This window comes from Trichosurus vulpecula, chromosome 4, assembly GCF_011100635.1.
Source record: "Trichosurus vulpecula isolate mTriVul1 chromosome 4, mTriVul1.pri, whole genome shotgun sequence".
NCBI classification, from domain to species: domain Eukaryota; kingdom Metazoa; phylum Chordata; class Mammalia; order Diprotodontia; family Phalangeridae; genus Trichosurus; species Trichosurus vulpecula.
The window spans coordinates 200,812,597-200,956,775 of NC_050576.1; the positions used below are offsets into that span (position 1 = coordinate 200,812,597).

Below are 144,179 nucleotides of genomic sequence, written 5' to 3' on the forward strand. Positions count from 1 at the left end.
GTTCAAGCCCCCAGTCAAATTGACCTCCTTGTTGTTTCTTGTACATGACCCTCTAACTTCCCTCTCTGCATCTCTGCCTTACCCATTGTCTATGCTAGGAATGTTCCCCCTCAAGTATACTCTTGGAATCTCATTTCCTACAAAATGTCCTTTACACATACACACTCACTGCCATCCTTGAGAGAAAGTGGCTATTTGGAGCCTGGGCCTGTTTCATTTTTATCTTTATGGCTAGCTCCTAGCACACCGACTAAAGTTGTTGCTAATAAATTCTCTTTCAACGGCTGACCTCACAGACACACACAGTTCATATACGGGCTTCCCCAGCACCAGGAAGCAGCAAACATGGGCTATAAAATTGCTGGCCCAATGCTCTTATGGACTATAGAAAGGAGAAGGGCCTGGAACAGAGAGGATTATGAGAATAAGAGCCAGGACTCTGGAAAACCAGGACCTCCGACTCCAAGACCTGTTACAAATTGAGTAACTGACAGCAGTCAACCTAGAAAGAGTAAGACTGCCTTCTTGCAAGGCAAACTGGAGAACAGATTGGCACAGGAACTAACGCGATGACCTTTTCTCCCTGGGTAAAGTTTGCCCAAAAATAGATAAGTCGGCTGACCTCTTGGGCTATCAGTGATTTACTGGCACTGCTCTCCCATCCTTTGACTTAGAAAAAAAAATGTGGGTAATCTCTACCACTACCACCATATTCCAGAAAGAGTCAGTTCAAGGCCTGATGTTCCTGGGTGGCTGAGGAAGTTAGAAACCAACTCCAAACTTTAGTACAAGTGTTTATTTCTTTCTCCTGGGCAAGTACATCCACATTCAGGCAGAGTTTTCCCCATTTTGCTCCTTCAGGAGTCCCCAGAGAATGTTCCATTTACACGCGTTAAAAATAGCCATCCTAGTCACAACAATGAAATGTTAAGAAGCAAAACCTTGTGTAACTAGTTGCTCTTAGTCACATGGTCATGGACACACAAAGGATGTTTTTATGGTACACAGTATATATACAGGTTAGTATTAGCGAGGGACGCAGTGAGTCACTGGTAGTCCAGTAGCTCCAATGGCAGAGCCCTGGATTGGGATGGCCTAGCTTGCCAGTGCTGGTTTAACCTGCCATAAGCTAGCCAATACTCCACACTGTCAGCACTGTTATTCCAACAAGGGAGTTCTTCCAAAACCACCAGAAAGTCTCCCGATCCCAAGCTGAAGCAGAATTTTATTTCTGCCCTAGGAGGGGCTTGAGTGTGTGCACTTTGGGCTGGCAGGAGATTGGGAGCACCAAAGACCTTAACCTTTAATCCTCAGGATTGGGAGGATGGTAGGTCACTATTTTCTCTTGGCTTCAGAGCCTATTTTCACAATGGAGGTGAAGGCTGGTAGCAAGGTATATGAAAGAATGAATGAAAATGTCCACGTAGGGAAGAGGTGTGACACAGTAGAAGACACATTTTCTGGCTTGTTGGCAACACCCCACATCTTCCTCTTGAAAAAGAGAGAAAAGTTTGCATGGAAATAAACATGATAAAATAACCTCTTTCACCTCTTCCCCAGTGTGAAAATTCAGTTCATTATCCTGGTTAGCTGCCTCTCTCATTAAAGAGACTTTTTCCCTGAGTGGGATGAAACCAGGATCCTCTAAAAGCATTGGTGGACGTCTCACTCTTAGTTTTCTGGTGCATTTTATTAAAAACCAAATTCTGCTAACCCTAGGGGAGCTGATCGGCGCTAAGAATAATACCAATACTTTTTTTAATGTAGGAAATGAACTCAAAATCCCACATATTACATGGAGAATGTGCTGAAGGTTTCTTTCCTTTAGATAACCAATTTTTAAAAAACCACTGGAGGAAAAAATAAGGAGGATTATATGCCTTTTCAAATGTTTCCGCGAACACCTGAGACCAGCCCCACCACGTCCGATAAACTCAGAGCAGAATTCCATCTGTGGAGGAAACAAGCTGGTCAAAGGCATAGGAAGGGTGGTGTCAAATGGCAAACACGCATGATGCACATCCACAATGGAGGCCAAACTGGCCCCGAATCCCAATCCAAGGTCCCCTGGAAGACTATCAGTATGCACTATCCAATGCTGTCCCTTTTTCCTGTGTCTATCACCTTCCCATCCCCATGTTCCGTACTCAACAAACTTACTTCTACATGGTAAGACTGTTGATACCAAAGAGTCAGTGTGGCCCTGTGGCCTATTTATTTGGACAGTATTAAACTACTTATTTCACATTTAACTTCTCTTAAAAAAAAAAAAAAGTTAAAAAAAAACCAACCCAACTCTTCCCTCTATTTCAGGCAGGTAAAAAAAAAAATCTCTCATAATCAGTGCAGTTAGGAAGGAGAGGGAAGAGGAGCTTAAGAGATCTGATGACCTGTGCTTTTCCCTTGGAATACCTATCAAAATGTAACAGAAGACAAAGTCCTCAGTGAAGGCCCAAGGAGAGACAGCTCTGTCCTCAGGATGGCAGCTTCTGGTCCTGTCCAGGCCTCCCACCTCTTCTTTGAAAGGAGAGAATGGCTGAAGTACAACATGGGGAACAGAAGCTTCAAGGCTCCCATCACAGGGCCCTTCCAACATGGAGAGGAAGACACTAGGGAGGGTCAGGCACGCACACCCTAGAGAGTCCTGACATCTTTTCTCTGCCTCTGGCTGGCAGTCTGCCATACTCTGGTGCATCAGCCTTGCTCAGGAGCTTGCCCTCACTTGAATCAGCTTCACCAGCTCATTCTCTCCTTCAGTTGAATTTGTTTCATTCCCTTAGTTCATGCATTTTTTCTAGTTTCCTTTAATTTCTATTCCAAGAAATCATGTTGTGTTTTCTTTTGGAAAAAAAAAGAAGAAAAGAAACCACTGGAAGACTATTGGGCTGGAAATTCATTCCCGTAATGCCTCATGTGCTCATCAGCGACAGAAAGGTATGTTGCCCTCATGCTGGGAGTGTACTGGAGGGAGAAAAGAGGAAAAAAATGAGAGCAGGAAATGCATTTCCATTATCACTCCTCATTAGGTACCTTGTTAGTTAAAGTTACATTAGAAAGTTCCAACAGTAGAAAGCTGTGACCAGCAGAGGAAGCCTAGTACGGCATTCACAATCAGAAATGCACATGAAGGAATAAGGCAGTACAGTCCAGCCTTTTTTCTTTCGAGGGGGAATGAGGCAACCCACAGAGTCAAAACACAGAAGAAACATTTCTTCAGGAAATCCAAAAGTGGGAGAGAACACCCAGATCAAGGGATGGAGGCAGAGGGGATGAGGGGAAGCCCCTAATGTGAACCCTAAATACCTCTGAAGAGGGACAGAGATCTTTATGAGACTTTTCTAGCCAAGAGCTCAAGAGGGACTAAAAGTTCAGGCTTTTTAATGTTACTTAGCCTGCTTTAGAACACGTGTTCTTTACCTGGGGTCTGTAAACTTGTTTAAAAAAAAAACAACCTATTTTTCAATATCATTGGTTTTCTTTGGAATCCCATGTATTTTACTTTATCAATTTGCACACATTCTGAGAAGGGGTCATAGGCATCACTAGATGGCCACATGACACTAACAAGGTCAAGGTCAAGACCTCCTGCTTTTAGACGACCACTATTAGCGCACCTGAAGCCTTCTTAATCATCTACCCTCAAAAACAGTCTCAGCTTAGAGTTTGTAAGAAGGAGGGAGAGGGGGTCTTTCTGCAGTATAGCTCTTTTCAAAACCACCTCCAAGATATGCATGTGCTATGTACTTCTGAAGACAGTAGATTATTCTGCCTTTGCTAGCTTAGAGGTAGAAGGCTCAAATTAGCCTCCGCCCATTTTAACCTGGATGGCTCAGAGCCAAGGTTGGAGAGGCAGCTTTGAAGGAGGGGATTCGGTCCATAGGCCCACTCCTAGGAGGTGTCTGCCTGGTGTGCTCTCTATTTCTAGCTTTAACCTTTTCCAGCTAGCCCTGCTGGAAGCTCCTGGCCTAGTCACCCTAAACGTCAAGAGGCAATAACACAAGTGGATAGCCGAGTGCCCGCCCTCTTCATATCTATCACAAGAAGCCCGCTGACCTCCAGGACTCAGGGATGGGAGAAGTGGTCAGGAGTCACCGGAGCAGAATGAGGCTAGTAGCAATTAGTGTGCATGAGGTAAATGGCTGAGGGGCCAGGTGAAGGGACAAGGAGCAAGGCCCTTTAAAACAAGGTTGATCGCATCAAAGAACCCCCAATTCCTTAGGTGGCCCCAGGTGACTTAAAATATCGATGGGGAAGGATACGAGAGAGGATCTCTGCCTCCCTACAAAAGGCAGTACTGTGGACCTAGGAAGGTGCGGTTGGTCCTGGTGGATGCTCTGGAGCGGACTTTGCTAATGTACAGCCTACACTGTTAGGCCTTGGGGAAGGGGATATGGAGTTATATAGTGTCTTACTACATACCAGGTACTATCCTAAGGCTTTACAAATATTTCATTTATCCTCACAACAACCTTCTGAGGAGGGTGCTGCTATTATGAGGAAACCAAGGCAAACAGAGGTTGAGTGACTTGCCCGGGGTCACACAACTAGAAAGTTTCCAAGGTCAAATTTGAACTCAGAGCTTCCTGACTCCAAACCCAGTGCTCTTTCCAGGTGGCCACCTTCTCTTCCAAGTTCTTTTGGTCTACTAACTCAGAGGTTGTGAATGATCCCAGATTAAATCTCCCTGCTTTTAAATGATTTTGTTATCATCTGTATTACTTTGAGGCAGTTTTATCACAATGTACCTTAGCCCCAGGGGAAAACACCACTCTTTGAGCTTGCTGCCTGGGCTCCCTCTGGTGGTGGGGCAGGAGATAAATCTACTACATTCCGCTATCTACCACTGCAATTGTAGATGCCAAAAGCCACTCTTCTGCTTCAGCCGCTATATGTCTAGGGACTGCAAGAAGATTTTAATATTTAACGCATCTCATTAAGGAAAATCTGTTGAGGCAAAATAGAATTAAACATTGCCAAACATAAATTATTTTTGATTGCCTATTTTCTCCCCTCATAAGCAGAGATAATCAACAGCTGACCTTGGATGCAAGGCTGAAGGGCAGACAGAATGAGAATTTCTTGTCAGAGTTCTAAACTGCCTGGGACCCCTCCTGCCGGACACAGGAAAGGCTGTTTGCTAAGTACTGCCCGACCCAGCCCCAGGTTGAACCTACCACCCCCTTTGGCCATTCTTTTGTTTTTCAACTTGTCCCGAGGGCCACCAGCTCTAGGGACCCCTCAGAAGCGGCTCAGATCTGCTCCAACAAGCACGAGCAACAGTATAGTGGAGAGAGCCCTGGACCTGGCCACAGTCAGGAAGGGTTCAGTGTTCAGATGGGTGACCCAAGTCCAGTGTCCTCTCTCTTTGGGCAGTAGTCCCCTCATCTATAAAATGAAGGGGTTTAGGTTTATTGGTCTCTAAGCTCCCATCTAGCTCTGATAATCTGCCCAGGGCGGGGCCTGGGGACAACCACGGCTTGTGGCTCACTCTCCCTCACTTTCTCCTATGATCCTCTTTCTGCCTTCCCAGGATATTCCATTGGTGACCAGCACAGCCTGGATTGCTGCCACAGCTCTTCCTCCTCCTGCCATCTGACTCCCTGCAAGAGTCCGAGGCTCTCACAAGCGATCTGGGGCATGTCGGTAAGAGGCTAACCCTCAAATGGAAAAGAGCACAATAGGAGTTGACATACTTCCATTATCCACCATCACTAGGGAATTTGGTGGTCCACATCAATACATGCTGCAGGCAACGAAACCTCAAGTGACCTTGGAATGACAGGACCTGGATTCAAATCCTAGCTTTGCCAGTTATTTACCAGCTATGCGGCCTAGGGTAAGTCACTTGAGTTCTCTGTACCTCTTTTACCTCATCTATAAAATGAGGGGACACCTAGGTGGTGCAGCAGAAAGATCATAGGGCTGGAGTCAGGAAGACTCATCTTCCTGAATTCAAATCTGGCCTCAGACACTTACTAGCTGTGTGACCTTGGGCAAGTCACCTAACCCTGTTTGCCTCAGTTTCCTCATGTGGAAAATGAGCTGCGGAAGGAAATGGCAAACCAGTCCAATCTTTGTCAAGAAAACCCCAAATGGGGTCACAGAGTCGGACATGACTGAAAAAGGACTGAATGACAACAAAAATGGGGCGGGGAGGGGCTGGACTGGATGGTCTCTAAGGTCCCTGCCAGCTCTAAATCTGTGATCCTATGAATTGCTCTGTGCCTCAGTTTCCTCATCTGTAAAATTAGGGGGTTGGGCTAGATTGCTTTTAAGGTCTATTTCTAAATCCACAATCCTATGACACTCTAACCCCTTCATTCCTCCCCCGCCCCAAATATCCATTATTGTACCCCACTGTAACACAGTGGTGAAAGGCCTTGTGGATAGAGAGATGTTCAGGAAGACTCAGGTTCAAGCCCTGCCTCTGACACACACTGTGTGACCCTGGGCTAACTACTTAATCTCTCAATGCTCTACCATAGAGGGGTCAAACTCAAATAGAAACTGGTCCACTGCTGTGCGATTCTTTCTGACTCTGTGATTCCCATGGACCGTAGGACCCAATACTGTCCATGGGGTTTTCTTGGCAAAGATACTGGAGTGGTTTGCCATTTCCTTCTCCAGTGGACTGAGGCAGATCGAGGTTAAGTGACTTGCCCAAGGTCATAAAGGAAGCATCTGAGGCTGGATTTGAACTCAGGTCTTCCTGACTCCAGGTCTAGTGTTCTATCCGCTGAGCCACCTAGCTGCCTTTTTACATGATCCCTGTAAGTGGCTTGACTTAGAAAACCACATGTTAACATTATCTATGTTCTACTGTATTTTTATTTTGTTTATATATATTTTTATCTGGTTGCAGGGGAGAGTGTTGTTAGCAGTTGTTCGACCCCTCTGATCTACTAAATTCCCCAACACTACATATAAATTACAGATAAGACGCCAACTTTCATTAGTTGAGGCAATATCCCTACCCAGGAGTCCTCTGAATATTTCAGACCCTTTACACATCATATGATCAACTCTAAGGGATGCCGGATGGTGGTCACCAGCCCAGCCACTGTGGGGTCTCCACCCCTTCTCCTCCACTTTCCCTCCTTTCAAAAGGAAAGGTTGAGGAAGAGGGAGAATTTGGGAAAAGGGGAATTTATTGCCATGGCTTAGCTTCAGCAGGCCAGAGTACCGTGGGGGGAGGAGAGGCTCTTCCAATCAGCGGGACGTTTTCATAGCGAGGATTCCCTCCAAAGAGCATCGCTTGGTTCCTGCAAGGTTGGAAGAGACTGCTTAGGAGGGGGAACAAGAAAGAGAAAACGGATGGGGAAGGTGAAAACAAAAGGGGAGAGGAAGGTACAAACAAACAAGGTATAGGGGGGACCACTTCAGAAGTGAGATGCCCAGATAGGGAGATAAGGGAGGTGTGGTAGCCCCAATAACTCTGCATCTAGAAATGCCTATTAAACATCCAGACCTGTCCTTTGGTCATCCAGAGAGACTTGTGAATATAATATGCTATAATATAAATTTATACATATGATAAATATAAATATATATTTGTATATAATATAAATATATCATATCATACCATGTATGACATGATATGATATGATATAAAGCAGTATCTTAGCCGCTAAATATCACTGACAGTAGACAGACAGAAGGAATGGCTAGTGAGCACACATTAGGACCTCTGCCCCAACCCCTGGATGTCTCTAGGACTAGAGCTTCTTAACCTGAGGACTGTGGACCTAAAAACAAATTTTTGCATAATTTTTATAAGATAATTATAATTTTTATAATAATATTACTATTCCCTTTGTAATCCCATGTAGTTTGTTTTATGCATTTAAAAACAGTATTCTGAAAAGGGCTGTATGATACAAGCTAAGAACTCCTGCCCTGTGATATTTTTTTCTTCAGTTGCCTTTACTATCTTTCTATGCAGCCCTATCTTGTCTTTATGATTCTAAGCTACGGCCAGTGGTGCCCCAACCCAAGGCTAGCTCATCACGGGCCATTTACAGGGGATGCCCCTTTCATTCTATAGAGAGTAGAGGAGGGGCATTTCCTCTGTTCCTGTTGGCCTAGGAACTCGGACCCGGAGGAACCCCTCTGCATCTATTCTCAGGCAAAACAGAATATGAAGGGATTTTGTACAATGGTTTGTGTTCCTAACTCGGGACTTTGGGAAGCTGGGGGCACTGGACCCACTCGTCCCCTTGGCCTCACATGTATTCTGAGACAGGGGCGTTTGAGACTGTCTGGGCTGGGGGATGCAGGCTGGTCTGACTGCCCAGGCTGCTGCTGTAGCTACAAAAACTTCGGAGTTGGCCCCGGGTGGGGTTGTGGGCAGCGATGCGCCGGGCCTGGGGGTTGAAAGGGTCATCTTCGTCAATGTCATCGTAGCTCCTGTCCCTGAAACAAGAGGCAGAACATGGTATGTCAGAGATAGAAGCGTTGGGAGGAATGCTAGGTTCCCTTAGCCTGGCATTCAAGGCCTTCCACGATCTGGCCTGCTACTCTACATGAACTCTCCACTTCAACCTAGTCTGGTCTTTCACTTGTATCATTCTCTACAACTGGAGTACCCAGGCCTTTGTCATCCTTTATCCAAATAAAACAGGACTCAAGACTCACTTCCTCCCTGAAGCCTTCCATCACCACACCAGCCCAGGACGATCTTCCCTGTCTCTAACTACCAATAGCACTTATCCATACCCCTCATTTTTTGTCATTTCTCACGTGTTACCTTTACTAAATAGGACACTTAACTAGCAAAAACAAGACAGCATAACATTTATTTTCATATGTATACATCTTCTCTGCCTGTTAGATTGCAAGCACCTTGAAAGCAAGGACCACATTTTGTTCTGACCACCTCTCCACCTCTAGCCCCCAGGGGCCTTCTCCTCACCATGGCAAGGTCCCTAACCCCCATGGCTTCTGTCTCTCATCGGTGAGGTCCTGCCTCCATTAGCGCCCATGCCAACCAGCCTGCTTTCTTCAAAGCTGGACCAGCCCATGATGCCCCAGCCCTCCTCTCCACCTTCCCCAGGTGAATACCTTCCCTTCTCTGCCCACCCCCTGCTTCTCAGCTCTCCTCTACATGCTGTCTTTCTTTTACTTCTATTTGTGTCCTCCGGGTTTAGCACAGTATCAGGCATATAGTGAGCGCTTAGCACACGCTCCATCTACCTATCTCCAGCTATCTCCCTACCTCTGAAGGGACAGGATGGGGGTGTCTCTTCATACTTCTCATTTGGGTCCTGTTTGATCTCTATAACTTTGTTACAATAATATTCCATTACACGTATATAACACAATTTGCTTAGTTATTCCCCAGTTGTTGGGGATTTACTTTGTTTCCAATTCTTAGCTATCACAAAAAAACACTTCTATAAATATTTTGGATTATATGGGGACTTTTTTCTTATTGATGGCTTTCTTAGAGTGCACAGCCCAGTAACTGGGTCTCTGGATCAATGGGTACAGACATTTTAGTCACTTTATTTGCATAATTCCAAACTGCTTTCCAAAGTGGTTGTACTAATTCACAACTCCACTGACGATATATCACTGTGCCTCTCTTTCCACAGCCTCTCCCACACTGTTGTCATTTTTTCCAACTTGCAAGGTGTGAGGTAAAACCTCAGGGTTGTTTTCATTTGCATGTCTCTCATTGGTGATTTTAGAGCATTCTTTCATGTGCTTGTGAATACTTGGCAGGTCTTTTGAGAACTCTTTGTTTATATCCTTTGACCATTCATTTACTGGGAAAAGGATAGTGGTCATACACACACACAATATACATACACATATGCACGTGTGTGTGTGTGTATATATATATATATATATATACATACATATACACACAGATATATGTATGTGTGTGTGCGTGTGTGTGTGTGTGTGTGTGTGTGTATCCATACATACCCTGGATATCAAACTCTTATCAGAGAAATTGGATACAGATTTTTTTCCCATTTGACCACTTCCCTTCTTATCCTAATTAATTAATGTTGTCTGTGCAGAAGCTTTTCAGTTTCAAGTAATCAGAGTTATCTATTTTATGTTTTGTTTGCTTCTATTTCTTGTTTGGTTAAGAATACATTTCCTACCCACAGCTATAAGAAATATGTGACCTGTTCCTCTTTTAATTTTTTAATAGCATGATCCTTAATGCTGAGGTCATGTATCCATTTTGAATGTTTTGTGGATTATGGTATAAGATGTTAGTCTAAGCCTAATTTCTGCCATACTGCTTTCTAGTTTTCCTAGCAGTTTTTATCAAATAGGGAATTTCTCCTTGGGTAATGTTTTCCACTTTGTCAAATAATGGATTATTGACTTCTATTACTTCTGAATCTCCCTTGTCTACCTGGTCTGTTCTATTAATCTCCCTCTATTCCTTAACCAATACCAGATGGTTTTGATGACTGTTGCTTTATACTATCATTTGAGGTCTGGAAGTGCTATTCTCTCTTCACCTTATTTCTTTTCATCACTTCCCTTGCTATTCTAGATCTGCTTTTCCAAAGGAATTTTATTATTTCTTGATTTATCAAGTTCTCTAAAGTATTCCCTTGGTAATTTGATTGGTTTGGCATCAAAAGCGTAAATTAATTTTGGTTGTATTGTCATTTTCATGAGCACTGAATATTCATCTAGCTATCTGCATTCTTTATTTCTTTAACGAGTACTTTGTAATTGAATTGATACCAGTCTTTTGTGTGCTTTGGGAGGTTGATCCCCAGATATTTTATGCATTTTGTGGTTATTTGGAATGGGATTTTCCTTTCTATTACTGCTTCTTGTGGTTTTGGATATTTTAGTTTTTAATGTGATTGATTGTTTTTGTAATCTTGAACCATTTTTGCATTGCTGATATAAATCCCAATCGATTATAATGGATGATTTCTTGGATAAATTGCTATAGTCTGTTTGATAAAATTTTTCAGTCAATGTTCATTAAAGATATTGACCTGTAGTTTTCTTTTTGTGTTTCATCCTTCCCTAGTTTAGGTATTAGGGCTATATTTGTCTCATAAAAGGATTCTGGTTAGGTGCTTTCTTCCTCAATTTTTGAGAATAATTTGTGTACTAACTGTTCTTTACAAGTCTGATAGAATTCTCCTGTAAATCCATCAGGACGAGGATGGTTCTTTCGTAGTTCTTTTACAGCTAAATCTATTTCCTTTTCTGAGATTGGGTTATTTAAGATTTCTAACTAGTCTTCTGATAGTTTGAGCATTTTAGACTTTTAAAGGCCTTTCTCTATTTCATTTGTGTTCTCAGTTTTCTTGGCATATAACTATTGATCACGATATGTTGTGATTATTTTTATTATGCCTTCTGTTTTGCTGTAATTTCAATTTGTTCATTTGCTGTTTTATTGATTTAGTTTTCCATTCTCTTCTTTTTAATCATATTAGCTAGGGGTTGATCAATTTTAGTAGCCTTTTCAGAGACCCAGCTTTTATTTTTATTTATAATCTGTTATTTGTCTCCAATTTATTTTTCCTCTAATGTTTAATAACTTCTCTTTTGTGCTTATTTTAGGTTTATTTGTTGAATTTCTAATTTTTTAAAATGCATATTCAGTTCACCTATCTTTCCATTTTTGCATCTCTATTATGCTTAGCAAACAGTACAAATTATCTTGTTTGGTTGCTAGAGAAAATGTGGGCAGAAGTGGGAAGCAGGGAGAAATGAGATTGATAAGGGTACACTAGTATTAAACCCCTACTCACCCCATTCATTCTATAATGTAAGGTCTCATGTAATGCAAGACAATGAAGGGTGGCAACAGAAAGGAGCTGTCTAGGTCACGCTGTCGGCGCCGCTTCCTAGCAGATGGTGTGTCCTAGACAGTTGTCTAGCTTCATCTTGGTTTCTTCTAACTACCTTTTAAAGCTGAACATCAGAGGAATTCATCCCTGAGAAGAGGGGCAGCTCAAAGACTAAAGTACCATGGTCTAACTTACATAAAAACATTCCCCAAACCAACCCCACTACAGTCACCATCAACTCTCCACATTAATGACTCTAAAATTTCCTAGATACTTTCATAGAAAACCAACTACCTGCTGAAGGCTGAAGCCTTGACCATTCTCCCAACCTCTTCTAGACTTGTGGCTTAAATCCCAGAGCAGAGGACTCAGAGTGGTCATCATATTCCTCCTCATCCCTTTGCAGAGAAAAGAAACAGAAGACTTCCACCCTTCTTTCTCCAGTCAACCTACCTCACAACCAAATATTTCCAGGCCTGAGGCCCTGCACAGATCATGGTCGAGAAGGCCATGGCAGCCAGGAAGGAGAACAGGCCAAGATAGAGCAGCCCTTCCACGCCATCATAGCAGATACCAATTAGGGCATCAAGGTAATCCTGGAAATGGAGGGGAAAATGGAGGGAAAACTCATCCTGGATACGACAACTCAAGGTACTTCTTCCTACCCTTCCCTCTAAAGTAGGCAACTGATAAGACTATTTTCATGTAGTCATAGACCAGTTCATTGTTTCCTACTATCTTATATTTTTGGGGCAACTGGGTGTCACAGTGCATAGAGTACCTGGCTTGGAGTCAGGAAGACTCTTCCTGAGTTCAAATCCAGCCTCAGACACTTACTAGCTGAGTGACCCTGGGCAACTGTTTGCCTCAGTTCCCTCATCTGTAAAATGAGCTAGAGAAGGAAATGGCAAACCACTCCAGGATCTCTGCCAAGAAAACCCCAAATAGGGCCACAAAGAGTTGGACATGACTGAACAACAAACACAGCCTTATATTTAGATCCTGAAGAAACTTTAAAGGCCATCTAGTTTAACCCCCTCCTTAGAGATTATGTGATTTGCCCAAGGTCACACTGGTACTAAGTAGAGGAGCTGAAATTTGAATCTAGGTTTCTTTCAACTGCGCATTCTCTATATTGGTATAGTGTAGTGGATGGAGCCTGGGCTTGGAGTTGGGAAGACTTGAGCAAGTCACTTAAGGTCCTCATGTCTCAGAAAACTGTTTAGGTTTTATCTAAGTCATAGGGATCTGAAACTTTTGTTGTAGAGGAAACTCTCTCTCTCTCCCTCCCTCCCTCTCTCTCTTTCTCTGTCTCTTTCTTTCTCTTACATATACACACAAATACATATATGTTCTCTGTCTACAGAAATGGGGCTTCTTTAGAAAGCATGGATTGGGTCTCTCTAGTTTTCTTTGTGCAAACAGGTCTTTAAACAATGCTATTTGATGATAACAGAAAGGCTGAGACCCTAACTCTCCACGAGAACAGCTGGGTAGGCTGGGGATCGTGTGTCTGCAATATGGGGCAGTGACTCATCACTCCCTGGAACAGAAGGTTTAGTGATTTACTCAGAGCCTCCTTCTCCCAGCTGCTGGAAGGAATCTCAGGAGACTCATGAACCCCAACACCCTCCCCTTTACAGCTATAGCCCCTTCATGGTGAAACCTAGCCTAGGTCTCAAGGCAACTGCTCCCCACCTGCCACCCTCCATTTGTCACCCTAGCCCGGGGTAAAGTCATTAATCCTACAGTGTGGCCCCATCCTCCCCTCCCCAGCTAGCATACCTTGTGCAGGCCTCTGCAGTCTAACATGGCAGTCAGCTGGTGGAGGCTGGACTCAGATGAATTCAGCAGCAGCTGTATCCCAAGAAGGTCTTTCTGAAGTGGGGAGAAGGAGACAAGGTTTAGGGTTGCAACAATAAGCCTGCTTTTGCAAAAGAGCTTTAAAAACCAGGGGGAAGGAGCCAACCCACAAGGAAGAGGGATGGAGAGAGGATGCATTATACATTCTCAGCATCCAAATACTGGAAAGCAAGTCTGGCCCATGCAAGTGGGAATCTGGCGGAGAAAGGGAGGTGGAAGGGGAAAAGGGTGCGGTGGGGCCTTAGTTTCTAGCTGAGGCTCTTGGGTGCTCTGAGTTACAGGCAGCTGGCGGGTCATGATGTGACCACAGGGTGTGAGTTTGAACTGGAAGGAAGCTCAGAGGCCATTCTGTCCAAACCCCTCATTTTCCAGATGCGGAAATTGAAGCTCAGACAGGCAAAGCATGATTTGTCTAAGATCACACAGAAAGTTTAGCACAGAGGCAGTATTCTAACAGCCTATGAAGACTGAGATAATCCTCAGCACATTCCTAACCATTTGATAAAGCATGAGGGAAAGGGGAAAAATAAAGCTCTCAAACATCAACTGGTGCCATGGTAAAAGAGATTACCAGGCTAGATTTGGTGTGGTACCCAAAGGGGCTTTGTCAGTCCTCATTCTACTATATGACCCTCTCTGGAAGAAAGCCATGAACGCTATCCTTCTTCCCTCCACCCTCCCACCCCTACTCTCCATCCTGTCCTTACCTCTGCTGTGGGGAACAAGGGCACTGCAAACTGTAATAGGCCAAGGACCTGGATCTGCATTGTGGTCAGTGATCGCTGGAAGACGGTCAATGCCTGGAAGCAAGAGAGGAGCAGACCATTAGATGCCATTGGCTATTCCCCACCCTCACACTGAGGAGCCAAAGATCTACTGGGATCATTCTAGGGACCCTGCCATTACGAACCCTGTGGTTCAACCCTCCCCATGAGTCAATGTTGACCCTTGGAATGAATTCACCAGGGCATCCCCAATCTTGCCTATCCCCTTCCAACTAGCACTGAGATTTCCTTCCTCTTCAGTCCTGAGGGTTCCTAAAATCCATTGTATGTTTTCCCAGCACAAACTGCCCCAGAAGACAACAACAATATTATATAGACTGTTGCATATTATAACATTTACATATACTTACGTATAAGGTTTACAAAGCACTTCATAGACAAGATCTCATGTGATCAACAACCCTAGGATGTAGCTGCTATTATAAAGATGAAGAAACTGAACAAATCTCTTTCTCTAAATGACAAAAATGAGGTGGCAGCAAACACAGCCCTAGAAACTACACAAATTTATTTTTACTGGTCGAGATACCGGTGGTGATGGTGGGGTATTTGATGGAAATTGTGATGTCACGGAGGAATAGGGGGCAGGGAAGGACGTGTGTACCTGTTGGAATGGGTTACTCAGGCCCTGGCCGCAATACAGGTAGTAACGGGTTATCTCTGAAAAGCAAAGACACTGGCTGTGATTAAGGTCCTAAAATTGGGCAGCTCTCCTGCTGTTTTTCAGTCAGCCTTCTTCCTAAGAGCCACACAGACTACCTCCCTTCAACAATCCCTTTGCTGAGGCTGCGCTTTCTGGAGATCAGGAGAGCAAATAAAACAACCACCACGTATTATGCGCCGGGCTCCGTCCTAGGTGTTGGGAGAGCAAACCATCAGAAGGAAAAGAATGACTGAAGAGAACAGAAAACCAGGCAACCACATATTCTAGCAAAGGTGGGGGAAGGGAAAGGGGGGTGAAATGCATAAAAAGAGGGAAGGAGCAATCATCAGCCTAAACTAACTGGATGTAATTTGGCTTCTTTGCACCGATTCATCCCATCTCATCCCTTACCTGTACTTATCTGGCCCTGGGTGACATTCAGGATGAACTTGTCTGGAGCTACACAGAAATCACTGGTACCCTGTGGTAAAGAACGACAGAATCTTAGAGCTAGAAGGAAGAGACTTCCACAGTCATCCAGTCCGACCTGTAACCGAGCAGAAATCCACCTCCCCAATACCCCTAACACTTCAGCCTTTACCAGAAGACTTTGGACGATAAGGAACTTACTATCTTCTGAACCAGCCCATGGCCCTTTGGGATGACTTTAATAGAAAACTTTCTCTTTTTCAAACTAAAATCTACTTTTCTCTAACTTCTATCCATTGCTATTAGTTCTGCCATCCGATGCCAAACAAAATAAAATGAATCTTTCCACTTGACAGCCCTTCAAATACTTAAAGGCAGCTCTCCGGTTCCCTCCCCTCCATCCCCCCAGAAACCAAGAGAGGGAGGGAAAAGCAGGTTTCGAAGGAAAATCACAGGGTCCAAAGCTCACAAAACAAGACACTCTGCCCGCTGCCACAATAGAGTAATATGTTAGAGACTGCAGCCATGTGTGTCTAAGTCATTTTCATATATCTGTGCTCTGCCTACCCAACCAAATTATATATTCCTCCGGGATCAGAGACGGTGTCTTCTCTATTTCTTTTAAAATCTTTCTACCAGGACTCATGATAAAACATTTCACTCACCTCCTGACAGAGAAGCGACTGACTCAGAGTGAAGTATGAGACACATATACACATGAATACACGTATATATCCATATACTCATAGATGTATGACGGGGTCAATGCAGAAATTTGTTTTGCTTAATTATCTATGTTTAGAACAGGGGTTTTATTTTTCTTTCTCACTTAACAGGAAGGGGAAAGGGAAGGTAGGAGAAAGCAAGATGGATCTTCATTGATGGAAACAAATTTTAATTAAAACAAATCCTCTCTACCACCTGATATAGGACCTCATTATTCCCTTAGTTCCTCTTTGTGAAGGGCAAATCAGGACAGAACTCATCTTAAAGTCAAGGGATTTCCTGAAAAGGCAGTGTATAGGGAAAGGAAATACTGGGTGAGGGGGGAGAATAAGCATTTGTGCGCTTACATGCCAGGCAATGTGTCACGTGCTTTTACGGTTCTTATCTTATTTCATTCCCACAACAACCCTGGAAGTAGGTGTTATTACTATCCTCATTTTACAGCGGAGGAAACTGAGGCAGACAGAGGTTAAGTGACTTGCCCAGGGTCACACAGTTACTAAGTGTCTGAGTAAGTGAACTCAGGTCTTCCTGACTCCAAGGCCAGCACTTTCTCCACTGTGGGTGTCAAGTGATCTGAGGCTAGATTTGAACTCAGGTCTTCATGACTCCCAGGCCGGCACTCTTTCCACTGTGGGTGTCAAGCGATCTGAGGCTAGATTTGAACTGAGGTCTTCCTGACTCCAAGGCCAGAACTTTCTCCACTGTGGGGGTCAGGGGATGAGGATCTGGTCCTGGCCTGCCACTGACTGACTCTGTGACCTTGGGCAAAGAGAGCCCTGGGTTCATATCCAGAGTCCTGACACTTATTATCATAATTTGCAAATAGCAGAAACTAATACTTGTGCTGCCTATTTCACAGGTGAGCACTTCGGTAATCCACACGGCATGGCAGGTTTATTTACTTATCTTTAGAGCTTTTATTTAGCATTTTATTCTTCCTCAGCCACATGCAAAAACAATCTTTAACGGCATGGTAGATTTGGAGCCAAGAAGGGACCTTAGAGGTCATCTAGAACACTCCTTTTATTTTACAAGGTGGGAAACTGAGGCACAGAGAGGCTGAGCGACACGTCCAAGGTCCCAACGGCAGAGCTGCAGCGTGGGTCTAGCAGGATCTGGTAACAATAATTCCATTATTTCATAATTCCATTGATCGTAGAAGCCAGAAGACCTGCCTCCCAATCCTGGCTCCTTAAAATATACTATCACGGCAGCTAGGGGGCACAGTGAGTAGAGCACCAGCCTTGGAGTCAGGAGGACATGAGTTCAAATCCGGCCTCAGTCATTTGACACACTTACTAGCTGTGTGAGTCACTTAACCCTGCCTTTCCCCCTAAAAAAAAAAAAAAGAAAGAATCAAATATAAAATATACTATTTGACCCTACACTAGCAATCCAGGCTTTCTGGTTCTTCCTTTCCTCCTCTATAAAATGAGTGGGTTGGATTAGATGATCTCTTCGCTCTAAATCTACAGTCCTGTGAACTGTCTGTCCTCTGACCCAAAGCCAGCACTCTTTCCACTTGGACCATGATCTTCATGTAACTGGGAGCCCCTGTGATAGGGAGGATTCCAAGGAGCCATGACCCCATAAGTCTAGTTCAGGGTGACAGTGGTGCCTGGGGGTGGCGAGGGCTTTGGGATAAAAGAGACCAGTGCCTGGGGTAATAGGGAGTTGTTTATGACCTTCTGCAGCTGTCCAGGCCTGTTATGGCAGTGGCCCCATTCCAACGCAGGGAATTAGCTTCTACCCACAGCTGAACGGTCTCTGGCCAAGATCCCTACCCCACTACCACTGCTGTAACAGGCTAGCTGTCACATGCTCTGTCCTGATATAGAAGCAATGCGAGCCATATACTAGTGCAGTGGGGCGCGGCAACAATTCAATTTTGTATATAGCTGCCATCTATCTGTGTTCTGTGCACACGCACACACACGCACACACACACACACCAGCTAAGCATTTCGGGATGTTACAAGAGAGAGAATGAACAGTGCTTTATAGAACAATTACAAATAACTGACAAAATAATTAATGTCTATGATAATCTAGGTTGGCAAGAGGCCACACCATGGAGGCCTTCTTCCTCCCCCTACCTCCTTTCCTACGATGGTCTCCCCAAAGCAACAGAAAGAGTAGCAATGATGCAGCATACTACCCACCTCTACAGAAGTGATGGATCTGATATAGAACGAGACATATATTTTCAGACCTGGTTGACTGTGCAGTCTGTTATGCTATGTATATTTGTTACAAAAATTTTATATTTCTTTTTCCCCCCCGAGTAGGCGGAGTGGGGAGGTGGGAGGAAAGCAAGGTTAAAGATAAGTTACTTTCTCCATTTTTCCTCCACTTCAAATTGTAAAGAGGACATAATGCCAGAAGGAAATCACAGACAAGCGGGAAGTTACATGTTGTACTGATGAGAGACTTTAAAAGAAAAGTCAATGCTGCATGATAGAGATGTCTAGTTCCATGTATAATTTTCTCCTATTGTTTGTTCTATAGTGTATAGGAAATACTCCTTTTATTTAGTGTTAAGTTTACAATAAAAAAAAAAACAAATAGAGAAAGGAAGGAAGACAGGGAGAGATTGTGCTTGAGGGAGGGAGAATGAAAATACACCTTAAAAATACACCTAAAAAAAGGAGATTAGGTCAAGTACCAGGGGTTTCCATTCCTCTTCTGAACCTACTTTTTCCTTTCCTTCTTTTTTAAAAAAGTTAAAAAGATGTGTTGAATATATACACATACACACATGTATGTATGTGTGTATATGTAGAACTCTTTCTATATATGTTTATCTCTCTATCTACGTACTTCCCAGCAAACATCTAAAAAGGTACTTCTAACAAAGCGTGTTCCCTGAAATTGGTCAAGCTGCCAATAACAAGTCATTTTTCTGGGTGAGTTTTAGAATCCAAGCAGGGCCAGTGGCCTCATGGCCACAGCTGTCAGCTGGGATATTCTTGGTACGACCTGGCTCTGCCTTCTCAAGGCCAAACCTGTTTCTCTGTAGCCATAGACATTACAGTTAATCCCTGCCTTGCCCACCTTCCCTGAGGATGCTGTCTGCTGCAGGGGTGGGTTCGAGCAGGGGGAGAGGGTGCAGAGTGTGCCACCGCCCCCCTCGCCCCCCCCCCCATGAAGCCTCAGGTGTCTGTCTCCTGCTAATGAAGACAAGTGAGCGAGGTCACAGCTGGTGCCCATGGGAGAAATTACCTAATAATCAGCCCAAACTGGAAAATTTCTAGCTGGCTGACTAAGAAAGGGAGAGCAAACACATGGGGAGTTGCCTCCCATAACCTACAGGAAGACACAAGCTTGGCAACTCCCTCAACTAGTTATAGACTCCTTTCGTACAGAGGTTCTTAATGTGGGGTCCATGAACTTTTAAATATTTTGATAAATGCATATCACTATCACTGGCTTCCTTTGCAATCCTCCCTGTTTTATTGTAGGCATATAAAAGCATGCTAAGAAGGGCTTCCCTAGGCTGCCCAAGGGCTCTATGACAGAAAAAAATGAAGAGATCCCGCTTGACTCGTATTTTACTCTTGGAAGACAGCATGGCACAGCTTAAAGAGCCCTGGCTCCACATGGTTTCGAATCCTGCCCCCTGACACTCAGTACACCTGTGTGACCCTGGGCAAGTCACTCGATCTAGCCTTAAAAAGCAATGGACCAAGGGGCAGCTAGGTGGCGCAGTGAGTAGAGCACCTGCCCTGGAGTCAGGAGGACCTGAGTTCAAATCCGGCCTCAGACACTTGACATTTTTTGTACTAGCTGTGTGACTTTGGGCAAGTCACTTAACCCCAACTGCCCTGCCAAAAAGCAAAAAAAAAAAAAAAAAAAAAGCAATGGACCATAAGACCTCTGGGGTCATTTTCAGCTCTTGATCTATGAGCCTACAGACTCACAGATGCTCTAAGGGTAGTTAAGAAGGAACAGGAGATAGAGCACCAGGCCTAAAGTCAAGGAGACCTGAGTTCAAATCCAGCCTCAGACATTTACCAGCTGTGTGACCTTGGGCAAGTTACTTTACCTGTCTGTCTCAGTTTCCTCATGTGTAAAATGTGGATAATCATGGCACCTACTTCCCAGGGCTGTTTTGAGGATCAAACAATTGTAAAGTTCCAGTATCTGGAACATAGTAGGTATTTAATAAATGTTAACTAATAAGTAGTAGTACCAGCAGTAGGAGTAGGAGTGGTAGCAGCAGTAGTAGTGGTGGTGGTGGTAGTTCAAGAGAACTTCAGAGGGCATCTAGTCCAATTTTATACCCAGGCAGGAACAAGTGGTCATCTAGTCTCTATATAAAAACTTTCAGTGACAGGGAGTACCCAATTTATCGAGTTTCTGGCTGAGGTTCTAATGAGTAAGAAGGTTTTTCTCCTATCAAGTCAAGATCCGCCTCTCTACAAGGAATAACCACTGCTCCTACGGTGGCCCTCTGGGGCCAAGCAGAATCTTCCTAAATGCTAGTGCCTTCCCCAGAGATTAACTCTCAATTACCCAGTATATGCTTGTTTGTACATAATTGCTTGCCGGTTGTTTCACGCATCCATGAGGCCTGACTAAACTCATCAGGGAAATGGCACCCTCCTCGAAGGCAAGGGCTGTTTTTGCCTCTCTTTGTATCCCTGACAGTTAGCTGAGCCCAGGTAGGTACTTAATAAACGTTGGGTGACTCGGCTTCTTCTACATAACAAAGTTTTTCCTCTTTAGGGTTTTATAAACTAAATCTCTCTGATTCTTCCTCTTTCTAAAATGATGTACTTTTCATCTCATACTTCTAGGATGGAAATATATCACTTTTACTTTTGGCATAGCTCACCAAGAACTAGCTTTGAAGCCAGAAAGACTTGAGTTTTACTACTGCCTCAACAATCTACTGGCTGTGTGACCCTGGGTAGGTCACTTAACCTCTCTGCTAGAGACAGCTCTCTAAGACTATAAGATATAACCTATACCAAAAAGAGTGAGTTTCCTCATCTTAGAATTCCCCTTAACAATGAAATCACAAGTCTGGTCCCTATCACCTAAAAATACCTTTTAGCCTCAATTAAATGTTTTCAATGAACAAACACCCACCTTCTCTCTCCCCAACAAGGGAAAAAAACTCAAACCCCTGTACATATGCATAGTCAAGCAAAACAAATTTCTGCCCTGATTAAAATTTACAAAGCCTCTTCTTTCCTGTAATGCTCAAAACAACCCTGTGGGGGAAGCAGAGCAGAGAATACACTCAAAGTTGGGAGAAACTGAGGTACAGAAAGGTAAGCCATTCAAGGTGTCAGTTTTCTGACTCTCAAGTGCAGTGTTCTTTCCACTACTCTATCTCGGGTTAAATACCAAGAATGAAACGACACTGATGGGGGCTCAATCCTAGGCGGCAGAGTGTAACTGTTGGTGAGGTGGGGGTTGGGGGTGTCGAACTGAGGATGGGGTCAGTGCAATACACATTAATGCTAGTCTTCTGGCCACACTGCTTTAGCAACTAGGCTGAGAGGGTTAGGCTTCAGCTCAGGAGGCAACACAAAAGCGCTCTTACACAATAACTCATTGACAGCATCAAATCCCCTCCCCATCTCCTCCTCCCACCACTTCCTTTTAAAAGGCATCTGTATTTCAAATCCTATCAAAGGCCCATTCAGCTGGTCTTTCTCTGCTCGGCTCTCACACAAAGGCCTGACTAAACTCATTAGGGAAATGGCATCTCTAGTTCACTCTCTTGCTCTCAGAGGAATGCAAGCGATTAAATCAGGACTTGTTTCCTTAGAACTAATTGGAAAAAAGGCTCCTCCCCCACCCCCTAAAAAGCGGGGAATCGCGCTGGTACAAGCTGGAATCTGCAAGTAACTCACAGGCTGTCCTGGTACCAGGCTTTCAGGACAGAAGAACAGCCTGGCAATTTGCTAATTCCCCTCACACTCACGCTTCTCCATTTACTAATACGTCAATAAGAGTCAGGGAGCTGTGAGTTTGCTGCTTTAGCAGGCAGCCTCCCCTGGTTCTGTCCCTCTCAGCCTCCCTCTCCGCTGCTGGCATCCACTGGCCCTTCCTGTCCGAGGCCCCTCCCAACCCAGCTTCCCTCCATCGGACTCACTACCACCAGCAGCACAAATAACACAAATAACATTTGTATTATGCTTTAAGGCTTACACCATCTCATTTGGTCACTGGAGTAACCCTGGGAGGGAACTGAATTAAACTGTTATTCTCAGGTTACAGATCGTAATATCTCTGTGTGTCAGGGAACTGATTTGGGAGGAAGGAAATGCGCATTTATTAAGCCCCTTACCATGTGCCTGGCACTATGCTAAGAGCTTTGTAAATATCCTATTTGATCCTCCCAACAGCCCTGGGAGGTAGGTGCTCCTATGATCCCCACTGTACAGCTGAGGAAACCGAGGAAACTCACCATCCTGTAAGATGGAATCAGCTGTGAAAGTCATACCTCTTGTGATAGAGGATTTTAATTACACTCCTATTTTATTCCAATCAGAATTAATTAGTTTAGTGTAATTCCATAGGGGGTAGTGATTATTAGTAATTATTAACATTATACTTGTCTATCAAGACACATTTAATCAACTAACATTAGTATAAGAAAGTCCAAATTAACACATAGTTTACCTTCGGGGATAATTAAATAAGATAGGCTCTTTCTTATAATAGGTCCCAACTACGAGATTATAAATTCACTTGCTTGTAATGAACTAGAGGACCTGGACCCTTTATTCCTACTAAGGGGACCAAACCCAATGTTGCAGAGATGACTCAATGACATGGAAAGTCCCCCAGCTATTTTTGTTGCCCCTCTGTCCCTCATCACCCCTCTACTGCTCAACATGGGGAGATGGCCATGAGCACTTGGCCAACAAGTGACCCTGTTTGCTGGCCTGTGGCCTGCCTGTCTACCAGCCCAGCCCATGGGTCTGCTTGTCAGCTCAGTAGGAAGGTCAAGATACAATGTTTGTCACTCAACGGGATTCTTTATTTTATGAAGACCCTCCTGGAGGGTCAAGGCCAAGATCTATCAACCAATGAGACTCTGTTTTTAGTTTGCTTCATCTGTATTATCTGGATATCAGGTACTATCTGGATATCAGGCCCTGGGGAAGGGGGCATCTCAGATCATGAGAAATTTGAGGTCCCATTCATCAAAGGGGGTCAGATCCCTTTAATAAATGGTTATTAGCTTAGAGCTCTGCCTCAGTTTCTTTTATTGCAGACTGGACATTTTTTAGACCCTACACTCCTCAGTACACTGCCGCGCCCCCCCCCCCCCGCACCCCCCCCCCCCACGTCCCCTTCTCTGATTAGAGAGGGTGAAGGGTAAAGTTTGGATAGCTCCTCCCGGATCCTCCATCATTTAAGGAGCTTTCCCTGCCTCTCCTCAGCAACTTTTCATGTGTAACTTTCCATTAGATTATGAGCTCCTTGAAGGCAGGGGCTGTCTTCTGCCTTTTTTTATCCCTAGCACCTAGCACAGTGTATGTAGCACAGTACATAGTAGGTGCCTAATTAATGTTTATTGATTCTGACTCTGAAGTGTACAGAGGTTGTGACTTACCGAAGATCACATGACTAGTAACTGAACTCAGGTCTTCCTGAATCCAGGCCCAGAGCTTTATCCACTGAACCACCTAGATGTCTACCCCTACCCCTACCACTACAACTACCCCTATCATTACCCCTACCCCTACCACCATGGGAAAAAAATGCCTGCTGCAAGTACAACCCTAAGAGCTGAGGACACTGATGCTGAGAGAGAGGTTAAGGATTTGCCGAGCATCAGCAAATGACAGAGACAGGATTTAAGGCCAGGTTAGTACAAATATGATCGTTTCCCTTTTACAAATGAGAAAACTGAGGCTCAGAGTGACTTGCCTAAGGCCACACAGCTAGGACATGCCAGCATTTCTACTCCAACTTAAGTTTCATGACTTCAAAACTAGTTTCCGATAGGCCACCATAGAGGTGTGTTCAGGGAGGCTGGCTGTATGATTTCATTTGTGTCTGACGCTCTGTGAGCCCACTTGGAGTTTTCTTGGCAAAGATACTGGAGTGGTTTGCCGTTTCCTTCTCCAGTTCATTTTACAGATGAGGAAACTGAGGCAAACAGGGTGAAGTGACTTGCCCAGGGTTATACAGCTAGTAAGCATCTGAGGCTAGATTTGAACTCAGGTCTCCTTGATTTCAGGCCCGGAGCTCTATCCATCGCACCACCCAGCTGCTCAGGGAGATATCTAACAGGCACAGCGTCAAACACTGAGGGAGTGCATGGGAAGGTGAAAAGTCTCTGCCCCCAAGAAGCTCCCTTTGTAAGGGCGCTCAGGAAGAGCCCTGCCCCACCCCCTCCACAGGCGCTCAAATAGGGTACTAGCATCGATCCCTCCTATAGCTCTCTCATCTGATCCTCCCAACAACCGGGGGGAGGGGGGGCTATTATTTACCCCCTTTTACAGAAATCCTCATCCGAGGCTAAAGAATTTGCCCAGGGTCATACAGCCAGTAAGTATCTGAGTCTGGATTTGAACTCAGCTCTTCGTCTGCAGGCTCAGCGCTCTGCGCACTAAGGGGCCACCCAGTGGAAATGGAGGACAGTTTCAACTTTCTAACTCCTCATACCCCTCCTCTGGGTAGGATCAAACGTCACCCCCCTCATCTTTGCTCCGTCCTGCCACTGGACTTGGAAGACTCGGGAGGAGAGAGCGAGGCTGACGACTTCGAGCGGCTCTGCCTCACTTAAATCCAGTTCAGGCTAAGTCTAGATATCCCCTCTGGAAGTCATCAGTCCTCTTTGAAAACGAAGGACGAACAACAATGTAACCTTTTGAAACAGGGAACACCTTGGTAGGCTCATGCAACAAGACTTGAAAAGAACTCGGAGGATCATCTGGACCTGCCTCATTTTACAGACGAGGAGACTGAGGCCCAGAGAAGTGAAGGTCACACAAGTGGCAGAGAGCTGGGACTCGAACCCAGTCCCTGGGATTTTTCACCTAGTCCAGTGTTTTTTCCTACTGACTCACCTCATTCTATTCAGCCAGCCAATAGGGGATTAATTAAGTCTCAAGGGTGGAGCTGCCTCTCTTACCACAGCCGTTAGCTTCCTCCCCACTGCACCCCCAAATCCCCTCGGCCCAGAAAAAGTCACCAAAACTACACCAGCAATCGCCAGGACATAACATGGAAGGGCAGAATAGACACAGAGTGAAGAAACACGGGTTTCAATCCCAGGTCTGCCGATAATTTTCTGTGTGGACCTAGCTATGTTATTCAACTTCTCCAGGCCTCAGTTTCTCTTATTTGTCAAATGAGAGACCTGAGTTGCTGACCTCTCAAGTTCCATCCAGCTCTGATAGTTTAGGATTCCATCAGAGAGAGGGGAGACTGACACCACAGAGGTCCAACTAGAACCCCAGAAGCAGGGCGTTTGGACTTCAGCCATATTTATTTTCCCTTTTAGGTCATTTCTAAGGAATAATTGGAGAAGTCAGATTCACACATTCTATTTACATTGGCCTGCTAAGCTCTGTAGGGGTGAGAGGAAATGACAGGGAGACAGACAGACAGACACACACACACCCCCATGCATACAAAATACACATGCACTACTGGTGACTCACCACGGCAGCTGCTGTGTCTGCAGCTAGGGAGGCCCAGCTGAGGAGGAGGGTGAGCACACCGCAGCAAAGCATCCTGGAGAGAAACGGACATAGGTAAGAGGGGCTTTCTTCTACCCTAACTGAGCCTAGTCACAGACTTAACATCTACAGGGACTCTAGAAGCCTTCTAGTTCAACCCCCTTATTTTTCATATGATGGTCCAGAAAGGTTAAGTGACTTCCCCAAGGTCACAGTCAGCAAAGGGCTGAGCCAAGATGGGAACTCAGATCCCAGGACTTCAAGCTCAGCATTAAACCCCGCTGTCTCTAATGCCTACTGGTGAGGGAAGCCTCCTCTCATGTGGTTCTTGGGGCTTCTCACAATTCAGCACTTAGGTCAATCCATTAATTACAGTGACTATGACATGGGGAAAATCTATAGTGGCCTGGGGAGGCTACAAGAGACCAATGATCCTGAAGTAGTACAAACAGAAAAAGATGATTATGATTTCCTCCTGGTACAAAACAGTGCCAGAAATTGCTGAGCACCCACAACCTGGTGTCTCAATATACTTGAAGGAGAAAAGGGTCTGGTCTAGCAGGTCCTAACTCCTCTGAGGCCACATATTATCCTCAGACTGCTAAGTGACACGCCAATGTGCTCCCTCTCCTAGGGCAAAAGGGCCTCAGAAAGGCTGGGGGTGTTTTCAGTTTGCTGTGGAGTTACTGGTGCTCAGAGTTGGAGTCTTTTGGCACCCTGATGATGATGGTTTGCCTGCTCTCTGAAGAGGACTATCAGTCTGTCTATAGCCACAGACTACTGCACCTGTTTCAGAGGTGGCAAAAGATATGTTTCTTTAGTATAAGACACTTCAAAATGGTGGCAGGATTACAGGGATACAGCCTAGTTATAGGTATATGCACAGGTAAATGTCAAAGCAGAATGTAGCAGAGGGAAAAATACTATATTTGTAATTAAAAGGACTTGGGTTGAAATCCCACCCCTACTATTTAATACAGTGAGCTGGAGAAGAAGCTAAAAGGGATCTACTGTCTGGAAGCAATTGGCAAAGTGCTAATTAGCATTTTCTTCTGGGGGGTAAGGGGACAGGGAAACAGGGGCAAAATCAATTGAACTGGCAAAAACCTACATGATCTCCCATCAAGTCATTCTGATGGGGTTTCAGGGAACCCCCAAAGAGCAGAATACTGAATAGGGTTGTCTGGAATGAATTCATGGACTCAATCATTCTTTAAGTCAAGGTGGCAAAGGTTATTGTTACGCTGTTCAGTGGGCAAGAGTTCTTAGGGAACCTGTGACCTTAGAGGTACGATTAATGTTTATATAGGATAAACTATAGTAAAACATGTGCCAAATATGCTAACTAGGTGATTCAGGGAGGGATTAAGGAGTGGTCAGTTCTTAAAGGAACATGCACCTTTTGTATTTACTGCACAGGCGTTTTACCTAGAGTTCACTGGGAAAAGCCCAAGGAGGGAGGGCTACAGGAAGGTGTAGTTTTTAGGCCTGCAATGTCACTAAGTTAACTAGTGGTCAGGGCTGAGAAATGCCCAGTCTGCCACCTATCAATGTCTTGTTTGGCAAGATAGATGGAGGGAGTATACATATGTCTAAAGCCTATGGTATACATAATGAGGAGTCCGGGATAAGTAACAACGTAGGGAGGTGGTATAGATAATCCAGTGGAGTTCTTACTGGTGCAGTATGTTACTGTGCCAGGGATAAAGATAAGTATTTGGCTGGGCCCCAACTCATGAGTAATTGCTAGTCATAGTGTCCTTGGCCTGGGGAGAAACTGCCAGGGACAGCGTTTTGAGACTAGGGAGAAATGTGATCTTGGAATTGGGGTCCAAGCACAGGCACCCAAGCACCCCATCACTTCTATCTCTCTGGGCCTCTCTTTATCTGCAAAATGAAAGGGCAGGACCCCAAGATCGAGCCTAGCATTTTAGCTCAAAATTGACGGTTCTGATTCTACCCTTGGGGTTTGGTACAGTTAGTAACTGCCATCATTTGAACTCAGAGGATTTCTTGGGTTCATGACAGCCCTGACGTTCTATTCTTAATTTTTGCTCAAGCAGCAAGCCAGAAAACAAGCAGCTTTGGGTGAAGCACCAATGAATGCACCCAGCCAGGTCAGGGCTTGGCTTAGGGAGAGGGTAACCAGACATATCTTGCCAATCCCACCTCTTCATGTTATTGGACACCCCCATCAAAACTCTGACATTACTTAGGGTCAAGGATACTCACGTAGCTAGGAGACATTTGGAGTGCTTAGCCAGCCCCAAGCAGGCAATGAGGCAGATGACCAGGTCCAAGATGAAAAGTAAGAGGTAAGAGAGCCACCTGGCAAAGGAGGAAGGGGGCAGTGGTCAGAGAAATGAGAAGCAGCTGATCCACAGACAGAGCCTGTATCGCTAAGGATGTCTAGGGCAATTTCTGACATACTTCTTTCATTATGAATGAAATACCCATCATCTACAGTTAAATCAGTGAGTAATGGGAGGGAGTAATAGAAGGGAGGGCAGACTAGGGGAAGGGATAATCAAAGTGCACACTGTTTTGGGGTGGGGGGTAGGGGAGTGATGGGGAGAAAATTTGAAACTCAAAATCTTGTGGAAGTGAATGTTGAAAACTAAAAATAAATTTAAAAAAGTAAAGCATTGAGTAAAAACACAGTCCCTTCCTTAAAATGTGAAATAACCAATATGTCTGAGTCAGAGGGGGCTACTGAGGATGGGAAAGCCCAGAGCATGATTTCTGATTGGGCCTGGAGGAAAGAAGCCCCACTTGAAAGTGACATCAAGGTGTAGTACAGAGAACTCAGGACTGAAGTCTGGAGATCTGAGATGTGGGTTTTAGCCCTGGCTCTGCAATAAACTAGCCGTACGACTTGGAATAGGTTATTTCCTGCCTTGGCCTCAGTTTCCTCTTTCCAGCCTTCCTAAAGCAAAGCAGTTGGATTAGTTCATGGGTTGGTGGGGAAACAACAGCTGAGGACCAAATTTGGCTTCGTACAGTCTGTGAGCTAAAAATAGTTTTTCACATTTTTAAATACAATAAAGTTTTATTTAAAAATGTAAAAACTATCATTGGGCAGCTAGGTGGTGTGGTGGATAAAGTAACAGGACTGAAGTCAGGAAGACTCATCTTCCCGAGTTCAAATTTGCCCTCAGACACTTCCTAGCTGTGTGACCCTGGGCAAGTCATTTAACCCTGTTTGCCTCAGTTCCTCATCTGTAAAACGAGCTGGAGAAGGAAATGGCAAGCCACTCCAGTATCTTTGCCAAAAAACCCCAAATGGGTTACACAGATTCAGACATGACTGAAATGACTGAACAACCAAAAAATCATCCTTAGTTCATAGTTTGGCCATAAAGGGGCCAACCTGTAGCATAGTTTGTGGACCCCCAGACTAGTTGTCCTCAAACCCCCTTCCGTTAGGTAAGGGTCACAAATACTCTGTGATCCGAGGATAATTTTTCTGTTTGGACAAGGCTTGGTATTTAACTCTGAGCTCGTGGCAAATTGTTGGAAATAGCCAGCAAGTGTCTCTTTGGACTTGTAGGCCACTTTGGCTATTCAAAGTCCAAAGCAGGCCTCAGAGTGACGTACTTCTGCTTCACATCTGGGATGCAAGGAAGTAGCTGGTGCTTGTTGTTAACTTAAGCACACTCCAACATGAAAAGCTGGAAGAGACGTGAGAGATCATTTAATAAAACAACCACAGAATCGGGAATTAGAAGAGACTGCAATGACCTTCTGGCCAACTCAACCCTGACGGGAATCTCCACTGTAATTTAGCTAAGAAGCGATTGTCAGCCTTTGCCTGAAGACCACCAAGGAGGGTGAGCTCACCCCTTCTAAGGCAGCCACCCATGTCATTTCTGGACTGTTCTAATTACTAGAAAGTTTTGTTCTGTTTTCCTGATATCAAGCCCAAATTGGCCTCTTTGCCACTCCTATCCAGTGATCCTGGTTCTGCTTTCTGGGATGAAATAGAACAAAGTTAATCCCCCACCCCCCACCCCTTCCCCATGATAGCTTTAAAATACTTAACAGACAATTCACATGTTCCCCTCCAGTAGACTCTAGGCTAAGACATCCCCAGTTCTTTCGATTGATCCTCACTGGCAATAGACTTTAAGGCCTTTCACCATACTGGATGCCCTAGTCTCAGCATAACAAACTTTCATTGTTGTCATTCAGTTGTGTCCAACTTTTCCTGACCCCATTTGGAACAAGGATACTGGGGTGGTTTCCTAACTGAGGCAAACAGGGTTAAGTGACTTGTCCACGGTCCCACAGTTACTAAGTGTCTGAGGCTGGATTTGAACTGAAGACCAGTCTTCCTGACTTCGTGGTCCAGTACTCTATTTACTGTGCCATCTAGCTGCCCCCATAACAACCTACAGCTTATTAATAGCCCCCTTAAAGACCAATTCCCAGAACTGAACATGATATTTTAGATTACGTCTGATGAGGACAGATGCCAATAGGACCATAGCTTCCCAGTTTCAAGGAGCTATGCCTCCTATTACCTGTTGGGATTGCAAAATCACAAACTCCCAAACCCTCAGATCGTTCTCAGAACTGCACCCCAATGCTGCTTCCCTCACCCTTTACTTGAGATGTTGATAACCTTGTACCTACCTGTAAGACTTTACATTTATCCCTGAGGTATTCCCTATTATTAGATGCTCTCACCTGCCAAGATTATTTTAGAACTTACTACATACTTAAAAAGAAAACCAAGCTGTACACAGCAGATCTGCAGTTTCATGGACAATCTTTTTTTTTTTTCCTGTTCTAGCATGTGTATGGAAATGCCCATTTTATTTGTGTTTAATTAAAAATAAATTAAAAAAACCCTTCATTCAAATACTCTCCATCATGTTTCCCTCCTCTCCTTCCAGGATTTCTTCACATGAAAGGAGATTCCAACTCCTGTCTTTTATAGACAAGGAAACTAAGGGCCAGAATTGGGGAAATGACTTGCCAAAGGTCACATGGCTACGCAGTGGCAGAGCTGGGATTAACCAGGTGTGTTGGCTCTAAGCCACACATTGCTTCTGTACATACCCTGAAATTTTTTTGACTGTTATTTTTTTTTTGTTTTGTTTGGGGGGGTGGGCAGGGCAATTGGGGTTAAGTGACTTGCCCAAGGCCACAAAGCTAGTACATGTGTCAAGTGTCTGAGGCTGGATTTGAACTCAGGTCCTCCTGACTCCAGGGCTGGTGCTCTATTCACTGTGCCACCTAGCTGCCCCCATACCCTGAAATTTTAACAGAGAGGGCCTGCTTGTTCTGTACACAGGTCACTCAAAGGTAGAGTTAACACACAAATGGAATCTGAGAGACAAGGGCTTTGCTCAGATTTTATTAAGACAGATCCAACTACAAATAACCTTCTTCCTGGATAAAGAAAAGAACATGGCAGATGACCTGACTTGATCATTGATCTCACAGATGAATTAAGCTTATCTCTATATCGCTGCTATTCCCAAACTGTGGAGCCCCTGGTGCCCTTATGCCACAGCAAACTCACAGGGGCTCTGCAGGAGATCTGAAATTTTGATCTCACTACTTAATTAGCAAGTCTGTTAGGTTATTTCTTTTGGCCTAGAGATGCCTTGAAAAAATTACTGAGACACCAAGGTTGCTATGAACTGGGAAACTCTGGGAACCGCTGAACCATGGGCTAAATTTGTGCCCCTTCTGAGCAGAATACCAAAATCTAGGGACAACATATTACAATATACTAAATGGACAAGCGCCCCAAACATAAAGTAATTAGAGAGCAGGTAGTATCTTTCAGGTCTATGGTTATAGGGAAAATTCAATCAATCAGTCAATAAATATTTATAAAGCACCTACTGTGTGCCAGGCACTGTTCTAAGACTTCACAACCAAATAAACAGGGGAGGTCACAATAGGTCAATTAGGTTTTACTAAAATGTATCTGTGATTTCATCAATTTGGGAGTTTGTTTTAGTGATACAAATCACAACCCATCCTATCCACCCTGTCCAATAGACAAGAGGCCTTCCTTGATTTCTCCAGACACAGTAAGGATAACAATGGAATTTTTGCAAGAATAAAGGGAAATTACCAACAGCCATAGCAAAAAATGTTGCACATGTGAAATGCAAATTACATAACACTGAAGTTTCACCTCACATCCATCAAATTGGCAAAGATGCTGAAAGACAGCAATATAACACAAGCACACTAATAATATTCTTAGGGGAGCTGTGAATGGGTCAAATGTTCTGAAATGTCATCTGGAATTCTGTGTTCAGTGTCACTGAACCATTCCTATTCTCTGACCCAGTGATCCCAGGGCAGAGCTTAAGGAGGTCAAAGACAGAAATGTCCCATCCATATATTCCAAAATACGTATAGCAGCACTTTTTGTGTAGCAAAAAATTGGAAGCAAAGTGGGAGCCCACTGATTGATGGACTTGAGTAACATACTTAAGAGTGAATGAATAAGATGTGATCTAAAGAGGAAAAGACTGTTCAAGGTATTTGCTTGCTTTAGACGGGAGGGAAAGTGGCCATGAATGGATGTGTAAAGGCCAATTTGGCCTTTTTATTTGTTTTGGCCTGGGCTCTAGAAACGTGAACATGGCACAGAGTAGGAAGGGTGCTGGATTCAGAGTCAGAGAACCTGGGTTCAAATTTTGCCTCTGCTGTTTATTATCTGTTTAACCTTGGGCAAATTACTTTGCCTCTACAGCTGTTTCCTTACCATGGGAGTTGGGGTGTGTGTTATACTACATGACCTTTAAGGTCCCTTCGGACTCTAAAACTGATGATTCTATGACCTACAAAGGACAGAGCTAGGGGAAGGAACACTCCACTAAAGAAGGCCATCAGCTGAGAGGGCAGCTTCTTATGATGCTGTCTTATGTATTATACATTTTCCAGCAGGACACACTGGGGGTGGGGGTACACTGCATTCTGTGGCTACAGCAAGCAAGGACAACTATCTCTTACCCTGGGTGGGAGGCAATGTCTTTTTAAGTCTCATGTTCTTGAACTTTGTGATACTGATATTTTTAGTTTCTTATTTTTTTCCCCTCTTTTTTGGCCAGGCCAGGGTGTTCCAGAGTCATCTATAATTGGCTCAGAAGGGCTAATCATTAAATTTGTGGTATGAGCATTTGTCCCTCAGAAATTGTCAAATGTCACAAAATCTGGGTTTGATTTATTGTTTTCTTGATTGCCTAGGCTTAAGAAAGTGATAATAATGCAGATTAAACTTCAAAATGTGTCAAAGGTATTTTTTTTTCCCTGGAGAGCCATTTGTTAGCACCCTTCTGCTTCTGGATGTATCTACCTCTATTCAGTGTCAGGTTATTCCTATGGTAGCCTCCATGATGGAATCCCAGGAGGCTGGACCCAGGGCATAGGCTTGCCGAGTCTTTGGGAAATGAACTCTACCTCATTTACCCCTTGGGACTATGAAATGTAGAAATATATAGACTTAAGTCTATATATGTTATCTCTATATTTTATATCAACTAAGACTATAAAATATTAAGAAATATTTGTGTGCTATAAATAAATGCGCTATAAAGTATGAAGAAATACTACTAGTGGTCTGAAGCTGGTATAATAAATTCTACAGCAGGGAAAAAAAAAATCCAAGGAAGAATTTTGATTCCCCGAAACTAGGATTACTAGTTTCTTTTAATTATAGTGACCAAATTAAAAGTGGGAATGTATTCTTGTTCAATCCAATTAAGAGAAGTGTCTTTTTGTGTACCTGTGGCCAGACTGAAAAGGGAATCCTTAGTAGTGGTCTTAGAGGAAGTAACTGGTCTCAGGAAGGCATTTTCTCCAAGAGTTCACTAGCATTAACATTACCATTTAGGTAAATCAAAAACACTAAACTTAAACTATATACCAGAGGTTCTCAAAATGTGGTCCAAGGAGAAATAGGAAGAGAAATTCCATTTAAAGTTACTGTAGAAACTATAAAATATTTGGGAGTCTATCTGCCAAGACAAACCCAGGGCCTATATGAACACAATTATGAAACACAAATAAAGTTGGATCTAAACAAATGGAAAAGCATCAGTTGCTCGTGGTTAGGCCGAGCTAATATAATAAAAATGACTTACCTAAATTAATCTATTTATTCAGTGTTATACCAATCGAACTACCAAAAAATCATTTTACAGAGCTGGAAAAAATAATAACAAAATTCACCTGGAACAACAAAAGGTCCAGAATATCAAGGGGATTAATGAAAAGAAATGCTAGGGAAGGTGGCCTGGCCATACCAGATATTAAACTGTACTACAAAGTAGCAGTCATCAAAACTACCTGGTACTGGCTAAGAAACAGAGTAGTGGATCAGTGGAATAGGTTAGGTACACAAGACGCAGAGGTCAACAACTATAGCAATCTACTCTCTGATAAACCCAAAGAATTCAGCTTCTGGGCTAATAATTCACTATTTCACAAAAACTGTTGGGAAAATTGGAAAATGGTATGCCAGAAACTGGGCATAGACCAATATCTTACACTGAATACCAAATAAAGTCAAAATGGGTTCATGATTTAGGAATAAAGGCTGACACTATAAGCAATTTGGGAGAACAAGGAATAGTTTACCTGTCAGATTTATGGGAAAGGGAAGAATTCATGACCCAGCAAGAGATAGAGAGCATTACAAAATGCAAAATGGATAATTTTGATCAAGTTAAATTGAAAAGGTTTTGTATAAACAAAGCCAATGCAACAAAGATTAGGAGGGAAGCAGAAAATTGGGAGAAAATCTTTACAATTAGTGTCTCTGATAAAGGCCTCATTTCTAAAATAGACAGGGAACTGAGCCAAATTTATAGCAATACAAGTCATTCCCCAATTGAGAAATGGTCAAAGGACATGAATAGGCAGTTTTCACAGGAAGAAATTAAAGATATCAATAGGCATATGAAAAAATGCTCTAAATCACTATTGATCAGAGAAATGCAAATCAAAACAACTCTTAGGTACCACATCTCTCCTGTCAGATTGGCTAACATGACAAAACAGGAAAATGATAAATGCTGGAGAGGATGTGGGAAATTGGAACACTGTTACATTGTTGGTGGAGTTGTGAACTGATCCAGCCATTCTGGAGAGCAATTTGGAACTATGCCCAAAGGGCTATAAAAATATGCATACCCTTTGACCCAGCAGTACCACTTCTAGGGCTGTATCCCAAAGAGATCACACAAGAGGGAAAGGGACCTGTATGTACAAAAATATTTATAGCAGCTCTTTTTGTCGTAGCAAAGAATTGGAAATCAAGGGGAAGCTCATCAATTGGGGAATGGGTGAACAAGTTATGATATATGAATGTAATGGAATATTATTGTGCCATAAGAAATGGGGAAGATACGAACTTCATAATAACCTGGAAAGAACTACGTGATATGATGCTGAATGACAGGAGCAGAACCAGGGGAACACTGTACACAACCAAAGACATATTGATTCTGTGATGGCTAACTTTGATAGACTTGACTCTTCTCAGCAATGCAAGTTTCAAAGACAGCTCCAAATGTCTCATGATGGAAAGAGCTATCTACACCCAGATAAATAACTATGGAGTCTGAATGTGGATTGAGGGGAACTACCTGTTCTCTTTTTTTTAAATTATTTTTTTTTGTTTTGTTTCTTCTTTCTCATGATTCACTCCATTGATCATGGTTATTATTTATGACTTGACTATTGTGCAAATATGTTGAATGTGAAGGTATATGTAGAACATATATCAGATTCCATGCTGTCTTGGGTGCAGGGGGAGGGGAGGAAGGGGAAGAAAATTTGGAACTCAAAAACCTGTGGAACTGAGTGTTGTAAACTAAAAATAAAAAAAAATAAATGTAAAAAAACTATGTGGTCCGAGGACCCTTTGGGATCTCTAAGACCATTTCAGGGGGTCCATGAAATCAAAGTTATTTTCATAATACTAGGACATTTAAATTTCTAATATAGTAAATACTGATATAGAGAGATTTAATTATTTATATCATATAGTATATTATTAATATATAACTATGTAAGATATTATCATATATAATATTATATTAATACATAATATATTGTTATTTTATATTATATATTATTAATATATTTATTTGTATATTTATATATTAATGATATCTATCTATCTATCTATCTCTAACATCTATCTATCTATTCCATCTGGCTCCTGTAAAATACCTATCTCCGATATGACCAAAAGTTCCTTAGGATCCTTAATAATTTTTAAGAGCTGAAATGGGGTCTTGAGAACAAAAAGACATATATATATATATATATATATATATATATATATATATATATATATATATATACTATATGTACCACTGTTTTACTTTGCTGTGGAATTTTATCATTTGTTTCAAGTTCACTCTTGCATTTGTAAGTGGACATTACTTGAGCCAGAAAAACTCCAATTAGTGGTGGGAACTTTGTTCTTTTGCCTCCACCATGGCCATTTGCCCATCCCTTTCTCTCCCCATTCACAGACAGAAGCTCAAACTGCTTCAATCCATCTCACCACCAATATGAGGATTTCCCCCACTGCTGCAGACCACAATCTTTTCATTCTGTAAAACTTATATACATATCTTCTCATGACACTTTCACACAGGATCCGGGCTGTGGTCTTCCTCTTGGTCTTTTAACATTCTATGGGTATCAATACAGAACTTGGGCTGTCTATCTGTTATCTCTTCCTCAAACTACAAGACCAACCCACCTTTCTTTCAGACCAGCGATGTACATGCCACAGAGTCCAAAGCTGGGTTATATAAAAATTCCAAACACCAGAAACTTTTTGCCTTGTTAAAGGAAATAAAAATACGAGTAAGGGTGCAGAGGCTGGTTGAGTGACTACCTTACATTAATTAAAAAAAGAGAAAAGCATTTATTAAGTACCTACTATGTGCCAGGCACTGTGCTTAGCGTTTTGCAAATATCTCATTTGATCCTAACAACAAACCTGGGAGGTAGGTGCTATTATTATCCCTGTTCTACAGATGAGGAAACTGAGGCAAATGGAGGTTAAGTGACTTGCCTAGGGTCACACAGATAATAAGTATCTGAGGTCAGATTTGAACACACATCTTCCTAACTCTAAGTCCAGGGCTCTAACCATTGTACCATCTAGCTGCGTAGGACCCCAGATCCTAGAAAATCCTAAACATATAAATTGGTTTTTGTGCTCGACGTTTTACCTTGCTACTTTCTGCCTGATTGCCAGATTCCTCATCTGGCCTTACCAGTTATTTCTGCCACTCTAGGAGGTTGGGCCAATCCCAGCCTTTCTGTGCCTTAATTTCTTCACCTTTAAAATGAGGGAATTAGATTAGATCATGCCCTAAAATCCCTGGGTCAGGGCCATGTAGTTAACAGCTAAGGGAGTGGCAGAAGGGAGGAGGAGAAAGTTAACAGAGAGAGAAAAGAGGGAGGGAATTTTTCCAGGTCCCGAAAGAGTCAGGTCCTTTTATTCTCCTAGAGGCAAAAGTCTAATAACATTTTTTTTCATTCTCCTTTCCTGCCAATAGTTTTTGGCTTTATTTACACTACAAAAACTATAAGACACATGGGGCAGGGGCTGGAGAGATGCCACAAAAGCAGAGGGGGAGGAAAGAAGCTGCCCCCATCACAGCTGCCATCTATAGACCTGATTAAAAGCCTCTTTAAGTACAAAATGAGGGTTCAGACCTTACAGGGAAGAGGTTCTGGTGCTCCCAAAGAAAAGAAGCACCCCCAGCCCCTCAAATGAGACCCCAGTTTCCTATAGATTTCCCTTTGTCCTGAAATGCTTTGCACACACCATAGAAAGGTACAAGGGCCCCATGAAATCATCTGCATTTTACAGAACCAGAAAAACTGAGGCCCAAAGAAGGAAACACAGTTACTTAGTGACAGAGAGGTCGACCAAGGTTATATAGGGAATTAAACGACAGAGACAGCATTTGAACTCAGTGCCTCTGGGTTTTAAAATAGTTTTGACTTCATAGACCCCCCCGCCCCTACCGAATAAGTCTTGGGGATACCCCGGGACACCAAGACCACACTGAGAACTGCTATGCTCTCCCTGCTGCTTCTGTATCACATCTGTCTTCGATGTTGTTTTTCACACTTTGAACTTAAAATCTCCTGGGGTTTTTTCCTTCCTTCCCTAAAAGATTGATGTATTTTCAGTATTTCATGTTAAAATACCTCTAACTCATTTTACAAGAGTTTACATTTGAATTAAGTTTCCCAGTATCAATGTCCCTTTAATTTTTTCAAAGTCTAAAACCTTTCTGACATTTTATTGCCATTATAAGGAGGGGGGGGAGGGAAAGAGAGGGGGGAGAGAGAGAGGGTCAGGAGGAGGGGAGGTGGAGGGAGAGGGAGAGAAAGAGCACACTGAGATGTGAATGGACAGAGTGTTGGATCAGAAGTCAGGAACATTTGGGTTCAAATCCCACCATTGCCACTTAATAGCTGTATCACCAAGGGTAAGTTATTTAATCTCTCTGAGTTCAAATCTGACCTCAGATACTTACTAGCTGTGTGATCCTGGGCAAGTCACTTACCTCCAAATAAAAAACCAAAACAAACAAAAAAGAAATACACACATGCATATATACATACACACATATATGCTTTGTCCTTTTGTTCCTTTGGTGGGGCTCCCTTGCCGGTGAACTCCATAAACCTTCACTGGTTCCTAAATTAATGGGACTGGGTTTGGGTTGTGGTTTCAGTTTGGGTATAGGTTCTAGTTCATTCAAAGCCCTTCACAATCTGGTCCCTACTTTCCTTTTCAGTCTTATCTCTTACTATTCCCTGTCGGTTACCCTATGCTTTAGATAAATTGAACTATTCACTGCTCCCCATATACTGCTTGAATTTCTTTCTCTGTGTCTTTGTTCAAATAATTCCCTCTGATCAGGATGCTCCTCAGCTCCTACAGTTCATCAGTCAGTGCCATTGCTAAAATATGTTGCCTAAAAGAGAACACCACCTTCTGCACTGCAGACATTACATTTCTATTAGGACAGCCATGGATTGCATTCTGATTTCTGAACGACCTTGTCACACTGTTTATTGACTGATGTTGAACTTGGCCTTCACTACAACACTGAGATCTTCTTTGACATGAACTGCTGTCTGTAGTCTATGTGGATATGTTACATCAAATCCATTTTGAAATAAACCTCTCTCCAAATGTTCTGATTCTCAGTGAAGAGTGAACCATTATTACCACAACTATGAAAAGGCCAATATTAAACACCTAACAGGGCACAAACAAAACTACAAAGTCCTCTCACAATGAAAATCTCTAGGTAACAAAAAGATTCTTGTGCTCTAGAGGACAGCCTTTAACTAGAAGATTATTTCATCCTATGGTTTGCCACTAATCAGATGAATTTGGAAAGCACTTTAGATACTTGTACAACAGAGTTCAATTTGTATACGTAGATACAGTCTGTTTCTGGCATCTGTACATTTTTAATCTAAGATATTTTTCACAGAAGAGTAACACCCACAAAAAGGTGGCAAGTCACAGAAGAGGAGGCAATGGGGAGAGAGTCATATTGCCAGTCAGCCAGCTCGAGTTAAGTACCTACTATGTGCCAGGCACTGTGCTAAGGGCTAGAAAGGGATACAAAGAAAGGTAGAAACATGATCCTTGTTCTCAGGATGGTCACAGAGAGGGAGACAACCATGAAAAGAAGATAAAGAAAGGCAAATTGGGGGTAGCCTCTGAGAGAAGGCACTAAGACTCATGAGGACCTGGAAGAGGTTTCTTGAAGAATTTAGGACTTTAGCTGAGAAGCCAGGAGGTGGAAAAGAAAAGGGAGACAGGTCCATGGAGGGCAGGCCAGGGCCACTGGACTGCGGAGTATGTAAAGAAGAGTAAAGTATAAGACTGGAAAGGTAGGAAGGGGCCAGGTTATGAAGGTCTTGGAAAGCAAAACAGGATTTTATATTTGATCCTGGAGGTGATAGCGAGCTACTGGAAATTTTAATTTTTTTAAATTTATGGAATAAGCATTTCCATAACACAATATAATAAAAAAGATGATTGCACATGAATCTGCAAATCCGTTACATACAATTTACTATTCCTTTCAAATATATGATAAAATTTCATGTGAATTTCTTTTTTTCTCCCCCTCCCCACTGATGGCTACCATTAGACACAAATAAGTACGTGTGTGTGTGTGTGTGTGTATGAAATTATTCTATACATACTTCCATTTCTCAGTTCTTTCTCTTGACGCAGATAGCAGCTTTCTTCACATGTCCTTTATAGTTAATTTGGATATTTATAATAGTCAAAATTACTTACTTGCTCAAAGTTGTTCTTAGAACAATATTGCTGTTACTGTATACAATGCTCTCATGGTTCTGTTCATTTCACTCTTCAATTTCTTGCATAAACTTAAACCCCTAAGGATCAGTTTTAGACCCTCATAGCACTTCCTACGCGTGGAAGAGGATTTTGTCCAGGAGATGGGTTTCTCTGGCAATATCTTTTCTGTGCAGTTGTTCTGCCTTTACTGTGTCCATATTTTGTATTTATTTATATGTGTAATGGCATATGATAATACTTAATAAACTGGATGGAAGCTCAGAGATAATTGAGATGTAATTTTAATAATTAATGTGGAAATATGAGAACATTATATAAATGCTATCATCATTTTACAATTCCATATTACCACTACTTTTTAAAGAATGGAGGCTGACATGCTTAATAAGTATTTTGATATTTCTAAATTGTAAACTCATAGGTGTCTCCTGATTTTTAGGAGTGAATCCAGAGAATAAAAATAAGGAAACTATGAAAATGTTGGAAAGAAAGGGCAAAGAATTAGGAGATGACAAGGTAATTCATAGCAAGGTCAATGCTGGGGAGATCACTCACATAATATTCTGTGAATTTTCTGATCAACTGGATCATGCAAAAATACCAGATACAATAATAACAGGAGACTGCACTTGGGAACTGATCTACAAATCCTCACTGAGGAAGAAGAGTTGGATGGAAGAACAGAGACCTTAATGAGAAAAGAGACCTGAAAGCAAGGAGACTGAAAAGAATTCTTAAGTTAAACTGAGGCTATTCAGGACCAAAGGTGAGGGGAGAGAGAGAGAGAGAGAGGAGAGGAGAAGAGAGGACAGGAGAGGAGAGAGAGCACAAGCTCTCACCTGTGGATGACTAGATCCCATGAATGGAACAATGACAGTAGGTCAGGCTGAAATTAGACAGAACATTGCAGAGGAATATCATAGGTTAGGATTAGGAAGCTTTTCTGGGGAACAAACTTAGGAAGTCTACGTCACCAAGTGACAGAGTCACTCTGGAATTGGCAGGCATCTGAGTTAGAAAAGATGAGTAGTTTGATGGAATGCCTGAGAGGGTTCACTTTTGGACTTGCACGATGCTAGAAGGATATCCAGCCTAGACTCTGGTTTGAAAAAACAAGAAAGACAATTTCATGTTGGTGGGATGCCCCGGGAAGAGCCCACTGACTTTGTAGTTTACGTGAACATGACTGAAGAGACACCTACAGAGTTGAGCAACAGAGCCTGAGGAAACTGATGAAATGAGAATGGAACAAGTATGTGGTGGCTTGATACCAAGCCCAGACCTAAAATGGCATCCAGCTGACTTTGATCTATATCAGCCTGAACCACTTTTGAAAAACTAACGGATGTCGTTTGTAGCATGGAATGCACAGCAGTGCTTGCCCTGCTAAGACTCAGCATCACCTAGGTCCGCAGCATCCTCTCATGTGTGGGCTAGAAGAAGACAGAAAGAAACAGAAGTTTACAGTGAACCTGTTACAAGAGGGAACCATAGACAAAACTGTTCTACTTGTGAAGCCAAAAGACCAAGGAACAGGGGTCACAAGAGCAAAATCACCACCAGCACAATACAAATGAAGAAGCAGTTTTCCCTTCCTTCCCTCCTTTCTTCCTCCCTTCCTTGGCCTGGATGGACCCACAAGTGATGAATATACCCCACAGAGGAAAGCATAGTTGGCATATGAGAAGTTAAATTCCAAAGCATCAGCATCAGGCGATGGAGATGTGTCAGTGAACCCTGGACCCTGAAAACACTAAGAATGACCATCATCAGCTTCATTACAGCCTGATACAAGAACATCACTGAGGCACAACCAGATAAGAGGAAAAGCGAGGGAAGCAGCAGGCTGGGGGACAAGCACTGCCACTGCAACCCTTGGGAACGATTACTCTGTGCCATGGTTGGCATCCTCTTGCCCCTTTCTATGAGCCACCCTCTCCCCATCTGCCTGAGAGCTGGGCAGAGGGCATTTGAACCCCTCCCATCTAGAATCCCCTGTGCAGCAACCCGAATTTCAGCAGGAAGATACTCAAGAGACATTTAGTATCTTGCAGCTCCAATTCGGAAAATCAAAGACTAGCTAAATTTTGAGCAGAAAACCCACAATTCACTTTCCAAAGGGTTTTCCTCCAGAACCCGAAGATGATTTGTAATAGTGACAGCCTTAACACCGAAGATCCTCTGTATGTCCACACTCAATCAATAAGAAGGTGTAATGGAGTTGATAAAAAATGTGAAGAAATTTAGGAGGCAGAAAGGAGCTTTTCAAATAAATGTTCCTACATGGGAAAAAGGAGGTCAGCAAAAAACATTTATTTTAGAGGTTTGGCAGAAGTCCTTCTTGTCATCCACAGAAGGTCATAAAAACAAAATCCATTATGAGTCAATTTTTAAAAATTCAAAAAAACCCACAAGGATGCTTTGAACTTAAGTTTCTTTTCTTTTCACTCCTCTTCCAGCATCTTTCACAAATATTGTTCAGTCAGCATAGAATACTAATGTCAATTTGAATGAACAGGTCACACAAATGCCAATCAAATGTCTTTGGCTTGTAAATACTCTCAGCTCAAAACAACAGGATTTGTAGCAGCTCTGCTTTGAGTGACAGGTGAACGTGTTGCAATATACTTAGAGATGCTGTGTGTGTTGAAAAGACCTGTAATTTCCAACTCATGCATGCAAGTGCATAAGAAACTCTTTTGCTTACCAAACAGAGATATTTAAGGACCCCTTGAACTCTTCATGAAATAATGATGGGTAAGTACTCAAATACAAACTGAATTAGACTGGCTTAATTTCTTTTAGCTGTATATGAATTTGAAAGAAAATTGTGTTCTCAGGTTAGGCAAAAAGCAATTGTGATTTAAGGAAAAATGTTTTAAAGGGATTTTTTAAAATGGTCCCCTTTGGTTTGAAGGCAGGAATTGTTTTCACCAGTGAAATAAATAGCATCTTCAAATCATTATATTTGGGCTTTTGTTTCTTGAACAGCTGTGTATACAATTATAAATTTTTTTTAATGGTGCCTAGGTAAAATTTAGTTGGGCCTGGTACAGACTTAAGAAGGAGCCACTTATTAAACCGACAGCTTTAAAAGTGGTTTTTTTTCCTAGTGCTAAAAACCCATTTTTTTTTTTGCACTTTTAGAAGGTTATGTAAACTTTTCAAAACTATGTGAATCTATTAAGACAGCTAGGTGGTACAGTAGATAAGAGCGCCAGGCCTAGAGTCAGGAAGACTCTTCTTCCTGAGCTCAAATCTGGCCTCAGACACAAAATAGCTGTGTGACCCTGGGTAAGTCATTTAACCCTGTTTGCCTCAGTTTCCTCATCTGTAAAATGAGCTGGAGAAGGAAATGGCAAACCCTTCCAGTATCTTTGCCAAGAAAATCCCAAATGGGGTCAAAGAGTTGGACATGACTGAACAATAACAAATGTGAATTTTTTACAATAAGGCTTGACTATATGTACAGCATAGTTTTTTTTCCATCAGTGTTTGAGGCTGCTCATAAGGCCTCGAAAGGTACATTAACTAGCCAAGTATTGCCACATTGGTTACTGCATTAATAAATCAAACTGACCTCTTGGGAAAACAGAGATGAAATCAGAGATCATTTATCTGAGATGGACAAAGAAGGACTGAACCCACATACAGCATTTGGTACATAAATATATTAAAGTCAAAGGGTTAAGTGGAAAGATAATACTGGGAAGGAAATAAGTGCAGGCAAAACAAACTTTCTTATCCTGAAGATGGGGAGTAATAAATGAGAGAGGAGGAAAAAAAGCAAAGGACTACAATGGTACAACTACACCTTAGATTGCCTCTTAGATAACTGGGGAATGGCTGAATAAATTGTGGTATATAAGTATAATGGAATGTTGTTGTACCATATGAAATGATGTAAGAGACAATCTTAGAGAATCCCGGGTAGCATGAACTGACATAGAATGAAGTGAGAAGAACCAAGAGAACAATTTATATGAGGACAATAAAGAAAAAAAAACTTTCAAAAACTTAAGAAGTCTTATCAATGAAATGACCGTACCTCCAGAGTTCCTGTGATGAAGCATGCTACCGGCCCCAATAGAAATGGTGGACAAGGCCACTGTGTAGGTTCATTCTGCCTGACTACGCTTATTCGTACCACAGTCTTTGCTTATTTTTTATTATTTTTCTTGGTTAAAGAGGGAAGGGAACACTTACCAATAATGATACAAAAAAAAAAGGCCATTGGAATATTTTTTAAAAGTGCATAGAATAGAACAGAAAGGAGTTCAGAAGAAAGGAAAGTTTTGAATGTTATATGTAGGATTTATTATACATTTTTTAAAAAAGAAAGTGTTATGACAATGGAGCTTTATGGTTTCAGAAAGAATCCTCTTTTTGTATTCTATGTGTAAAGAAATGCTCATTTTTGGTGTTTAAGTTCAGAATAATTTTTTTTTAATTAAAGAAGATATAATCAGAGAGGAAAAGCTATTTTCTGTTAAAATGTAAATTATGTAGCTATATATTTGTGAAATGTACCTGAGAATAAAACATATTTGGTTTGGAGGAAGCGGATTCCAAGGATCTAGTTACCGAGAAACAAACAATGGTATGACATCTGAGATTGTTATCAGGAATTTGAAGCAAGATGTAACATTTTGCTGAAAAATGCTGCTTTTCAGAGAATTTGGATGAGCCTTGAGAACCACACAGAAAGGCAGAAACATGAAGCATCTCAACTGAAGAGGAGATCAGAAAGCAGGGTGGCGATGGCCTGAATCACTCCATCAACAATCTATAATAAATATAATATATAAATATATAAAAATAATAAATATAATAAATAAATCAATGTTTATTAAACACCTATTATGTGCCAGGCACAAAATCGCCATTTTCCTATTTTAGATACACAAAAACAGTTAGATACAGCTGATAGCCACAGCCTGATACAAAAGAAACATTAAAAAAGATGTTCTAAAGAAAACTGTTACTTTAAAACAGTAGCTTAATAATGATAAAACACAGCTTCCCTTCCACTCAGCACGGGGAGCTCCTGAAAAAGGTCCTGCTTAAAGCACACAGAGAAAAGGGAAACTGAACAACTCTTCCTAGGACTGAGAAAGATCCTAGTTCAGACAGGTGAGGAGAACTGAATCTAGAAACAGAGTTTAGAGACTCTGCTCTAGAGTTCCCAGAACAGGTAAGCCAGTTTAGAAATACTGGTAGTGAGCCTCTAATGGCAGAAAGGTCAACAGGTCACAAATGAATCAGTACAGAAGCCAATCTGCCAATAAGCTAAATTAAGATGTTGTGGGAGAAATGTAAAAAATGTATATGTAGTGTTATGAATGTATTATTGTTGTCGTTCAGTTGTGTCTGGCTCTTCATGACCCCATCTAGGGTTTTCTTGGCAGAGATACTGGTGTGGTTTGCCATTTTCTTCTCCATTTCACTTCACAGATGAGGAAACCGAGGCAAACAGGGTTAATTGACTTGGCCAGGGTCACATAGCCAGTATCTGAGATTGCTTATATTTAGCTATTATTATGATTGCAATAGCTAGCATTATATCACCTTTCCTCCTTATTTGAATGAAAAAAATCAATCAGTATTTATTAAGCACCTAGTATGTGCCAGGCACTGTCCTACGTGACATTATTTGAAGCAGCCTGACAAGTGTTGCTTTGAATTATGATATGTGTTTTGCATAGAATATTAATGTGGATTTGATGCATCTCAAAATCATTTTTGGAGACTGAAAATTTTGACTGTGTGGAGAAATTTAACACTAGCTTCTCTCAGAGTATAGTCTGGAAAACTATACATACTGTTACTGCATCTTTGAGAACCAATGGAGTCTTGGAATTACTGCTTAACTGTCAATCAACCGCCAGCTGTTTAGATGTCATTTTACAAAGAGTCTGTGAGGAGACTGAGAGCTTGACTCGTGTTCTGGAGAGAATAACTGTGATAGGTGAAGAGAAGCTAGAGGAAAGGATTAAGAGAACTGATTTCCTGCAAGAACTGCCTTTAACTCATGGAGAGAATTTCTGAGAAAAGACTATGCTGAGAGGACTGAATGGATTTGTGTTTTCAGAATTAAGCAGACACTGGTGGTGGTAATAATAGTTAAAGGTGACTTTGGCTGTGACGTTTCTCACAACTGACACACTGGAAATTTTTTTCATATCTTGTTTGTTACACTGATAATAAATAGCCAATACTTGAGAGAGAAGGAGAAAGAGCGAGGAGGGAGGGAGAGAGACAGAGAGAAAGAGGGAGAGGGAGAGGGAGAGGGAGAGAGAGAGACAGAGAGAGAGGGGGGGGGAGGGAGAAAGGGAAGAGGGAGAGAGAGGGAGAGGGAGGGAAGGAGAGAGAAGAAGGGAGAGAGGGGGGAGTGGGGGAGACAGAGAGAGTGTCTCATAGCTAATTAATGAAGGAAATATTGCAATTTTAGTACATGTAAATATCAGAATATCCTCCTTGATTACATTAGAAGATGGAGTAAAAATGGGTAAGAAAAAATGGGCCAACAGCAGACAAAGAGAGGGGCAGTCGCCACACACACGCTTCACATGGAGCAACTCACCTGCTCCATATGAACAGGTTGTTTTCCCCATAGAATGCAAACTCCACGAGGGCAGGCACAGGGTCATCTTTCTGTATGTATCCAGGGCACTTCTCATAGTACTTGACACATAGCAGATGCTTAATAAATGCTTGTTTAATGAATACTGAGAAGCATGGAAAGACCTATATAAACTAATCCAAAGTGAAGTATGCAGAGCCAGGAAGGCAATATATTACAATGACTACAATGTGAATGGAAAGAAGAGCTAACACTAATCAGTCAATGGATCCAAACTAAAAAAGAAACAGAGATGCCCAAACACTTCTCCTCACTTCTTTTTGGAGGTGAGAGACCACAGGAGTGGAACAACAACTCTAAGATTAGATTTTTTGGATATGTCGATTGGCTTTGCTCAATTTTGTTTCTCCTCTTCTCCCCCCATCTTTGTAAACTCTCATACAAGGGATGGCTCTCCTGGAAGGGGAAGGGTTACAGATACAGAGGGAATATCAATAAAAATCTATTTAAAAATGCTTGTTGATTGATTGAACTCACTCTTAGTGCAGTAGTTTCTTTCTGCTTGTGATGCATTAGGTGTGTTAATGGGAAAGATACAGGGGCCAGAGTTAGGAGAGCAGCTGGAGAGTAGTCAATCTAGAAATTTGGGGTTAACCCTGAAACATTGTTGCTAAGTGCTTTCAGACCATTAGGCTGGAGAGGTTTCAAGAAGTGGAAGGACAGTGGAGTTTGTATGTGCACAGCTCTTACTAGTTATGTCCCTGTTTACTAAGTCCTGTTATATGTGCTCTTAACGTGTGTCCTGTCTTCCTGCTACGCCGGGAGCTTCCCAAGAGCAGAAATCATTTCTTTCAGTTCGATTCAATCCAACCCAACTGTAGCTGGGCGCTACATACAAAGACTAAATGGGAAAAAAACACACCCTGATCTCAAGAGGCTTACACTCTCCCAGATCTCCAGGTCACAACGTATGCTGAGCTGTAAAAATGCAACACTAGTCTCAGCACCAGAGACAGAGCACACATCTTCCTAAGAGCCAAGGTTCTTCTCTGGAGTTGAGTTTGGACACTAGAAGGTGTTTACAAGGCTTGCGAGATGTTTTAAGCACCACAGGCTTTTCTGAATCAGCCTGTAGGAAGGTGAATGAGGGGGAGAGGAAAGGAAAGAAGGCTACAATACAGAGCTCCATAAAGCAGGATTATGGCAGAATGGTGCCTAAGGGAGTCTCTGGGATTGGGTATTTGGCAGTCGCAGGAAAGGTTACCTCTAGATGGTGAATCTGCTACCTCCCCCAGCTACTTTCTGCCTGCCAACAACCCCTACCCAAGGCTATATCGGAGCCCTGTCCCCACTGCCCTCCTCAACCCTATGCCCTGCATATAAATACTTAATCCTGTTTGTGTATTCATTCAACATCTTCATCCAATCCACTGTTACCAGATTAACCTTTCTAGAACTGCACTGATTATTCACTAGGCAACAAGGTGCCATTGCAGATTTTTGAGCCTGGGATCAAACTCTTTGGCCTGGCATTCAAGACCCTCCCCATTTGGCTCTCACCCTACTTTTTTCAGGCTTATCTCATAGCATTCCATAATCCCTGTACTCTGGTCCCAATGCTATTACATATGCTCCATGTCTCCCTTACCTGCTGAAATTGTACTCATTATTCATGGTCTAGTTCAAATTTCAAATCGCCTATGCACCTCCCCTGAGACTCCTGGTTGGGCATATAAATTGGTAAGGGGAATGGCTGGAGGCAAGGAAACCCATCAGGAGGTTATAGAAATAGCTCAGGCAAGGGGTGATGAGACCTATAAAGTAGGTGGCTGTGTGAGTGGAGACAGCCAGCTCAAACTTGGTAATGTTAAATTTTCAGTGTGAGCAGACTTGATTTATTGTTTTGTTGATGGCTTAGACTTAATAAAGTGATAGAGAAAATGGTAACAAAGTAGATTAAACATGAAAAGTGTATATGACACACTTTTAAGGTGAAAAGTGTATCTGGTGGGGGTAGGGAGGAGGAGGAAGAAGTTTTCATGTTAAACATTTACCAGCAAAACCCTATCCCTAGGTCTAAGTTACTCTTCCTTCCCTAAGAGCACTTCAAACCAACATTGTACAGCACAGTACTTGGTGTGAATTTATGCCAATAGAGTAAATCCTTGTTAAATTAAATTCATTCTTTTTGTCCCTACATTCTTCCCAAAGGGTCTTAGACTTTTGTAAATACCTTGAGGGCAGAAATACCCCTATAGGAAGTACCTGAATTGTCCCCACCGACAATCAACTGCTTATTTTCTCTCTCTCTCTGAAGCAACCAAGGTTAAATCACTTGGTCAGGGTCACACATCTAGTTAGTGTCTGAGGTAGGATTTGAACTCAGGTCCTCCTGATTCCAGGGCCGATATTCTATCCACTGCATCACCTCACATCTGCTTATTAACTCTTCTGGACATCTGCCTGGAAGTCAGGATACAGAATGAGAGGAGACCGGTGTTGTGCCTACAATTCCCTGCCCACCACCTCCTCTCTCTCACCTGTAATATTCCACATAGGTGGTCCTGTTGGCCACCTCCATCAGCTCCATGCTGACATCCCTCCACACAGGCAGGCCTGAGAGCTGTAGGATGATGTTGCCAGACATCTGTTGCACGAACTTTAACGTCTGGATATAGTCTCCCCTGGCAGCAAAGATCTCACTGAGCCGGGCCAAGTGCTGCTCCAGGTTCACCTTCATTTTCATCGTGGTACCTGACACCTGGAGGGGGGGCCAGGAAGAAGAAAGAGGCATGAGAGAACCTGTCATTCAGGGTGGGAGGAGACAGCTGTCAGATGCTGGAAGTACGCAAAGCAGGCAAACATTCTGGGCTCACCACGTAGGAGGAACACTTTCTTAGCCTACATCAAAGTTAGGGGTTTTAAATTTGTGGCCCATAGACCTGCCCCGCTGGGATCTGTATGTAGATTTCAGTCTGTGAACGTAAAAAAAGATTTTAATAACTATATTTCAATATAATTGGTTTCCTTTGTAATCCTCTGTTTTATCTTATTCATTTAAAACATTCTACTGAAAAGGGGTCCCCCAGATTGTCACAGGGGTCCATGACACAAAAAAGCTTAAGAACTTCTGAACTAAGTATATACAGGACAACCTCTACCCATAAAATGAGAACAAGATCTCTCATGAAAGGAATATATAGGGATATGGTAAAATAGGATTAGACAGCTTATTGTAATCAATGTATCTATATACTGAGAAAGGGTATTTTTTTGCCCAAGGAAGTTATTTCTTTTCATCCAAATAAAAGTATTTCATTGTTTTCATTATTACTCTCTATTTTTGTTACCTTTGCTGCCATTCTGTAAAAAACACAATTAAAGACCTCACTGAAGTGGTGTAAAAGTCAGATCTGAGGGAAAATTGAAGCCTGAATTCAAACCCATGGTGTATTACTTAAAAAAAAAAAAAAAAAGTAGGACTTCCAGGGGTGGAGCCAAGATGGCAGCTGGAAAGCAGGGACTTGTGTGAGCTCCCCACCACATCCCTCCAAAAACCTATAAAAATGGCTCTGAACAAATTCTAGAACTGCAGAACCCACAAAATAGCAGAGGGAAGCAGGGATCCAGCCCAGGACAGCCTGGATGGTCGCTGGATGAGGTCTATCGCTCATGGAATGGAGGGGAGCAGAGCTCAGTGTGGGAGGCAGCAGGACCAGCCAGACCAGGAGCCGGGCAGGACAGGCCCTAGCACCCTGAATCAGTGAGCTGTGGCAGTTACCAGACTTCTCAACCCACAAACACCAAAGACAACAGAGAAGGTTAGTAGGAAAAGCTGTGGGGAACAGAGTTCGGGGTTTGGCCACCGCCCCAGGGGCAGCGGGGGAGGTGCAGCTACAGAACTACAGCTGCAGTTACTTCTGGCCCCAGGCCCATGTGGTGGGAGGAATTAAGTGGCGGATCAAAGGAGGTGTGCAGAGCCTGCCAAAGATTTGCATCAGGTCCCGGTTGGTGGTTCTTGAGGAAGGAGGAGTGCTGGGGTGGCAGAGTTGGCTGTATAGAAATAGCTCTGAAATCAACGGCGCATCCCCTCAAGCTTGGAACAAAGTAGTCCTTGCTCTACAAGCAGTCATACCCTGATGAAAAACTCAAGGGTCAAGTAAGTTGGCTGGAAACATGGCCAGGCAGCGAAAATGCACCCAGATTCAGTCTCAGACTTTGGAATCTTTGGTGACAAAGAAGAACAAAACATACGCCCCGAAGAAGTCAACAAAGTCCAAGAGCCTACACCAAAAGCCTCCAAGAAAAACATGAACTAGTCTCAGGCCATGGAAGAGCTCAAAAAGGATTTGGAAAAGCAAGTTAGAGAAGTAGAGGAAAAATTGGGAAGAGAAATGAGAACGATGCAAGAAAACCGTGAAAAACAAGTCAATGACTTGCTAAAGGAGACCCAAAAAAATACTGAAGAAAACACCACTTTAAAAAATACACTAACTCAAATGGCAAAAGAGCTCCAAAAAGCCAATGAGGAGAAGAATGCCTTGAAAGGCAGAATTAGCCAAATGGAAAAGGAGGTCCAAAAGACCACTGAAGAAAATACTACTTTAAAAATTAGATTGGAGCAAGTGGAAGCTAGTAACTTGATGATGAATCAAGATATTATAAAACAGAACCAAAGGAATGAAAAAAATGGAAGACAATGTCAAATATCTCATTGGAAAAACCACTGACCTAGAAAATAGATCCAGGAGAGAGAATTTAAAAGTTATTGGACTACCTTCTGAAAGCCATGATCAGAAAAAGAGCCTAGATATCATCTTTCAAGAAATTATCAAGGAGAATTGCCCTGATATTATAGGGCCAGAGGGTAAAATAGAAATTGAAAGAATCCACAGATTGCCTCCTCAAACAGATCCCAAAAAGAAAACTCCTAGGAACATTGTCGTCAAATTCCAGAGCTCTCAGGTCAAGGAGAAAATACTGCAAGCAACCAGAAAGAAACAATTTGAATATTGTGGAAAAAGAATCAGGATAACACAGGATCTGGCAGCTTCCACATTAAGGGACCGAAGGGCTTGGAATACGATATTCCGGAGGTCAATGGAGCTAGGATTAAAACCAAGAATCACCTACCCAGCAAAACTGAGTATCATGCTCCAAGGTAAAATACAGACTTTCAATAAAATAGAGGACTTTCAAGCTTTCTCAGTGAAAAGACCAGAGCTGAATAGAAAATTTGACTTTCAAACACAACAATCAAGAGAAGCATGAAAAGGTAAACAAGAAAGAGAAATCATAAGGGACTCACTAAAGTTGAACTGTTTTGTTTACATTCCTACATAGAAAGATGATGTGTATGATTCATGAGACCTCAATATCATAGTAGCTTAAAGGAATATGCATATATATGTGTAACATATATATACATATGTGTGTGTCTATGTATGTGTATATGTAAGTATATATATATAAATATATATGTGTGTGTATATATATATATATATACATATACACACACACATACACACAAAGGGCACAGGGTGAGTTGAATATGAAGGGATGATATCTGAAAAAATAAAATCAATTTAAGGGATAAGAGAGGAATATATTGAGAGAGGGAGAAAGGGAGAGACAGAATGGGGTAAATTATCTCGCATAAAAGTGGCAAGAAAAAGTGGTTCTGTAGGAAGGCAAGAGGGGGCAGGTGAGGGGGAATGAGTAAATCTTGCCCTCATTGGATTTGACCTGAGGAGGGAATACCATACACACTCAATTGGGTATCTTACCCCACAGGAAAGAAAGAGGAAGATAAAAAAGGGGGGATGATAGAAGGGAGGGCAGATTGGGGGAGGAGGTAATCAAAAACAAACACTTTCGAAAAGGGACAGGGTCAAGGGAGAAAATTCAATAAAGGGGGATAGGTTAGGAAGGAGCAAAACATAGTTAATCTTTCACAACGTGAGTATTGTGGAAGGGTTTTACATAATGATACGCATGTGGCCTATGCTGAATTGCTTGCCTTCTTAGGGAGGGTGGGCAGGGAGGGAAGACGGGAGAGAATTTGGAACTCAAAGTTTTAAAAACAGACGTTCAAAAACAACAACAACAAAAAAAGTTTTTTTGCATGCAACTAGGAAATAAGATACAAGGCAATGGGGCATAGAAATTTATCTTTCCCTACAAGAAAAGAAGGGAAAGGGGGATGGGAGGGGAGTGGGGTGACAGATGAGAGGGCTGACTGGGATATTAGACGTGATCATGACTGATTAGAATAAAGAGAAATTAAAATTAAAAAAATAATAATAATAAAAATACAATAAAAAGTAAATACACATATTTTTAGTGTCAGAAAATTCTATTATCCATAGCCATAGGTATTCATTTTACATTCAGTCAAATCATGTGTTACAGTAAAGACTCAAAACCTCTTCATGGTTTCTAACACATGAAGGGCGAAAATCTCAAACACATTTGGGTACAGTAATTAAATGGTGCCTCAGAAATGCTGTCCCCCCAAGTCCCCCAGTTTTGTTTTTGTTTTCCTTTGCTAGGAGTAGGGTGGGGATGGACTCCAGTTCTCAAATTGTTTTTATAATGATTAATCTAATGTTCAAGATTAGTTAATTAGCTTAACCCCATATTCTAACATCTAATCAGATCAGACCATTAAAACTGCTCTATAGACTAAAGGTGAGCAGAACTGAACTCCAAAGTCTAAAAGCAAGATTCATCTCTGTCTCTAAAGAGCACAAAGATTCACATAAGAGGAGGGGTCTGTCCCTTTTAGCTCACAGGCTTCCTCTCCATCACTTCTAATTTGAAGGCTGGTGGCTATGTTCCTGTCCTTATGACTGGCGGCAACATCCATTTAGGCAAAGGCAGAAACTATAAGTGATGACAGTGCTGCCACTGTCCTTGATTACCAAATGAGTGGCACATTAAGGACACGGTGTTAGCAAGGCACTTTTCAATGCAGAAGACACAAGGTTCTTCAGTCTAGGAAAGCAGTCTGGGATTCTGCCAAACACCTCTCTGCAGCAGAATGGTAGCCAGGCATTCACCCAGCAGAGCATCTGGCTTCTCTCTTTTCAGCAGCTTTAGACTTCTTCACCTTCTAATGCATGTCAAAGGAAGGAGTTCGGATTTTGAAATGAAGAAATAAAGGCACAGCCGAATAGAGAAAAGTGTGTCTCAATCCAGACAGCTCTGTAACTTTCAGAAATTGATGAAGGTGAAAAAAAATCTTTAGAAGCAAAAACTGCTAATAATGACAACTGTTTAGAAAACCAGATTAGTAATAGTAACAATAGCTTAGATTTATTCAGAGTGTCCTAAAAGTCTTAGTGCTGTGTAAGCTTAAAAATCTTTCTCAAGCTTTTGATAGATTAAAATTTGCAATAAGTCTTTTGGGACATCCTGTATAGCGTTTTTAAGATTTGCAAAGTGCTGTATGTAAAGCTGATCCTCACATACCCCATAAGGTACTATCAAATATTTCCATTTTAGATAAGAAAAATGAGGCCGATAAGTTAAATGATTTGCTCATGATCACGTCTAATAAGTATCTGAGGAAAATTTTGAAATTAGGTCTGAGTGTGGCATCTGAATTTTTTTTTTATTGGGCCACATAATCAGAAACCTACCTGTATGTAGGCCCCATGAATTTAATTAATTAAATTTAACTTCAGTTATAATTACTGACCAAAGTACACTACAAATGGAGGCAGCACTTATATAGTTGTAGCAGGGAACAGATGGTTAGATCCCAGTGGCTTCAGTGGGTCCGAACTATGACAATGCAACAATTTTCCATTTGTGGTTTCAGTAGAGGAAGTCTCTTTACATCAAACAGATCACAACCCATCTGCAATTCAGAAATCTGACTGTGAGACTCAGAGAAACTACATGACTTGTCCACAGTCACACAACTAGCAGAGTCCCATCCGTGGTGAGATTTCACAGAATCACAGAATTGGAGAGCTGGAAGGGAACAGCAGCCAGACCAAGTTAAATGCTGGCACAGAAAGATTTCCCACTTTAACACACCCAACCAGTGATTATCGAGCCTCTGCTTGAAGCGTCCAGGGAAGGGAAACCTCCCAGGCAGGTAGAGCAGATAGAGAACCAGCCCTGGAGTCAGGAGGACCTCACTTCAAATATGACCTCAGACACTTACTCGGATGTGTCACCCTGGGCAAGTCACTTAATTTCAATTGCCTCCGGGGGGGCCCCCCCTCACCCCACCAAAAAGCAAACCTACCATCTCTTGCCCATTCCATTTCAGGACAGTTCTAATTTTTCTTGATAACTAAAGCGATTCCCACCCAATATTTTTAGTTTCTGCGGTCTGAGGCCAAACAGAATAAATCTAATCTCTCCTCCACATGCTAGGCCTTCAAATATTTGAAGCTCTCATGTTTCTCCTGAATCTCCTCCAAGCTGAATAGCCCCAGTTCCTTCAAATAATTCCCATATGGCATGTACTTAAGACCCTTCCCCATCCTGGTTGCCCTCCTTTGGATACTCTTTTGTTTACTAATGAAGCCAGGCACCTTTGTGTGTAAAATTAATGAAAAGAATAGCATTGTTTTACATATTTTAAATATTATATAATATATAATATCATGATATATTAAATAATATAATAATATTATATCATTTAATGCATATTTTTTGCAGATTTCTTTAGTATCTGGATTAACAAAAGACATTTGGATTCCTATCTCTGTTTCTGTAATCAATATATTGCAATATTGCTTTAGTTTAAGTTTATGAAGAAAATCTGGCCTCCCACAGATATGTAGCTGGAAAAGAGAGTATTTCAATAGACAAATAATGTCTTAGTATTAATATGAAAACAATTTCAAACTCATGGATCTCCTTGAAGAGTCTCTGGAACCTCCAGGGGGTCTGCAGATCATTAGATTTTTCTGATAAATATATTAAGCAGGTTCAACAGTAGTCAAGCAGGCCTCATTTTGCCCATAAGGGCCCAGTTTGGATGCCCCCAAACTAGTTAAGCTCCGTATACCAAAAGCTGTATCTAATGAGTTTGGGAGATTAAAAATTCCCTTAGCTTCTGTTTTGAAAACAAATAATTCTGTTATCTGTTTGACATTGTGGCAGATACTGAGAAGAAAACCTAATAACTTTACTCATTTTATCATAATGCTAATAGTATCTTTTCTTCTCAGGGTTTTTCCTCCCTTACACAAACTGGGAAGAGCCAGACCCAGAGGCTTTGCCAGGCCTTGAACATCCTATTCATTCCCTGATACTTTGTCTCGGCTCATTCCCTAATGGCTAACAAATTCCCAGCCCTTATTTTCCCCAAACACTGTGTTACTGCCAAAGAGCTAAACCCTGCCTCTCCAAACCTTGTTGCCCTTTGTCGCATCCTATGAACCTACTCCCACAGATGCTCCCTATGCTAGGTTCTATGGCCCACCCCAGCCTGTAACTAATTAACTTACATTTTCTATCTTTTCTCCTAATCCTCTTTTCACTTTCTGGCCCTCTTTGAGACTCAGATGACACTGTGTCCTTGGCCATCCTTTATATTACAAGTTGTACCCTATCCAAATTTATCATCCAACCCAGAGTCTAGTGGCTTTTCTCCACTGCTTCCCAGGATCATCTCCAGCCTTTCTCAACGAGTTCAGTGCCTCGCTCATGGTCTCCCTCTCTATTCCAACTTTGTCCTCATAGTGAGGAATCCCAACCTATGCGTTCAGACTCTCTCAAATACCCTAATCTCTCAATCTCCTCAATTCCTACTACCTTCACTCAGCTACACAAAGGTGTGGTCACACCCTTATCTTGCCACTGTCCATAAGTGTTTCACTTCTAAGATTAAGAACTCTGATATCCTTTTATCATTTTATCTTTTCCTAAACTTATTTTCATTTTTACCACAGCCTCCAATCCCTCCACACCTCAGGGTTTGTCTAGGCCATCCCCCTTGCCTACCAACACTCCCAAGTCTTTTTTTACATCACTACCCTTCATGCACTTTAAAGTCCAGTCATAATGGCCTATTTTGGTGTTGTTTAGTTGTTTTTCGGTCATGTTTCACTCTTTGTGACCCCATTTGGGTCATTTTACATGAGGAAACGGAGGCAAACAGGGTTAAATTGATTGTCCAGAGTCACACAGCTAGTGTCTGAGGCTATATACGAACTCAAGGAGATGAGTCTTCCTGACTCTAGGCTGCCGGCTCTATGCACTATGGTGCCAACGAGCCAGTCAACTCGCTATTCCTCAAATATGGCGCTCCATCTTGGTCTCTGGGGCTTTGCACTGGCTCTGTCTCATGCATGGAATGCACTGTCTCCTCTTCTTGGAATTCATGTATCCCTTCAAAACTCACCTTAACTCTCAGCTCCTACCTAAAATCTTTCCCGATTCCTCCTAGTTGTTAGTGCCCTCCCTTCACAAATTATCTTGTACTCACTTTGAACACCTTCTGTATTGACTAATAAATGCTCTGTATTTATTAGTATGTGTACAAGCTGTTTTCCCTGTTAAATTATAAGTTACTTGAGGGCAAAGACTATTTCATTTTGATTTTTGGATCCCCAGTGATTAGCAGAGTGTAAGGGCTTAATAAATGCTTATTGATTGAGGAAACTAAGAGATACCAGATTCATAGACTCACCCAATACCAAGCCCAGGTCTTTTGATATCTGTGCTCAGTTCTGTTGTATGCTACTCCTCATAGTTTAGTAGCTTATAAATGCATTTGTAAAAAACACAGAAAAACCTTCACCAACGACTGTAACTTGCCAATCTGCAATCATAAATATGCTACAATTTTCCACTTAATAAACCTAATAGCAACTAATGAAGAATTGTCCTTGAGAAATGGTGTGATGGAAGTCATCAGAGAAATGAGCTACTAGAGAAGATGGTGGGTTGGCAGTGTGGCATCAGTGAGGAATGGACAGGCCTAAAACTACACCAGAGTTATTGAACACATGGTCAGCAAGAACCAGATTAAAATGTAATTGGGAAATGTTTAGCCAAATAAGTTTTTAAAAAGAAAAACAATGCAACATAGATAATGCTAATTTGTGGTTTTCTGAGTCAATGAGGTCTATAGCACAAACTGGTAAGAAAAACTCCTGCAAATAATATCATGTGTGACAAAACCAGAACTGTTTATGCTGCAATAATGTAATTTAAAACAATTCTGAAAGGCATCAGCACTCTGACAACAGTGACGACTTAGGACTTCAGAGGGTTGACAGTGAAATATCCCTCCTTTCTTCTGGTACAGAGCTCGGGAACTATGGGTACAGAATGATGCATATGATTTCAGATATGGCCAATGTATTGATGCATTTATTAAGCACTTACTATGTGCCAAGCACTATGCTAACCATTAAGGATACAAGAAAAAGCAAAAAAATTTGTGTCTGCAAGAAGCTCACACTCTAATCAAGAGAGATGATATGCAAACAACTATGTGCAAACAAATGCATACATATGATAAACTGGAGACAATCCCAGAAGAAATGCACTAGCATTCAGGATGCCTGAGAAACGTGTCTTACAGGAATTTTAGCTAAGACACAAAAGAAGCCAGGCAAGTCAATCTCTTTCCTTTAACAGATGAGGAAACCGAGGCTTGGAGAGAAGCTACTCACCCACAGAAGGCACAGAATAGAGAGATAACAGGGTATAGGGAGTGGTTAGAATGCTGACCCTGGAGTCGGACTGAGATTGAATCCTGCTTCAGATACTAGCTGTGTGACCCTGGATAAGTCACTTAACACTGCTAAGTCTCAGTTTCCTTAATGAGAAAAATAACAGTACATATCTCAGAGGTTTGAGAGGCTCAAATGAGACAATATATGTCAAAGCACTTTGAAAATCTCAAGTACTATATGCTATCTATTGTCATCTAAAATTGATTATTAGTTATTATTTAGTTCACATGTATATTCCAGGTCACAAAAAGCTGGGGAAGTAGGTACTGAAGTGAACTGATTTTTCCCAAAGTCACAAAGCTCAATGGGGCAGCTAGGTGGTGCAGATGTTAGAGCACTGGGATTGGAGTCAGGGAGACTCATCTTGCTGAGTTCAAATCAGACCTTAGACACTCAATAGCTGAGAGACCTCGGGCAAGTCACTTAACCCTGTTTGCCTCAGTTTCCTCATCTGTAAAATGAGTTGGAGAAGGAAATGGCAAATCACTCCAGTATCTTTTCCAAGAAAACCCCAAATGAGGTCACAAAGAGTCAGACAGCGCATACACACAAGCACATACACACAGCTAGAGGCAAAGACAGAACTAAAACCTACATTTCCTGACTTCTTCCAGGCTAATGCTTTCCATTACACACAACGCTGCTTTTCTATAGAGGACACAAAGGAAGCACCCATCCAGTTTTGTTGCTCCACCAAAGCTGTCTCAGGGTTCACCTGCACTTCCTCACCTGCTCCCATAGAGCCCATTCATTATCAGTCAGAGAGATGCACACAATGAGTGAGTTCACCTGCCTCCTACACAGCGGAGGCAGAGACACTAGAGACAGATTATGGCCACTTTCTCACCCTAGGCTCTCCCAGTCATCAAAGCATGCTAGAAGACTCCAGGCCTGCCAAGTAGCTGAGTCACTATGAGGTCAGCAAGCAAAGGAAGCTAAAGGTCACTGGACTGAGAAATAGGATCGTGGGTACAAAGACTGGGACAAGGATCTGCTGTGTTGTCTGCGCAGCATCCCCTCTTAGGCACAGGACTGCTGTTAATAAGAAAACTACCTTGGTGGTATTGATGGAGCAGAGAGCCAAGGACTCAGTCTGGCTTGATCATTCCTACATACAGGAATTCCCTCTTCCCCACATCCTCTCTCTCAACGAATTATTAATAATATTAGCCACATTTTTAAAGCTAAGGTTTGCAAAGTGAGTTTCACGCATTATCTCTCCATCTTCACAACGACTCCAAGAGGTAGGTGCTATCACTGTCCCTGCTTTAGAGATGAAGAAACAGAGGTTCAGCCTTATTTATGGTCACAGAGCCAAGATTTGAACTGGAACCCACTCCCACTGCAATGATTTCTCCCAAAGTTGGGGTTGGCTGTTACTAAAACAAACAAAGAAACAAAAAAACCAGAAAGAATTAGAATTAATTCATATTGAGATTTGTGAAGAAACCAGGAAGGTCATCAACGTTTAGAGGCATTCGTAGGTTTTCCTCATTTCGTGGCTAGAGGCAGGTGGTGGCACGGCAGATAGCGTCAGGCCTGGAGTCAAGAAGACTTGAGTTCAAATTTGGTCTCACACTTCATTACTGCAGTCTCCCTCAACTGCCTCATCTATGAAACAGGATAGCATATACCTCCCAGGGTTATTGTGAGGGTCAAATGAGATAATATTTGTAAAGTGCTTAGCACAGGGCCTAGAACATGGTAGATATTTAATAAATGTGTGTTCCTTCCTGCCTTGAAGGGAACAAACAGGGAAGTGGATGAATTAAGTGCGTATTAAATACTCTTCCTCCCACCCAATACCCGGAGTAGGATCACATGTTCTAAGCCCTGAGCTGGAACCATCTCCACAGTCCCATTCCCAATCTCAGCCCCTTCTCTGCCTATCTTACTCAAATGCCCAACAAACTTATTCTTGGGATACATACCCAGAAGCTGAAAAATATGACACAGGAGGCTCCATCTTGGATTTTTGCCACCATATCCTGGGAATCCCAAAGTGTCCTCCGGTATGGTGTAAAGTTTCCCCTCCATTCTAGCAAATTTCCACAAACAAAGGTACTAGGTGGGGTTTTCCCTTCCTGCTCCACATTACTAGTTATTACTCAAAGCCCCCAGTCTCCAGTTTGAGAATAAGGGATGAGAGATAGCTAGGTGGCACAGTAGATAAGCCACTGGCCCTGGAATCAGGAGGACCTGAGTTCAAATTTGGCTTTAGACACTTACTAGCGGTGTGACCCCAGGCAAGTCACTTAACCCTTTAACGCTGTCTGCCTCCAGGAGAGAGAGAGATTAAGAGAGAGAGAGAAAGAAAATGAGAATAAGAGATGAAAGCAAGGACACAGTAGTAGCTTATAGACAAAAGGTTCTTCTCAGTGGTAATACATTCAGTTGGGATAGAGGGAGATGGAACAGTTATAGGGCAAACACATGTCCTATTCTTTGAGGATTTAGTAGACTATAGGAAACTGAGGAGAAATATCCCAAGACTCTGGAGTTATACAAGGGCGACTGGGCAAAGGGTCCTATGAGGTAGAGAGTTTTGTTTTATGACCTTCTCTCCATAGATTTCCCCTGCATCACCCCTTTATATGTCTGGATCTTACTCGTAAATCCCAAAGGGCCAGAACATCCATTTCCCAAGGTAGGCTATAAGATGGAGATAAAAAGGATATTTCATCTTTTCCTATCATGGGGAATGAGGGAATCCCTCTCATCCCCCACTCCACAATGCAGAAGGAGACATAGCACATTCTCCGCATGCTAGTCATATGTCTAGGCATGCAAGTTCATAACGTTGGGGTTTCCCAGCAGGGCTAGGGCTTCCTCTTTTTGAGCCTCGGTTCCTTCACAAATGTTAAATAGTAATGTGCATCAGTTCATACAGGTCTTTCCACATCCCTTTGAAACTGACTTTTCCTTAATTTCTTACAGAACAACAATATCCCATTACATTCCAATGTCTATCATAATTTGTTCAGTTGTTCCCCAATTGATGGGTAACTCCTTTTGTTTCCATTTCTTGTCATCACAAAAAAAGCTGCTATAAATATATGTGCACATATAGGACCTTTTTCCTTTTCTTTGATTTCTCTGAGGCACAGGCAGGGGTGTGCAGATGCTGGCCTGCAACTGCTCACAAGGGCCCATTGTTAGATTTCCAGTGCGAGCACTTACATCTCTGAAATCAGCAAATGCTGCAAATCAGGCTTTGGTTTGTTTTGTTGATTGTTTTACACTTTAAAAAGTGATGGAGAATATGTGAATAAGTCAGATGAAATTTAAAAATACATGGCAGGCATATGTTTCTTTTTTTTTTTTTCAGGAGGGTAGGCCGTTAAGCATTTACAAGAATACTCCCTAGAATATAGACCTGGGATTGGTATTACTGAGTCAAAGGGCATGCACAGTTCAGTAACTTTTGTGCTTTCTAATTGCTTTCTAGAATGGTTAGACCAATGGCTCTCAGCACCACCAATGAGGGTTGGGGGGAGGGAGACTAGAGCTAGCTCTTCAAGCTTCTGGACAGCATTCAAAATGCCAATAGAAGAATTCCCATGGCATTCCTTCAGTGCAAGGCAGCTGGTATGGGGGAAGTACAGGTAGAGCTGTCCAGGAAATTCATGCTCACTCCAGATCTTGAGATATATAAAATTCAGCTGTCATGATTGCTTCTGGAGGCAGCCAAGATACAGTGGGAAGATCACATAATTTGGAGTCAGGAGATCTGGGTTGGAATCCTGGCTGTCCCACTTACTGGCTACATGACCTTGGGACACTCAAACTATATTTACTTTTCAGCCTCAAATTTCCCATCTGTAAAATGGGGAAAATAATGCTTGCTATCTACCTCAGAATTGTTGTGAGAGGACAAATATAAAAAAAATAGTGTAAAGCGCTTTATAAGCCCTAAAGTGCTATAGAAATGTAAATTATTACTACCACCCTGAACTTTGGTGACACCCTTCTCAGCTCCTCCCACCTTGGTGGCTTCTGCCACCACTGCTAATTGTGCCCTTTCTCAAATTTCTCCAATCTTGCATCACAAACACACCTCCCTTCACCCCTTCATCCATGTGACCTACACCCAATCCTTTCTAGACACTGGGACAGCAACCCTAAATATCTCCAGGGTTTGGCAGTAGGTATCAGCGGAAGTTGGAATGGATATGGAATCAACACATGAGAATTCTCCTTCCCCAGACATTGGATCTGTTCTTTTCAATCTCATTCTTCTGTTGGTTTAACATCTATCTCTCTGTCCCAGGGAAACAGATTTCTGCAGAGGTGGCCACCTGATCCTGGTCCTCTGGTTGGGTGGTGGATCTAGAGGTGGGCAAATCAAGCCTCAGATTTGTCGTCTGTGGAATGGGGAAAATAATGTTTGCTATCTACCTCCTCTCTCAGCCTCGGTTTCTTCATCTGTAAAATGAGGGGCTTTAACTCGATGGCCTCTAAGGTCCCCTCCAGTTCTAAATCTGGGATACTATGAATTTGGAAAAAGAACAGCTGCCTCTTTAAGATGAGCTCTTTCTGAGAGACCAAGGGATTATATCCTATGAACAGCTTACAGGAGGAGGGGTAGGAGAACATACAAATAAATATAGGTCAAACTCTGTTACAGTGAGCTCAAGGGCGCAGTCTCAATTCTCTGGTCACAACAGAGGCCTCTTGGAAGTGAACAGATTTGAATAAGGAGGCCATTAACCATTATCCAGAGCTTCTGAATCTTTTGGGGCTCAGAGTTTGCCATTACATTGGTTATCGGTCACAATGAGATCAAACCTGCAGGAATCTTATGGAGGGTAGATGTCCAATGGTTCCATTTCTCTTCAGCTCAAACCACTCCCCTTTCTTCCCGTATCCTTCTCTCCTCAATCCCACAACATGGGATAAGTTGCTACATCTGGGAGAACAGAAACCTCAGAGCTATTTGGGGACGCCTTCTGAATCCTGAAACTTGGAGATGAAGCATTACCTCTATGCTCAGGGTCAATATTTAACAAAATCTGGCCTCTCCTCTATTTCCTAAGAGCCTACTGCTTGTCTGGTGGAAATTAGGCTTAGATGAATTTCTTACACCATATTACACAATAAATTCAAAATAGATATGTGACTGAATATTAAAGATCATATCATTAAAATTAGCAGAGAAATAGACCATGTATTTTTCATAGCTATGGATGCAGAGGGGAAGAATTTTTACTCAAACAAGGGATGGTAGCAGTTATATAAGGTAAAATGGACAATTTTGATTAAATAAAATGGAAATGCTTTTGCACAAGCAAAACTAACATCTAGGATAAGAGGAGGAAGAGATCAACTGGGAAAAATATTTCTATCAAACAACTGTGATAAGGGTTTCACATCCATTTTATATAATACACAGAAGTCCAAAAGCCATTTGCTAAAAGATAAGCGGTCAAATGATATGAACAAATTTCAAAATAATTACAACCTACTAACAGTCATACGAAAAAACTCCAAATCACACATAAGAGTTGTATGACAACAGTGACGACAACTCAGATGTTTAACCCCATACCCAGAGAACTGGCAAAGATGACAAAAGCTGGGAATAGTCAATGGAAAGGCAAGCCTATCGTTGCACTGTGGGCAGAGTCATGAATTGGCACAAACACTCCAGAAAATGATTTGATATTGTATTATGCAAATAAAGTGACTCAATGTCCATACCCTTTCACCAGAAATTCCACTGCTGGGAATCTATCCCCTATAGAAGAACTGACTGGGGGAGCTAAATAAATTGTGGTTCATGAACATAACATTATTATAACTATGTTGTAAGAAACATGATGAATATCGACAAGTTTGGAAAGACTTACACAAACTGATGCAAAGTGAAATAAGCAGTCAAGAAAACAACTTACAAAGAACCACCACCACAAAACAAATGAAACTGAATGTTGCAAAATTATAAAGAAGAAATGTGAAGACATCTCCCTCTCTTCCTTTGCAACACATGGCACGTCATTTTTTTCTATGTTGCTCAGATTTGTTGAATCCCCCCTCCCCTCCTTTTTCCTCTTAAAGAAAAGTTTTTGTTATAAAAGACTGTTCTCTAGGAGAGGGAGAAGAGAGATATACAGAGGAAAGTAGGCAATGTAAAAACAAAAGATAACAAGAAAATCTATGGTTTTTTTTTTTAAGAGAAGCCTACTGCTCAGCTCAGTCACCCTGGGCCCTTGACTTAAGAATACACTCAGAAAATCCTAAATCAGGGATTCTTAACCTTTTTTTATGTTATGGATTCCTTTGGCAATCTGATGAAGACTATGGACCCCTTCTCAGAATCATGTTTTTAAAAGAAGAAAATAAAATAGGTAGGATTGCAAAGGATACTAGTTATATTGAAATAGTTACATATGTGTATATACATATTTACACACATGTACATGTACACACATACATACACATGTTTACATTTATACACCTACATACACATATAAACTTCATGAACCCCTGGTTAAAAACCCCTACCATAAGTGTTATATAAACATCCTGCTCACATGTATATTCTTTAACAACCCTTTTAGCGTCCTAAACTGAGTAAGATGACACTTTTTTAGGTAAGAGAACCAGAATTTCTTGGCTCTCTTCATAGTTTCAAGGTCTAACACTTGAAGGAAAAGAAAAAAAGAGTTTAGAAAGTAATGTGAGTCGCCCACAAAGGCCCATAAAGACAGTCCTAAAGGGATGGCCTCAGGCACTTCTGAAAATAAGCACAATTAGATTCTTCTTTAGGCACTATCTGGGGCCTTTTCTACCCCATAGATTCTACCCAACTAAACTGTTTCCTTATCACTCTTGTTCTGTCTTCTTTGTTGGACCTGATGATAGGCCTTCACCCCATGCTCACGGAAGGGGAAACTCAAGCAAAAATTGAAAAAGCCACACAGTACACACCTCTACGTAGGGAACCCAAAACAGACCTTGGCAAACTAAGTCTAGGATCTGTTTTGCCTTCACTGTCCTCATGACAGCACAACAGCGGTAATGCCCATCCCAATATCCTTACCAGTTCATCAATCCCTGAGAAGGTGTGGTTGGCATTATCCAAGGAATAGATCAATTGGTATACCCCATCATTGGTCTCGCTGTTTCCATAGAAACCAACTCCCACTGCGGCGCTATGGATTAGAACAACAAAAAAAAGTTAGAGGTAATAGGACTGAGAGGGGAGAGAAGAGAACCTGATTGTGGTGTTCGCTAAAGAGCCTAGCCCCTCTACTAGGTCCCCAAAATGGTGAAGGTTTTGACCAGGTTTGAATGGCTAGCCAGGAGAAGGGAAGCACAAACGTATGTGCCAGCAATTATTTCTCACCCCAGTAAACTTTCTATATTAGACATTTTCATTTCCTTCTTTTGCATAGGTCTTTTAAAATAAACAGGAGTTCACTAGGGATTTCTCTAAGCAGACACACTAATTTCTTTTCATGCCTCCCTCATCGGGATTATCCTAATTAGAATATTTTATCTTTTAAGATTCCCATACCTCCCATCTCGTATTTGGATACATTTCAGAGCTGAAAGAGACTTTAAAGGTTGACTCCCAATGCATAAACCCTCCACCCAACATCCCTGGAAGGACAGCCAGCCATTGCTTGAACACCCTGAGCGATGAAGAATTTGCCCTTTCATAAGCCAGCACCATTGTTGGACAAGTTCTGGTAGAACGGTCTTCCCCACACTGGGCTGAAGCATACTTCAAGCTTCCATTCACTGTTTCCAGTTCTGCCCTCTGGGTCCAAGTAGAATTAAGTCTAATCTCTCTTTCAGGCGGCAGCCTTCAAATATCTGAAAACAGATTTCACATCCTCTCTAAACCTTATGGAATTGTGGGACAAATCACTCTCCCTCTCCGGCTCTGTTTCCTAATATGTAAAATGCTAAGACTGGACTATAATTATCTCAAAGGTCCCTTCAAGTCGTGGAGTTGGGAGTGAAACCCAGGTCATGTGACTCCTAGTCCAACATCCTTTTGGCTATGCCAAGTCACTTTCTTGAGACTTGCACTAAAGGGCAACTAGATGGCACAGTTAATAAGAGTGTTGGACTTGGAATCAGAAAGACCCGAGTTCAAATCTCACTTCAAGACACTTGCTATATGTAACCCTGATCAAGTCACTTAATTTTTATTTTATCTCAGTTTCCTCATTTGTAAAATGAGGATAATCACAGCACCTACCTCCCAGAGGTGTTGTGAGGCTCAAATGAGATATTGTTTGTACCTCCCAGGGATGTTGTAGGGAGGGTTACTGCATTGGGAACCAACCTTTAAAGTCTGGTTCAGCTCTGAAATGTATCAAAATTTTGATCAGTAGGAAATATGGGATGGAAGGTATGGGAATCTTAAAAGGTGAAACGGTGACATTCTAATCGAGGATAGTCCCAATGAGGGAGGCATGAAAAGAAATTAGTGCGGCTGCTTAGGGAAATCCCTAATGAAAGCTTATTTATTTTAAAAGGCCTATGCAAAAGAAGGAAATGAAAACGTCTATGTGTTTGAGATAATATTTGGAAAACTTAATGCATAATATTGAAGCGGTTATGGGTGCTAGGTCCCTGAGAATGCCAAGGCAGAGTTGCCTGGAATGAATTCACACACTCAAACCTTCTCTTGGTCAAGTGGTGAACTGAGAAACTGGGAGGCTTCCAGAAACATGATCTTAGGGCTGGGGCCCGAGCACCCCATCATTATCAGTGCTGGTTACTATTATTATTGTTAGAGGATAACATTTACTGATATTAATGTTTAAGGGCAGCAGATGTTCTTAAAAGGAATTAAAAATTATGAAAGGTGATCCCATTCCCTATTATTTGTAAACGTGAGGTACCACATTAACCCTTTGGAAAAAACCTCTGTAGAAGCTAACTGACCCACAAAGAAAAACTCACAGAAGGCATAGGTGCAGAGGAGCTTCTTACTCCAATAGTGAAAAGGACTGGAAAGGCAGGGTATTCAGCATTAAAATCTCAAATTTCTGCCCTTTCATCCAAAGCATCTTGAAAGAACTAATGCATTAAAAGGTATTGATCCACTCTGAAGACGGAATTGATTCTGGGCTACAATCCCGCTTTGTCCTGATCCTGCTGTCCAAGAACAGCATTCAGAAGAAAGAAAAGGGAATGTATAGGGGCAGAGATCAGAAAAGCACCTAACTCTGGGATAGCTGCCCAGTGCATAATAAGTTGAGCATAGTGGCGGACTGATTATTTAGGGAGCCTTTGCTGGTGGTTTTTGCTTATGGGTGACAAAACCCAAGCCAGCTGTGGAATGACCCATCTTTCTTGATTAAAGAAAGCCAATCTTCACTCTACTCCCAGCTGACTTTCTGGACTTTGTCCTTTATTGAATTTCTCAATTTTAACACTACTCCTCAGCTGCAGTCTCACCCTGAAACTTCCCTCCTCACCCTGGAACATTCACCTGCTCCACTTGTGGCTTTTTCAACCCACAACATTCCTCTGCTGGGTCAGCCCCATTCTTCCTTCTCCTATTGGTGAGCTCCTCTTAGGGCCTTCAGTTTTGGAAGGGGTCCAGGCTGGCCAACCTTCATTCCTTCCCCTCCCCCCTGCTTTCTGGACACCAAGCTTGGGGCTTCTTTCCCTCTCCCCACCCACTTTTCAGCTCCCTTTTGTGGGCTACCTTCTTCCATTAGAACATAAGCTCCTCGAGGACAGGGGCTAGCTTGTACCTGGCACGAGGTATGCATTTAATAAATGTTTGTTGCCTGATTACTAAAGTCAGCTTCTTCTTGTTGTCACTGTTGTTCAGGTGTGTGTCACTCTTTGTGACCCAATTTGGGGTTTTCTTGGCAGAGATATTAGAGTGGTTTGCCATTTCCTTCTCTAGCTCACCTGACAGATAAAGAAAGTGAGGCAAACAAGATTAAGTGACTTGCCCAGGGTCACCAGCTAGTAAGTGTCCAAGACCAGATTCAAACTCACAAAAATGAATCTTCCTAACTCCAGGCCCAGTACTCCATCCACTCTGCCACCAATGGCACATGGTAAGCACTTAATAAATGTTTGTTGTGTGATTTCTAAAGTCATCTAATCAATCTATGTAATCCATTTGCTCAGGATTTTAATCATCTGATAGTAAAGAAGTTGCAGTTTTGTTTTTTAAGGAAAAATGTTTCTGTGTTCATATTAAACTAGGCCGGTCATGAAGCAGCTAGGTGGCAGGAAGTCTCTTCTTCCTGAGTTCAAATCTGGCCTTGGACATTTACTAGCCATGTGACCTTGGGGAAGTCACTTAACTCTGCTTCAGTTTCCTCATTTGTAAAAAGAGCTGGAGAAAGAAATGGCAAACCATTCCAGTATATTTGTTAAGAAAACCCTAAATGGGGTCACGAAGAGTCGGACGCAACTGAACAACAACTAAACAACAATAAACCCAGTCATGAGGGGATCCTGGCAGGAGGACTGGGTGGGGAGGGCATCTAACACAGGATCAGGCTCCTCCTGGTCATGACTGCACGATTCAGATGGCTCCAAACCAAAAACCAAATTTAACAGAAGAGCCCTGTCCAAGGCCATGCCACCGCCACACCACAAGACGACCTGTGGGCCGTCAGGGGCCTCTCCCCTTCTGGGCCAGGAAACTCACCAGCAGATGAGTCCAGCTACCACAGAGGTCCAGGTGATGCAGGAGGATCTGGGCTGCTTGGACTGTACCTCCTCATCTTGGTTACAGCAGCATAAACAAATCAGGTAGACGGTGATGAAGATCAAGTTGAGGCCCAAGCAGATGCCGGCCACAAGCCCCAGTAACAGCAGGGACTGAAAGAGAGTCACAACAATGACACATGTTGTAGAGCAGGGAATCAAGGCTTTGCCCCACAGGTAGGCAGGTGATGTGGGCATTGCTATGTTCATTTTACAGGAGAAAACAAGGCTCAGAGAAGATTCTGGGTGGGGTGAAGAATCTGGGTGGGGGTCCATGAGCTTATTAACAACTATTTCAATTCAAGTGATTTCCTTTGTAATTACACATATTTTGTATTTGCATTGATTAGTTTGCTTGTACATGGTTGTTTACGTGTTGTCTCCTCCATTAGACTGTGAGCTCCTTGAAAGCAAGGACCATCTAATGCCTTTCTTTGTAGCTCCAACTGCTTAGCACTACTAATTGGCACATAGTAGGCCCTTAATAAATGCTTAATGACTGACTGAGAAGCAGTCCATAGGTTTCACCAGACTGCCAGAGGGATCCACAACAAAAAATGTTAAGAACCCCCGGAGCATGGTGACAGAAAGTCAGTCAATGTGCTAGGTGCTAATGTTACAAAGAAAGGCAAAGACAGTCCTTGCCCTTGTCCCAACGTTTGTACCTTAAGAATCAAATTCTTTAATAGGACATTAGTTTTGTTTAACACCACTGTATACCAAACATTGCATTAACACTGTATACTAAATTTTTAAGGAGAATTTAAGGAATGAAGAAAATAAAGCACGGTTTAAGGGAAGAATCTGTAGGTAATAAGGCAGGTGTGGGTCTTTTTACAAAAGACAGTTAAAGTATATTGACACCCTCAAAGAGCTCCTTCTAATGGGAGAGACAACATGCAAATAACTAGGCACTTACAAGATACATACATAGCCAATGTCAAAGCTAGAACTCAAACCCAGGTCTTCTGATGCCCAAACTAGAGCTCTTTCCACCAGGACTGGAGTTAAAACTGCCACATCACCAGGGGGAGGGGAGCAAGCATTTATTAAGAGTCTACCATGTGCCAGGCACTGTGCTATGTGCTTTCCAAATACTCTCTCACTGTATCCAGGAAACACAGGGGCCCTTTTGTCCTTGGGAGAAGTAGAAAGAGGTAGGAAACCAAACTGTTAATACGAATTTGACAAGCATTTATTGAGTACCTACTGTGTGCAGAGCATTGTGCTAGACGCTGAGGTTGATACAAAAAAAATACCAGATATGATGGTCTCTGTCCCTTAGGAATTTATGGTCTATAACTGAGGAAGCCCGATACAAACAGGAAACATTTAGGCCACTATACTTAGTCACTCTATGTGTGATACAATAAGCGATAAAGGAGTTCAGAGAATGGGAAAATCAGTGTGAGCTGGAACAGTCAGGGAAGGTTTCATGGAGGAAGTAGGGGATGAGCTGACCCCTGCATGAGTGATCATTGGATAAGGTGGGGAGGGTCACTTCCCTCTCACAGAATCCAGTCATCTAAAAGGACACACTCTGTCAAAAGTCCCATGACCTAAAACTCTTAGGCTGGGGTTTGACACAGAAATAGCAGAAGGCAGTCCTTGATCCCATGGGGCTCATGGTCCAGCTGAGAGGCTTGGAGCAGTATCACAGCATGTAATTCAATAAGCATTTATTGAGTGACTGGTACAGACCTGACACCGTGGTAGGCACTGGGGATGCAGAAACCATCTAGTCTAACTGCATTTTATAGAGGAGGAAATGGAAGCCCAGAGAAAGGAACTGAGTTGCTTTTTAAAAATTTTTATTTATTAACAACTCTAATATTTTATTTTTCTCCAACTACATGTAAAAACAATTTTTAATACTCATTTTAAAAAATTTTGAGGTCCGTATTCTTTTCTTCCCTCCCCAAACTCCTCATTGAGAAGGCAAGCAATTTGATATAGGTTATACATTTGCACTCATGCAAAATATATTTCAATATTAGTCATGTTGCAAAAGAAAACACAGACAAAAAAATCACAGAAAAATAAAGTTGAAAAAAGTATATATGTTTTGATGTACATTCAGACTCCATCAGTTCTTTCTCTGGAGGTGGATAGCATTTTTCATCATAAGTCCTTCAGAGTTGTCTTGGATCTTTGTATTGCTGCTAAACAATTCACAGTTGGTCACTGGCCACTTATTTTTACTGTGCACACTGTTCTCCTGCTTCTACTGAAAGGGCAAGTAAAGTGGAACTTTTTGTTGTCTTTTGTTTTGCAGTGCTTCTCAGCACTAAGGCAATCAAATGACCTTGACTGAGTCTTGCCTTTGTTTGTAGAAAGGTCCAGACCATTTTGCTAATTAGGTCACGAGAGGTGAGAAGACCTCAAGAGGTGGAGACTCTGGGTAGCTGTTAAGGAGGCCCCCCCCCCCCCACTCCCCTCCCAGGTTTGAAAACCCAGATGTTGGTGCTTCTCTCTCTGGTAACTAGGTATGCATAGCTTTGGTCAGACAGCTAGAAGCCTGTCTGTTGATTTGTGTTATTTGCTCTGTTTATATTTTCTATTTGTAATTTCTGTTTGTATTTGCTCTGAAGTTCAGGGTGCTGACTTTTTCCCCTGAACTAAGTGAATGATATACGTACGTTTGACTAAAGTGAGATAGTAAACCCCTTTAAGTTGCTTTCCTTAGAAAAGTAGATTAAAGAACCTGTGCTAGCAGCCCTCCTGTGTGCTGGTGGTATTGGTCTTACACCCCCACAGCAGCTGCTAGCAGCACTGTTGTTACATCTGCTCATTTCACTTTGCATCAATCCATGGAGCCATTAGCTTCTGTTTGCCCAATTCTAATTTTTAAGGAATTAATTTCTTCAGTGAGCCTCTGTACTTTTTTTTCCCACCTGGCCAATTCTACTTTTCAAGGCATTCTTTTCTTCATTGAATTTTCATGCCTCTTTTTCTGTTTGGCATATTCTATTTTTTAAGGTGTTATTTCCTTCAGTATTTTTTGTGTGTGCTCCATGCTCTTAACTTTTTTTCATGATTTTCTTGCATCATTCTCATTTCTTTTCCCCATTTTTCCTCTACCACTCCTATTTGATTTTTAAAATCCTTTTTGAGCCCTCCAAGCAACATTTTTTGGGCCTGAGATCAATTCAAATTTTTCTTTGAGGATTTGTATATAGATGTTTTGACACTGTTGTTTTCTTCTGAGTTTGTTTTGATCTTCTCTGTCCCCATAGTTAATTTTTATATGGGCAGGTTCTTTGTTGTTGTTTGCTCATTTTCCCAGCTTATTTCTTGACTTTCAACTTTATGTTAAAGTTGGGCTCTGCTCCTGGGGTGGAGGTGGCATTGTCCCAAGTTTCAGGGTTTTTGTGCTGCTGTTCATAGAGCTAGCTGTGGGATCTATAAATTTTCAGTTCTTCCAAAGCAGTATGATCTAAGGAGAGCTGTGGTCACTGCTCTCCTGTGTGGCCTATGCTCTGGTTTGTGAGTGACCATGAGCACTCTTTTCTGCTTTGGCCCTGTGACCAAGTTCCTGCTCCTGCTAGTACTTTTCCTCATCCTGGAACTGCAATCTGGAACTATGCATAATTAATGCAGTAGAGTCCTACTCCCAGTGCCAGCAAGGAGTTCCTTGTAATCTCCTTCTGACCAGCTGTCTCACCCACTTAGTCTATGGGCTGAGAACTCCAGAAGTTGATTCAGTTGACTACCAAGGCCTGCTGCTGGCTTGCTGGGTCTTACCCCTGTGAGACAGACCTTTCTTGCTGACCTTCTAAACTGTATTGCACTAGAAAATTGTTTCACCTTGTCCCTGTGTTGGTTTTTGCCAATTCATTTTGAAGCATTATTTTAGAGTTGTTTGGAGGGGAATTTGTGAGAGCTCAGGTGAGTTCCACCTTCTTGGCTCACTGTTCCCCCCATCTCCCCCATAATGACTTGCTTAAAGTCAAGTCACACAGCTCATTAGCGGCAGAGTAGGGATAAGGCTTTAAGTATTCTAAATTCTATTATGATGCTAACTTAAAAAAATTATTTCATTTTTAATTCACAGAACAAAACAAACATTTCTATAACAATGCAATAAAAGATGATTATACATGAAATGGCAAATCTACCATGTACAGCTTGCTATTCTTTCCAAATACACAAAGTTATCATATAAATTTTTTTCTTCCTTCTAAACCCCCCTCTCTCCATGTATATATTTGTGTGTTTGTGTATGTGTGTGTATATATATATGTATATGTATGTATGTGTGTATACATATATACATGTAAAATTATTCTATACATATTTCTATTTATCAGTTATAAGTGACTGGTACATAGAGGAAGTAGTCCCCAACTCCAACATGGATATTATATTCCCCAAAGTAGAAAATTAGGTATTGGTGGGAGGGGACGGATAAACAAACTCAGAAGATTCACATCTCTGCTGCCATCTTCAATGGTAGGTAGTAGTTATGTGCCAGCTAGCACCTTTCTTCATATGTCCTTTATTTTTGATTTGCATATTTATAAGTCAAAATTACTTATTCACTCATTGTTGTTCTTAAAACAATACTGCTGTTACTGTATACAATGTTCTCATTCCTTCGCTCTTTATTATCCTAATCCCCGTCTCTTACAGTACATGGAACCCTGACACAGCAACCTATATGCCAATGAAATCACCAAGAAAGGACAGTAGATTTTATCAGCAGTTAAATGAATTCTTGCCCTTCTGGACAGAAGGCATGACCTGGCTATCTCAGCCAACAGGTCACTTCCTCTGGCCTGCTCAATACCCAAATACTCTACCTAGGGTGTTACCATGATGAGGACCCGTGAATAAGTCCTCCTCCTCACTACTGCCTCCAGCCACCTCCAATTCCCAATACTACCAGATGGACACCATCTGGCATCAAGTTCAAGAACCTGCCAGCCAGAATCGGGCTAGTCTCCAATTGGTCACTTGGACCCAGGGGCTCACCATATGCCCAGCAACACTACTTGGTCCAACAACACCTGCAGCCTTCCATTCTGTGGTCTGAGCTAGTCCGGCTTCAAGGAAGAATGTATACAGGGGGAAAGGCAGATCGGATGCTGCCCAATAAGCCAATAGTATATACTGCATTTCTATCATGGGCATATTTTGCCCATTGGGAATTGTATTGTTGGGGACAGCTAAAGAGAGCCAGCAGATACTCTCCTTATTCTGAGTGATCTCCCAGTTTAACGGTGGAAGGAAGATGGGCACATTTATGGGGAAAAAAACATCAAAACTAAAATACAAATAACAGAAACGTCAGCCTCTCTCTACTCTAAATGACTTGGTGTCTCTGAAAAGCTCAAAAGGTCAGTAGGATCCCATCAGAAACTCCTCCTCCTCCCACACACAAGGCATCCTCAACAACAAAGAAAGCCACTAGAATCCCTCTACCCCTATCCCTTCTTCTAAATCAGGGGATCATGAGTTTGGATCAGGGGGAAAAATTATATCTCTCTAGACGGTCTTGTCTCCTCATTCTCAACTTGGAGGTTGATTTAACTCTTTAACAGTAAGTACTCTAGCAGAATAGCCGGAGGACAATCCTCTGGGGTTGTCCTCACTCACATCCTGGTCTGACTAAAGGGTAGTGTGAGGACCATTTTCAGGTAGGATGAATGAGAGAGAACGCTGGGATATCCCTTTGGAGTCTCCTGGAGGAAAAGTGTTAGAGAAACAAGTAAAGGATCAGAGGGAATAGGGAAATGGTGCTGGGGAGAGGGGCAGGTTGAGGTGCCATTAATAGCACCCTGGAGGCAAAAGTAATATGTGACTGGTACCTAGAGGAAGTAGTCCCCCAACTCCAACATGGATATTATATTCCCCAAAGCAGAAAATTAGGCATTGGAGGGAGGGGAAGGCGAAACAAATTCAGAAGACTCACATCCCTCCTGCCATCTTCAATGTGTAGGTGAGATGAGACCCACATACACCATGAAACTTGCAGTGATTGGTAATCTTGGCCCTTGGAGATGGTCAGTCAGTTAACAAACATTTACTAAGGTTATGTGCCAGGCATTGTACTAAGTGCTAGGAATACAAAGAAAGACAAAATACATGGTCCCTGCCCTCAGGGAATATATATTCTAATGGGAGAGACAACATGTAGATGATTTTTACTGTTCAGTCATTTCAGGGTCCGACTCTTCATGACTCCATTTGGAGTTTTCTTGGCAAAGATACTAAGAGTGGTTTGCCATTTCCTTCTCCTGTTTATTTTACAGATGAAGAAACTGAAATGAACAGGATTATGTGACTTGCCCAGGGTCACACTGCAAGTAAGTGTCAGAGGCCAGATTTGAACTCAGGAAAATGAATCTTCTTGACTTCTCGGGCTCTATCCACTGTACTACCTGCTGCCTTATAAATAACTAGGTGTCATATAAGATACAGCTATAGATACATCTATATATTCATTCTCTCTCTCTCTCTCTCTCCCCCTCCCTCCCTCCCTCTGTGTGTGTGTGTGTGTCTCTCCTTTTTCTGTCTCTCTTTCTCCTTTCTCTCTGTCAGTCTGTCTCTGTCTGTCTCTCTCATAGTTGGAAGCGAATCTGTGAGGTGAAGACACGGCATTAGTAGGTAGGGAGGCTGGGAAAGGCATCCTGAAGAACGAAGGATTTGAGCTGAGTCTTGAAGGAAGGTAGGGAAGTTATAGCAGGAGCTAAGGGGACAGAGCATTCCAGGCATGGGGGACAGTCAGCTGGCCCATCAGAGCTATAACTGTCAGTAGATCTCTCCTGGCTTGAGGTCAGACAAGAGAGGGTACAACTGGCCATGGTCCATGTCCAACCCCAGCTCCATTTGCTTCAGAGAAGGAAAAAACAAAGTCAAACCCTTTCTCCAAATTTAATGTTCCATCTCTCTTAGGAACCCAGGTACCACAATGTGACTCTTCTGAGCCTATGCAGAGGCGTCCCTCCTCTGAGGCAAACACTCCAGGGCCAGAAGCACAAAAGCTTCCCCCACAGAGACCCCCTTTGTAATGGAGTCAGGGCTCTTCTGCCCCCTCCCCTAATTCTTCACAGAGAGGCAGCCCCCTCTGGATGAATCTCCGCTCCTACACCTCTAGAATCTTAGATTTCTCTGAGCTGGAAGGTGTTTTAGCCTTCTGGCCCAACCCCCTTAGCACACAGATGGAAAAGCCAGCCCAGTATGGGGAAATGATTTGGCCAGTCTGGCTAGAGGAAAAGGTGGGATGTGAACACTGGTCTTTGGGAAACCACAGAAGAGCTGACAGGGCGGGTCGGGAAAGAAAAGGGACTCTTAAAGTGGTAAGAACAAATCTGCCACCTTGGCACTGGGAAGATGAGTTCTTGTTCTTTTAGGGAGGCAGAGGACTGAATTATATTTCATGGAGATGGGAGGGATTTCAGGGCTACTTCGGTTTCTCCTATATTGTTCCTCTAACATAAACAACCTATGGGACGCCCTAATGTCACACATTCCCAAGTCCCCAAGTCTAACAGAGAAGCTGGCTACAGGCAGGTTACAGAAAGCACAATCCACCCTCAGGAAACACACTCCGAAGCCCTTTGTTAGGATTTTTTCACCTCAAAATCCCTTCTCACTGGGGAGAACATGTAGCAGCATGGGAAGGGAAGAGACTGGCATGGGTGGGGAGGCCTCTGGATGGGAAAGAAGCATTTAACTTGACAAACCATCTTCTCATAGGTCCCTGTAAAGCGTCACCCACGTCTCAGGAACAGTCACCTATTTTCGTGTATATAATTAACACAGCAGGTCCTCTGAGTGGATGTGTGTGTGCTTGAGTGCGTGTGTGGGGGGAGGGGAGGGGTGTTTATGTGTGCATGTGAATATTTTTATGTGTCTGTGTGTATGTATTTTGAGGGGTGCGGAAGGGGGCCACACACTCTAAGTGGAAGCCAAGAGCTTTATTCTTCTGCTGTCACACCCTGGTTGGCAGAGAGCTATTTAACTGTCTCCCTTCCAGCTATCCAGATAGAATGACTTACTGCCAGTGCCCTAAAGGCAGGGAGTCACAGAACCACAGAACCTTAGCTAAATTAGATAATCTGGAACACTCCGGAATTTTTTTTATTGATGAAGAAAGCTTGACACTTAAAGACATAAGGTGATTGGCTTAAGGTTTAAGCAAGTGAAGGGTGGTGGGGGGTTAAGAATCAAAGTCCTGACTCCCTGTACATCACCCATTAGGCTTCCTTTATATACCCACCCCAAACCACAGATGGCAACTTGTATCCTCCTCACTAACCATAACCAGTATTTATATAGTTCTTTGAAATTTGCAAAGCACTTTATGTATTTTATCTCACTTGATTCTCAAACCAACCCTGGGAAGTGAGAGCTATCCTTATTTTGTTGCTGTTTTGGTTTTTTGGAGGCAGTGGGGGGAGGAGGGTTTTAAGTGACTTGCCCAGAGTCACACAGCTAGTAGTGTCTGAGGTTAGATTTGAACTCAGGACTCCAGGGCCAACTGGCACTGTGCTTTAGTTATTAACCCCATTGTACAGATGAGGAAACTGAGGCTGAGAGAAAGCAAGCGACTTTCCAAGGGTCAAATAGCTAGTCCCTATCTGCGGCAGAATTCGAACTCTGGTCTCCCTGGCTCCAAGTCCAACGTTCTATCCACTATACCAAATCCAGGGCTCTCTCTACTACACCACACTGCTTTCACACACATATCCAACACCACGTCCCAAATCCCTAAAACCCATACCTCCACAAATATAGCCTTAGCCTGCCATTCACCAATTTTAGGAAGGTTTTGGTTTGTTTACAGTTTTTTCGATTTTTTTAAACAAAGAAATCCAGGTTTGGAAACATTTCCCTCCAACGGGGCACTTCAGAGCAGGTCAGCATCAGGGTAATACTGCTGGAGAACCAGCTGTGACCAAGGCACCACTCTGATCACAGGGCAAGATGGGGGCTCCTTTTCTTCACAGGGACATGTGAAGAGCATGGAGGCCAAGATGGGGGGCACTCAAAGTTCTTCTTGGGAGGGCCTGCAGAAGGAGAGATGCACAATACAGGAATGACCCTGTGGGGCAGAAACGGGGCTGTAAGAAGGGCAAGGATCACTCAGGGGAAGGGAAGTGTCCCTGGCCTTTGGCTCCTGGAGAGCTGACTTGCTTTCTCTGCTCCAGACAGAGCTCAGTGTGACAGTCTAGTGACTCCAACTTCATGCTGGGGATGAATGCCATTTCCCCATTATGACTCCAGTTTTCTGATCTCAGCTATGCTGGGCATGGGGCCCAAGGAAGATGACTTCTCCCTCTAGGTAATGGGGCAGCATGGTACAACATGAAGAGTGGTGATGTGGAGTCGGAGGGCCTGGCTTCAAATTCTGGCTGTCAGACACTTATCACTGTCGTGACTGTGGACAGGTCACTTAACTTTCCTGGGCCTCTGTAACATGAGAGGGTAGAACTACACGATCCTTCTAGGTCTAAACCTAGAATCCAATGCCCTTCGGCCTGTCAGCAAGTAGGTCTCAATTTTGGCTCCGTCTCACCCCTTCTTGGATCTTGGGATGGGGGCAGTAGATGGTAGCAATTATATACTTGGTTCAAGTTTCTGCCTCTTGAATTACAATGTCAACCAGCAAACATGACAGATAAAATTCTTCCTGCATGTCCTAAAGAAATAGCTGGCTTGTGAAATAAGAATAAGTCAGAAGGGTAGCCTTGGGATTCTGTGCTTTTTTGGAGGCAACTGGGGTTAAGTGACTTGCCCAGGGTCACACAGCCATCAAGTGTCTGAGTTCACATTAGAACTCAGGTCTTACTGACTCTAGGACCAGTGCTCTACTACCCACTGTGCCGCCTAGCTGCCTTAGCCTTGAAATTCTGAAGGAGGATACTGTTTCTATAGCTGAAACCCTTTTATGTATATCTATAATCTATTTTGGGCACCTATGTGTCGAAGTGGATAGAGCACTGGGCCTGAAGTCAGGAAGATCTGAGTTCAAATATGGCCTCAGACACTCACTAGCTGTGTGACCCTGAGCAAGTCATTTAACCCTGTTTGCCTCAGTTTCCTCATCTGTCAAATAAGCTGGAGAAGGAAATGGCAAACCACTCCAGTATCTTTGCCAAGAAAACCCCAAATGGGGTCACGGAGAGTCAGCCATGACTGAAAGGAATGAACAACCACCACAAAAACTCCAGTTTGCATTATATTAATGCGTAGGCAGCAAGGTATATGTAGTTGTATTTAAATGCTAAATTTGGAGTTAGGAGATCTGGACTCAAATCCAAAGCTTTGTGACCACATTTAAGTTATATCCTCTCTAGGCTTCATTTTTCTTGTTTATAAACTGTGTATGATAATGTCTGACCTACTATTCCACAAAGTGGTTATAAGCAAAGAGCTTTGCAAACCTTAAGATTCTATATCATGTAAGTTAATACGTATATTTTTCACTCTTTGAAGGAAGGGTCAAATTTCTTTGTATCCTGCCACAGTGGCCTCAAATATGGTGGACCTTTGATAAATGAAAAGTAGATAGGGTGTTGGACATGGAATCAGAAATAAATGACCTCAGATTCTGCCTTAGACACTTAGCATGTGGCCCTGGGCATGTCACTTAGGAAAAAAAAAAACCGTGCCTCAGTTTCCTCATCTGTAAAATTGGGAAGAGGGTTGGTTTTGGTGATCCCTAAGGTCCTTCCAGTTCTAAAACCTGTGGTCCTATAAAGGGTGACAGTGCAGTGTAGTGGACAGAGTTGGGAGCCAGAAAGACCTCGGCTCCACCTCTGCCACATACTGGCTCTATGATTCTGTGCTCTGGCAATTCCCTAAGATAAGAGATCTTAATCTTTTTGAGGGTCTTCGACTCCTCTGGCACTCTGGGAAAGTCAAGAAACATCTTTTCTGAATAATGTTTTTAAATGCATAAAATACAGAGGATTACAAAGGAAACCAATCACTAGTTCACAAAACATGTTTTATTTTTTTCTTTTTCTTTTGAAGCAATCAGGGTTAAGTGACTTGCCCAGGGTCACACAGCTAGCAAGTATCTGAGGTCACATTTGAACTCAGGTCCTTCTGACTCCAGGGCCTGTGCTCTACTCACTGTGCCACCTAGCTGCCCTGACGAGCACCATTTTAGAGGAAGCTAGAATGGGTAAAGTGCTGGGGCTAGAGGCAGGAAGACCTGTCTCAAATCTGACTGCAGACACCTATTAGGTGTGATCCTGGGCAAGTCACTTAACCCATTTGCCTCATTTTCCTCAACTGTAAAATGGAGATGAAAATAGTATTTAATTCCAAGGATGGAATGGAAATAATATGTGCCTGGCAAACAGTAGGAGCTTAATCCATGCTTGCTTTTGTTCCTTCCATTTTGATCCATCTTTGTTTTGTGTATATAAATTATCAAGGAGAAATAGCTTGCATTGTAGTTATCTGCATACACTTATAGGTTAATTTGTTTTAAGTGTTCCTAAATTAATCTCGGTGTCTTTTTGGCCGAAATTTAGAGAGGTTCATCACCAGAAAGTTAACTACCAGGTAGTAAATTTGGGGGCCATACCAACTCATAATGATAATCTACCAGAGCAAGGGTTCTCTTAATCTTTTTAAAGTCATGGCCCTTTTTTGGCAGTTTGGTGAAGACTATGGACCTATGGGCAGGTAGGTGGTGCAGTGGATAGAGTGCTGGGTGTAGAAGTCGGGAAGACCTGAGTTCGAATGTGATCTCAGACACTTACCAGCTGTGTGACCCTAGGCAAGTCACTTAATCCTGTTTGCCCCAATTTCCTCTTCTGTCAAATGAGCTGGAGAAGGAAATGGCAAACCACTCCAGTATCTTTACCAAGAAAACTCCAAATGGGGTCACAAAGAATCAGATACAACTGAAAGAAGACTGACCAACAACAACATTGGACTCCTCGGAATGATGTTTTTGAGCGTATGAAGTAAAACACATAAGATTATAAAGGAATATTTCAATTATACTGAAATAAGTGTTACCTAAACATATTTTTTAAAGTTCCTTGGAACCCAGGCTAAGAACCCAGGTACTAGAATGTGGAAGGGTATTAAATCTGTGTGGATGAAGGGAATCAGGATCCTGGAATTTCAGAATTAAAAGAGGCCTCAGAGGTCATCTAGTCCAACTAACTAAGGAAGGATGTTCTTCTAGGACATTCCCAACAAGTGCCTGTACAACCTCAACACGAAGCTTGTTCAGTGATGGGGGACTACCCCCTCCTATGCTGTTGTGTTGGGATGTTTGTCCAGCTAAAATCTGCCTCTTTACAACTCCCCCCACTCCCCACTCCTACCCCATCCTGCTTCTAGTTTTGCCCTGGTGGCCAAGAAGAACAAACATATCCCCTTTTCTACATGAAGAGAGCTGTCTCCCTCCTTCCCACCCAAGTCGAAAGAATACATATACTGATGAAATCAAATATTTTCTGTGCTTTCAATTAGTTTGTTTTTGTTTTGGGGAATCAATTGGGGTTAAGTGACTTGCCCAGGGGCATACAACTAGTGTCTGAGGCTGGGTTTGAACTCAGGTCCTCCTGACTTCAGGCCCAGTGTTCAATTCACTGTGCCACCTAGCTACCCCTTCTCAATTAGTTTCTAAAACTCCCTGTCTACAGAGCTCTACAAGGAGGGGGTGCTCAGTCTCTTATGTGAAACAACTGCTTGATGACAGTAACAATAAGTTGCTGTTTTGTTGTTCAGGTGTTTCAGCACAAATTCTGAGGCCATGGAGTACCCTGGGTTCAAGGGTTTCCTCTGCTACTCATGACCAGCATGAGTAGGTTAAATAATCAACCCTCCCAGGTCTTCAGTTTCCAAAAAAGGGGGTTCAACTAGATGGCCTCTGAGGTCTCTCACCTCTAGACCTATGATCCTATGTCCTGTCAGGACAAATTAGACCAATTCATTCCAGAATGACCAGCAGGGGGATTTACTAACAAGCAATTATTAACAACCTAGGATATGAACACCTCAAAACTACTACTCTTCTCTCCTGTTTTTCTATCACTTGCGTCTGACTCTTTGCGACCCCATCTGGGGTTTTCTTGGCAGAGATACTGGAGTAGTTTGCCATTTTCTTCTCCAGCTCATTTTACAGATGAGGAACTGAGGCAGACAGGGTTAAATGACTTACCCAGGGTCACACAGGTATTATGTGTCTGAAGCCAAATTTGAACTCAGGTCATTCCTGACTCCAGGCCAGGTACTCTATCTACTACACCATCTAGCTGCCTTCTCTCCTAATTTATAGCTATCGAGCCACAAGATCCTCAGGAGGATCTGGGCTGAAGGGGACAGGTTATTCCAGGCTTCATGTTGGCACCGGTAGCCAGAGACTGCACTCCTGGTAAGGCCAAGACTTTTACAGCTTCTGTGTACATCTGTGTTTCAAAGGGTAGGAGGAACGCCAGGGAAGGGGAGAGGGGAGAGCTGGATGATGACACACAGACTACACCAGTAGCTGATTCATACTAAAATTATCCAATCACCAAGCCCAAATGTGCATGAGGAAATTCAAGTCAACAAAGGAACATGGGAAGACAGAGACTGAAAAGTAAGGGAGCCTGACTCTGAGAGACACTGCCTTACTCTCTGGGAAGTCTTAAGTTATCACAGTCTTGGATCTGCAGTCAAAGGTGAACAGCTGGCCATAGGGACTGGGGTGGGTTCAACCCTGCCAGTAACAGGTGCTGGCCAGACAAAGGCTGTCTTTTGGTGCTGGTGAACTGGGTGGAGGCAAGTGGAGGCCGATTTCCAGCTGCCCCTCTTCTATCACCCTCTCTCCTAAACCCAAGGCAAACAGTTAAGTGCTATTTGACCAAGTCCAGCTGTTGGGCATACACAGAAAAGCCTGCCAGGAAGGGTTTCTCTTCTGATCTGAGAAGTCACATTTGATCACCAGAGCTGCCTTTTTTCATCCATAAACAGAGAGCAGATTCCCTGGAGCTGCACCCGGACAGTAGGTTGCCGAGCGAATAATTCAAGGATCTCTGATTTCATCAGTGTGAAATCCCTACCCTGACAGAAAGGGGTTGCAATTTGCATATACTGGTTTTCATGAAACTGTAGCAGAATAATCAATCTTTTGGTAATGAGTTCCTTCCTCCCTGTCACTAGGCTTTTGCTCAAAGCTTAGGAGCTCACAGTCTGTTGACATAGGCTCCAAGAACTGAGGGTAACCTTTGTGCCATGATGAGGCACCAGATTAGGACTCTTACAGAGGAGTAGAGATTGAATATAGACTGAGCTGGGGGAGGGGGAGAGAAGGGAGAGACATTTTTGGGAACCGGTTCTTGGAACAGCAGGGAGAGGTTGGCCGGTGGACCTAAACCACTTTTTGCTACCTGCCTCAGTTTTCCAATCAGTCACCTGAAGGTTTCTCTCCTCTTTTCGTCTCAAAGAGGGAAGAACATGTTTCTACCCACCCAGAGGGGTCCAGAGGATGCCAAAACTGTCTTTTCACAGGGCTAAGCCAAACCAAGGGGGAGGAGGCAGGGAAGGTGAGCAAGTGTGCAGATATACACACAAAACTACCTGCAACCATGGAAGAGAAAGGGAAGGGCCCTGTATGGGGGTCAGGGGAGGAAGTGGAGTTATCCGACCTCTGGCTCAGTCTCTAAAGAAAGACCCAGTGCTCTTTCGGGTAGCCTCTCAATGCCAGCAGCTCATGCTGTTCCGTCTTGAGGAAGCAATTCTTTGGGTCAAAGTCCCTGGCATATCAGAGGGGTCAGAAAGCTCTGATTAAACAGATTAAGGCTAAATCAAAAGCTCCACCCTGTTGCTCCTCCCTCCCTCCCTCCCATCCCTATAATACTGGTCCAGCTAAGGGAACAGACTCAGCCTAGTCCCAAGAGGCAGGAGAAACACTACCTGAATCAGTTTAAGCTGGTTAAAAAAAAATCCTTCTCAGTCTGCTTTGCTGACTCTTCATCCAGGTTATACTTACTAACTGGCTATCTCCAAAAGGTTGTCCTTGGCCCTGTCCTCTAGATTATTTCACTAGGTGATCTCATCAGTTCCAAGGAGTCCAATCCTTTCTATGCAAATGATTCTCCAAGCTATTAATTTAGCTTAGTTCTCTCTCCGGGACTCCCAGACTTTCACCACCAACTGCATTTTGGACATCTCAAACTCAACATGTCCAAACAAAACCTCATTATCTTTATCCCAAGTCCTCTCCTTTTCCCAGACTCCCTTTTACTGTTGAGGAAACCACCACCCTTCCAGTAAGATAGTCTCACAACCCTGCCTCAAATAAAGTAACCACACATAGCTAATCTGCTGCCAAGTGTTGTTGTTCACACATCTCTGCTCTATGTCTCCTTCTCTCCAGTCTCACAACCACCTTCTCAGAGCAGGGCCTCCTCACCTCCATCTAAACTCCTGCAATGGTCTTCAGGCTCACTCCAGCTTACCTCCACTAGCTACCAGAGTGAACTTAAAGATTAAAGAATTTTTAAGTGGCTGTACTACCCACACATGACAGAAGATATGCTCAAAAAATCAGAAATGCATGGATTTATTTATGAAAAAAAATATGAATATTTATTTATGACGTACACTTATGAAATTTATGAAAAAACCAAACCAAACCAAAGTGATCTTAAAAAGCTCAGGTCTGACATCACTCCCCCCTCCCCCCATTCAATAAACTCCAATGGCTCCCTGTTACTTCTAGGATGAGATATAAAATCCTGTTAGGCTCTTAAAGCCCTAAATAACCTGGCCTCTTTCCAACCTTTTCCCACTTTGCTTCCCTCCACATGTTTCTCACATACAACACTCAATCTCCCCTCTCTATTTTTTTTTTACTGGCTGTCTCTTATTCCTGGAATGTTCTCCCTCACCTCCACCTCCTAGTTTCCCAGCTTTCTTTCAAGACTGCTCAAATTCCACTTTTTTCAGATGGCCTTTCCTTACCCCCCACCCCAAATGTTAGAGCCTCTCATCTGGGATTGCCTTTCATTCACACGGTACATAACTTCTATGCATGCATTAGAATGTGAGCTCCTTGAGACCTGGGGCTGTCTTACTGACTTTCTTTGCATCCCCAGAGCTTAACATACAGTTAGCACTTAATAAGTGCTTGTTGACTGACTAGATACAAGATTCTTGGACCAAAAGGGGGCTGTGGAATAGTATTTTAAAACTCCAGCCTCTCTTTTGGGAAAAAAGTGTTGATGGTGGTGGGGAAATATGGGGAGAGGAAAGGGATGTTGGGGGGTGGGTGGGGTGGTGATTTGTGTCTTCTTGTACAAAATGACTAATATGGAAATATTTCACATGATTCCACATGTATAAACTATATTGGGTTGCTTAGTCTCAGGGAGTGGGAAGAGGGGAGGAAGGAATAGGATTTCAAAGTCAAAACTTCTTTTAAAATGTCAAAAAATTGTTTTAACATGTTGGGGAAAAAAATAAAATATTATATGAAAAAGGAAATTAATAGGAGAACAGGTAGAAAACAGGATGGGTAACACCAGCTGTCTGCTGGGATAGGGATCTTGGGGATAGAACCTTAAGTGTCATTAGCCTCCAGACAACTTTAATGCTTTATGATCCAAGGCCTGAAATAAAAGAGGAGGGAGAGAAGCGGAAGAAGTGATTATGTTAATGAAAGGAGAAGTGGTCCCAAGCAGTTACCTAGTGCTATCTCCTTCGTAGATAAGGAAATGAGTAGCAGAATGGCCATAAAGGCTAAAGATCACAGTCAAGTTTAGGAATTTATTACCTATGGCTCTCCTTTAACAGGTATCATACCTGAAACTCCATTAATGTCAGCTAGGCTTATCACCTCTCCTCCACCCCTACCCCACCCCCAAAACAACAGCAACAGCCTCCTAATTGGTCTCTCTGCCTCTAATCTCTTCCCATCTAATCCAACTTTCACACAGTAGCCAAGGTGATTTTCCTTTAAGCACGGAAGTCACTCTTCCCTTCCCTCCATTAACTCCAGTGGCTCCCAACAGACTCTAGGATAAAATGAAAATTCTTAAGTCTGACTTTTAAATCCCTCGGAAACTACGCCCCCATCTATCTTTCCAGCCTCATTACTCCCCTTCTACATTCTATGGTTCAGCCAAATTGGCCTCCTCGATGTTCTTAACACAGGACGCTCCCCCATCTTCCAGTCTTTGCAATGTATGGTCTTAATACTTGAATGAACTCTCTTCCTCAGGTTCACTTCCTAGAATCCCTTACTTCCTTCAGGACTCAGCTCAAGCCCCACCTTCTGCATGGAAAAAAGTGTTTTTCTAACTCTCTCAGCTGCCAGTAATCTTTCAAAACGACACAGTATTTATTTTGTATTTATTCTGGATATTGTGGTAGCAGACCAAGCTGCTTCTTCCCAATAGTATAGAAGTTCCTGGAGAGCAAGAAAGTAATGTATCACTTTTGTCTTTGTACTCCTAGTGCCAATCACAGAGCGTGGCACAGAGTAGGAGCTTAATAAATGCTTGTTGTTTAATAGTCTTATCACTGTAACATCTTTCATTATTTGTCTTTGGACCCCCAATGCCAAGCACTGAGCATGGGACACAGTAGGAGCTTAATAAATGCTTGCTTGATAGTCTTATACCCATCATTAGAAGAGCCTTCAATAAAAGTAACCCCCAAAAAGGCAAGCATCCAACAATCCAAACAGGGATTTGGGAAGAGGGTCAGGGACAGCAAGTTCCTTATTCGGAAAGCTGGATGTGGGAAAGATAAGGGAGGGGGGGTGGTGTAGGACTACAAGAGGGAGGATGGGAAAGTTAGAGGGCAGAAGATAGGGGAAGAGTGGGGAAGATTGGCAGGGTTGGGACCACAAGAGAGGTGGGAAAGATTAGGGGGTGGTGGGACCTCAAGAAGGAAGCTGGGATAGATTAAGGGTGGTGGGCCTACTAGAAGGAGGGCGGGAAAGATAAGGAGATGGTGGGACTGAGGAGCCCAGAGGGATTTCTAATCTCTCAAAGCCCAAACTACTCCCACCAAAGCAGACCAGAAATCAGGAAAGAAAATAAACTCTAAAAGACCTCCCACTCACTGATCCCCACCCTGGAGTAGCCACCTCCTTCATGTTCTCCAGGCCCCCCTCTACACACATTCTAGGGTCCCCCCGTCTCCCAAACTGATTGCAAAGAAACCCAGGCGCAGAGAAGTTACCTCGGTTTCTCAAATGATTCGCCTCTCTTAACGCCGTCACCCCGCGCTCCCAGTCGCTAATTTCCAATTTCCTCACTTTAGGAAGAGTCCCAGAAGGAGGGGAGGTGGAGAGGGGGGAAGTCGAGTGGAAGTAGAGGAGCAAGTGGGGGAGAGAGTCGGGTCTGCAGCAAAGGGAGGTAGGGGGGTGCTGAGGCAGAAAAGAAGCCAGGGGCTGGCTGCAGATGGGGGCTTAAGGAGAGCAGGAGGAGAGCGGGAAGCCGAGGCTGGAGACCCGGCCCGGGATCGCACACGGAGGGACGGTGTGGGGTGCGGGGAGCACTCACTGACCTCCTGGTAACCGGGGTCCTGGGGGTTGAAGGTGCTGTCCACCGGCTGCAAGCGCAGGCTCAGGTGCGGGAAGCCGTGCAGCCAGACGGCCCACCAGGGCGCGATGTAGTCCACCCGGGCGGCCGGCATTGCTCCTGCCCCTCAGCCCGTGTGTCCGCGCGTCCCGCCAGCCAGCACAGCAGCCGCGGCAGCCGAGACCACTGCACGGGGCGCGCTCCCGACACCATCCCTCGCCGGCTCTCCGATCCCTCCCCTCGCCCCCGCCCCGGCGCGCGCCCCCGGCCCCGCCTCGCCCCTCGGCTCTCCCGCGCGGCTCCGGGAGGGAGGTGCCTGTGAATGAAGGGATGGGAGAACTAAGAAAGAGTCCCCAAGGCCGCCTGCCCCGCCCCCGCCTCGGGAAGGATCAGGATCCGAGATTTGAAGCAGGATCGTCAGGTCCGGCCCCTGAATCGTACAGAATAGGGAACTAAGGGTCAGACCACAGATGAGTAACTTACCCAAGGTTCTACAACGAGTTTGAACAGAGGCGTAAGACTATTACAGATTTAGTTACAGATGAGGAAACTGAGGCACAGGGGGCTTAAGGGACTTGCCTGGGCTCACACAGCCAGTAAATGTCTTTGGATTTGAACTCGTGACTTCCTGACTCCCAAGTACAGTGCCGGGTCCACTACTAAGCCATTGCTGCCTCCACTTGGCAAGGGTTACCTTCCAAATCCTTATCATCCCCTAATGTGTCTACCCGCCGTGTTTCCTGCAGACATTTATCAGTACTGCCATTCTTACTCATCATTATTTTATACTGTTGATTATACTTATTAGCTAGCCAGACCCAGAGGAGGGACTGACTACTCAGGCCCTGGGGAGAGAGGGGGGGTGGCATTTAACACATTATGAGCACCCAGCCAATGTTAACCACAGTAATAATATCTCGTGTTTAAGTAGGGCTTTCCTCACAACCCAGTGAGGTGGGTAATACATGGTTTATTTATCTCCATTATACAGATGAGGACACCAAGGTTTGAAGATGAAGTCATGATGGCCGTAGTTGCATAGCTATTACTCTGGGCCAGGCTTGACAGTCAGATGATTCAAACTAGGGATTGAAGTCATGAGACGCTCCTAGGCCAGATAAGATTTGACTAAAGGAAGCTGCTTTAACAAAATAGCAAAGGAGGGCACATTCAACAAAGATACAATGTTAATTCTGGAGGATGCTGCTCCCCTCCTCTCCAAATAGAGATTAGCCTTATCCTGAGGGTATGCACTCCAGGAGGTGGGTGGGTTGTAGTCTATCAAGCTTGAGGGGCTTCTTGCTCCGGGCTATTCATGCCTTTGGTGACTAGAACTCCTTGGTTTGAGCCAGAGGTTCCTAAAGTGGACAATACCGCCCCCTAAGGGGTGCTGGAACAATTCAAGGGTACAGTTAGTAGCTTGGGTGCAATTGGGGAGGTATTGAATAAAAGTAAGGGGGTGGTAGAAGTACAGGCAAATGAGAAGACAAAAAGTTTTTGAAAAACCATTCGTACATGTTTCATCTGTTGTGTAACAGAGTTAAAATCATAGTGATTACATTATTTTTACAAAATGCTAGTTATGATAGATCAAGTGGTCAAGTCTGCTGACAGGTCTTAACAAGCAAGTGTTGGCAGGTGAACTGTGTCTCACTTTGTGAGGAAGCCCAGCATGCTTCAGCAGGAATATGTGCATGTAATGACTTGTTTACAATATGATACTATATGGTTACATAACACAATATTGCATCATCAAAATTCCAGTGCAGGAAAAACCCCACAAATTTTCAATAATTAAATTTATGATGTGCCATTTTTAAAAAAGTATATATTTTTTGAAATGATGCGATGTTAAAGGGTTAAAGAAAGTAGATTTCCAGGGGGGCACTGAGTAAATTTTTTTTAAAGGGGGCAGTAGGCCAAATAAGTTTGGGAACCTCTGGTTTGAGCCTTAGTTCCATGGATTAAGTTTTGAAGACATTTTCATTAACTTTTTAGGGAAAAGTTAGCATAGCCTATAAGGAATAGATATTAGTTACCATAGCTATTAAATTTTAAAGCTGGAATTGGAGCTCCAAACTGCTAATCCATGATACTTCTCTATATTATGAATGATCCAATAAGGATAGGAGAGAGTGAAGGACTAACAGATTAAGATATAAGCAGGCAGAAATAAGAAATACACCACATGGACTTCTCTCCCTTCTTTCATTCTCTGCCCTCCTCTCTGTCTTGACATCATCTTCCCATCCAGGAATATTACAGAGAAGATCCTTGTTCAATCATGGCTGCTGAGATTCCACGACAGTGAATCACTCTTTACCTCACAGGTTATACAGCATCTTCCTTACCCCATCCCCCCACCGCCAACTGCTTCACTCCTTTCTTATTCCTTGTGGATGAAAAGCAGTACACGTACACGTAAACCATGGCAATGTATTGCAGCTGATTCTCTGCCGCTTTCTGTTTCTTCTTATACTTGCAGCCCACCTGGGGGGTATTGCTTAGCTTGGTGCTTAACAGGCTGCTAACTCTTGTAATCTACAGATCCTCCACTCCCATTCCCCAAACACAAGCAATAACTTGCATTCACTTTTTTTTATATCCATTTAAGTTTATAATGTACCTTCCTCATAATAAAACTGTTGCTTAGGCAGTGCAAGACTGTTCCCAGTTCACCCAGATAGTTTGAGGGTCAGGATGGAATCCATGTCCCCACCCTTTGGGGTAGCTGAAATAGAGGAGTGTAGAATGAGCAGCCCGAGGACACTCAATCCTCTGCGCCTTCTGGCCAGATGGATTAGGAGCAAAGCTTAATCCTTCTCAGGACTTTCCTATCTCCTTTCTGCGGGCTGGTTAAGGTAAAAGTCTTTTCTCTGGTCCCTACTCTCTCTTCTCTACCCCCACTTTCTGCCCCTTTTCTCTCTGAAGAGCCAGCTCGTGTTCTGAAAGCTGGCATTCAGGATTACCTCACTTTTTAGCTTGGGGGAATCTACTGCCCTCCAGATCCAAGAGATTAGTGGGGGAAGGGGACAATATACCACAAACCAAGTAAATAAAACATTTAACAAGTGTCCACTAGGTCCAAGACACTGTTGGGAATACAAAGGCAAAGACGGGATTCTGTGAAATAAAAATGAAACAGTGCCTGTTTTTGAGGAACTTACGTTTTAAACACACAAAGAAGTGCACAATACTTTGAAGAGGGAGAAATTGGGGGCATTCAATTCAGATAATATTTATTAGGGCAGCTAGGTGGCACAGTGCATAGAGTGCTGGGCTTGGAGTCAGGAAGACTCATCTTCAATTCAAATCTGGCCTCTGACTCCTACTAGCTGTGTGGTCCTGGGCATGTCACTTAACCCTGTTTGCTTCAGTTTCCTCAACCATCAAATGAGCTGGAGAAAGAAATGGCAAACCATTCCATTATCTTTACCAAGAAAATGGGGTCACAAAGAGTTAGACACAACTGAACAACAGTATTTAATAAACATCTACAGCGTACAAGGCTCTGTGCTAGATGTTAGACCTATATAGAAGAAAAACTACAAAGATCATGCACAGGGGTAGGGGTGAAGTATTATATGAATATGTTAATTAAGTGTAATGCTAGGCAAAGAAGAGATTCAAACAAGGTGTTCTAAATATTTGAGAAAGGAAATAGATCACTTTCTTCGGAGTTTGGTAGTTGGGGGTGGGGGAAAGAAAAAGTGGAATGTTAGCTCCTTGACAGGAGGGTCTGTTTTCTTTTTGTATAGGGGTTTGATATTGAATTAAATAGTAGCTCAAGTTGGAGTTTGAAGGTAGAAAAAGATCTCTACTAGCTGACACCAGAAAAGAATATATTCCAGGAATGTGGAATATTCCTCAGGAAGTAAGGAAGTAGGAGAGTTCTTTCTATCAGGGAAAGGTTAGGAGTCCAGTTTGGCTGGAACATAGAGTGGGTGAAGGGAAGTCAAATAAAGTTGTAAAGGCAGATTGGAACCAGACTGTGAGAAACCTTAAATGCCAGGCTGAGTTTGTACTTTATTCTCAAGCCACAAAGGAGCTACGCAAGGATTTTGAACAGGGGAGTGATATAGTAGCACCTCTACATTAGGAAAACTTTTGATACCTGTGTGAAGGATAGACTAGACAGAGAAAAGATTGGAGGCATTTAGGAAGCTATTGCAAAAATTCCAGAGTGAGATTAGGGCAGGTGCTAACATTTTGTGGTGGGAGCCAGTAGGCAGAGAGAAGGGATGGATTTGAAATCTGGTGCAGAGACAGACCAGGCAGGACTTGGCCACTAAGTGGATTAGGGAAGAGGTGGGGAAGGAAGAATCACAGGCATTTGTCACTTTTTCAGGACATATTTGAAACATAATTCCATAGACACTGGGGTATATGCCAGAAATTCACCTCAATGAAGTGAAGCATGTGGTAGGATCTGGATTTGAAATCAAAGTGCCTCATTTTGAACCTTGGGTCTGCCAATTACTAGCTGTGTGCTGTTAATCAGTCATGTCCACCTCTTTGTGACCCCATTTGGAATTTTTGTGGCAAACATACTGGAGTGGTTTGCCATTTCCTTCTCCAGTTCATTTGACAGTTGAGGAAACTGAGGTAAACAGGATTAAATGACTTGCCAAGGATCACATGACTAGTATCTGATTTGAACTCAGGTCTTCCTGACTTCAGGCCTGGCACTCTATCTTCCTCACCACCTAACTGACCTTACCCAAATGACTTGACCTCTCTGGAATGCCTGTTTCCTCATCCCCAAAATGAGGGGGTTTGACTAGACAGATGACCTCTAAGACCCTTCCAGCTAGTCTATGGGTCTATGATACAATTCAAAGAATATTTATTAAGTGCCTACTCTATGGAAGGCCCTGTGTTACGTGTTAGAGCATCAGAGATAAAAAGGAAGCAGTTTCTTTTCAAGGTTTACATTCTGTTGGGAGAATGCATGTTCCCAATGAACTCATTTTAAAGAAAGTAACTTAAAGCGGGAGAGCTAACAATCAAGAACATTCCAAAAGGCTTCATCTATAATCCCCATCTGAGTCTTGTATGGAAGGAAGCTGGAAGATCTAAGAACAAACATCAGAAAGGACGTTCTAGGCATGGCTGACCATTTGTACAAAGGCATGTAAGTGGGACAGTTAGGTGGCTCAGTGACCAGAGCACTGGGGTTACATTGTCGGCATGGAAAACCACCTGTTCCAAGGCAAGGAGATGGGAGGAAAAAACATCATGCAGGGAAAAGCTAATAGGTCAGGCAGACTACGACAGAGGGTGTGAAGATGAAAAATGTGAAATGACTTGAAAGGTAAGTGGCAGCCAAATTGTGCAAATCTTTAAGTGCCAGGTTGAGGAGTTTGTATCTTATCTTAGAGGCAATTAAAAACACAAAGAAGATTTTTGACTTAGGGGAGTCACATGGTTAAACCTGTGTTTTTTAGGGATATCAGTTGGCCAGCTGTGTGGAGGACAGACTTGTAGAAGGGTCCCTACCAACTCTAAGATTACATTACTTTATATATACAACTCCGCCCAGGCCTGCCTTGTAGAAGCAAGAGAGACAATTTAACATCAGCTATCAGCTGATTGGCTTTGATGGAATCCCTTGCAAAAGTACTGCCCAGTCAATAAATATTGGATGGCGGGTGGGGGAGATTGGAGGAAAATAGGTATAATATGTATCTGTAGATTCCCAAAGATAAGTGTTTGTCTTACGTATCCTCCCAAAGATTGCTTCCTTGTCCCGCCTGTTTGCCTTAGAAGGGCCCAAGGGTCCAGCCCTTCTGTCTGATTGCTTTCAATACTCCAGATTCAGCAAGTCTAGGGGAGCAGCAAGAATGAGGAGTTGGTATCTGTCTGTCTCTGCAGCACCAGTTAAGCAGGGTCTCAGTGTTCTACATGATACAGAGGGACTTTGGCAGTGATTAATGACAGTCCTGCCTGAAGAAAACAGAAATTTATTTCTCAGAGAATTGTATGCTGGTGGTTTCTCTAGCTTCTGCCTAACAGTTTCCCCAGCCCATAAGCACATCCAAATCTGGTGGAATCTACAAATTTTATCATTAAAATCACCATGATGATACAAATTTTATCATTAAAATCACCATGATGATTAGGATAAAATCTCCAGTCCCCTTCCTAAATCTCCCACCTGGGGCATATGCATATCAGGAACTGGGTGTGGGGGTTGGTGGTAGGAGAATAAGAATGTAATAGAACTAGGGTTTTTTTTTCCCCAATAAATACTTATTAAGCATCTACTAAGTGCTGGGGATACAAAGAAAGATAAAAGATACTCCCTGCTCTCAAGGAGCTCCCAAGCTAATGGAGGAAATAGTGTGAAAACGACTATGCCCAAATAAATTGGAAATAATATAATCCAAGACAGTTCTGAAGGACTTATGAAAAATGCTATCCACCTCCTGAGAAAGAACTGATGGATGTCGATTGAAGCATGCTTTTTAAACTTTTTCTTTTCTTTTTTTTTTGTGTTTTCTTTTACAACATGGCTAATATGGAAATGTTTTGCACCACTTCATGTGTATAATCTATATCAAATTGCTTGCCTTCTCAAGGCAGGGGAAGGAGAGAGAATTTGGAACTCAAAATTAAAAAAAAAAAAAACCAAAATTAAATAAAATGAAGGGCATGGAGGAAAAAAAGAATCAATAGCGAAAGCACTAGAATTAAGGGGCATCTGTATAGGCTTCCTACAGAAGCTGGGATTTTAGCTGGGACTTGAAGGTAGCCAGGGAATCCAGGAGGCAGAGATGAGGAGGGAGAGCATTCTGGACGTGAAAGACAGCCAGTAAAAATTCCTAGTCAGGACTGTTGTTTGAGAACCTAAACACAGTAATACAGAGTAAGTATAGAGATATTCCCTTCCTCCTTTTCTGTCTCCCCATTTCTAACCTTATCCTTCCTCCTTCCATATCCTGACACCTTCCCCTTCCTATTCACACAGTCCCTACCCTAGTTTATGCCCTCATCACCTCTGGATGGAGGCCTATCAACTGCTCTGCCCGTGTCCAGTCTGATCCCCTTCTCTTTAGTTACTAAACTCATGTTCTAAAAACACATAACCAACCACATAGCTCCCCTGCTCAGAAACCTTCAATATCCAAGTGTCTTTAGGGTAAAATGCAAACTCTTCAGCCTAACTGCCACCCAATTTCTAGTCTAATATCATATTATTCATCTCCACATACTCATTTCCAGTAAGACTGACCTGCTAGCTCTTCCCCAACCCTAAGATTCCACTTTCCACTTGCACTGTTGCTCTTGTTCAGTCGAGTCTGAATCTTTGTGGATCCCATTTGGTGTTTTCTTGGCAAAGATACAAGAGAGGTTTGCTATTTTTTTTTTCCTCCAGCTCATTTTATAGATGAGAAAACTGAGGCAAATAGGGTTAAGTGACTTGCCCAGGGTCACACAGCTAGTAAGTGTCTGAAGTCACATTTGAACTCCTGAAAGATGTCTTTCTGACTCCAGGCCTGTTGCTCTAACCACCATGCCACCTAGCTGCCCCAACCTCTTTCTGAAGAAGTCATTTGTCAATTATTCTATAAGTGGCATTCAGTAAAATTCCAAAAGCTCTATTATTAATATATCTGTTGAACTGAAGATTCCAGACAAAGTATCAGGCAATTTTAAATAAAAGAGGTGAGTACAATAAATCCAAAGCTCCATGTCTCTCCAACTTCTGTAGGTTGAAGGGATGAGAAAGAAGTACCTTGGGATCTTCATTCTACTTCCTCCCTTAGGTATTTTCCAGAGACTGCCAGTCATCCAACAATATGGATTGAGGCCCTAAAATACTTACTCTGCATTGGGCGTTTTGGAGATAAAACCAAAGAAATAAAAGACATCATTCTAGAGGCGGGAAGGGCCATTAGAGGTCCAGCTACTCCAACACCTTCACTTTACAGATGAGGAAACTGGGGCCTATAGAGATCAAATGACTTGTGCAACGTTAGAGATGTGCAGGATAGGAAGGCTAAAATGAAAGAATCCCTGTCCTCAAGGCGCTTACATTCTCTATCTGGGGAGACTATGCATTTAAGTATATATGGAATACATTCAAAATAAATGCAATGTAATTTTTTTTGGGGGGGTGGTACACTAATAGCTGGAGGGAGAAAATCAGGAAAGGCTTCATTTAGAAGATAGTACTTGAACAGAGTTTCGAAGGAAATGAAGATTCTAAGAAGCTGAAGTGAGGTAGGAGTCAGTTTTTTTTTAAATGAAGAATAATAGCAGGAATGCCAGATAACCTAGATCATTCTATACAAGAAAGAGACTGACCCTCTAGTTAATCAATTCAACTCTATGTAGCCAGCCAATTGGGTCATTACAAGTTTATATTAACTACCCTCAACTGAGTCCTCACCAATACCTTTTGTATCTCCTCCACTGGTTCTTTATCCCACTCCCCTGAGACTATTCCAAATGGCCTCTTCTTTTAAGGCTTCCAAACCATTCCCTGAGTATCTCAGCTAAGGACTTGGGCTAATGTTAGTGAGAGAAGAGACTATGAGGTCCCTCTTCTCTACCTTTTGTTATCACTGCTTATACTCTTGACTCGTTTCTGAGGAAAATGTGACCCTTCTACTTACCAAGGTCAGTACCCTTGGTCCTGCCCCCTCCCATCTTCTTCAATAAACTGCCCCCATAATAATTTTCTCCTCTCTATTCTTCAGACTCTCCCTGTTCACTGGTTCCTTCCCAGTTGCCTACAAACACTACCTTCCCTATCCTAAAAAACAAAACAAAAAACTCTCCACAAGACCTTACCATTTTCCTAAGTTATTGTCTCAAATATTTCCTTCCTGTCACAACCAAAATCCTGAAGTGGTTCTCTTTCTTCTCAATTTACAATCTCTCACCCAACCTCATCATCCAACGATCTCCAAAGTAATCAATGATCTCTTTAATTAACTGCCTAACATAACGGCCTTTTCTCAACCCTCACCTCAGCTGATCTTTCTGCAGTACTGACTCTGTCAGCTGCCTCTCATGGTTCTCGTTTCCCAGGGTTCTGCCTGGGCCTCTTCTATTTTCTCTCATATGACGATCTTATCAGCTCCCTTGAGTTTAATTATCTCTACACAGATGACACCGAGATCTATATATAATCTAGCCCTAGTCTTTCCCTTGCCAGTTATTTCCCTAATACAGTATGTCCAAAACTGGATTACTCTTCCCCTCAAACCTCTCTTCTGAATGTCCCTATTTCTGCTGTGGGAACCACCATCCTTTCAGTGCCTCAGGTTTTACAAACTCAAGTATTATCCCGACACCTCATTCTCCTTCACTCCACATATTCCATCAGTTGCCAAATCTCCATATGATCAATACCTCCAAGTCTTTCACATCTATCTTCTCTAGTGACAAAGTCATTAAACCTAGTAAAGGTTTTCATTACCTCTGCTTTAACTTCTATTTATCCTTTCCACATTATGGGGGGTTGGGGTGCAGCACCCCTGCAATCTGGAAAATCCATTGAAAACTTTGTGGCCTTCCCTTCATACCAGAGAATTGTTTATTTTATGGGGTGTTTACAGTACCATATTGGAAAATTTGGGTTATTTGGTCATAGGCTCTGTATCATGTCATCTATGGCTTCCACAAAATTCCCACTTAAATTTCTTATGTCAACCCACAACATATCGAAACCACAATGGGAAAAGTTGCAATGTGGAAGGGATAACTGTTAAGAGCCTCAAGACCACTTGGGTTTCCCAGTCTTAAGTCTCTCCCCTAATACAATGGTCCAAGGGATTTTCCTTAAGTACAAGCCTGACCAAGTTACCCTCGTATTCAATAAACTCCATTGGTTCTCTATTACCGTTAGGGTCAAATATAAGCTTTTCTGATTGGCTTTTAAATGCAGAGTTTTTATTTTGGATGAAGTTAATTTCTGGACAATTCTACTTTAAATTCAAATAGGTTGCTTTTCATTCATTGTGATACAGCTCCACCTAGTGACCTACCAAATGCTTGTCCTTCTGTCCCTGTCAAATAGGATGGTGTTCTCCTAGATCAGTATGTCCAAAGTGGGATGCCAAGAGTGATCCACTGGGATATAAGAAAATATTAGAACTTTAAAGGGGCAACCCAGTCTATGCAAAGTGTCATTCTCAGTGCATAGTGCGTCTTGAACAGTGAAAAATGAGTCCTGCGATTTAGCAAATGCAGCCAACAGTGCATTTCTTCCATTTAGATCTGTCTTCAGTTATCGACAGTCATTAAAACCAAGTATCAAAATAAATTTACAATTGGACCTTTGAATTGCTGTTAATGTTAGATTTTAAAAAAATGAAGCATATCCAATCACTTTGCTCTTAATAAAAACAATACTAACAATATTTTAACAAGACCAAAAGGGTCTACCATTAGCCAAAAGATTGCCCAAACCTAGGTAATACAAAACAGAAAGTATGGTCCCATATCCATTTAGATGTTATTTTGCTAACTTTTCTTATACAATCTGATCTTTCAGCCTTCACGATAGTAGTTACCAGAACTGCAACATTTATTTTCAAGATTTTTTTTGAAAGGGATCACATATACCTAAATATTCACAACAGCACTTTTTGTGGTAGCAAAAAATCCAGAAACAATGTGGAAATCTGTTGATTAGAAAATAGCTGAACAAATTGTAGTATATGAGTAATCAAATATTGTGTCAAAAGAATTTGGGGAATAGGAGGAATTCAGAGAAACATGAGAAACTTTCGTTCTTGGAAATGATAGAGAAAAGCAAGGAGAACCAGGAAAATAATATTCTCAATGACTTAAATGAAAATAACACTACAATGAACTTGAATGCTGTATAATTCTAAGAACAATCTTGGCACTGGAGAAGAGATGAGGAAAAACACTGCCTTTCTTTCCTTGGAAAGGGAGGGGTGGGCAAGATGTGAGGGTGGGGAACAGATGATCAAATGGTACTTTTTGGTTGTTTTGACTGTTTTTCCTACAAGGGATGGATCCCCTGGTTATGTGAGGGTATATAACCAGACACACACAGATACAAAAAGAAAAATTTTTTAACGGTTCAACCATACACATTCAGAAAAAATCAGATGAAGAGCATATGTTGTCCAGATTAAGAAACCTGGCTGGGAGCCCAGAGTTAGTCATATGGACAAATGCTGCAAACAAAATAAACTAGGTCCAGAATTGAGGAGGGTTCAAGCTGGATTCCAGTTGAAAATGACCAGTTAACTATCAAAAACACATAGTTGTGAAAAGTGACTATGACCTCATAATTAAAAAAACAAATCACAGGTAATCCAAAAGGCAATGGAAAGATACATTTACATAAGTAAGCTGCAGTATACTATCAAATTGGAGACAAAAAAAAATTAAGCTGTTCCTAATTGTAGGAGCTTACTGGAAAAGGATATGAACTTGTTACATAGTGAGGGTAAGGGATAACCAGGAGAGATATTGAATACTGATCCAAGCTATCACTTGGAGACAAACCACATGTAGAGTCAGATGCAACATGCATCCCACCCTCAGATCAATCACACCCACCTTGGGGTCAATACCAGTCCCCATTCTGAACACAGAGAGAGGGCAGAATCTGTGGATGCTACTCTCCACATGTAGGAATGCAATTATAGATACCTTGAGATACTCCAACTCTTTTCTCAATCAGATTAGAAGGCTACTAAATCTTAAAGGAAATTGAGACCACAACTTAAAATTTAAGGACCTTTTCCTACTTCTCTGTGACTACTTAACCATCCACAGCTGGATCATCTAGTTATAATTATCCTTGTGGGTGTTCCCCAGAACTCTTTCCTGAGCCCTCTTCTCTACTTTTATGGTAACCTTGGACTAACTTCAATGGATTTAATTCTCTATGCAGGAGTCAGATCGTGCTGGACATCCCAGTCAACAGCCAAGACAACTTATGTTTCCCTTTACCCCCAACTCACCCTCCTAAACTTTCTGATATCTATTAAAAATACCTGCATTCTTCTGGTTTCTGGAATCATAACCTCAATGTTATCTTTGGACTCTCCACTTTCCCCATGACAGCCTGCCTATTTAAGTACATATGTAACTGTGACTGAGTCAATAAATCTTTATTAAGTACCTACTATATGCCAGGAACTGTGCTAAGCCCTGGGGATACAAAGAAAGGCAAGAGAGTCCCTGCTCTGAAGCAGTCCAGTCAAATGGGAGAGACAACATGCAAAGAACCATGCACAAACAAGCTACATATACAGAATGGGTAAAAATCAACAGGGGCACTAGAACTGAGAGGTTAAAAATGGCTTCCTTGAAGTAGGATTTTGGCTTAAGACTTAAGGTAGGAGGTAGAGATAAGGGACAACACATTCCAGGCACAGAGAAAGCCAGTGAAAACGCTAAGTTGTGAGTGCCTTTATAAGGGGTGTGTAAGGTTGTGACAGCCTGCAAGCAGGGTGCCAGCACAATCGAGAAGGGGGTATGGTGTATTCATGTTACAAAATTTAATACACAGGCTTTGGCAACTGGTTGGATATGGGGGAATGGTGATAGTGAAGAATTGAGGATTACACCAAAGTTATAAACCTGGGAGGATGACGGTGATAGTAATAGTAGGGAAGATCATGTATTCGTAATGTAATTATTTGGGTTTAAAAGCCCACCACAACCGGGCCTAATCCTATCTTTCCAGCCCTATGTATCACCCCCTTTTGCAAACTCTACAGTAAAGCAAAACTAGTTTCTATTTGTCAGAATCTGACTTCTTAAATGCTCACCCTAAAAATCCTGTATTTGCTCATATATTCATGTTGTCTCCTCTTAGAGAAAGCTCCTTGAAAATGGGTATCTATTTCATTTATAGCACCTCTCAGTGCACTAAAACCAGTGTTTATTATTTGACAAGCATGAACCTGCTTTCATAAAATGGCTCCCCCAACCACCAACTATCAGTCCAAGGTACTCTTTCCCTTAGTTTTCTCAACTGCCTAGATTGGCTTAATACTGGAATGTCAATACATTAACATCAACTCCTCAAAGTCAGTTTGGTTCCTGGGATTCATCTTCAGAATTAAACTGAAAAAAATCATGTCCTATCCAACAATGGAAGATCTCTTCTAGAGACTATAGTAAGGCTGTTCAAAGAAAAGGGGTGGGGGAGGATGGCAAACAAAGCACCTCCATGCATAAATTCTTCAGAAGCAGCAATACAAGCATCACCCCTGTCCCCAAGAAAAAACAAAGACACCCAAGAATTCTTTTTTTCCCCCTACATTTTAATACAGGTGGAACATTGAATGATTCCTTCACTTCAGCTCCTTCACAGCCAAACCTAGAGGGAAGTAGACAGAAAGATGAGTCACCCAGAAGACAGACTTTCACTCCAATTACCATTGCCTGTCTAAAAAACACTTTTAACATTTGTAGTGCAGCTAAGGGAAAAGTTGGCAAAGCTTAGAAAACATCAGCAGTCCCCAAAGAGGTTTAGTTTAAACAAGCATTAAGACTGACTGTACAGAAACAATGGAAATGGGCCCACACACCCAGACAGTCCAATTAAGTCATACAAATCTAAAGCTACACTCTCTCTCACACCCTACCCCCACCCCCAAGAGGAGAACAACAGGAGTCAGGGTTCCAAAAGCTTCAATTTAACTTAGCTACAGCCTCTTTCATGAACCGCTCGTCTCATTTGGCAAATACTAGAACACTGTTCCTTTTGTTAGGTATGTTATATCTGGACAGGTAATATAAAATCTAGATCCCCTAGATTGGGCAGGAACCAACACAACCAAGATGATCTAATAATACCTCCTAAGTAGTGGTTTACAGTTAATAAAAGACTTTCCCCATAATCTTGTGTCAAAGTGTTAACACCATCTATTTTCCAGAAGAGGCAAACACCCACGCTTCTCCCTATTCAACTATTTTTTTAAAAAATGGAGTAATATTCTTGGTCACCTTATATAGTACAGCTAAGATGAGAAGCACAGCTGAAAATCTCAATTTATTCAAGTTAACCAGAAAGAAACTGGTAACAGCAGACTTCACGCCTTTGCCAAGGCCAGCATTTCAGGCAAAGGACGCAGTAACATCCAAAGGAGAAATATGTCCACACTAACCACTGTGTGATAATAGGCTGACCTACCAAGGCAACATCTAGAGTACTGAACCTGGATTCAAATTCCACCTCTGCTACCACAGGCAGGCTCAGATAGTAAGTTAAAATGAGTCGTGAGCCCTCACGCTAGGAAGTATTAGTGCTTTATATGAACATTCAAGTACGCAAAAGGTCACATTTATGTGGCTCTTCAGGTTTTACCAGGACATGTCTTAGGAGTTTACAGGTATGTCAAACTGACAGTCCCTTAATAGTGGGTATCTTGGAAGCACCCACTTTATAAATATAATTTACCGTCAAAACACAATCTAGCATTCTCTCACATTCTCAGTTAGCCCTTTTAGAAAACAGATTCCCATTTCAGCCTTCGTGCCCAAGCCTTTTAAGTCAACTCACCAGGAGGCAGGGACTGTTTAAGTTTCTCTGCCTTCTCTTTGTCTGTGATGACCAATGTGTACAGGTACCTGCTGCATCGAACTTTAAACTTCACATTGTCCTTGTTTTTCTTGATCTTGACAGCTGCAAGAAAGAGGCCCCAAAATTACTAAGAGAAAGGACACATGACAATACCAAAAGTAGTGGAGGCAGCAATTTGGGGGATGGGAAGGAAGCTAGATTGCCCACTAAGTCACTTTTCAAGATCATACAATTGCTGCATACGCAAGACTGAACAAGCAGGATCAAACATCATCTTCCCAGCCTTCACCAAATGTCAGCCCAGATTTTTCTAATATTTTCAGGTCTATTTCCCTACAACAAGAACAAAGCTCTTGATAAAAACTGTACACCAAGTTTTAAGACAAAACCTCAAATTAAAGAGTAATCTGTTTGAAATCTTCTATCTACATAATGGCGAGACTAATGTGAAAAGTGTCAGCACATTTCCATACATTCTAGAGGTACTTAAGATTGATAGAACACATCTGCTTCTTCGGAGCAGGTCATAGTAATTCCTTCAGAATCCTCAAACTCCTTGTTTTGCACTTTAAAAACAGCATACAGAAAACCCCAAGAGCTTATTACAAAAGCTGTTAGAATGCTAACAAGTAAGAAGCAGGTGGTTAAGTACCGAATTTAGGTATTTGTGTCAAAGTACTCAAGCACAAGTGAATGAAGAGAAAAAACAACACACAAACAATTCCAGAGGAAAGCAGACTCACAATTAAATTAACTCAACATCAAAACCTGCAACTCCATTAATTTCAACACTTTTAAGGGATATGGATGTTAAGTGCTGGCACTCCACAAGAAGTAGCACTCCAGTAATCTGAGGCCACAACCAAAGCTTCATATAAACTCAGTAATCTAAATTTCCATTCAAATGAGCAAATTCTTATGTCCCAACACCTCTACTTTGTATAACAGATGTACTCATAAAAATCTGGATACCAAATGAATTTCTGCAAAATACCTTGCATACGAACTAGAGTATTCAAAAGTACCCACTGGTAGGTAGGTAATCTAATTTACTACTTTTGCCAAGTTGAGCACTGGATTAAAAATTAGAAAACTTAGGTTCTTTCACTTACTGGCTTTGTGATTCTGGGAAAAATCCCTTAACCATAGCATCTTCATCTCCATATCCCAAACCTACTTATTCATATTTCCCCTACCCCCTCCACTGAACAGTATCACATATGCCCCCACATTTAATTTTTTTCTGTCTTGCAATATACCATTCTCTAGTTCCATTTCCTAGGGCAGCTATGTGGCACAGTGCATAGAATGCCAGGCCCAGAGTTAGGAAGACCTAAGTTCAGATATGACCTCAGATATTTACTAGCTGTATGACCCTGGGCAACTCACTCAACCCTGTTTGCCTGTTTTCTCATCTGTAAAATGAGCTGGAGAAGGAAATAAATGGCAAACCACTCCAGTTATCTTTGCCAAGAAAATCCCAAATGGGGGTCACAAGGAGTTGGACAGAACAATAATTCCATTTCTGAATTTTACTGGATTTTTAATTAAAACCTGAAGTGCTCCAAATATCAAATACTACAAAACTGTCATCATAGCATTTAGAGCTGGAAAGATCATGCAGTCAAACTCCCTTCTGAAAGTGAGGACCTGAAAAACTCATCCATTAAAAAAAAATTATTTTTGGTTATAAAGCCATGCCTGAGCCCAACTTCCTTCTATAAAAATTTGTTTTATTGATCCCCCCCCAACTACCACTAGCCATCACCTCCTTGTTCCCTAGAAGTCCTCCCTTAATTTTCCCCTTTCCCTCACTCCCAAACCAATCAGGTGCAGTCTGACTATTCACATGGTGGACACTGGCATAGGGACAAAACAGGAAGGTTCACGATGGGCTAAGTTTGCAGGGCTTTTCTTTGGACTAAATCTCAAAGAGGCTAAGAAAGGATGATAAGAGACATAGGGAAGAGGACAGGAGTGAAAAGCAGGAAAGATGACTGAGAATCTAATGGCTGGAAGCTAATATTTGGGCCACCACTGGCTCCAAACCCTGGCTACCCCATGTATGATGCTTTCCTTTCTCTGTGCCTCAGTTTCCTCTTTTCTTGGCAGGATCAAGTGAGAGCTGGTACATGTAAATGATCTTATGGTACAGTGAAAAGTGCTGGATTTGGAAATAGTCAAAGGACCCAGGTTCAAATTTTAGTGGCTACTTAAATAGTAAGACCTTAGGGTGAGTCATTTTTTTCTCCCCCGGTTGTGTTTTATCATGTGTAGAACAAGGAGGTTGGACTAGATGACCTGAAGTGCCTTCCAGCTCTAACACAGTAATTCCTCCTCCACACTCACTCTTTCTTATTAATGCCTCGTTGGTATTGCTTTGTCACTTTTTAGTATGACAGGGGCCCTGAGTTTCTTTAGTCCCTATTCTGCCATTAACAAAGCAGGTAAGTGGGTCAAACCAGATCTCTTTTAAGTCTCTCTTAAAACTTCTTAGTTCTATGGCTCCAAACAATGGGTTAGCATTTTTGTTATGGATGCCTATGAATCCCATTCTCAGAATATTGATAAATACACACAAATAGAATATATTGGATTACAAAGGAAGACAATTATATCGACATAACCCCCCTCCATTTTCTGACCCTAGATGAAGAACTCTTAATCCAGGCTGATTACATACTAGTACTAGAAAATTAAAAGTTTATGTATGTCACAAACAGCTTGCTGTAGCAATTTTTCTCTAAAATATGAACATTTAGGGAGCAACTAGGTGGTGCAGTGAATAGAGCACCGGCCTGGAAGTCAAGAGGACCTGAGTCCAAATCTGGCTCCGGACACTCAACACTTACTAGCTGTGTGACCTTGGGCAAGTCACTTAACCCCAATCGCCTCACCTCCCCCTTCCAAAAGCAGAACTACGTACATTTAGCCAACATTTGGGGGTGGGGGAAGTCTCCCATAAATATCTGAAGGAGCAAGAAAGATAACTTACATTTGGCATCTTTTCTCCTGGCTGTGAGCAGGAAGTCTTTTATTTCCTCGATTTTTCGGGGCTGCAACACAATTGAAACGCTAGTTGGGTATCATTGCTGGGAAGACTCTCCCACCCTCCGTAATAAATGACAAAACCCTCAATGCACAAACATCTCTTAAGTACCAAGCACTGGCCACAAACTACAAAGAATTAAGCAATCTCTACTGGCGAAAAGCTCACTCCTGGATTTAGTTGTCAGGAAAAGCTAGTTCAGGGATTCTTAACCTCCCCGTGAATGAGGTTTTCAAATGCACAAAATGATGCAAAATTAGGAAGAAAGCCAATTGTATTGAAACAGCTATCAAGAAAAGAACCCTGCTCTATTCCAAGACCTTCATCTTGGTGAGGAGTAAAAGAAACGAGGCCCAAGAGAGGCATTTTGCCTAAGGTCGCAAAGAACTAGGATTTGAACTCAGGTCCTAAGGTTAAGGCTCCCTAAAGAGCAGTTTGACATAAAACGGATACCGTGCGAGGACTTGGGTTCAAATCCCACCCAAGAAGTCCCTAGCTGATAAAGCGCTGGCCTTGCGAGTCAAAAGGTCTGGGTTTAAATCTAGCCTCATGCAGTTAACAGTGGTGTGACCTCGAGCAAGTAACGTAACCACGTGCCTCAGTTTCCTCATCTGTAAAATGGGGATAATGCCCCGTATCTCCTAGGGGTGTGGCGAAGATGAATCGACATCATTGTAAAGCGCTTTGTAAACGGTAACTATTACTACTTGGTCACTTTGCCTCAGTTTCCTCATCTGTAAGAGGAAGGGGCTGGGCTTAGGAAGCCGCTAAGGTCCCTTCCAGCCTCCCCACCGTTTCTACAGAAAAGCAGGCCTGTGGGCGCACGGGCCGCGGGGCCCGGGACTTACCATGGCGGCGGCGGCGGGACGAGGGGCGGCGTGTGGCCCGAGAAGTCGCGCCTGCAAGAGAGGAGGGGAACATGGCGTCAGCGGGACGGATCCCCCTCCCGCGTTCCCAGTCCGATTCCCCGTCCCGCTCCGGGAATAAGGTCCCTAATTATAACCCAATTACCCCCACCCCCATCCCCTGGAGAAGCCCCGAGCAGCCCCGGGCCCCCACAACCGGAGGATGGCACCGGATTCCCCCCCGCGACTCACCACGGGAGAGATACTCACTACTGCCAAGCGGCTGAGGAAGACGGAAAAGGATGAACTTCCACTTCCGGCCAATTAAGACCGCCCCCAGGAACCCGGCACTACGGTATCCGCGATGGATCAAATGTCATAGGCTTGCGTTTCCCTTGCTCCATCTCTCATTTCAGGGCCTGTGTACTGGCTCTCCCCCATTCGTGGAACGCTCTTCCACCTCTCCTCCGCCTTCCTGAACCTCTGATTTCCTCTAATACTCAGCTTAAGCATCATCTTTAGAGAGATGCCAATCTTGGCCCTCAGAGCTCCTAGTGCCTTCCCTTACCAAGATTACCTTATATCTGCTTGTAGGTGTCTTGTACATACCTAAGTGTGTCCATGTTATCTTTCTTCATCAGAATGTAAGCTCCTAGTCTGACTGAAGATCAAAGCATACTTTTTAAAAATTTTCTTTTTCTTTTTTTGTTGTTTGTATTTTCTTTCACAACATGACAAATATAGGAATATATCTTCCGTGATGGCACATGTCTAACTTATAAAAATTGTGTTCTCAATGAGGGGGTGAGGGAGAGAGAGCATTTGAAACTTAAAATTTTAAAAATGAACGTTAAAAAGTGTTTTTATATGTAATTGGAAAAATATATGCATATATGTATATATACACACACATGTATATGAATCTAAGCTCCTGGAGGGCAAGAACTATTTTATTTTTGTCTTTACATCCTCAGAGGTTAGTATAGTACTTGACAAGCAAGGGGTATATGGGGTGTTCAGGGAGCACTAGCACCTCTGGTGTAGGCACTTGCTGAGCCCTTTCCAGAGCTGCTCATTCACCTGGGGTGTCCACTTTTACCCAACTCTCACCTGTGGCTCCAGGAAACTGTAGCACGGTATGTGCCACACCCTGGTAAACTGTCTCAGCAGATGACCTGAACCAGGTTGGGGCCTCAACCTGTCAGTGAGTTAAAGTGTATGGTGCTTGTGATGTGTATGAGGTAAGTATGATGCTTAAAGTGTGTAAGCTTATGATGACTTCCCCTGGCGGAATGGACAGATGAGAACATTTTGTTTCAGGGGTCATGAAAGTGGCTGAAGCAGGTGCTGGGGAGTGCTTAATGCTTGGTCAGATAATGAAGCTGTCCAAAGTCATCCACTGCATCCCAGGCCATTATCAGTAGTCTTGACTGGACTTTGATGACTCAGGAAGAGAGAGTGAGGCTGATAACTTTGTGCAACTCTGCCTCTTTTAAATCCAATTCAAGAAGGAGTCAAGACATTACCCAATGAGGTCATTAGTCCTCACTGGACAACAACTTGACACATAGTAAGCACTTAAATGTTTATTGGTTGAAATCCTGAAAGAAACTTTGGGGAATTGTCAAGGTCTTTAGAGACTGACAGCCTTGGCACTTTATTGTGTCGGATTAAAGAGATGATATCAAGGGGCAAGATATCTGTCTTTGCGTATTTGAAAGCTGTCGTGTCGAAGAGAGGTGAAACTTATTTTGCTTGGCCCCAGTGGGCCAAACAAAGAGCAATGAGTTAAGGTTCTGGAGAGGCAGATTTTTAGCTCTTTGAATGGAAATATCCTTCCAACAATTAGAGATGTCAAAAAATGAATGAACTACTTGGGATGGTAATGAGTTCCTTATCCCTGAAGACTTCCAAAGTCCAGATGATCATTTTGAGGGGATGTTGTAGAGGGTAAGTGCAGGTACAAATTAATTTAGATGTCTTGGAAATCCTTACTAACCCTGGGTCTGAAATTCTGGGACTTTCTTTTTTCTTTATGTGTGTGCCAAAACACTAATCTTCTTGTTTGTCATTCATTCTTAAAGAGGACCATGACATCAGAGAGGTGCTGCCATGACATGCAAGTGAATTGGATTTAAGTGAGGCAGGGCTGTGTAAAGCCACCAACCTCACTTTCTCCTTTGGAGCCATCTGGGTCCAATGGTGGGATACAGATCAGGATGATTGGAGATGGCCCTGGATTCAGTGGGAGACCTTGGCCTTTTTAAGTTAAGGTCTTTCTCAGGTCTCAGGTTGACTGAGGCAATGCCCATTCAGTGATTAAGGCTAGGTAAGAAATGAGGCAGAGAAAGGCTTCTTTTACCTAGTCAAAAAAAAAAAATCTAGGAGGGGAAGACCCTCAGGATTTCTGGCTAAAACAGAAACAATTGCTGTTTAACGTTCACTCTGAGCCAATCAGGGCCCAAGCAATGACTGAGTGGGGCTTGATTAGGGTTAGTTTTTGACTTGCAAATGGAACAAAAGGAGGGAGCAAGGGAGAAGATGAGATAGTTAAAAGAGAGAAAAGAGGAAAGAAAGTGGGAAAGAGAGAGAAGAAGCAGAAGAGTGTAGAGACCTTTTCAAAAGCTGTACTTTATTTTTTGGAGGCAATTGGGGTTAAATGACTTGTCCAGGGTTACAAAGTAAGTGTCTGAAGCCATATTTGAATTCGGGTCCTCCTGACTCCAGGGCTGGTACTCCATCCATACCACCTAGCTGTGCCCAAAAGCTACACATTAGCCTGATCACCCACCTTCTGTAGCCCTTCCTGCTTTCCTTAGGTAGTGAAAAGATTAGGGGAAAGAGTTTTGTGTCTGAAATCCCTTTTTAAAACTTGAGGGGCCTATATCAACTTGTGGGCAAGAAAGTGTTGGAGGAGTATTTGTCTTCCTTCTATCTTACTGGAGGATATGGCTCTCAGAAGCTTCTGGTCCCGGCATCCAAGAATCTGTCTCTGTGCCAAACCTGGCTTGTCTTGCCAATGTAGACTTCTATAGTTTCGTAGTTTCTGTGTTCAGCTCACATCGCTGTTCCAGTTCTTTCAAACTAGATGTCCCAGAGTTATCTTAAACTCAGTAAGTTCAGAACCGAACTCATCATCTTTCCTCTAAAACCCTTCCCTTTTCCCAAGTTCCCCATTACTGTTGAGTGTACCATCCTCCTCCTAGTCACCCAGGTTCTCATCCTAGATGTCATCTTTGACTGCTCATTCTTTCACCCCTTACCTCACCCCTACATCCAATCTGTTGCCAAATCCTATTGACTCTACTTTCATATCATCACTAGCATGCCCTCTTCTCTCCTCTAACACTGACGCCACTCTGGTGCAGGCTCTCATCATCTCAACCGAATGATTGCAATAGCCTGCCTTAGGTCTCCCTGCCTTAAGTACCTCGGTGTTCCAGTCCATGCTCCACTTAACTGTCAAATTGATCTTCCTAAAGCACAAGTCTGACCATATCACCTTCTAGTGGTTCAATGGCTCCCTGTGGTCTCCAGGATCAAACATAAAATCTTCTGTTTGGCTTCTAAAGCCCTTCATAAACTGGCCCCTTCCTACCTTTCCGGTCTTATAACACTTTCCTCTCTTCTTCCCCTTCCCTCCCCACATATATTTTTCTACCTTCCCTACTGTCTCAGTGATTTATTTTTCTCAGTAAAATTTCTGAAAGGAATCCTTGCTACTCACTCATGATCCCCTCTGAGGGGAGGAGGGAGAAGGCTGTTGGGAAAGAAGGTGAAGAGACCTTAGTTTCCCTGTTCAATTTGAGGATGCCTTGCTTACTTCTTATCTGGTGCTCCAGTCCCATGGTAGAAAGGAAGTCCAAAGGCAATTTGTATGTATGTTACAAGTCTATAGCTTAAGCGTCTATTTAGATAGAAAATAGTTATCAATATTGGTATAGTAAGCAGATGCCAATGAACATTAGAGAGATGGAGCTGAACCAACCCCAGAGTATATCAAATAGGAAACCATAGGGAGCTTTAGAACCGGGAAAAATATGAGAAAGCATCTACTCCAGTCCTCTCATTTTACAGAGAAGGAAACTGGGAGTCATAGAGAGGACGTGACCTGTTCAAAGTCCAGCAAAAACAACACACTCCTTAACTTTGCCCTCCCTAGTACAGACTTGGATTCAGGCTTGTCATTCATGGCATGGCTATTCTCATGCCAATCAAATCAAATCATCATACTGTAAATTAATTTCCTTTTAAAAAGTTGTTTATTTTATTTTCAGGTCTGAATTCTCTCCCTCCTACCTTTCCCTTCTCTCCTCTGCTCACTGCTCTCTCTCTCTCCTCTCTCTCTCCGCCCCCTTTCCCTCCCCACCTCTTTCTCCACATCTCTGTAGCTATCTGTCTGTCTATACTCTGAATCCATTATGTTCTCTCTGGAGGTGAGTAGCATGTTTCATCATGTGTGTTCTGGAATTGTGGTTGGTTATTTTGTCCATCAGAGTTCCTAAGTCTTTCAAAGTTGTACGATTACTCACCACATATTTCATGGCTAAAAACAGCACTAGGCCCTGTCTGGGATTTTAATGAAATTGTCTCTTCCCTCAAAGAGATTCTACCTTTACCACATAACAATGAAAAAGAGACTTGTTCCTTGGAGTTTCACCGGAAGCTGGCAGGATTGGTATATATTGGCAGGATACTAGCTGGTTTCAGCTACTCAGAAAGCCAGGAGAAGGGCAGAGAGTGGAGGCAGAGGGGTGGGCGTCTCTCCAGTCTCTTCCTCTCCTCAGGCATGCATTGTACTGTTTCACTGCCGGTTATTCACCCTTCTCATTTCTGGACTAATTAGGATGCTAGAAGACAGGAACTGGACTTACAACTAGCAGCTTTACAAGAAGGCAGAGTAGCCGGAAGCCTACATGGTATGATTTGAGAGGTGCCAGAAAGATCCCTTTCCTCTCTCACAAAATTAAAAAAAAAATCTTCCTCACCATCTGTCATAGGGACTAGAATTGTGTCATTAGAGATTAATTCCTTTATATCTTTTTCTGTTCGATACTTACCACTATGGGGATAAAGCTGGACTTGTGCTGATGATTAGGCACATAATAGACCTAGAGGAAAGAAACAGCCTGGGGCTAGGGAAGAGGTGGAGGGACTGGAGAAGTGTTTGGTCCAAGATATTTTTATTATTATTACTGTTATTTTAAGATTGGGTCTCCCTATTTCTCCCAGGCTGGAAGGGCAGTGGGTACCCGTGGGCCTGATTCCATTACCAGTTGTCAAGGGAACTTTCACCTGCTCCATTTCCAACTTGGGCCATGGTTTGCCTCTTCATGGTAAACCTGGTGTCTTCCCTGCAACCCTGCTCTGAGTAGGTGAAGAATACAAGGAAGTAGGAGCACAAAATTCCAGTAAAGGACAGTGTGTCTCACACAAGGTGTTTTTGATAGCCTGATCTTGTATTATACTTAACTGTGTACACTTTGTATCTCCCCCTCCCCCACCAAGCTTCTTAAACAGCACGGTCTGTCATATTTTCTCTTTCTATATGCATCTAAGAGTGTCTTCTTTATCCTAGGTGCTTAATAAATGCTTGTCAAATTGAATTGAGGCACGGATATGTTAGCTGTAAGTCTCTAAGGTCTGCACATCTTTATTCTTTAATATATAAAAGGGAATTATATGAAAGGGAATATGCCTGAGAGATGTAATACCTCCAGCCATTATTATCAATCATCTGAAAAAGATCTGAATTTGAATCCTGATTCTGCAGCTTCCAGTTATGTGACCTTAGAAAGATGACTTTCTCTGGATCTCAGTTTTTGCACTTGTATGATGAGTGGGTGGGAGCAGGTGACCTCTCTGGTCTCTTTCAGCTCTAAAACGGTACCTGCTCTGTACTATAGGAGCAATGAGGGCAAATGGCCACAAGAGGGAGCAAAGGCATTTGAGTAGAAAAAGAAAGTCCTCAAAGGCCATGCAATTTAAGCCTTAAATGCTAGATTTCAGAGTTGTAAGGAACCTTAAGGATCTTAAAATCTAAAGCCTGGAAGTGACCAAGAGGTCATTCTACCCCTCTATACCCACATTGGACCGTTCCTTCAACTATCCCAGGAAGAGAGTGCAGTGGTTTGCCATTTCCTTTCCCAGCTCATTTTACAGATGAGGAAACTGAGGTAAACAGGATGAAGTGACTTGTCCAGGGTCACATAGCTACTGTCTGAGGCCAGATTTGAATTGAGGAAGATAAGTCTTTCTGACTCCAGACCTGGCATTCTGTCAACTGTGCAATCCCCTGGTAGTAGATCTGGGATCTCATTAATAGGAAGGACTCCTGCGTGAGAAAATTCTTTCTATCAATTTCAGTCAACAAGTTTTCTGCAATTTATAGTTTAAGGAGGTTCCCCAGAGCATTGAGGGGCTAAGTGACTTGCTCAGGGTCACATTATCAATCAATAAACATTTCTTAAGTAGCTAGGTGGCTCAGTGGATAGAGCACGGTCCTGGAGTCAGGAAGACCCGAGTTCAAATTTGGCCTGAGACACTTCCTAGTATCTTTGTCAAGAAAACCCCAAATGGGGTCACAAAGAGTCAGACATGACTAAAACAATGGCCCAAGGACAATTATAACTGTGTGCCAGGCTTTGTACTGAGCACTGGGGATACCAAAAGAGGCAAAAGACATTCCCTGCCCTCGAGGAGCTCACACTCTAATGTGTCAGTGCTCGAGCATGAATCCAGGTGTTCCTAGCTTTAAGGCTGGCTCTTTACACACTGCTCTATGCTGCTTCCATAGATATGTAAAGAGAATAAAACAAAATAAAATGTTAGAATAGTGGCTAGGGAGAAAGGTCACTTGAGCTTGTGTTTGTCCTTTGTTTTTTTTAACAGGACCATGATATCAGGAAAATGATGACATGACTTTCAGTTGACTTTGATTTGAGTGAGGGAGGGCTGTGCCTCACTTTCTCCTCCAGAGCCATCTGATTCCAGTGGCCTGATATTCATCAGGATGACTGGAGATGGCCCAGGTGTAATGGAGAGCCAAGTGGGATTTTTGGCTGTTTTTTCTCTTAGAGTTCTTCTCCAATCAAGTGATTGAGTGTTGCCTTTGATTTAGTCAAGAGTCTTTGATTGAATCAAGTATTTGATTGGAAACAGTATATATTGCTTGGAAGGAGAGGTGTGGGTGGAGAGAGAGAGAGAGAGAGAGAAGCAGAGCTGAGAGAGAAATAAGTGTTGGGGTCCTCTCACCCCTGGTAGTCCTTGACCAGCAGGGACCTGTCTCAGGACGCGATGATTGAGGCGGGAGCCAAGATAAGATGGAAAGAACTCCGATTTATTCAAGTTAGAAGCAAACTTTTATATCTTTGGTTACATAGGCATTAGGGCCACCCTGATTCTGCCTACTCTCCTCCCCTTGCATTAGGGCCGCCCTGGTTTCACCTACTCATCTCCCCTTTTTTTCCCGTGCTAACCCGAAGTTCCCTGCGGTCAGGCAGTCCAGACAAAGAATGGGAAGTGCCATGTGGTCAGGCAAGTCCAGACAAAGACCTGGAATTGCCACACAGGCAACAAAGGTGAGACCCCTCCTCCTGACTAGATCCTGTTCCTCCCATATCACAGAGCCCTGGGCGTGGAGGTCTGAGGAGGGCAGGGGTCGGCTCTAACTCGCCCTGTTACAAATAAGTGTGAGCAGGCTAAGGAACCTGCTTGTGGGGAGGCCTAACGGAAAGACTATTTGTGATGTCGGCACCCTGTCTGTTGACCTGTGTTGATTTCTCAGACAAAAGTCCTGTCTGTTGGTCTGTGTTGATTTCTCAGACAGAAGGCCTGTCTGTTGATCTGTGTTAATGTGTTAAATTGTTAATGTATTAATGTGTTGATCTGTATTAATGATAGTGGTAATCTGCATAAATATTGTTGCAACCTTGTTGAGCTTTGCTTTCCTGGAAACAGAAACTTTGGGCAGGAGGCCCTAGAGCCTGCTGTCAGGCAGGAGCAGAAAGAACTTGGAATGGAGCAGTCCTCGTGAGCTGAGACAAGGAGCAGGAGCAGAAAGCTGCCTGTGTGTGAATCCAGGCAAGAGCTGGGAGTGGTGGACCCACCGAGAAGGAACCGTGGAGTTTGGAAGTCAGCCCCAAATCAAGATGAAAGAGGACTTTACTTGGACACTCTATATTGACTGAGGAGATTGTAACTTTCTGTGACCCGGAGGTGGATGATGTTTGTATTTTCTGCCACCCCTTAAGGATGTTATGTTGCATTAGGGAAGACCCTGGCCTGGGACTCCCTGCTTGTGTAAACAAGTATTTTGGGGAATGCTGTTGAATGCAATAATATATGCCATGTGTCGTATGACATACTGAATGTTATGAGATATATACATATAAATTGAAAGATATGTTTTGCTTAAGAATGTTGCGATTTAGTTTATTGAGCAATGTTTAGTTCTGAATAAATAGAGAGTTCATTATACTATGCCATTAAACCTTTAAAATTATTCACAGTAGCAGTCCTCAGGTGTGCTGCCATAATTGGCTTTACACCAGGATTCAATGGCTCAGAGTGAATGTCAATGGTAACTTTCTCTTTTGAGAAGCAACCCTGAGGATCTTTGCCTCCCAACTTGATTTTTTAAATTTCTTTTTTCTAATTAGAAGGGCCCTGCCTTGATTCACTTCTTAAATAGGCCTATTCACTGAATGGGTGTTACCTCACCCTAAGTGAGAACCTGAAAAGGCCTTAGCCTAAAAGGACCAGGGTCTCCCATTACACTTGGGCCTCCTCCAGTCATCCTGGTGAATATCAGGCCACTGGACCCAGATGGCTCTGGAGGAGAAAGTGAGGCTGGTGACCTCGCACAGCCCTCCCTCACTCAAATCAAAGTCAACTGTAAGTCATGTCATCATTCTCCTGATGTCATGGACTTCTTAAAAAACAAAGGACAAACACAACCTGTGAGTAGTCTGGGCTGCCTGAACAGGGACCCAGGTAGTTGGGTAACTCAGCTTGACCTCTCCCTCTCTTTCTCCTCTCTAAAGGAAGGTAAATTTTGATGGCTGGAAGCTCCCCAGTTAACTTGGGGTTTACTGGGCTAGATGCCTTCCTTCCTTTCTTCTCTCTCTCTCTCTCTCTTTCTTTCTTTCTCTTTTCTTACCCATTTCACTCTGAAGCTCATAGGTTGGACCACAATAGCTCCCTGCAGAAACTCCACTCAATGGCTATATTTTGGGCCTTCCTGGATCAGAGTGAATGTTGATGGTAACTGTTTCTCTTTTGAGGAGCAACCCTGAGGGTCTTCCCCTTCCAGTTCAATTTAAAAATTTTTTTTCCAATTAAAGGTGTCATCCCTTGAGTCACTTCTTAAAGAGGCCTATTCATTGAATGGGTGTTACCTCACTCACTCAAGCTTAGTGAGATCAGGAAAGATCATCTTTACCAAAACTTTGTGCTTTATGTAAAAAGGGGGATTTGAGCTACATGTTGAAAGGAGAAAGGGATTCTGTGACTTCTATGAGTAGTGTTTTACATTCTATAAAACATTTGCATATCCAGTGTGTTATTTGCACGCTGTGAAGGAGTTAGGTGGGTATTAGCTCTGTTTTATATGTAAGTACGTAGAAATGCTACTGCGGCTCTTGCCTCCTTCCTTTAAAAGGACCATTAAGTCCATATTCACTTGTACAAACTTGGTTTAGTTCTGGAGGAGTGTGGCCCTAATGAGAGATATCAGGCTCTTTTTTTTTTTTTAATCCTCTGGATCTTATATTCATACCCTAGATCTCTGGGGGAAATCACTTAAAGTTTAGATTTGACTTACAATTTTCCCAGAAGGGGGACATATTTGGTGTACAATGTAGGTCAGATATAGGACAGTTATTTATTTCCTCCACACAAAAGAAATGCTTAAAACACAAAAGGCAGCACTCAATTTTAAAGACTTGAATATGAAGAAGCAATAACATAGTTATTATTATACTCTTGGAGGTTGGTACTTAAAACATCAACAAGGACTATTTAGTGAGATTGCTGAATAGGTATTTTAGCTTCACCAAGGCTATGTGCTGACAGAACAACTTCCTCAAGGTCCATGTTTTCTAGGCAAGCCAGGGAAGGGCAGAGTTTGGCTTGGTGGTTGTACCTCCTTTGAGATTCATGATTGTAGCTCCAGGGGGTTCCTCCCGCTGAGTAGCTAGCATGACTGAGGAGCCCAGGAGCTTCCCATGTCTTAAACTCATGAGGTCATCTGCAGGGCTGGAAATATCCATCTCATGATCTTTTTTCAGTTACCTATGGTTAGGGGGAAAAAATCAGAAGAGGCTGCCAGGGGTCCAAAATCTAGGCTTAGGTCCAGGTAGGCATCACTTATGTTTAAAATCTTCTTCATACATGCTGAGGTGAAGGGAAGGGATAGAAGAAATCTCCTTTTCTTTCCTCATAGAAACACAAACACACACATAAAGAGACAGATGACAGAGAAAGACAGATAGAAATAGAGACAGACAGACACAGGAGGGAAGGAGAGAGAGGGATGGAGACAGATTCACAGACCCACAGAGGGACAGAAGGAGAGACAGGGAGAAAGGGAGGAAGATATTAGTCTTATCTTGTATCAGTAAGGCAAGATTTATGACCTGGAGGATGACCACGAACACACCCGAATGGTTGGGAATTGCAAAGTATGAAAAACTCTCTATGTAGAAGGCAGAGGAAGTATAACATTCATTTAGACTCCTGAGTATCCATTCCCAAGACCAATAACCCCAATTCGATATAGCAGTAATTATATTCCAAAACCAGTAAGCCCACCTCAATGTAGCAACAAGGAAATTATAACATAGTATTATAGCAAGGAACCAAGTCATCCTGTAACCTTCCCCTCCCCCCCCACCTTCCCACCCCCACCCAGGACCTCCCTGTAAACAATCACTCATGAATTCTAACTCTCCCCTCAGCACTCTCTTGGCACTATGCCGACATTGGTTTTCTCAATGTCTACTCTTCAGCACCCTCTTGGTGTCTGCTGCCTCAATGTCTTCTTGATGTCTACTTCTCAATTCTGCTTCCCTTCAGTTCTGTCCCTCTTCTGCTCTGGTTCCCTCACACTCTGGGCTCTCCTTATATACAGTCCTAGATGACATCTGATTGGCTAGAACTCAGGTCTCAAATTGGCTAAATTCATGATTGACTAGAACTCTGGTTTTAGCAACTCCCTTCAGGTCCCTGAGGGCTTCACTCCCAAATCAGCTTAGTACTAAGTAAGTAGAGGCTTTAGACCTACTTACACAATAATCAAGCTTTCCCTGAGGCTTATTGAATGGGTGGGGAAGATCTTTGATCACAATACTACATACCTTCCCCAATTCTTAAAAGGTATTGGAGGTCTAGGGGAATACTGTTCTTCCAAGTACTTCTGCTAGTACCCTGCATCCAAGAGTCTCAAGAAAGTACAGGTGAAAGGTCCTCAATAGCCTTTCAAATACCATATGAAGATGTCCCAAGCAGTCTATTCAGTACAGATCCTACTAGATAATCCCCAAATTAATAATCTTCAAGGAGGACTCAGGACTTTCAAAACTGGCATGCCAAGAGACCCCAATTAGCCTTAAATGCAAAGTTACACAAATTATACAAACGACAGGTTGCATTATTTATTATTTTGGGGGCATGGTTCTTAAGGATCCAGAGAACATTCACAACTATCTCTGATTGCCGAATACCAACATATCCCTCTGAGTCAGTGGGGAGCCCCTTGTATGTGGCCAAAAGCGTGATCAGAAGCACCACAGACAGAGCATCCAAGGCATCAGGTTATGCACTATCTGGAGTTCCGGTTCTTCTATATTACCTTTCTCACACTTCAGCCACAAAGATCATTCTGATCCAATATAGCCAACTAATGCCAAATATTCTAGGCCAGGCCTGACAGAGGCTAACTTATTGGCATAGGTTCAAGACTGGAAAACAAATAAAACACTTGTAGACTGTCTAACAGGTAACAAAAAGAAATTTACTTAACAATAGAATGGGAAGCTATTTAGTAAGGATACAACACTGATTTAGTTGGGGGCAGCTTTCCTGCAATGGTGGTGCACCAGTCAATACCTTGGGTCAGTTCTGTGGGAGGAACCCTTGACTCCTCATGTGCTGGCTTTCGTATTTAGGTGAAAAGGAAGCTACAACTATGGTTTGAGCCTTAGTCCCCTAAATTTCAATTACTCCCCTTAGTCCCCAATTAAGTCTTGTGGAAAATATACTATTTTATATCATTTCTAATTTCAGCCAGACCCAGAGCCTCCATTAATGAGTAACTGGATGAAGATCCAGGACCTGGGCTTCTTTGTTTTCTCTAAAAGTTTTCTCAGGTAATAAATACCCTTACCTCTGTCAACAAGGCCAGATTAGACTGACCTAAGGACATTACCCTAATCCCAAAAGAGATTACCTTGCTTAATATTCTACAGGTATATACTATGTTGTGGAATGTAATGAGACACACTGATGCTGGGCTGTAGTTTCAACTGACTTTTGTCAACATCCTTTTACAACTCTATTCCATTAAGGAAAATCCCCTTCTTGTATCATGGTTAAACATACATGGGGGTCATAAAAATGAAGTCATACAGGCTTGCTAGCTCTGCTAAAATAACGTATGTAAGTTTTCTCATTGCTTTGTTCAGGCAGCCAGAGTTTATACTCTGACTCCTTGTACGTACAAGTAAGCTAGCTCCACTATGCTTTAAGGGAAAATAATAAACAACATGGATTTTTCTATCACCTAGCTCTGTTGTTTCCTTCAACCAAACCTTCCTCCCTCCCTCCCTCACCTTTTCCTTCCTTCCTCCCTCCCTCCCTTCTTCCCTTCCTTTCTCCTTTCTTCTCTCCCTCCTTCCTTGCCTTTTCTCCCACCCTCCCTCTTTTCTTTCCTCCTTTCCTCCCTCCCTTTCTTCTAAAAAAAAATTCCCCCAAACAAACAAAAAAACCCCTCTCATACAAATTGGTCACGCCCCAAAATGTAAGTTTCATTCTTACATGCATTTTAAGTCCATCTGGCAGGAGAAGGCTAGCATACTTTCTCTCTAATCCACTGGAATCATAGTTTATCATTGCAAGTTTCAGTACCTTTTAAGGAAAACCTATCTTTTTTTTGTTTGCATGGGATAAATGTTTCTGGGTTGGTGAATACCTTGTTTTCTTCAGAGTCCCATGTAGGGGGTAGGATTAGTGAGACAGAAAACATAGTCTCTGCCTTTAAAGCCTTTATAAGACAAAACACACATACACACTTAAGAATTCTTCCAAAGCAACATGCCAGGGAGGAGAAGTAAATATAGTACAAACAGAGTAAGCCTGAGGGACAAGAATTAATGAGCTCACTAGGAAAAGTCAATCCTGGAAAGCTTCTTAAATGAAAGCAATTAGTCAATAAACATCTTAAAAGCACCTACTAAGTACAGTTATCCCTTCCACATTCCAATTTTCCCCATCTCAGTTTTGATATATTGCAGATCAGCACAAGAAATTAAATGGGAATTTTGGGGGAGTTTTGGGAAAGCTGCAGACAATATAAAAAAGTTTAGAAACTCAGAAATACATAAAATATATGTATAGTATTGTATAACATTGGCATCTTTTATCTTTTAATACCACAAACATACCCAAATTTTACAATAAGGTGCTTTAAACACCCCATGAAAGAAAAAGAAAAAAAATCAGACTTCTTTGGTGTGAAGGGAGGGCGAAAATTTTTTACGAGGATTTTTCAAGTTGGGAGGGTTGCCACACCCCCAAGGTCCCCCGCAGGGGGCGCCCCCCTTCCATGTGGAACCAACAATTGCTCTAGGTACTTTGTTAAGCTCTGGGAGTACAAATATGAAAAAGAAAGTCATTCCTTGCCCTCAGGGAACTTAGAGTCTAATAGGGAATGATAAGACACAAAAGGAAGCTGAATGAGGACATTTTCCATGACTTACTGAAGGAGAGGGAACTAGAAAATGGTGGAAGGGACCATATGTGGGTGGGTAACCTGGAACAGTAAGGGTTCCTTCCCTTTCAGGAGTTCAGATACAGTGTTAGGTGAAATCTCAGGTACCACAACTCTGATAATGTTCATTCTCATTCAACAGAGGTGCTGCCCTCATTTTGACATATACCCTTCTCTGCTCCCCTGCTTCCCATCACTAACAGCCTTAACTTCAATGAGCAGTATGTGGGGCATCCAATCTGCCACCGTAAAAAGGATAAATTAGAGGACGTCCATGAACAAGGAGGAAAATAATATCGGGGAGGGAGATAATCCATCATCAGCATAAGGGACAAGCGCTACCTCTATATATCACCATATGCCAGGGAGAAGGGACATTAGATATGGGGGAAAAGGCAGAGTCCCTTTACGGTAAGGGACAGGGGGGCAACCTATCTGCTTATATATATATCTCGCATTATGCAGTGGGAGAGAGAAAATCAATAGAGTTGTCAGGAATTTAATGCATTCAGTATTGCAAACCTTCCCATCTCAGGATGCTTCAGATGGATGCTTCAAATAAAAAAGGAGGGGAGGAGGGGAAGGGGAGAGAGAGGAGTTAAATACCCTGACAGGCCAGAGGGGAAGAGGAGACACTTAGTGAGTCTCTGGGAAAATTAAAGTCCATAAATCATTAGGTTCTAGAGAGAGTCCAGAGTAGGGATGACAACAAGTAAGACCCTTAAAATTAGAAATGTTATCATATAGGTCTCCTACCTCTCCTTTATCAGCCAGAGGGCACCTAAGTGAGGCAGGATGAATATAGCCTCGAACTTCTTCCCATCCTTGCCATAGAGGTCTGTCTGGTTTAACTCTGGGGAGGATCTGAGGAAGATGAGGACTGGTTTGTGCTGTCACAGCGGAAGGGTCCATCAGATGAGGATCCTCACCATTTCTGATGAGAGGCCCCTCATTGCTTTGCCAATGACACTGGATTGGGTGTTGAGGAAAAGGTATTGTTTCAGAGAAAAATTCATTACATTTATATGTCTTCACTCACAGGACAAATTTTCTGACATCTAATCAGGTCTACACTCTAGCTAAAGGTTTACTTACTACATTACGTTCATAAGATTTCGCTCATTCGTAACATTTCATCCCACTAAGACATCTCTGTTGTACAGCAAGATTGGAACTCTGATGGTTTTCCACATATATTCTATATATGACTTGTATTCAGTATGAATTCTCTGATGGTATATGCTCAGACATTAGAATTGGTCCCTGGGGACTAACTGTAAAGATTACCCTATAGTGCAGTTTGCAGGGACATACCAGTGCATCCAGGAGATGTCAGTGGTACATCAGGCTTCATCCTTGAGCTGACTACTTCTGGGTAGTTCCTGCCTATACGTCCAGAACCACTTTTCTCTTTGCCTCAGTCCAATAATCCCAATTAACACTCAAATTCCCATGCTTGAATTGCACCCCCTCCTCACTTCTTCCTCTTATCCTCTTTAGCTTCCTTAAAGTTCAGCTCAAGAACCAATTCCTTCAAGAGGTCTTTCTTGATTCTCCTTGTTATTTGACACCTCCCTGATGTTACTTTGTACATATGTTGCATTTATCTGTGGACACATTTTCCGTTCAGTAGAACATAAGGTCTTTGAAGGCAGGGACTATTATTTTAAAATCATGCAATTAGTTTATTTTTATTCTTTTCAATGAATAAAAATCTGTTTTTTTCCTCCCTTCCACTTCTCTACTTCCCTAAAGAAAAAAGAAAAACAAAACCTTGTAACAAATATGCATAGTTGAAGAAAACAAATTTCTGCATTGGCCATATTCAAAAAACATATGCCTCTATGTACATCCTGAATCCGTTAACTCTCTATTAGGAGGTGGATAGCATACTTCAACACTGGTTCTCTGAAACGGTGATTGGTCATTAGGTTAATCAGAGTTCTTGATTCTTTCAAAGTTTTGTCTTTATAGATTGGTATCCTGATTCTGTTTACTTCATTCTGCATCACTTCATACAAATCCTCTCATATTTCTTTAAAATAGTCCCTTTCATTATTTCTTATGGCTCAAGATTCACATTTGCATAATATAAGCCTTCTCTAGTTGATGAATACTCCCTTAGTTTCCAGTTCTGGTTTTTTTTTTGTTTGATTATTCATATTTATTAAACATTTTCATTTGTGTTTTTTAAAAATCTTTTTTATTAATTAATTTATTTTTAGTTTTCAACATTCACTTCCACAAGATTTTGAGTTCCAAATTTCTCCTCATCTCTCCCCTCCCCCCACCCCAAGATAGCATGCATTCTGGTTCCCCCTTCCCCCAATCTGCCCTCCCTTCTATCACACTCCCCTCCTTCTCTTAGCCCCTTACCTTCTATTTTCCTGTAGGGCAAGATAGGTTTCTATACCCCATTGGCCATATATCTTATTTCCCAGTTGCATGTAAAAACAATTTTTAACATTCATTTTTGAAACTTTGAGTTCCAAATTCTCTCCCTTCTTCCCTCCCCACCCACCTTCACCAAGAAGGCAAGCAATTGGACATGGGTTATACATGTGTAGTCATGCAAAACACTTCCATAATAGTCATGTTGTGAAAGACTATATTTCCCTCCATCCTATCCTGCCCCCCATTTATTCTGTTCTGTCCTTTGACCCTGTCTCTCCTCAAAAGTGTTTGCTTCTGATTACCCCCTCTCACAATCTGCCCTCTCTTTTATCATTCCCTGCCCTTATCCCCTTCTCCATTACTTTCCTGTAGAGTAAGATAGATTTCCATACCCAATTGAGTGTGTATGATATTTCCTCCTTAAGCCAAATCCAATGAGAATAAGGTTCACTCATTACCTCTCACCTCCCCCCCTTCCCCTCCAGTGTAAAAACTTTTTATTGCCTCTTTTATATGAGATAATTTACTCCACTCTACCTCTCCCTTTCTCCTTCTCCCAGTACATTTCTCTCTCACCCCTTAATTTCTTAAATATCATTCCTTTATATGAAACTCACCCTGTACCTTCTGTCTATGTGTCTATGTATATGTATGTGTGTGTGTATACACACACACACACACACACATTCTCTCCAACTACCCTAATACTGAGAAAGGTCTCATGAGTTATAAATGTCATCTTTCCATGTAGGAATAGAAACAGTTCAACTTTAATAAGTCCGTTATGATTTCTCTTTCCTGTTTACCTTTTCATGCTTCTCTTGAGTCTTATATTTGAAAGTCAAATTTTCTATTCAGCTCTGGTCTTTTCATTGAGAAAGCTTGAAAGTCCTCTATTTCATTGACTATCCATTTTTCCTCCTGAAGGATTATACTCAGTTTTGCTGGGTAGGTGACTCTTGGTTTTAATCCTAGCTCCTTTGACCTCCAGAATGTCATATTCCAATCTTGTGTTATTTGTTTCCATAGTACTTGAATTATTTCTTTCTGGCTGCTTGTAATATTTTCTCCTTGACCTGGGAACTCTGGAATTTGGCTACAAAATTCCTAGGAGTTTTCCTTTTGGGATCTCTTTCAGGAGGCAATTGGTGGATTCTTTCAATTTCTATTTTACCCTCTGGTTCTGGAATATCAGGGCAGTTTTCCTTGATAATTTCTTGCAAGATAATATCTTGGCTCTTTTTTTTGATCATGGCTTTCAGGTAGTCCAATAATTTTAAAATTTCTCTCCTGCATCTATTTTCCAGGTCAGTTGTTTTTCCAGTGAAGTATTTCACATTGCCTTCTATTTTTTCATTCTTTCAGTTTTGTTTTATAATTTCTAGATTTTTCGTAGAGTCATTAACTTCCATTTGCTCCATTCTAATTTTTAAGGAGCTATTTTCTTCAGTGAGCTTTTGGATCTCCTTTTCCATTTAGCCAATTTTGCTTTTTAAGGCATTCTTCTCCTCATAGGCTTTTTGGACCTCTTTTGCCATTTGGTTTGGTCCATTTTTTTTGTTTTGTTTTTGGAGGGGGGAAGGCAGGGCAATTGGGGTTAAGTGACCTGCCCAAGGCCACACAGCTAGTAAGTGTGTCAAGTGTCTAAGGCCAGATTTGAACTCAGGTCCTCCTGACTCCAGGGCCGGTGCTCTACTCATAGCACCACCTAGCTGCCCCTAGTCCATTTTTAAGGTGTTATTTTCTTCAGTATTTTTTGGGGTCTCCTTTAGCAAGCCATTGACTCATTTTCCATGATTTTCTTGCATCACTCTAATCTCTTCCCAATTTTTCCTCTACTTCTTTTACTTGATTTTCAAACTCCTTTTGGAGCTCTCCCATGGCCTGTGACCAATTCATATTTTTCTTGGAGGCTTTGGATGTAGGAGTTTTGACTTTGTTGTCTTCTTCTGGTTATATGTTTTGATCTTCTTTATAACCAAAGTAAGATTCCATAGTCTGAGGTTTTATTTATTTTTTTTTTTTTTTGCTTTTTGCTCATTTTCCCAGGCAATTACTTGACTTTTTAACTCTTTGTTAAGGTAGGACTCTGCTTCCAGTGTGGAGGGTGTACTGTCCCAAGCTTTGGGGGTTTTGTGCAACTGTTTTCAGAGATACTTCTAGGGACCTGTAAAATTTCAGTTCTTCCAAGGTGATATGATTAAAGGAGAGGTGTTTACTGCTCTCCTGGCCGGTGCTCTGGTTCTGTGAGTGACCATAAGCATTCTTTTTTTGCCTTGGAACTGCGAGGAGGCTTCTCTCTACACAGCCACCACAAGCTCTGCCACACCAATGTGCCTCCTCACCCCAGCACTGCCACCCAGGACTGCAACCCAGATCCAAGCAGGGCAAAACAAGGGAATCCTGTCTCAGCACCGCCAAAGAGGACCTTGCAATTCCCCTCTGATAAGTTGCTTAGTCCCCCCGCCATCTGTGGGCCAAGAGCTCCAGAAGCAGCTGCTGTTGCCATGTGCCCTGCCCACTCGACCCCAAGCTTGGGCTGGACTGTGCTCCTCTCTCACCCAAATCTGACAGACCTTTCCTACTGACCTTTTAAGTTGTCTTTGGCATTTGTGGGTTGAGAAGTCTGGAAACCTCCACAGATGCCAGTGATTTGATCCCCTGAGGCCTACTCTGGGTTTTCAGGGACCCATCCTTGCTCACCTGGTCCGCCCTGGGCTGTGCTCCTCTCCAAGACCAGTGCAATAGACTTTTCCTGTTGACCTTCTAGGTTGTCTTGGGCTGGACCTTTGTTTCACTCTGTCGTTTTGTGGGTTCTGCTGCTCTAGAATTTGTTTAGAGTCATTTTTTATAGATATCTGGAAAGGTTTGGGGGAGGGCTCAAGCAAGTCCCTGCTTTTACTCCATCTTGGTTCCACTCTCTTATTTTTCCTCCAGGTCTTTACCACCATGAAAAACACTGACATAATTAGGTAAGTAGAATTTTGTATTTTCTTTCTAAACCATTGTCTAAAATAGTGGCTGAGACAAAGTTGATACCTAATAATGGTTTGTTGCACAAATAAATGCTATCTGAACCCTCCTTCAGTACCTGAGCCCAGTTTAGGTCCAGAAATGGCCAATCCTTCCCATCACTGTTGAGCCACTATTGCTGCTGGACTCTGAGCATAGTCCCATCCCTCTGCTCCTTCCAAATTCAGTGCCATTCCAAAGGCCAGCCTTTGGAATCTGTATAGGGAAAATCTCTTCTCCTTCTTCAGTAAACACTTTCACCAGCAAACATGGGAGCTTCCCCCTACTCTTTCTCTGTATCTCACACCACCCCCACCAGCACATTGGTGACAAAGATAGGAAGACTTGCTAGAGTGAGCATAACTCATTTGCATATGACTCTTCTCATTAGTGGGGAAGATGTTGACTCAACTACATGCATATGTGAGGGAGAGAGTTGGCAAGAGACCTTGGAATAAAGGACTCCTGCTTCCATTGAGGACAGGTGTTTCCAGAAGGTAGATATTTAAGAGAAAGGTGTTTCCCCAACATGATTTTGATTTTCAGTTTACCCAGTAGAGACTTTGCATTGTTTCCGCTTGGGTGAGATTAGGGTCTCTCTCTATCCCTGTCCCTGTCTCTGTGTCTTTCTCACTCTTGGGCTGAGAAGAGATTCTTATGCAAATGGTCCAAGCTTGAATGCAGAATTGCATTTTCTTTTTTCCCTCTTTTTGTTTATTAATTAATTAATCAATTTTTATTTTTTCAACATTCATTTCCATATGATTTTAAATTCTAAATTTTCTCCCCCTCCCTCCCAGAGTTGCATTTTAAAGCTCAATTCAAGGGCTGCCTCCTCCAAGAAGCCCATCTCAGAAATACAACATATGTACAAATAAATATAATGCAAGGTAACTTGAGAAGGGAGGGAACATCATGGGTGAATCAGAAAAGGCTTCCAGGGAAAAGAGGGAGAGGATGAGAACTGGGGGTTGATGACTTTTGTGAAGAAACAGAGCCAGGAGGGTGAATGTTTCAGGCCAAGGAGTTATATTTTATCCCAGAGATAATAGGGATCACTCGGTCATTTTGTTTTTTTGGAGGGGAAGACACAATTGGAGTTAGGTGACTTGGGCAGGATCATACGGCTAGTAAGTATCTGAGGCAACATTTGAACTCAGGTCCTCCTGACTTCAGGGCAGGTACTCTATCCACTAGGCCAGCTAGCTGCCCCTGATCACTTTTTTGAGAAGAGGACTGACATGATCTTCCTATGCCTTAGGGAGATTATTTTGGCAGATATATTGGAGAGGTGAAGGCACTAGAGCAAAGATTCTCAACCTAGGGTCTATGAACTTTTTAGAAAATATTTTGATAACTGTGTCAATATGATTTGTTGTCTTTTATTTGGGGCATTTGAAATATTATTCTGAAGAGTTCATAAGTTTCACCTGGGTGCTAAAGGAGACCATGACACAATAAAGGTTGAGAGAACCCCTGGATTAGAGAGAAAGGAGAGCACTTTGGAGAATGTCATAATAATCCAAATGAGAAGCAGTGAAGGGTTGAACTGGGATAATGGGGTGTGTAGGAGAAGGAAATGGATACAAGAGATGTTACAGAGACAGGATCTGTGGGAATTGTTGTGGTTTGTCTTTCATTCTCTAAGAGGACCATGACAGTGGGAAGGTGATGCCATAACACGCAAGTGAATTAGATTTAAGTGAGGCAGGGCTGTGCAAAGTCACCAGCCTCACTTTCTCCTCCAGAGCCATCTGGGTCTAGTGGCAAAATATAGATCAGGAAGACTGGAAATGGACCTGGATGCAATGGCAGACCTTGGTCTTTTTCTTTCCCAGGTCTTAGTTTGATTGAGGCAACACCCATTTAGTGATTAAGGATAGGTAAGAAATGAGGCAGAGAATGGCCTCTTTACCTAGTCAAAAAAAAAAAATCAATCTGAGAGAAGAAGACCCCCAGGATTTCTGGCTAAAATAGAAACAATTGCTGTTTACATTCACTTTGAGGCAATCAAGGTCCAAACGATGACCAAGTGAAGCTTGGGTGGGGACCTGAATTGACAACTGATTCTGATTAAAAAGTTGGCTGTGCTGAGTATCCATGAAGAAGGCCCTAATCCCAGGCAGCTGAGGCATGGGGAATCTGTCCCCCTTCTCACCTCAAGGGCTAGGGCCCTCTCTTCCTTTTTTTTTGTTGGCTGAGTGGAATTTTCACATATGTTAACGGAGGCTGTAAGGGCACTGTAATGTGTACTATGGCCTTCTGCACTAATATCTTATACCCCTCCTAATTTGTGCTTAATATTTTGTTTCAGTTCATAGTGGGAGGGACTTCATTTTAATTAAACTTTGTATCTTCTTCAGTTCAGTATAGTACCCCGCACGCAGTAAGTACTTAATAAATGTTTGTCCAGTGACTTTTTTGTTTAATGACTATAAATTATACATATACATACATATATGTATACACACAAATACATACACACACATATATGTATACACACATTTATGCATATACATATGCATATATATATGGGGCAGTTAGATGGCTCAGTGGATAGAGCTTTGGGCCTGGAGTCAGGAAGACCTTAGTTCAAATTTGGCCTCTGCTACTTACTAGCCTTGTGACCTTGGGCAAGTCCCTTAAGCTCTGTTTGCCTTAATTTACTGGAGAAGGAAACAGCAAACCATTCCAGTATATTTGCCAAGAAAACCTTATGGCCTATGGAGTCATGAAGGGTTGGATATGACTTAATGACTGAATAACAAACATATGTGTGTGTGTGTGTGTGTGTGTGTGCACGCTCACAGGCATATAAATGTTAACATCACATTCCAGGCCCTGGATCCAAGGCCAGTGCTTTTTCCACTGTGTCTAAGTGAAGGCAATGTGATGCTTGTGGTCCAGACGTCCTCCAATCTGGGCTGCTTCTTTTTCTTCTACTTTTTGTGTTCTTCATAGACTCCATATTCCAGCCAAACTGTCCCTTGTTTTTCCCGTCCCTCTTATTTGTACAAGTGCCACGCCCCCTACTCTTGTTGACAGAGTACCCACTAAATCCAGGAGTAAACTTTTCCCTGAGAGGAAGTCTACTGTGGCTGCGTTGTCATATCAATATTGTTATTATTATTATTTGAGGCAATTGGGGTTAAGTGACTTGCTCAGGGTCACACAGCTAATAAGTGTCTGAGGTCAGATTTGAACTCAGGTCCTCTTGACTCTATCCACTGAGCCACTTAGCTGCTCCCTATCAGTTTTCTACTCGGAGCTTTGAGGCAGCTTAATCTGTCTCTGCTTGCTTGATTCTCTCCCTTCACTTGTTGACATCATATTCTCCATAATGTTTGCTTTAAACCTTCTCTCCTCTCCAGCTCCCTCCAGCACCACTCCCTTCCCCTCATGCTCTGCGGATGATTTGACTGAGAATTCCTTCAAATCCCTTCATTGGTCTCATTCATCCTTCCTGCCCTCTCTTTCAGTCAAAGAATCCTTAAAATTCAAGTGTCATCAGAAAACCAACCTCCTGCCCCAGGGGAAAGTGCCCAACTGGGATGCAGCTCAGGAAAGGGAAAACCCATTCATCCCATTCCTCCAGGATGAAGTGGAAGCTTTGGAGTCAGAGGCCTGGATTCAAATCTAGCCTTTGCCATTTTCTACTATGGTGACTTTGGGCAAGTTAATTTACCTTTCCAGGCCTTCTTCCTCATCCATAAAATAAGAGAATTGGATTAGATGGTCTTTAAGGTCCATTTCAGTTCTAAACCTATAATTCTTTGATCCTATAAAATCATCAGGCTGCTTTCCTATGGGTTAGCACCTCCAGGGAAGAGACATCAGTGAAAACTAGATTATGCAACTGTACCTTTTCTAAGCCCAGAGACTGACTTGGGTCTGATTCATGTTCTGCAGACAACCCAGTTCTCATAAAGGCAACAGCATCGATGCTGCTTAATGCTGTGCCTTTCTCCTCCTTCAGTCCTCCACTGAACATCACCTTCCTGCAGCAGAGCATTTCAGCCTTCTTCAATTACAGTGCTAACAGCCTCTCTCCATCCATCATTCCCTCTCTCTCATGCATCTTCAATCATGGGAGAGAGCCTCTCTACTGGTGCTTCACCCTCAATTTCTATAAAGATGTTCAAGACTCCCCGATGTAAAAAAAAAAAAGAATTTCCTTGCTTTTACGTCTCCTTCAAGTAGTTATCCTCTATCTTGCTTCCTCCTTACTGCTAAACTCCTCACTCACTCCTAAACTTCTAAGCTCTACACTTTACCATAACAGTGCTCTCCAAGGTCATGAATGACCTCTTTTATCATTAAATCCAATGCCTTTTTCTTTCTGTCTTCCTTCTTGCCTTTTTTGTGGCATTTGATTCTGTGACTGCAGTACCTTTTTTTTTTTTTTGGATATCTTTACTTCCCTTAACTTTCATGACTCTGCATGCCCATGGTTTCTTTTATATATCCCTACGCAGTCCATTGCTACTTCGTGCTGACTCCTTTCTCCTCTAGCCTCTTCTGTATATTGCCCCAAGCTTTTGTTCTACACCTTCTTTTCTTTTCTCCCTATGCTTCTATCCTTGTGCTCATCTGCTCTTATAACTTGAATTTTAAGGTACTTTCATAAGACCATAAAGTCGAAGTGGAAAGGACCTTAGAGGGGGTCTATACCAGCCTCATCATTTTGTAGATGAGGAAGCTAAGCCTAAGAAAAGTCAAATGATTTGTCCAAGCTCACACTCGTAAGTCAAGTAGAATAGTTGGGATTTGAACCCAGGTTCTCATGCTCCAAATCCAGATCTCATCATTCAACATGGTACTATACTGCTTCTGTTTTCAAAAAGATGATTCCTAATTTGCTATCTCCACCCCAAGTCTCTTCCCACAACTCTAGTTCTATATTCACTGGGCTATCACCAGTTGTCTTGACTCTTGTCTTGCCACTGGACTTGGACGACTCTAGAGAAGGGAGCGAGGCTGATGATCTTGCACAGCTCTGTCTCACTTAAATCCAGTTCACACACAAGTCAAGACATCACCTCCTGATGTCATTGGTCCTTTTTCAGAATGAAGGATGAACAACAATAAGTCTTATCTACCCAACTAAGTACTGGATAGCTCCACCTAGATGTTCTGTTGGTACCTCAAATTCATTGTGTTTAAAACAACTTATCTTCTTCCATTACCCCCTCCCCCCAACTTCTCTCTTTCTGTTAATGGTATACCGATTCTTCTGAGCTTATTATCTTAGAGTCAACGTTGACTCTTCCTTCTTCTTTTCCCTTTTCCCTACATATAATTATAATAATAATGATGATAGTTATAATAATTAACATGTACAAAGTATTTCAAGATTTAAAAGTGTTTTACATATGTTATCTCATCTGATACTCAAAACAACCCTATGAGGTAGGTGCTATTATCATGCTCATTTTTACAGATGGAGAAACTGAGGCAGAGAAAGGTTAAATGACTTGCTCAGGGTCATATAGTTAGTAATATCCAATCAATAGCCAAGTCCTACTGTTTTTAACCTCTGGGATCTTCCTTACATGTGGGTATTCCTTTCTATTTTCACTGTAACCCCACCAATTCAGACCATCATTTTTTCTATCCTAGATTATTTTGTTCAAGACCTAATTCAACTGTTATCTTTTCCAGGAAGCCTACTCTATCCTGCTATTTCTCCCTCCATCACCATGATCTCTCCCACCTTGAATTTCTTATAGCACTTTGTCTGTGCACTTTCTTGTCATTTATTTCATTCTCTCTTATATTAGTAAATTATGAATCAATTAGTTATGTACTTCACATCCTTGTTAGACCAGAAACTCCTTACTGACAGGACCCGTGTTGTATTTGTTATGTTTGAAAATTAAGGTCAATCAAGAGAAAAGGTCCGAGCATGATCAATTTATTAGTTAGGCTAGCAGTAACCAATAAATTGGGTCAATGGCCTCCCTCAGTAACAAAAGAATCTGAGGCAGGGCTCACCAGCTTTAAGATAGTTTTGGGGAGTAAAGAGTTGGATAGGCGAGGAAGATGATATGATTGGTTACAGGGCAGACAGCCTCATGGGAGTGGGAACAACATGATTGGTGATTTTAAAGACAGTGGGCTACCACACCCACATGGGGCTAGTGACCACTCATCTCTGACAATTAAGGAATGTTAATTGTTTTATGGGACCTATCAGCATCTTGCAGACCTTGTTAATAGACCTGAATTATCAGATTGCTGGTCTAGAAGCATTTGTTAGGGAGATAAGACCCTCTTTAATTGTACAACGATAGGTAAAGACAGACAATATGCCTTTTGGGAATTATAACAAGTTAACTTGTAACTTTCACTCAGAGGAAAAGCTGACTCAGTTATAAAATGAATATCACATAAAATCATACAGAAGAAATTAGAGGTAATATTAATTTAGATACTTTTATATCTATCTTTGTATCTCCAGCAACCAGCATAATGCATTGCATAAAGCAGACATGTAATAAATGTTTGTTATTTATGAAGTATGGCAATTTTGGTTGGCCAAAGTCAGCAGGTATATCACCTCCAACTGGCCATTTTTGGTCTTCCTTCTAAAGTGATTTGCATGGCACCCAGGGGACATTATAAGGATTGCAAAGGAATCGGTCCAGCTCCATCCAGTTCATATATACTTCTGCCAAATAGAGTATGGAGATGATTTGAGGAGATCCAGGGATATGATTGGAGTTAGAAGAAATTTTGAAATCATACCTCAAAAAAGAGTTGAGAGTAAGGGAACCTCAGTGGCTATATAAAAGGAACTCAAAAGAGAGTTAAGCATCTGATGTTCTGCCTGGTTTCAACTCCACTGAACAAGTTGCCTCTGGTATAGTACCACTCCCTACTCCCCACCCCCACCCCCACCCCCACCTTTCCTGTTTCTGTTTGTGTATTGTCCCCACCCCCACCCCCATTATATTGTAAGCTCCTTGAGGACAGGGACTGTCTTTTTTATTAATTGTATCCCCAGCACTTAGAACAGTGACTGGCACATAGTAGGTATTTAAAAATGTTTGTTGGATTTTTGGATTATTGGAAATGATAGCAGAGACCTAAGTACTTCTCTAGCTGGCTAGTTGGCTCACTGAGGTTTTCATCACAAAAGAGCTAAAGACAACCTCTGGGCTAGTAAGCTCTATTTTAAGTGTACCATTTCCCCTTTTGGGGAAAAGCTGCAAAAGGGAAGGAATAATAGCTGCTTTAGAGTTCCTATTTAGGGATCTGTAACAACAATGCGACTTGCTACTACTGTGACTGTGTAAGGCCAATAACACCAGCACACAGCAGGGCTAGTAGCACAAGTTCTTTGATCTGCTTTTCTAAGGAAAGCAACTTTAAGGAGTTAACAATCTTACTTTAATTAAACACACATATATCATTCACTTAGTTCAGGAGAAAAAGTCAGCACCTTGAACTTTCAGAGAAAATACAAACGCAAATTATAAACAAATAAAATATAAACAGATCAACAGACAGGCTTTTGTCTGAACATACCAGAGAGAGAGAAGCACCAACATCTGGGTTTTCAAAGTGGGGGGGTGGTCCTTAACAGCTACCCAGTGTCTCTACACCAACACTCTTCCAATGAGTATGCCCCCAAAACAAAATGCCAACCTCCAAGTATATATATGCTTCTTTGGGGTCAGAGGGCATCACAACCATGAGACTCAAATCCATGTGAATTTGGCTTTCTTGTGACTTAAGCAGGTCACCAAAGACTCCTAATTCAACCAAATACTCTTGATTGAAACAAAGGCAAGACTCAATCACCTTAGTGCTGAGAAGCACTCAAACAAAAGACAACAAAAGTTCTACTTTGCTTACCAATACATTTGAAAGGCAAGACTCATCAAAGGTACTTGACTGCCTTAGTGCTGAGAAGCACTCCTAAATAAAAAAAAAAGGCAAATCCCACCCTGCTTACCATCACAGGGTCCAAAGCAGATAATAGCAAAGAGCAGCAGTAGACACATCCAGTACAGAGAATAACTCAATGGAGATTTTGTTGTTCAGTCATTTTCATTCATGTCCAACTTTTCAGGACTCCATTTGGGGTTTTCTTGGCAAAGACACTGGAGTTGTTTGCCATTTCTTCTCCAGCTCATTTGACAGATGAAGAAACTGAGGAAAACAGGGTTAAGTGACTTGCCCAGGATCACACAGCTAGTAAGTGCTTGAGACCAGATTTGAACACAAATCCTGGCATTGCACTCACTGTGACACCTAGTTACCCACAGTGGAAATATCCTATAGAAAACTGAGGGTGCATGGCAGCAGGGAAAACAACTTGCCTTTGCCGGTGGACATCACCAACTCTACAGCAATAGAGGCATGAGTTTCCCCTATCATTTATATTCCTTACAATGTGTTCTTTCATGCATGTTTCTATGTAGGTGACCCTCCATATCTGTCCTTTGGTCACATATCTCCATGGATGTGTCCCTTGTCCCACAACGGGTGGGAAAACATACTGTGTATGTGGGGAAATTTTTTATTGTAGTTTATTTTATTATGCTGTTTGATTAAATTTTTTTTATACTTAGAATTGTGTCTTTTGGTCGACTGAGTATAATTGGGGGGTGGGGTGAGGTGATAAATCATGGAAGATATTCTGATCTATTCTGACTAGAGCACACCCTATGGAGCATATGTGGCAACTGGCCTTCTGGCAGCTATCTGAAATGATCAGTTAGGTGGTGCAGTAGATGGAGTGCCTGGCCTAGAGTCAGGAAGACTCATCTTCCTGAGTTCAAATCCAGCCTCAGCTGTGTGACCCTGGGCAAGTCACTTAATCCTGTTTGCCTCTGTTTCCTCATCTGTAATACAAGCTGGAGAAGGAAATTGCAAATCACCCCAGCATCTCAGTCAAGAAAACCCCAAATGGGGTCATGAAGAGTTAGATATGACTGAAATGACTAAACAACAGCTATTTCACGGAGCATGTGTGAAGCTGAGCTGAGATCCTTGGGACACCTTTGGGGACTTTGGTTCAACACTAAAGGACTTTTGCTTTGGGATGATGAAACAGTTCTTTTATTGGTCCCTGTGATGCAGGTTTGGGGTTGCTGGGAACACCAAAATGTCAGGGTACAGGGTGGTGTCCACCTGGAAAGAATTCACACACTCAAATCTTCTTCTAGTCAAAGTGGCAAGGTTTATTGCAATGTTAGATTCTCAGTGAACCTGCAACTTAATGGGGGTGAGACTGATACTTATATACAAAAAGAGGGACAGTGAAAAGATCTGGATGGGATTAAGGAGTGGTAAATAGCCTGGGGTGGGCCAGGTACAATAGTGAAAAGAATAAAGTAGTCTGGGGTAGGCCAGGCACAATAGTGAAAGGAGTATTAAGTAATCTTGGGTGGGCGAGAGTGACTGTGAAAGACTATCAAGTATTTAGGTGGGCCAGAGAGATGCCTTGGGTGAGAAGCTGGTGATCTGGGCTGCTGAAATGTACGAGAAAATTCAGGACCTGGGTTGCTTTCATGTGTCTTTTCCTTTTAGGGGTCCAGATACTATCACCCCATCACCTTGGTCCCTGTGATGGCAGTAGGAGTGATGGTTAGAGAGATGCTGCATCAGATAAGAATCCTACCCACACATTGGACTTTAAAAGGAATGACTCCTCTGTCTGGTCTGTCTGTTTGTCTGTCTCTGTCTATCTCTGTTTCTGTTTCTGTATCTCTCTTCCCACCAACCAAGAATATCAGGACCTTTAAGATCTCCATTGAACTTCTGGTGGGGGAAGGGCACCCTCCCAACCCTCTGCCACCATGGCAGCTTTTCAAACTTGTCATTGAGAAAGTGTATGAGCTTGAGATTTGATCTGAAGGCCCTAGATGTCTCTTCTGCCTTGTGTTTTTTTTTTCTCTGAACACAGGTGACCAAACAGTGACCAGGAAACAGATTTTTCAAGCCTGAAGGCTATGTCAAAATGTTGGTAGTTTCTGAGTTCCTCAGTCTGAGGCAGGTGCTCCTTGAAGCTACAACATTTTGGAAGAGATTAGTGCCAATAGGAGAATGAGTCATGCATGACAAACTGGCCAGGAGATATCACTCACCTTGAGTGAGTTACTCAGACAACAGATCTGAGGTGGAAGTGAAATACATATTCATAATTCAAATATTAATAACATACTTTAAGTTTTTGTCAGTGCATCTTTACCAACATATAAATAATCATTGCTTGTTCCAGAAGGGCTAGGCCACTTGTCCTCTTCTTCTCAAGGGGTCCTGATTTCTGAGGTCATCTGTAGATGGACTGGATTCAATCCTAGGGGAGTCTCACTTCCAAAAAGAATGAGTTTAGCCTAGACTCATGTGTAGGGTCTCTCCAAAAGGGAGAGTAGAAAGGTACTCAGTGTATAAAATTTAAAAGACAACTATTTATTTCTTCCAAACAAAAGAAATATTCAACATGCAAAAGACTCATGAGTATTCATTGGAAAAGACTTAAACAAGGAACAATAACATAATTACTGCTATGCTTTCTTGGGAGGTTGATGTTTAAAACATCCAGACATGAAACATTTTGTAAGACTGCTAGATTTGTTTAAGAAATCATCCTCGTGGGTTTTTTTTTTCCATCCTCATGGTTTTACTTTGGAGTGGGGGAGTAATGAGTCAGAGACAACAGGAAAAAGCCTGATCCCTCTTTTTAGAAGATGGGCCCACCCAGTACTGCACCTGAGCTATGAGAGTTCAAATCTATATCTCTTGTTGCTGTTTTTCAGTCGTGTCTGACTGTCCATGACCCCATTTGGGGTTTTCTTGGCCAAGGTACTAGAGTGGTTTGCCATTTTTTTCTACAGCTCATTTACAGATGAGGAAACTGAGGCAAACAGGATTTTAAGTGACTTGTCCAGGTTCACACAGCTAGTGAGTTTCTGAGGCTGGATTTGAACTCAGGAGGATGAGCCTTCCTGACTCCAGGATTAGTATTTTATCCACTGTCCCACCTAGCCGCCCTTCATGTCTTAGTGGGAGGGATGCCTATCACTCCCTGGACCTGAGGGTCTTTTATGCTAGCAAAAGTAAAGGCATCAGTTTGGGGGTGGGGTGGATTATGGAGGTATGGTTTTGAGTGGATTCTGACCCACAAAGTCCCTTTAATCTCTAAGGTAGTAATCTGGGAGATCTCTCTGCTACTACCATAGTTTGTGGAAAAAAACGAACAACCCGAACCCAGGAACACACAGGCCATCTGCACACACACACACACACACACACACACACACACACACACACACACGATCATGTATACTTACTTGAGTATCTGCAAGAAGTGACTAGACTTGAGATTACTTCCCTGTGTTATATTACCCAGCAGAATTTCTAGCAATTAAATGATGACCGAGTTTCCAAAAGCAATTACTGGAATGCTATCGTGTCTCCCAAGGTGAGGAGATTAAAGAAACCTTTTATGGCAAGCCTTCGGGATGCAGGAGCAGAGGGGTCTATTAACAGCATAAATCAGGGGTGTGTGTGTGTGTATGTGTGTGTGCATGTTTGGGTATGTGTACAGGTACATGTATGTGTGTGTGTGTGTGTGTGTGTGTGTGTGTGTGATTTTGATTGTGATTCTTTTATGAAGACCAAGGGAGGAGATAGTGATGAAGACAGAGGCAATTGCAAATAGAAAGAGACACATGAAATGGTGGAAGGGTGGGAGGAGAACTGGAAAATGGCTCAGTATATTAGTGAAGAGAATGGATTGATAGTACAGGCTCCCTTTTTCTTCCTTTCCCTTGTCTGGTGTTATAGAGAGAATAGTTAGGGAAGCATGTTGGATGGAGCCAAGGATGATGGAGCAATGTTTCTAGAGAAAGAGATGCAGCTAGGAAGGGACCAAAATCCCAGGAAACTCACCAGATATTGAGGCTAGAGTATGCCGAGCATGAAGTCAGGAAGACCTGAGTTCAAATCCAGCCTCAGACACTTACTAGCTGTGTGACCCTAGGCAAGTCTGCCTCAGTTTCCTCAACTGTAAAATGGGGATAATAAAAGCACCTGCCTCTCAAGATTATAGTGTGGATAAAATGAGATAGTAGTTGGTGTGTGATAAATACTTGTTTCCTTCCTTCTATTCCTGACTCTGTACCTAGGATTAGTAGGGTCAGACATGGAAGACTTGCACGGTGCCATGTACATATCATGTGGTCAAAAAGCATTTGTGGAATGCATAGATCAGGATATTGGTGATGTTCTGGTCTCTAAGAAGGACCATGCCTCTACGAAGTGGTACATGGCCCTTATCAGAGGTGTCTCTTTAGGTACAAAGGGGCAGCTAGATGGCACCATAGTGGAGAGAGTGCTGGGTCTGAGATCGGGAAGACTGATCTTCCTGTGTTCAAATCTGGCCTCAGACACTTACTAACTGTGTGACCCTGGGCAAGTCACTTAACCTTGTTTGCCTCAGTTTCCTCATCTGTAAAATGAGCTGGAGAAGGAAATGACAAACCACTGCAATGTCTTTGCCAAGAAAACCCCAAAAAGGGTCATGAAGAGTCAGACATGCCTGAAAAATGCCTTAACAGCAACAAAATGGGTGCCAATCCCAAGATGCTCATTAACTTTTTCTTAAGTCTAGTTATCTTTCCTAAGCATGAGGGCCTCCCAATAAGGACCCAGTAACATGAGGCAGAGTTTCTGTGAATTCTAGGTCCAGAAGGGCTCCTTTCCTATAAATCCTATATTCACAGGTGCTTTCTTTTGATTGTCGTGCTGTCCTCAATCCTCTTTTTCACCTTGGATCTCCAAGAATCGAACCTTATCTCATGGGGTTGAGAAATGGAATGGAACAGGACGTGATGGAAGGAGAAAGGATCCAGAAATGGGATGTGATCACATGGAGTTTGTGAGCTCTCCTCCAGCTCCTGTCCCATCTTTTGCCTTCATCCTTTCTTACCTACTCCTTCAGGTTTTCCTGCCATGCAGACTCCTGTCTGACGGAGCTGATCTACTGTTAGTGGAGCAAGACAGCTGCAGTTGGCCTCTTAATTACATTAGATGAAGTCTTCAGCCCAGGTCTCCTGGAGAGGGGGAAGGAAGTTTGTCGCTTGTCAGCTCTGTTCTTCTTTTGGATTAAATACTCCAAGCATTGCGACCTTGGTCAGTGTTTGGATACTATCCACCCTGACCCATCCAGTGGGGATCAGGACTTTGAGTTGGAGGTCTTGTCCTGGATCAAGAGAGCAGAAATAGAAATTCTTACTCTAGGAAGGAATAAAGAGACATCCAACCCTTTATTATTGTTAGGGGTTCTGTTCTGGGTATTTACCAGTGACCAGCTTATCTGTGGGTTGAGAATAAGTCCAGAATGGAGGGAGTTAGGTATGAGATAGAGAATGTGTTTCTGAGTGTGCGACTATGAGAGAGGGAAGGAGGGAGGGAGGGAGGGAGGGAGAGGGAGAGAGAGAAAGACAGAGAGAGACAGAGAGAGAGACAGAGACACAGAGAAACAGAGACAGAGAGAAAGAGAGAGACAGAGAGAGACACAGAGTGAGACAGAGACAGAGAGACAGAGAGAGACAGAGAAAGAAACAGAGAAAGACAGAGAGACAGAGATAGAGACAGAGACAGAGAGACACACAGAGAGAAACAGAGAGAGAGACAGAGAAAGAGAGACAGAGACAGAGAGAAAGAGAGAGACAGAGAGAGAGAGAAAGAGACAAAGACAGAGACAGAGACAGAGAGAGAGAGACAGAGACACACACAGAGAGAAAGAGAGAGAGAGAGAGAGAGAGAGAGAGAGAGAGAGAGAGAGAGAGAGAGAAATCGAAGAAAGAAACAGATGACAGGAGATGGGGTTTGGTATAACAATAATGACACATATTACATATTCTTGTATTTTCTTATAGCAAACCAATTATTTTCTTCCCTACAGCATCTTGAGGGAGATAGTATTATTGTCCCTATTTTACAGGTGTAAAAACTGAGAGATAAAGAGAGATTAAAGCCAGAAAGGGAAAGTCACTTGCTGATGGTCATATATACATATAACTTGTTTGGTGCTGGCTTCTGGCAGAGCTGTTACTAGAAATTTTGGCGCCTGAAAAGGTTCACAGGACGATAGATTTAAAAATGGAAGGAACTTTAAATGTCATTTACTCCAGTCTCTTCGTTTAATAGATGAGGAAAATGAGACCCAGAGAAATGAATTGCCTTGACTAAGGTTAGTCACACGGATCATAAAAGATAGAGCTAGGTGGTGCAGTACATAGAGCTCAGGAAGACCTGAGTTCAAATGTGCCCGCAGACATTTACTTACTGGGTGACCCTGGGCAAGTCACTTAACCGCTGTTTGCCTCTGTTTCTTCACCTGAAAATGGGGATAATAATCGTGCCTACCTTTCAGGGTTGTTGTGAGAACCAAACGAGATGATAGTTGTGAAGCGCTTAGCACGGTCTCTTATGTATAAAAAATACTACATACATTTTAGCTATTATTATTATTATTACTTTTTATATCTAAGTTCTCTGATTCTGAAGAGGACATTCCACAGCATCACACTATTTCTCCAGAAGCCCAGCCTTGAGGAAAGGCTTTGGACTGTGTTGGTTTATGCTGTACCTCTATCTGGAGGTTGAGATCAATCTCTCCAAGGCAATATTTCCCAACATGAAACTCACAGTTAGAAGAGGACACAGGTCAATGAGTGAATGTTGTTGAAGATGGTTTGAATGCCCACTGACCCCTTTCCCTGCCTCTCCATCCATCATCCTGCCCCTTCAGTTTCCTCATTTGTAAAATGAGGCAGTTGGACTGGATAACCTCTAAGATTCTTTTCAACTCTGAATTGATGGCCCTATGATCTTCAGTAGATTAATCAGGCCTTAGTATTATGCTGGGGTGAGGCCAAGACTACAGAAAACCTGAGACAGAGAATCCTTCCATGCCCCTAAGGTATAGCCCTCTTTAGAGTGAGGATTCCACTGGAAGGGAGTAAGAGAAGACAACAAAAGAACCAACCCCTTAGCCAAATGCACATCCTCCATTTTACTGAGCCTTTCTTGGTGATGTGGAATTTAGTGATCATAGACCAATAAACAAAACTGAAACGGGCAAAGGAAGGGTTATTGTCATGATAAAAGATGTAGTGAAATACCATGCCAGGGGCCATCTTGGTATACCCACATTGAGGCCCATAGTGGGCAGTCAAGTTGTGGAAAAAAGCAGGGAATCTGTGCTCCAACTTGGCCCAAAGCAGAATTCCTGACTGATTAAGGTAAGGTTGCTGGTGAACCCATGGACAGCTTAGGAACCAGCTGAGTGGCATGGGTTTGTCAATCTCATCAATACTGTGGCCTAACTACTCAGAAGCAAGTGAAAGAATTACTTCACAAGGAAGTCGGTATACTACTACCTTTCTTCTCAGGGTTTCTTAAGTTCTCCTTCATATTGCCACAGTTTGGTGGGCAGAGAACAGGAAGTAGACCCACATTCTGAAGATGTTAATGTCCTCCGTTGTTTGGTCATTTTTCAGTCCTGTACAACTCTTCATGACTCCATTTGGGGTTTTCTTGGCAAAGATATTGGAGTGGTTGCTATTTCTTTCTCCAGCTCATTTTATAGATGAGGAAACTAAGGCAAACAGGGTTAGGTTTCTTTTCCAGGATCATACTGCTAGTAAGCTTCTGAGGCTGGATTTGAACTCATGAAAATGAGTCTTTCTGACTCAGGCCTGGTGCTCTATCCACTGCACCACCTAGCTGCCCTACATCCACCACTATACTAATGATGTAATGTTGACTGGGCTGGAAGTGAACACAGTGGTAGAAGCCTTAGATTAGATGGTGACTCCTGGGAGAAAAGAGGACTAGGAGGTCAATCCTAAGAAAATTCAGGGTCCAACATGGTTATTTAAGTTTTGGAGAATCAATTGAATGGAGGGAAACTTGATGATTCTGAATGTAGTCTGTCATAATAGACAATAGTCCCCCACAGTCTAAAAAAAAAGGTCACAGGCTTATTGGAGTCTTCAGGTACTAGAAAACCCATATTTCCCCACTTAAGTATTTTGTTGGCCTCCATCTACTGAATCACTTTCAAGTGGATCTTTTTCAAGTGGCTTAGTGAACAGGCCCAGCACTCTGGGCCATCTAGCTGCCTCAGAGAAACCATTCTGTCTCTTCTTTAACTTCTGTTCTCACAGAAAGGGATACCTTCATTCTTTTCTAAAGGCAAGTTCTTTTCTCTGTGCCCTTGATCCCTTCTCTTCATATCTCTTCCGGGACTTGCTGCATAAATCATTTCCCTTTTGTCATGACTATTTAGCCTTTACTTCTCCATTAACTCCTTCCTATCTTCCTATTCTCAGATCTCCCAAATCCTAAACAAAGATCCTTCTCTTGACTATTCTATCCTATCCAGTTACTATCTTGTTATCTTCCTCTCCCTTCAGTGCCAAATTCCTTGTAAAAAAATGTATTCTTGATCCTTTTTCCTCTTCATCACTTATTTTCTTCTCAACTTTTTGAAACTTGGCTTAGGTACCCAACAACAGCTAAAACCATTCACTCAAAGGTCACCACCAAAATCAGTGGCCTTTTATTAGTCCTGAGCTTTTCTGAGCTCTCTGTATTATTTGACAGTGGTTCCCATCCCTTCCTTTTCCAGACCTTGTCCTTTCTTTGTTTCAGTGATGTCACTCTCTTTGGTAAAGTTCCACCTCCTGGTTCTCCTCCTACCTCTCTAAATCCTCCTTTCGATGGCTCTTTGTTCTTTTCTTGACCTCTTAAGGTGGATGCTTCCCAATGGCTTTTCCTTGGCCTTGTGATCTCTCTCTTGGCAATTTCAGTCACTCCCATGGCTTAAAATATTACCTCTATATGTTGGACTCCCAAGTCTATATTTTCAGTGCTGACCCACATGTCTCTCTGGCTGTCCCATAGGTGTCTCAAATTCAACATGTCAAAACCCAATCTTATTATCTTTCCCCTTTTAACTGCTCCTGGTGTCACTTTCAATTTTTGTCACCATTACTGTCAGCGACAATGCAATTCATCTATCACCATCTTCCACGTTTGGATATGAGAGGTGAGAAAGAGGGAAGGGATGAGGATAACACTGCTAAGTCCTGTCAATTCTTCCTCAGTGACATCTCTTGCATCTGCCTTTTTTTCCTATTCCCACCGTCCTTATTCCAGCACAGTTCTTCATTACCACCTCTGTGCCCTAGTGCAATAACCTCCTAACATGCCTTCCTACTCTCCAATCCATTCTTTATACTGTTGTCAGACACATCTTTTTTTTAAGTAAGTTTTATTGATGCTATAATCCTGTGATGAATTTTGTTTTTACATCACTGTCATATCTAAATATACTCTCTTCTCTTTGATTCTCTTTGTTAAACTCTTCCTTATAACCAATCTGTAGCATGGGGTGAAGTGTGTGTATGTGTATGCCCTTTCACACAATGGGGTTCTGTTTTGGGACTCATACAGATTCTGTTCAGTCCCAGGGGAGTCAGAACCCAAAGAGAGGAGACCAGATTCTTCTAGTGCTCTGGTTATCCTAACCTTAACCCTAATGACCCCCTAGAGAAGAACTCAAAGGAAGATCTATTTAAAAAAAACAACAGAGCTTTGATATAATTGATATGTAGGGTATCCCCCAAAGGGATTAACTTTTAGAAATGTTACTAAATATACAAAGGAGCAGATTTCAGGTATATAATCTATTATCTTTTACCACAAATGAAATGCTTAAAACATAAGACTCATCCATGTATATTAACGCATGTTAAAAATTAAAACATGAAACAAGAACCCATCACATTTATTATACTTTCCTAGAAGATAAAAACTGTTTTGTGGGACTGCTGAACAAATTTTATTGCCCCCCCCAATTTAAAAAATATTTTCATTTAAAGTTTTGGGTTTCAAATTCTACCCTTCCTTCCTGCTCTTCCCTTCCCACCCCCCTCCCCCCCCCCAGACTGTAAGCAATTAGACATAGGTTAACAAATTTCACTTTCGTTTCAGTATTCGCTGTCTGAGCAGAAATTCAAGGTTGGGGTTCTATATTTCTGGTTATGGTTTTCAAGGTGTCCAGTGATTCTTAAATTATCTCTCCTTGACCTCTTTAGTAGATCAGTTGTTTGTGATTGTGTGGGCCATACGTTTTCTTTTCTTTTTTCAAACTTTTGATTTTGTTCCATTATTTCATTCTTTCTCATAGAGTCATTGAGTTCTGATGCCTCTGCCCTACTTTTCAAGGAGTCTTTAGCTCCTTGTCTATACTTGACAAGATTTTCCACCTTCTTTTCCGAGCTATCTGTTATTTGTCAATTCTTTCTTCTAGAGTTTTTGTTAGAGACAGTTAGGTGGCCTAGAGGGTAGAGAGCTGGGCCTGGAGACAGGAAGACTCATCTTCTTAAGTACAAATCTGGCCTCAGACACTTACTAGCTGTGTAGTCACCTGGGCAAGTCACTTAAGCCTGTTTGCTTCAGTTTCCTTATCTGTAAAAAATGAGCTGGAGAAGGAAATGGTGACCACTTTGCCAAGAAAACCCCAAAGGGGGTTATGAAGAAATGGACAGGACTGAACAACAAAAGAGTTATTATTTCAATTCTGCTTTCAT

General features: G+C 42.4%; 2 protein-coding genes across 3 annotated transcripts; both read right to left on the reverse strand.

The window, feature by feature from the left end:
* Window positions 1-781: 781 nt before the first annotated feature.
* On the reverse strand, window positions 782-87,995 carry TTYH2 (tweety family member 2). Its single transcript, XM_036758039.1, has 14 exons — window positions 87,729-87,995; window positions 69,193-69,365; window positions 65,596-65,707; window positions 49,383-49,603; window positions 28,124-28,219; window positions 25,874-25,946; window positions 15,489-15,558; window positions 15,039-15,094; window positions 14,357-14,449; window positions 13,572-13,664; window positions 12,240-12,382; window positions 8,227-8,412; window positions 7,184-7,262; window positions 782-2,961 (listed from the first exon to the last, which is right to left on the reverse strand). The coding sequence occupies exons 1-14, from the start codon at window positions 87,855-87,857 to the stop codon at window positions 2,878-2,880; spliced, it is 1,608 nt and encodes a 535-aa protein (XP_036613934.1). The 5' UTR covers window positions 87,858-87,995; the 3' UTR covers window positions 782-2,877.
* A 12,994-nt stretch (window positions 87,996-100,989) lies between these two features.
* On the reverse strand, window positions 100,990-106,489 carry RPL38 (ribosomal protein L38). Of its 2 annotated transcripts, none has more exons than XM_036757803.1 (5): window positions 106,437-106,489; window positions 106,170-106,220; window positions 105,268-105,328; window positions 102,252-102,374; window positions 100,990-101,066 (listed from the first exon to the last, which is right to left on the reverse strand). In XM_036757803.1, the coding sequence occupies exons 2-5, from the start codon at window positions 106,170-106,172 to the stop codon at window positions 101,041-101,043; spliced, it is 213 nt and encodes a 70-aa protein (XP_036613698.1). In that variant the 5' UTR covers window positions 106,173-106,220; window positions 106,437-106,489; the 3' UTR covers window positions 100,990-101,040. The 2 variants fall into 2 exon arrangements, with proteins under 2 accessions (XP_036613698.1, XP_036613699.1); XM_036757804.1 differs by having other exon boundaries at window positions 106,419-106,474.
* Window positions 106,490-144,179: the final 37,690 nt, after the last annotated feature.

Excerpts from the sequence above, each read along its gene's own strand:
- TTYH2 (XM_036758039.1), bottom strand. The coding sequence starts at position 87,857 with ATGCCGGCCGCCCGGGTGGACTACATCGCGCCCTGGTGGGCCGTCTGG. Across the intron at positions 13,665-14,356 it reads CCTTGTTCCCCACAGCAGAG|AAAGACCTTCTTGGGATACA; the intron begins GTAAGGACAGGA and ends TCCCCACTTCAG. Across the intron at positions 12,383-13,571 it reads ACTGCAGAGGCCTGCACAAG|GATTACCTTGATGCCCTAAT; the intron begins GTATGCTAGCTG and ends CTCCATTTCCAG.
- RPL38 (XM_036757803.1), bottom strand. Across the intron at positions 102,375-105,267 it reads CAGGAGAAAAGATGCCAAAT|CTGTCAAGATCAAGAAAAAC; the intron begins GTAAGTTATCTT and ends TCTTTCTTGCAG. Across the intron at positions 101,067-102,251 it reads TAAACAGTCCCTGCCTCCTG|GTTTGGCTGTGAAGGAGCTG; the intron begins GTGAGTTGACTT and ends ACTTCCCTCTAG.